The 128,441-nt window shown below is 55.0% G+C and overlaps 5 protein-coding genes and 1 long non-coding RNA gene across 11 annotated transcripts; 3 read left to right on the top strand and 3 right to left on the bottom strand.

Annotated features, from left to right (window-relative positions):
* Positions 1–9,427: 9,427 nt before the first annotated feature.
* Positions 9,428–15,878, bottom strand: HSD17B1 (hydroxysteroid 17-beta dehydrogenase 1). The gene is made up of 6 exons (XM_074979063.1): positions 15,782–15,878; positions 14,991–15,152; positions 13,157–13,336; positions 12,539–12,632; positions 11,309–11,492; positions 9,428–9,662 (listed from the first exon to the last, which is right to left on the bottom strand). The coding sequence occupies exons 1-6, from the start codon at positions 15,876–15,878 to the stop codon at positions 9,492–9,494; spliced, it is 888 nt and encodes a 295-aa protein (XP_074835164.1). The 3' UTR covers positions 9,428–9,491.
* A 2,338-nt stretch (positions 15,879–18,216) lies between these two features.
* NAGLU (N-acetyl-alpha-glucosaminidase) lies at positions 18,217–26,525 on the bottom strand. Its single transcript, XM_074979260.1, has 6 exons — positions 26,099–26,525; positions 23,850–23,997; positions 23,379–23,525; positions 21,894–21,979; positions 21,247–21,503; positions 18,217–20,676 (listed from the first exon to the last, which is right to left on the bottom strand). Exons 1-6 carry the CDS (start codon positions 26,503–26,505, stop codon positions 19,460–19,462), a joined length of 2,262 nt encoding a protein of 753 aa, XP_074835361.1. The 5' UTR covers positions 26,506–26,525; the 3' UTR covers positions 18,217–19,459.
* A 23,493-nt stretch (positions 26,526–50,018) lies between these two features.
* On the top strand, positions 50,019–65,504 carry LOC142002670 (serine/threonine-protein kinase 17A-like). Its single transcript, XM_074978959.1, has 7 exons — positions 50,019–50,280; positions 57,408–57,620; positions 62,344–62,488; positions 62,690–62,816; positions 63,153–63,201; positions 63,749–63,928; positions 64,231–65,504. The coding sequence occupies exons 1-7, from the start codon at positions 50,150–50,152 to the stop codon at positions 64,508–64,510; spliced, it is 1,125 nt and encodes a 374-aa protein (XP_074835060.1). The 5' UTR covers positions 50,019–50,149; the 3' UTR covers positions 64,511–65,504.
* A 2,617-nt stretch (positions 65,505–68,121) lies between these two features.
* LOC142002527 (uncharacterized) lies at positions 68,122–71,827 on the top strand. The gene is made up of 2 exons (XM_074978704.1): positions 68,122–68,584; positions 71,421–71,827. The coding sequence occupies exons 1-2, from the start codon at positions 68,122–68,124 to the stop codon at positions 71,600–71,602; spliced, it is 645 nt and encodes a 214-aa protein (XP_074834805.1). The 3' UTR covers positions 71,603–71,827.
* A 1,260-nt stretch (positions 71,828–73,087) lies between these two features.
* Positions 73,088–126,467, bottom strand: ATP6V0A1 (ATPase H+ transporting V0 subunit a1). Of its 6 annotated transcripts, none has more exons than XM_074978990.1 (21): positions 126,346–126,467; positions 124,570–124,730; positions 124,162–124,240; positions 123,684–123,781; positions 122,566–122,694; positions 115,606–115,709; positions 114,554–114,680; positions 112,974–113,056; positions 112,048–112,141; positions 109,312–109,524; positions 107,430–107,580; positions 105,065–105,204; positions 104,078–104,235; positions 103,035–103,125; positions 101,842–101,960; positions 99,018–99,234; positions 97,934–98,041; positions 94,011–94,118; positions 90,484–90,601; positions 88,229–88,400; positions 73,089–77,331 (listed from the first exon to the last, which is right to left on the bottom strand). In XM_074978990.1, exons 2-21 carry the CDS (start codon positions 124,684–124,686, stop codon positions 77,238–77,240), a joined length of 2,520 nt encoding a protein of 839 aa, XP_074835091.1. In that variant the 5' UTR covers positions 124,687–124,730; positions 126,346–126,467; the 3' UTR covers positions 73,089–77,237. The 6 variants fall into 6 exon arrangements, with proteins under 6 accessions (XP_074835096.1, XP_074835091.1, XP_074835093.1 ...); XM_074978992.1 differs by having other exon boundaries at positions 115,606–115,691; XM_074978993.1 differs by having other exon boundaries at positions 115,606–115,688.
* On the top strand, positions 77,354–101,802 carry LOC142002688 (uncharacterized). The gene is made up of 3 exons (XR_012642698.1): positions 77,354–79,494; positions 100,395–100,661; positions 101,783–101,802. It is a non-coding gene; the product is annotated as an uncharacterized LOC142002688 (long non-coding RNA).
* Positions 126,468–128,441: the final 1,974 nt, after the last annotated feature.

Here is a 128,441-nt window from a genome sequence, read left to right as displayed (position 1 = left end):
GGGAGGGGCTAATGGAGAGGTGGGAGGAGCTCCTGGAGGGAAGGGAGTAAGGGGACAGGTGGGAGGGGCTAATGGAGAGGTGGGAGGGGCTAATGGAGGGAAGGGAGTAAGGGGACAGGTGGGAGGGGCTAATGGAGAGGTGGGAGGGGCTAATGGAGGGAAGGGAGTAAGGAGACAGGTGGGAGGGGCTCCTGGAGTGACCCATCTCCCCACAGTTATTGTAATTTGGGTCGAGGTTTATTAAAACTAATCGCACATGGAGGGTGCTTCACCTGGAGCACATTTCCTCTCCCTCCTTGACCCAGGCCACTCCTGGGTACTTGCCAGCAGCCCCTTCCGCCCTCATTTCTTAATTTCACTGAAGAAACAAAGCCACAATGCACCGATAAATCTCTTCTGCAGCACTTTGTCACACCCTCGCTACGTCAGGCTGCAGGACTGTGCCATGCCCAGGCGCCTGGGCCCTGGGAATTCCCAACTGCAGGCGCCTAGGGCCGGGTGGGGTTTGCTATTTTGATTGCCCGGGAAGTGAGGTCAAGGCACCAAGAGTTGTGGGACTGGTGGGGAGAGGAACTCTGTCCCAGGGCAGGTCTGAGTCCTTTTGTGACAGCAGCAAAGACACTAGAGAAACCTACTTTTAAAAGAACCAGTGAAAATTTCTGAGTTCAAGAGCTGAAGCAGGAGCTCCAGGTGTCACCAGAAAGAGAGTGGAGAAGGACCCTATGGTTGTCCTTTCTTTTCAAAACATAATTCTGAATTCTCCTGTTTGTATGACAGTGTAACTCCTTCTTGCCGAATCGTGGGCTGGTCTCAGGAATGGGGGAAGGAGCAGGTATCAGACATGTGGAGACGTGACCAAAGAGCAGCTCATCCGCCGCTGGTCACCTCAAAGAAGGCGACATGACAAGCGTTAAAGAGTAGAATTTATTGACTCAATCCCTACAGCACACTATTGCAGGCAGAGCCCTGCAAATATAAAAAGATCACATAACACTTTAAAGCCTAACAAAATAATTTATTAGGTGATGAGCTTTTGCAGGACAGACCCACTTCTTCAGATCTGTAGCCTTACCAGAACAGACTCAATAGATAAAGCACAGAGGTCCAAAAATTGTTATCAACGGTGACACATCAGAAAAATTATCGAAGTTGGCAAATCAGAAGAGCAGAGGGACCGTGGGTGGGCAGGGTTGTGGGGAAGGGGAAGTTAAGAGTTAGATAAAACATCAAAGTATGTAAAAAGAGTCCTTATAATGGGTCAGGTGATTGCTGTCCCTGTTCAAACCACGTGTTAATGTGTCAAATTTGAATATGAATGTTAGTTCTGAGCATTCCCTCAATTTGTCAACCTTGATAATTTTTCTGGTTTGTCAACCTTGATTACAATTTTTGGACCTCTGTGCTTTATATATTGAATCTGTTCTGGTAAGGCGACAGATCTGAGGAAGTGGGTCTGTCCCCCGAAAGCTCATCATCTAATACATTATTTTGTTAGTCTTTAAAGTGCTACCTGACTGCTTTTTTGTTTTGCTAGAATACAAACTAACATGGCTACCTCTCTGGCACGCATAAAAAGGTCATGTGTGTGTGTGTTTGCGCACATAGCAGTGAAGTGGCAGGAGAGAATCAGTGTGCTACTGGGAAGTACTCAGTCGCGGAAGAGATCATGTTTCCAAGACTCCACCTACAAGGGAAAGGACAAAGGTAGAATCAGTCAGCACTTGATTCAAAAAGGCAGAGACTTGCCATACAATCTGGAGCAGAGCATTGGCCCACTGAGCCTGGTAACCCACTTCCTGTCACACTGGGTCAGATTCTCAGGCCCATATCAGTTCATGCAGCCATTGACCCATCTTACCCACTCACCAGTGTGGTTCAGAACTCACTGGTGGGACGGCCTGACGGATATTCTACTTCATTCAATGATGATAGCTGTTCAGACGCATGCATGTGCTCCCTCCACCCCCCCGTATGCAGTGCTGGCTCCATGCAGGCAGACAGCCCAGCAGGCTCCAAGCGAGCCCCCAACCACCACAAAATTGGGTAACAATTGAGGGCACCAGGCCAGGTTTATTGCAAATGAAACACAGCCCTAGCTTCCCTGGATCAGATGTCTACCATCAGGCTAGCACATGTGCGCTTGTTTACAATGAGTTCTGCTAAGTCAGGGACATGGGATTTGTCACTGGATTGGAGGCTGGACAAAGACCGCCTCTCCGAGATACATCTTAATACACAGGTACAAACAAGTTACACCTAACTCTTGACGTATCAGTTGCCACACTCAGATGTTACCAAGCTACGACCCATCACCTTGCACCAGATGGTTTGAGCAAAACATCTCTATCCATCATGCTGTCAGTTTACACCTTGCCCTGAAAGTGGGGTGGGGTGTTCTTGTCACCTGTGGGGTGTGCGTGCGTACCCACAGGGTCTCTCAGGAAGTGTTGTTACAGCTCTCTGGAGTGTGCTTTACAGCCTTATACCAGAGGTGGAAGAAGTACCCAAAAGTTCCTTGAGTAAAAGTACAGCTGCTGCAGTGTATGAGGGGGGGCAGGTACTTAAGTACAAGTCACCGATGACCCTCTGGAAAACTACCTGAGTAAAAGTGCATGGATTCACACACTACGCACCCCGATTGTAATCAACTATCCAGAAGCGAAAGCAGCTGCACTTTTACTCAAGTAACTTTTGGGGTACTTTTCCCACCTCTGCTTAGTACCATTGCTGTTCTACACTATCACCCTGTTCGTGCCATGTTCTGTCAGCAGGAGCCTGCATCTCACTCCCAGCTTAATTTGGCTTTATATTAGCAAAGTCTCGATGATTGGCTAGGCCTCAAGCCTCATACCAAGCCTGTGGCTTATGTTTTAGGCCCTCATCTTACTACAGCCAGTACCCTTCCTCCTGTCATGTGGACCAGAACTTAAACATATCTGGTTCAGGCTCTACTTCCAGGAACAGCTTATGGCTGTGAGCTCCTAAAGGCATAAAACCCACATGATGCACCTGGTCTGCCATGAAAATGGTCTGGAATTTTGCACGTTTCGTTTCTCACAGAACAATCGTCAGGACAAGGCTGGGGTGGCGGCTGGGCCTGCCCAACCTTCTTTCCAGGCAATCTAGAGGGTTCACTGGGTAACATTTTGGGGCCAGTTATACCACCTGGGCTTGAAGGCCATGCAAGGTGGGGGTGATGTTCAGTGCAGATCAGAGCTCCAACTGTCATCGCTTGATGGCTGAGAAGCAAAGTGGGACCACAACAGCTAGTCTTTGCTTGGGGTTTTTGTGTCACTCTCCCACGCCTGCAGATGACCGTACTCATCAGAGGCACCAGGCTGCACTGCTGACAATAAACCTGGTGCTCCCTGGGCTCCAGGCCTGTTCCCTTCCCACTAGTCCACACTGCCTCTGCGGATATTCAGGCGACATGGGAAAATGCTCTGAAAAGTCAACAAAACAAATGGCTCATGGAATGCTCGCATGGCCCCCAGCACCACCTGTCATGGGAGCACCATGCCAGCCGGTCCGGAGCAAAGAAAAGGTAAGGGAGCTGTTACCTGCCATGGGCTCTTCCTAGTCATTCACTCCCCTCTCCAGGACCACCAGCTCTTGTTCTTCCCGGTCCGCAGGGTTGCGAGTCCCCAGGGGCAGCACATAGGCTGGCGCAGTCTTCTCTATGTGGATGCCTCTGCTGCTGAAGTAGCTTTGCAGGGCACTGAGGAACTGTGGGGAAAAGCAGGCTGGAGTCAGTTGGTGCCTTAACTGCCTTGGCCCTGCTAAGGGCCAGTACCTGCTCCTCACAGCCTGCTGGGAGCTGCTGTCAGTCCTGGGGCCAGACTCCAAGCCCAGGAGTTGGAGCAGGGACCAGCCCCTGCGAACGTGCTAGGACTGAGCTGCTCGGGCATCATGGGGCAGCCCAGAGAGCTGCTGCCTACCTGGAGAGCAATGCCCCCGGAACAGCCAGCCCCAGGGCCTTGGCACCTCTGCACTGAGGTGCATTTGTGGCTGCGTGGGTGCCCTCGGGCTCAGCTGGCTCCTGTACTCGTGGCTTTCTCCATCCAGCAGGGGTGGTTGGGGTTGGGGGAAAGCCTCAGGGTGTGAGTGGCTCTGGCCTTGCAGTTAAAACCCACATGCCTAGGGGTGTAGGTCACACTTCCATGGAGTGGCACCCACCTAGACCACTTACACAGAGACGGGTCTTCGCTCCAGCCTTAGCTGAGCACCAGCTGGCTGTTTGCTCAAACTGTACAGGCTCCTGCACTGAGGTCCCAGGTTCTAGCCAGCCCGTGGGCAGTTACACCCTGCCACTTATGGCTGTTCTCATTGGGTCTGAAGGGACTTGGCTTGATCCTGGGAGCCCCAGGGAGGCCCCTCACCTTTGTTAGAGTGGGGGGTGCTCTCCCCTGAATCTGGGGGCCCACATCCCCCTCCCAAGGGGACCCTACATTGAGCAGCAGGGGAGAGTTGGGCTATATTCACTGCCAGCATGAGGACGACCGGCCAGGCCGCTGCCTTGCCCTCATGTGGGGTTGTGCAGACACAGGTGGCCCTCCCCTTTAAGGGCCCCACTGAGCCGGGACTCCCCAGGGAGGGGACTTCGCCTGCTCTTCCCCAAACGACGCCTCCTGCAGACTGGGAGCCAGGCAGCCCTGCTGGGCCCATCCTGGTGAGAGCGAATTCATGTGGCACCAGCGCTGTGGCTCATCATCAGCGGGGCCTAATGGGCACTTGAAACGAAGCCTCCAGAGGCAGCCGAGAAAGCCCGCAGGCCCCTCTCAAGGGCTTGGCTAATGTAACCTCCCCGCCAGCGCTACCTCTCCACTTCCTTTGAACCCAGCTGCCCCCTTCCCCAAGCCTGTGACGGGAAAGAAAGAGGCTTTCTCCACCTCCGCCCCCCTCTGCAAGCTCCAAGGGAGACGGGATTGATTGTGCATCAATAGCCTTTCCACGCACCCACCCTGGGGACAGCGGGAGCCGTTTCCAGCCTGGCTTAGCTCCTGCCGTCATAGGCTCTCTGTGTGCAGATCCTCAGCCCCTCCCAGGCTGTGGACGGGGACCAGCCCCCCGGACCCCTCCTCACCAGCTCTCTGTTCTGCGGCAGGTCCAGCATGCGCCACCTCTCGCTCGGCCTGGATCGGTTCTGAACCCAGCCCTGTGCCGGCAGGCACAGGAGGGCAAGGAAGGTGACTTGAAGCATCAGGTGCATCTCTGGAAATTGCGGCTGCTGGCCGGGAGGGAAGAAGGAACCATACCAAGTCATGACCCCCTGGGGCGGGGGGCTCCACCAAAGGCTCCTGCTGCCAGGGAGGGCCACCGTGAGCACGGCCATGCCGAGCTGCAGGGCGAATGGCAGCCCTGTGCCTTGCGCCAGCCCCTCCCCTTCCAGGAGCCCTCCCAGTCCCAGCCTGTGTTCCCTGTAAGCTGGGTGCTTGCGTGTCCACCTGGGAGAGAGAGTCAGGGGCTGCCCACCTGATTATCACGGGTGGTAACAGGCATTCTAGTGGTGCACCTCCATGCCTGCCTGGGCTCAGCAAACAACATTTATTCTGCACATGGGCAGAAAAAATGAGAGGGACCACTACCTCCCAGCCATGCCCGAAGGGTTCCCTGCGGCACTCAGCCGGCTGGTACCATCCTGGCTGCTGTACAGGGAGAAGGGGTTTGCCCATTGTTCCACAGCCCCTTGTTGGCAGCCCTGACTGTAGAACCCAATGCTCTGGCCACTGCTAGGCAGACAGGCCAGAGGGAAGCAAAGCTGGGGAGAAACCTCTCCTGGCCTGTTAGGGGCTTTGGCCAGGCGCCTCACAGCCACGGGCTGCACCTTGCACTCAGCCCTGGCCGGGGGGGGCGGGCGGTGGAGATTCGTCTGTCCCTCAGGCAGTGCGCTGGCTGGACCCAGGGGGCTGGGACCAAAGGACAGCCAGGCCAGGCTCTTCTGGGTGAGCAGGGGCAGCACATATTCCACTTGATGAACTGGGCCGTTACTGGAGCGGCGCCTGAGGTACCCCCCACGCAGCCTCGGTGCACCTGGGGTACCCCCGCACATCCCATGGCAGTGACGTGGCCACAGGGGTTGACAGCTCTGGGCTGCAGGGCTCACACCAGCACTTGAAAAAAATAGCTGTGTGGCTGGACGCTGGCTGAGGCTGCAGCTGGGGCTCTGAAACAGGCAGGAGGAGTGAGGGGAGGTGATGGCAGGTCGTTTTCCACGAGCCTGAACTCCATCCTCTGTGTAGCAGCTGTGCCAAGAGCAGACAGAGCTCTGCACGGGCGGGATGTGGACAGATCCTATATCCCCATGGCCAGTCCCTGCCGGGTAGGGAGATGCCGAACACCCTCAGCACATGCACCCGGCCAGATCCAGTGATTATATAGCAGCCCAAGAATGAAGCCTGACCATAGCGCCCTGCCCAACAGCTCAGCTCCCGGTGCTACCAGCAGGGCGGCTGAGTTCCTTGCTGCAAGCTGTGTGTGCTGGCAGGACCTGCCTGCCTCCGCCTTTCCTGCATGGGGGCGTTGCGGTCCGGGTGGCTGTGGCCTGCCCTAGACCCTGCACTGTCAGCCCAGGAACCCAACCGGAGTCAGGGGCTGCAGAGACTCTAGTCCTGGAGCCTTTTAGTGGAAGAGACCTAAAGCCTTAACAAAAAGCTGTGGCCTGCAGGCAGCTGCACCTGGGGGAGCCCAGGGGGCCTGAAATGTCAAGCCGCTTGCTTTGAGTTAAACAGTGGTAAGAAAACCAGGGTCTGTAAGGCAGCAGGGAGGTAATCCGAGAAGCAGCCAGGCAACCTGGCCCCCTGTAATTTAACCACTGCCTTGGCATTGATCAGGCCAGTCCCAGGAACCATTCCACACGCCTTTCCTAGGGGAGCGCGGAACTCAGGGGCGCTCTGTCCCAGTACGAGGCGGAAGGACAAAGGGGCTCTTACCTCTGCTCTTTCCTGGCTCGCGCCGTCCGGGCAGCTGATTGAAGTGGCAGGCAGGCAGCGCGGCCCCTCCTTATATACAGCCCCTTCTTCCCAGCTGGGTGCGTCAGAAAAGAGGGAGCCGTCACCCTGCCATGCTGCCGCCCCCTGCTCTGGGAGGTGGTGGGTGGACAGGTATTGTTAGCCAAGTTTGTTGTGCTGCCCTTGGGAAGGACAGAGCTGGGGAGGTCTCACACTTCGTCTTCGGTGCTCAGGCTGAAAAGGAGCCGGGCCCAGGCTCTTTCACGGAGCGAGTCAGCCAGTAAATGCACGCACACAGTCCCCTGGCCCGAGGAAATCAGCCTCATGGCCTAGAGCAGGGACAGTGTGTTCGGACAGGGGCTTTGTCAGGTAGGATCAGATAGAGATCACCAGGGTTCCTCTAATTTTTCCATCCTGGGGCAGAATAAATTTTATGTGAACAGAGGCATGTGCGGATGGGCACCACCCATAGAAACACAGGCTGCCAACCGGGGTGGCTGGGAGCCCATGATCGGATTGCGTGTGTGCAGCCCTCCTGGAGGTGATGGTGACGTCTGCCTGCGTCTGCAGAGAGCCTGCAAGGGTAGCTCACGGAGGGGACAGCTCCCGCTTGGCCCTCAGGGCAGGGGTTCTGGCATGACCTGCCAAGGGGAGCGTTCACTCTGGCACTGCTCAACCCAGGGCTAGAGGGGTTGGGGTGGGGGGCGGTCCCCAGGCTCTGCCCCCCACCCACAGGCAGACGCGACTCTCACTCAGCAGGGAGAGCAGGAGGGTGATCAGGCAACGGGGACACAGCAGAGAACAGACTTGTCAGCACAGGAACCAGAAGCCGTCAGCACCATCCATCTTGGGGAGAGGGGCCCCTGAGCCAGACCCTGGCTCCCCTTCCTCCCTCTCCAGCCAGACCAGGCTGCCCCACTCCACAGCCCAGCTCTGATGCCAACCAGCCAGGCCCCTGCTCCTGCCTTTGTCCTCTTTCCCAGGGAAAAAGGGTGTCACCTGGTTGCCTAGGTTACAAAGGCCCTGGAAGCCCATGGCCTCCGTGGGGGAAGTCATCACATGGAAACACCCCTCACCACTAGGCACTGCTGCTGTGCCTAGGGAAACTGAGGCACACCCAGCTGTTACTAGAGGACTGTAGGAAACACATGCAGCCGAACCAGGGGAATAAAATCCTCACACCTCTACTCTGTCATGGGTGGGTGGGGCACTGAAGGCCCTGTGGGGGGCGGGAGGGAGCTGCCGTGGGGAGGGAAGACTAGCGACACGAGAGGATGAGGGAGGGTTCTGGAGGCGGGAAAGGAGCAGCATGAGCTCCCTTATTGGGAGGCTGGGATGCTCGGAGTCTGGGGCATCAGACAGGGCAGTTCTCCCCCGGCAGCTGCCAGCCCTGCTTTCGAGGGGGGGGCAGGAGCCTGCAGTCCCGGCTGTATGGCCCAGCCCTCCGGCCACAAGGAGAACTGAAATACAGCCCCTTGCATCGCCCCATTCTGCTCCTGTGCCCTGCACCATGCTGGGGGGATGTGCCCTGCAGAGACACCAACCGCCTGCAGGACAGTCTCCTGGTGGGAGCACAGAGAGAGCCCGGGAGTCTTGGGGAAACAGTGCCGAGACCTCCCGCCCTGTAGCATGGCACGGGCCGGTGAGCTGCTGCCCCCAGCTGACTGGCACCTGCAGGTGGCTGTGCCCCCAGGGGTTGGTGCCACCCCCCCAGTGGGCAGTACCCAGAGCTGCTGGCACAGGGAGATGGAGCAGTGTTTGTCCATAGAAATGCTCCTGGATTTATGTGCCTGCAGAGGGGCGGCCACGGCTTCAGCTTAAATGCCCTGCCCTGGCCTCCTCGCCACCCCTTGCTGCAGCAGACAAGGGCAGGGGTTGCCCTGGCCTGTCTGTGGGGAACAGGGTGTAGGGCAGAGACCAATAGACTACAGCTCCCCCGCCTCTCTCTTGGGGTGGGGGGGGCACTGAGAAGGCAGCAAGGGCTGGGGGTGCCAGGGGTCCCTCTAATTTCTTCCACTCGTGAGTGGAATAAATTTTGTGTGCACCAGGGCAGGTGCGGATGTGCACCACCCATAGACACTCACACTGCCAGCTGGGGGCGCTCTGCTAATCAGCCAGGCAGCACCTGAATCTCTCCTGGGCAGCCACCCAAGTGCTCAGCTAACTGGGAACCCTGGGGCCAGACCCCACCCCTGGCCAGGCAGGGCCCAGTGCTGCCCCAGTGCAGGTTTTGCCTCCACTGTCATGCTGGGGCGGCACCTGGGAACGCCCAGACGTCCCCTCGCTCTAGGGCAGCAATTGTGGCATGAGCGAGGTGTCCCAAAGTCCCAGCCCCATCCATCCCAGGGCAGCCTGTTGCCCAGCCCCCAGGCCAGGTCACATTGCAGGGCTCAGTGTGGGGCAGAGAGCGCCAGGAGCCCTGCGAGAAACACACAGGTTTATTGGAGCTCGCTGGTGGGGGAGCACAGACCTCCCCCATACAAAGTCAGGGTAACGCAGGGCGGGTGAGGGCTGCCTGCTGCCAGGCCCGCTGCGAGCTCCCCTTCACGCCTGGTCTCCCTGGGCCTCACCCGGCGAGAAGACGAACTTGTGCATGGCACGGAGGTACTCAGAGCCGTCGGGGCTGCTCAGCTTGAGCCGGGCGAGCGGCATGAAGAGCTGGGTGGTGAAACAGCGCAGAGGGGGACGGGGGTTGGCAATGACCTCCAGGAACACCTGGGAGAAGCAGAGAGGGGCGAGTCAAGGACACCTCAAAGCTGGCGTAAGGCAGGGGCCCCCCAAGCTCAGCCAGGGGGAAGGCCCAGAGCCCAGATCTGTGGAGCTGTAGGGCAGGGCAGGGCAGGGCAGGGCGGAGGTTGGAGTGAGAGACAAGGGGAGAAGAGGGCTGGGAACAGAGGGGCCAGGCAGTGAGCAGAAGGGAGGCTGTGAGCGGAGCTGGGGGGCAGGCTAAGAAGAGAAGGAGGAGCTGAGCTGTGGGGCTACAGCTGTAGGCGTGAGGGCTGAGTGGGGCAGAGGACCCCCGCAGGGAAGGGAACTGAGCAGAGGTAGGCAGAACAGCTGAGAGAAAGGCGCCGAGGGGGCCCAGGGGCGCTGGGGGCAGATGGGGAAGGGGCTGAGCTGAGCACAGGAACACAGGGCAGAGAGAGCCGGGCAGTGTTGACGAGGGTGGTGGGGGCAGATGGGGGGGGCTCGCGATCAGCCGGGCTCCTCTGACTGAGGGGTGGCACTCAGGGCTTTCCTGGCTGGTGGTGGGGGCTTGGGGCTCCGGGCTCTGTCCCAGAGAAGGGCACAAGGGACCCATTGACTGGCGCCCTGGGGCTGCCTCAGCCTTTCACGGCCATGCACCTGCCTGGGGCTGTGCAGACTCCTGCCCTGGGCTCCCCACCCTAAGCTCCTGGGAAAGGAGGGCAGGGTGAAGGCCCAGCCAGTCCCCCTGGCCCCAGGCAGCAGAGTGAGGTCGGGGGTGGCTGCACTTACCCCTGCCAGCTGCCTGGCTCTGCTCCCTGCCGGCTCTGCACTTGGGTTCAGGACTGGTCTCAGCCCCTGGCCCTGCCCAGGCAGCATGGGGCCAGGAGTGACATAGGAACATAACGGCCACCGTGGGTCGGAGCAAAGGCCCAGCCCAGTGCCCTGTCCTCTGACAGTGGCCAAAACCAGTGCCCCAGAGGGAGCAAACTGGGAATCATCGAGTGATCCCCCTGCTGTTGCCCATTTCCAGCCTCTGACAAACAGGTGAGGGGCACCGTTCCCGCCCGTCTGGCCCACACCTCAGTGAATTTATTGAGCTCTTTTCTGCACCCCGACAAAGTCCCGGTCCCCACAACATCCTCTGGCCAGGAGTCCCACAGGGCGGCCGTGCGCTGCGTGAAGGAAAACTTCCTTTCGTCCGTTTTAAGCCTGCGACCCATTAGTTTCTTTCTTTTGTTGCGGGGACAAGGAAATCCCTTTTCCTTATTCACTTTCTCCACCCATCAGGATTTTATAGACATCGCTCAGATCCCCCCTTTACTCTAAGCCGAACAGGCCCAGTCTGTTTAATCTCTCGCCGTACGGCTCCCGTTTCAACCCCCTCCTCATTCTTGGTGCCCTTTCCTGAACCTTTTCCAACGCCTACATGTCTTCTCTGAGACGAGGCCACCACGCCTGTACGCAGTATTCAAGAGGTGGGTGTAGCAGGGATTTAAACAGAGGCATTACCTGTCTTAGTCTCTATCCCTTTTTTAAGGACTGTTAGCATCGTCTTTGCTTTTTTGACTGCTGCTACAGTGCACTGAGCGAACGAATGAGGTTCGACCCAGATTTGGACTTGGATCGCTGGGGTCGAGGGCCAGGGTGCCAACCGTCACGCCACAGAACCAGACCTGCAGGACCTCATCCGTGTCCTGGGCCACGTCGCGGAAGAGGCTCTGGCAGTGCTGGAGGTACTGGCTGTACAGGGTGTAGGTCTGGGGGTCCAGGCTTTGCAGCGTGCTGCCCTCAACCTCTGTGCTCTGCAGATTGGCCAGGAAGCTTGTCTGGACTGGGCCACACTCGATCAGTGTGACGCTGCAGGAGAGAGCGGGGGACGGGGTGGCTGTCAGGGGACAGAGGCCTGAGAGATGACCTACAAGCACACACATGGGGGCTTTCACCCCCCACCTGGGCACTGGCATATCGCACCAGTTTTGCATTTCCGAGCCCATGGCCCCCAGGAGCTCTTCGGGTGGTGGGGATCAGCCAGCAGCTGAGAACCGGCAGGGGAATCACAACCAGCCCCACAGGCTGGGGCTGAAAGCAATGGCATGTCAGATATGCTGACGGGCACCACCAACCCCCCCACCCCCACCAAGCTTTCCCCTGGGGAGGGGTGTGGATTTCCCCCATGGCTGGCCAAGGTCTGGGGTGAGCCTCTGATACAAGGTGTGGAGACACTGGGGGAGAGAAAGGCAGAGCCCTAAACTCCATTGCAAGGCTGGAGATGGTGCGCTGCCGGGAGAGGGACAGAGCATGGGGTGGATCAGTGACTGAGCCTGCACAGCATGGCAGGACAGGCCCTTCCAGGATAGAAAACACCCCCCTCCTAACCAGCTCCCTCGGCCGGCTGAGATGGGTAGAGGGGACTCAGTGTCGGAAGCCAAAGTCCGGGTGGAAATAAGGCTGCAGTTGGAACACGGCTGGTGACTGACCACAGGAACAAACTCTGCGGCGTGGCAGTGGGTTTCCCATCTCCTGGGCTCCACAGACCCAGTCTGGTGCCTTTCTGAACGGGTCTTGAGTCGCATCCCACCTACTGGGCTCAGGCAGGCGCCAGGTGGGAGTGTCTGGCCTGTGCCACTCAGGACACCAGACCAGGTGGCCGAACAGCCCCTCTTGGCCATAAGCTCCAGGAATTGATGCACCCCAGTGACCAGGGTGCTTCCACCCTCTTGCCCTGAGCTTCCCCTGCTCGGTCAGTCACCTGCAGGATGATTCCTCCTTTCCCGCCCTAAGCCACCCAGTCATAATGCCAGGCAGCAGTGGCCGCGTTCCACCCCAGAGGTGGCTGCATTGCAGCAAGTGTGATAGGTGTAAAGCTTCAGGTCCCTTGGCTGCAAGCTGCCCGTGGTACTCACTGCACGTTGAACTGCTGCAGGACCACGGCCAGGCTCTCGCACAGACCTTCCACAGCAAACTTGCTGGCGCAGTACACGGCGTTGAAGGGGATTCCTAGGGCACAGGGCAGGTGAGAACCAGGAGGGAAAGCCCAGCTGGCCCTTGGGAGCTCCAGCATTATTCCAGGCCCCACATTTTGCCAGCAGCACAGAACACCACACGTGGCTGGCATGGTGTGCGTGCGTTGCTCCCCAATGACCCACCAACCCCAGCAGCTGCTCATTGCAAGGGACCTGGTCTCCCCAGGGCCCTCGGCAGACAGTAAAGCTGGGCATGGATGGAGTTTCCCCAGGAAGGGCAGTGGCATGACCCCACAACAGGGCTCCTTCTCCTTTTTCCATCCATGAGTGGAATAAATTTTGTTGCCTGCACCCAGGCATGCGCAGATGTGCACCACCCATAGAACCACACATGCTACCGGTGGTGGGCGCTCTGCTAATCAGCGGGGCGGTGCCTGAATCTCTCCTGGTGAGCCGCCCACGCGCTCAGCGTATGGGGAACACTGCCCCACGGGTGACAGCTCTGTGCAGTGGGCAGGTGGCTGGGGAGAGGGCCCCTGGGTGCGGGGGGGCTCATACCTTGCAGCGCCCCCACGCTGCTGGAGATGATGATCTTGCCGGCCTGACGCCGCTTCATGCCTGGAAGGAAGGTCTGGATGGTGCTGATCGTCCCAAACACATTCACGTCGAAGATGGTTTTCATGGCCTGGTAGGAGCAGGTCTCCAGGGGGCCCATCAGCCCCACCCCGGCATTGCACACTGAGGGGAGCATAGCAAAGAGCTGCCCTTAGTCGGGGGGCAGGGAAGGGAGCTCCCTTGGGCCTCTGCCCTCCTGTGCCAGCCCCACACACAATCACAAATCTGGAGTCAGCCCCCACAGCATCATGACATTAGCTTAGAACCCTGAAACGGGAGACTTGGGCCTTAGGGCTCAACCTTTTCCAGCAGCTGCTTCCACAGCAGGGCAGGACACGCCAGGCTCTCTCGCAGCACAAAGAGCAATTCTCAGCCAGTCACGGGGCTCCAGGCGCTGGGGCTTTAAGTTGGCGACCACTGGTCCCCTTTTTAAAGAAACAGCTGCACAGAGGGGCTTCCGTCCCCCGGCCTCAGCACCAACATCTTGCGCCAGGACTGCTTCTCCAAGCCCCCGGTCCCCAGGAGCTGGTGGGGTGGGGCAGGGGGCGACCAGCCCATAGACTGAGAACAGGTGGATCACAGCCCTGGGCTTTGGGGCACAAGGCATCCTTCAGGATTAACCCCTTCCTGCCCACGCTGGAGCCCGGGCAGAGAAGGCAACAAGGTTATGTCGGTGGCCAACGGCAACCCGGAGGTGCCGTTTACGGGCAGGAAGGGACAAGCTGCTTCTAGGTACCAAGGTGGTGGGTTGTGGAGGGGAGGAGGAACGGGATGATCTCTTCACAGACACAGGCTGTATCGTACCGACCCTGCGCCTTGTGGCTGGAAGCAGTTCCCACCCCATCCCCTCCTGCACTGTGCTGAACAGCACCTGCTAGCCACGGTCTGGTGCCAACCCTCCTAGAAACCTGGAGGGCAGGGGCTGGTCAGCCTGCGGGCGCGCCATAGGCCTCCAGAACACACAGTGCCCAGGTAGCAGGAGTGTGGCCGGGGGTGCCCAGCCAGGTGTGGAGGGCACTGAGTCAGGTCAGTCGGCCGCCTCCAAGCGTGTGGGTGCAGGTGCTCCCCAGCCAAAGCCTGGAGCTTAGAAGGCCATGAGAAAACCCCAGCGGCGCAGGAGTCCTCGTTAAAAGGGGCTCAGTCGCCCGGACTGTTGTTTGGACCTTTGCCCTGCCGAGCTCTGACCAACTGCCTCTGAGCTGGCCTGGTTAGCAGCGAGTTTACCAGGCGTGCCGAAAACGGGACACCCCCCATTTCTAACGCAGGCCTGGGACAGCAGGAAGAGCAGGGCTGGAACTTGTGTGGGGAGGGCTGGGGCCACACTGGGCCCTGCCCTTCTGCTCAGGGCCTCTCTTTCCTCCAGAGAGCGCCCCAAGGAGCTGCTAGTGGGCGGGGCGCTGCAGGAGCCCCCAGGACACGTCACACACGGCCGGGCTGGCCACAGCAGAGAACTTGGGGGGGGAGTACCCCCCAAAGTTACTTGAGTAAAAGTAACGCTGCTGGGAGGGTGTACTTAAGTACAGATCACTGATGACCTCCCTCCGGCTGGAAAACTACTTGAGTAACATCACCACATGGCTCTACTCAAGTATCCAGACATGCACTTTTACTCAAGTAACTTTTGGGGTACTTTTTTCTCCTCTGGAGCTTGGCACCTCTCCTGCCAGCATGGAGATGCAAGGGGCTGGCAGGGTGGCCGGCCCCCATTTCCCAGGGCTGGCTCAGGGGGCAGGCAGGCAGGAAGCCGGGGCAGAGACGCCGGGCCTGAGGGGCTCACCCAGCACATCTACACGCTGCTCCTGCACCTGCTGCGCGGCTTTGGCAAGCGACTGCGGGTCGGTGACGTCCAGCTGCAGGATCTCCAGGGTGCTGGCGTGGCAGCCCCGGACGCCCTCCAGCAGCCGCTCCTTCTTGGCCAGGTTGCGCATGGTGGCGTAGACTGGGAGAGAATGAGAACGTGGCTTGAGTGGGGAGTGGGAGGGCTGCCTGCAAACCCCTGGGCAGTCATGGGGGGGTTCTCTGTCTCTGGGGAGCCCCCACTCTGTCCCCCCAGGTGCCCCCCAGGAGACCCCTGGGGTGTACGAGGCTTGGCCCTGGCCAGCTCAGCCCGTTTGCCTGGCACCTAGGGAGCAAAGCAAGTGACTGGGCTCCCCCAGCTGCTGGGTTGCAGGGGAAGGGGGGACCGTGGGAAGCCCCAGCGGCACAGAGAGGGAGCTGCTGCTGCCTAATCGGCATGCAGGGCCCCAGCCGGCATCTCACCCCCAGACCCTCCAGGTCCCACCCGTAGCACAAGGCTCCACCTCCCTTTGTCTCCCCAAGGCTCCATCTTACCCAGGACCATTTGTCCTTCTTCCCACCTCTGCCCCCAGGGAATCCCTTCTGCTGAGACTGCGTGACAGGGTGCAGCCAGGGTGCATCTCCCACCCACACGGCTCTCTCGCTCCCACCCCACAGCAGCCCCATCTCCAACCCACGGCCTCTTCTCCCACCCCTTGGGGCTGCAGAGCCTGGCTCCTTCCCAGCGGATCTGCCAGCCCCAGGTCACCACTGTGCAAGCCCTGGGCCTACCTTTAAACCTGCAGGAGGCGTCGGAGGCCAGGTGCACGGCCAGCCCCAGGCCAATCCCCGAGGAGCAGCCAGTAATGAGCACCACGGTTTTCTCCATCGCTGCTGCGGGCTGGGGCAGACGCAGCATCCAACACAGCTGCTGGTTCCCGCTGGTGGCTGGGAGGCTGTGGGCTCCGTCCCTCCCTGGGGCTGCCTCATGCCATTATTTTGTCTATTTCTTAGCTCAAGGCTGGGCCGCTCCCCATCCCTCCTCCACCTCCAGCTGAGGTGCCCTCCGGCCTTCACTCGCAGGCCTCTGGAGATAAGATTCCAGCAGCCGGGCGTGGGGTTGGGAGGTGCATGGGGCAGCCTGCCTGTGAGAATCAGCCTCAGCTGGGCCTGGGAGTGCCCAGCAGCCATGGTCGGCACAGAGAGGTGGGGGCTAAGGCTGGCAGAGACCCGCTTGGGTGGGATCCCCCACTGATGCCAGCTCCCAGCCAAGGAACTTCCACATCTTCCCCTTCGGCACCAGCAGGCCTGGGCACTAGGGGGAAGCCAAGCCCAGCCCGTGGTGCACAGAGGGACTGGCCGGGGAGAGCCTGGCACAACAGGGAACTGAAGTCCCCACCTGGGGCCCTACCCACTAGGCCAGCCTCCCTCCTCCACGGATGGCTGAGCTGCATGGATGGCCGGGCCTCGAGGCGGGACTGAGGCCCAGTAAATCCAGACCAGTCCTGACCGGCCTCCCTGGGTGGTCTGGCCTGAGAGGTCGCTAGCAAATCTAGCCCCCCTGAAATCTCCCCGCCTGGCACTTCCCAGATTACCTCCAGCAGGCACGGAGAGCCCCACCTGAGCTCTCTAGCACAGCCCAGCACGCTGCTGACTTAGAGTCAATGGGTGCGCTGCTAACCGCCTCTCCCTCCCATGGGGTGGGGAGCTGAGCTGGCCTAGCCCGTCGGGTTGCAGGCCTCCGCTCGGTATTCCCTTCCTACGTGATGATGTTTGCACTCGCCTGTGCTGAATTTCACCTCCCGGGCTTCAGCCATGTCTTCCGTTTGGCCAGGTCCTTTGGAGTCCTCCCCTGGCCCCCGACGTGCTGGCAGCCTCTCCCCAGCTTGTCGTCACCTTCAGATGTTAGTCTGATCTCCCCGAAATCATCCCCGTCACAAAGGGAAATTACCAGCCCTCCCGCCCCCATAGCCACTCTGTCACTTAGCTTTCAACCCTTATAGTATTGTCCTCTGGACCACATCTCTCTGCTTGTGTGTGTGAGACGAAGTGGGGCGAGTGAGGATTGCTCCCCTGGTTAGGTTGCAGGATTTTCCTATTGTCCTGCGATAACAGCCAGGGGGTGCCTCAGTTTCCCTTGGCACAGCATCAGTGCATAATTGGTGATGGGAGTTTCTGCGTGAGGACTTCTCACATGCACGTGATGGGCCTCCAGGGCCTTTGTAACGTAGGCAGCCAGGTAACGTCTTTCTTCTCAGGGCAACAGGACAAAGGAGGGAGGAGGGGCCTGGCTGGTTGGAATTGGAGCTGGGCTGTGGAGTGGGGCCATCTGGTCTGGCTGGAGAGGGAGGAAGGGGGGCCAGGGCCCGGCTCAGGGACCCCCTCTAGGCCCCTCTCCCTGAGATGGACAGTACTGACGGCTTCTGGTTCCTGTGCTGACAAGTCTGTTCTACTGTGTCCCTGTCGCCTGATCACCCTCCTGCTCTCTAGGCTGAGCAAGAGTCACATCTGCCTGCCTGGGGATGGGGGGTAGGGCCTCGTGGCCCCCACAGTGTGGCCTACAGTGTCTGGAGGCCTCGGGGTCCCCATTTTTAAAGATGGCAAATACTGCCCCCTTCTTCAGTGCTCTGGAACCTCAGGGAATAGCAAAAGGTTCGGGGCAGAGGTCCTGCTAATTTTTTCCATCCCTGTAGAGAATACATTTTGTTAGGTGCACTCAGGTACGTGTGCATGTGCACCACCCATAGAAACCCAAGCTGCTGACCATGGGCGCTCTGCTAATCAGCTGGGCAGCACCTGAATCCCACCTGGATGGCCACCCACATACTCCACTTACAGGCAATGCTGGTCCAGGGGCAGCCAAAACCTGGCACTTCTGTTGCTCATTTAACACCCACAAACTGGTACCTTGGCCATGCACCTCCGGCCAAACCCCACCTGCATGGAGCACCCCCGGAGGGCAGAGCTGAACTGCCCAGCACCAGAGGCGGCAGGCCGGCCAGCCAGCCTGTCTGGAATGGAGCCCTGTTGAGACTTCCTGCAGCTGTGACCTCCAGCCTGGCTGTTCTCCGAGGGCTGTTCTGACTCACAGCTGCCTCCCTTCCTCCCCGCCCCGCTCGGGACAGCACCGAGAGCCAGAATGCCCTCAGCCTCTAGCCCTGGAGTTTCTGAAGTGCCTAATAACCCCATGGAGGTGGGGGAAGAGATACTCCCATATGCAGCAGGAAGAGATTCCAGGCCTTTAATTGCTGCGCACAGTACAAAGGTCAGTCTCAGTGTTACCCGTTCAAAGCACATTTACACACCTGTGCAAAAATCATTCCCCTGCAAGAAAGCGAGCCCCACTGCAGCCCAGACCCCCGGCTCCAGCTGCGCCCCCTGCTCCCCAGAGCTGGCGGGACTGCAGCCGTTTGGAGGAAGAATTCAGACATGCGCCAGCCTTGCTTGGCAGCATAGCGGGGTGTGGGGGGAAGGGGACAAGGCCCAGCAGAGAGCTCTGGGTGGAAAGGGACCCAGTGTAAAAATATACGGTCCTTGTAAAAAAATATCCCCGAGTCTGGGTTTGCTTTAGTCCAAAGGCACAGAGGTGGTTCTGAGCGGGAAGCTGGCCCCTGTAGGGACAGCCCCACTGGGGTGAGCTGCTGCCCGGTGTCAGGTCTGCTCCCCTTTGACGCCAACAGAGGGGGCACAGAGGGAAGAGTGGGGAGAGGCCTTAGAACTGCCTGATACCCGGGGGGCTGGGGGTCGAGGCAGCTCCCCGAGCTGAGGATGGCCAGGAGGTGTGGCCTGTGCGGTGCCTCCTCCAGGCCCTTTGCAACAGGCATTAAAGTCGGGCGGGGGAAGGAATTTCCAGCCTTTTGTTCTTTAGCCCCCGAGCAGCTGCGTGTTACGCTCCCACCCTGCACAGAGAGATGCTTCCCCTGGGCTCGGGAGGCGTTTCCCGCCCCTCAGCCTGTTTGGAGCCAATTCCCCCAAGCCCCCAGCAGGGGGGAAACGGTTGGCAACGAGGGCGTCGCCTGCCAAGCGGGCACTGCCCATGTGTGCCCGCTTCCACTGAGAACCCAGCCCCGTCCCCTCCCATGCCCCGAAGGGATCCCTGTGTCCTGCCTGCCCCTACAACAGGCCTGAGTCTCACCGGCTTCCCCTGGATGCTGGGACCAGCCTCCAAGCCATGAGGCTGGGCCGATCGAGACGCTGGTCCAGTCAGAGCACCCCAGCGCCCTAAGAGCCACCGCAGGATTGGTCCCTCCAGCCCTGAGTTAATTCCCTAGCTTGCCACGCTCCTCCAGCAGGAAAGGGCCCATTTCCCGCAGCGGCGAGACCCCCCGCCTTTGGTAGCCAGGTGGGACGCAGGTTTGGTTCAGGCTCCGGCAGGGTCTTGGGGTGGGGTGGGGATGGGGGGCAGGAGCCAGGCGCCCCAGCATCCCCAGCATGGCAGAGCTGCCATCCCCAGCCCCGCAGGAAGGTCCCTCAGGCAGCCTCTGGCCGGCTGCGCCGCACGGCGTGGGGATAGTACTTGAGAAAGATCTTCTTGGCGATCTCCAGCGTGTCGCCGGCCGGCTGGGAGGGGTACCGCTTGCCATTGTAGATGAAGCCCCGCTCCACCTGGAAGACAGCCTGGTTGAACTGCTCCTGGCGGAAAGGGGTGCCGGACAGCAGGCTCTCCACCAAGGCCGAGACAAAGAGGCTCCAGCGCACCCTGTAATAGTCCAGCACCAGCCCCCCCAGCTGCTTGTTGGCGTAGTCCAAGATGTTGCCGTTGGGCCCCCAGAGCGTCAGCTGGTTGCGGGCATTCCAGTCGTACAGCTCCACCTCCTTGTCGCTGGTGGCCACGGCGTGGGCCTGCTCCAGCCAGCGGCCCAGCAGGAAGCCCCGGTGGCTGGCCAGAAGACTGTCCAGCTCTGGGAGCAGGTCGTAGATCAGCACCCCGCCAGCGGTCAGCAGCTGCGGCAGTGTCTGGTTCTGGAAGGACTGCCGGATCTCCAGGTAGTAGTCGGTCACCAGCTGCTGGGCGGCCTGCCGGGTCACGTCCACCAGGTCGTAGAGGAAGGTGGGGCTGGCACCCAGCTCGCCAGCAGCGGCCAGCAGCAAGCGCCAGGCCTCATAGACGTCGCTCTGGTTGTACCAGACCTCCGTGGCGATGCGCAGGGACGGCCGGTGCACTAGAGGGCTGTGGTTGTGGTTGATGCAGAGGCCCGAGCAGTTGTAGACGCTGCGGAGCAGCAGCTGCCAGGCCCCGGCGGCCTTGGCGTTCTTGGCACCGTAGCGCCGCTCGGCGTAGTCGGCCACCCACCGGTGGAGGTCGAGCGGCCCCTGACTCCAACCCAGCTCGTTCATCAGCTCGAAGATCATGTCATTCTGCTCGATGCCCTCTGGCGTCAGGCCGGTGCCCACCAGGGTGGAGTTGGGGAAGCGCCGGGCATCGAAGGGGCCCCGGTTGATGCTCTCCACAGCGCCAAAGAGGCCGTGGTTGCCGCCGAAGTTTTGCAGCATGCACCAGATGAAGGGCTGCCCGTAGAAGGACTCCGTGCGTTGGTATATGGGGTCGGACTCAGCAAAGAGATCAAGCACCACCATCCGGCCCAGGGGCACGCCACCCAGCAGCGCCCGCACCTGAGCCGGCCGCCAGAAGTCAGGCTGGTTCTGGAAGAGCCAGCCCTGCATGAGCCACACCGCGTCGGGGTCGCCTGGGGACAGACGTGCAGCAGCGTGAGGGAAGTCAGCCGCGACAGCTGCCTCACACCCCTCTCTCCCCCCGAGAGTGGGGGCACGTCAGCTGTCATGCAGCTCAGAGCCATGGCAGCCCCTCTCTTGGCACTAGGCATCCGCCCGCCTGCCACCCATCCCCTGCCCTCAAAGAGCCAACTCATCCCAGCTGGGCCCTGAGTGAAGCCTGGGGACTATGAGCTGCAGCGCCAGTGGCAGGAAGCTACCAGCCTGGAACCGTGAAAGACTCTCACTACCCACCCTTGAGCAGGGCTCCCACTAATCTTCTCTATCCATGGGCGGAATAAGTTTTGTTATGTGCGCCAGGGCAGAGACGGATGTGCACCACCCATAGAAGCACACACTGCCAGCTGCAGGTGCTCTGCTGATCAGCTGGGCAGCACCTGAATCTCTCCTGGGCGGACACCTAAGCGCTCCGCTTACAGGAAACACTGCCCATGAGCCGAGCCAGCCCAGTCCAGTTCTGGCCCGAGTGCGCAGCCGAGGATCCCTACGGCAGAACCCTTTAGGAGTTCCTGCTCGGGCCCTACCTCCAGTCATGGATCTGAAGACGGCACCGCTGACGCCCGCGAGGTAGGCAGGGTCAGAGGACCGGGGTCTCATCTCATTGAAGGTGTCAGCGCTGTAGATGTGATCCGTGCCGAACTCTCTGATCAGCTCCTTCAGGAAGAGGGTCCCGATCACCTGGAACATGGGGTCCCCGGGGTCCAGCAGGTAGGTACATGAGTAGGTGCAGTCAAAGCTGCCCCAGCTCCCCAGCTGGGTGACGTTGATTCGGGGGAACACCCTACGGCACAGAGTGGGAGTCAGAAGAGGGGCCAGGGCTCCCCAGCCCGGCCACACGTAATGCTCAGCTCCATCCGCCACCGGGGCCTCTGCTGCTCCCTGCACCTGGGGCTGAGTCCTATTGGGTTTGGAGGCAGTGTGCCCTCTCCATTTTTTTCCACCCACACACAGAATAAATTTTGCTAAGTGCGCCAAGGGCTGTGCACCACCCGTAGCAACACAGGCTGCCGGCTGCGGGCGCTCTGCTAACCAGGGAGGCGGCACTTGAATCTCTCCTGAGTGGCTGCCCACGCCCAGCTTCCAGGCGACACTGGTACAGCGGCAGGGAGATACCCATAGGGGAGAAGCTATCACCAAACCAAGCCCCACCCAGAAGCGTTCGCACATCTACCTCAAGAGGCCCCGGGGGACGTGCCCTGCGAACGCCGGCAGCACGGGGATCATTCCCAGCGACCGCATCCTCTCCAGGATCCTGTACTGGGGGGGAAAGGAGGAAACGCCGGATAAAGGGGAGACAACGGGCCGGGAGCTCTGGAACCCACACGCGGCTGCACCACCCGTCCCAGGGACAGTGACTAGCCAGGGGGCCACATCCGTACTCCGGTCTCCAACCCCTGGTCACAGCCCTGAACAAACCTCTGCTCCCCGGGCACCAGGCAGCACGGAAAAGGCAGGTGCTTGGTTCAGCATCCCACAGCTCTCTGGACTGCAGGGGCTTTGCAAGACCCCCTCACCACCCAGCAAAATCTCTCCACTCCCACTGGTCAGTTTCAGGCCAATAGCGGTGGAGAGATTTTGCTAGGGGTGGTACCGGCAGCACAGAGCCAGATGAAGCCAGCTTGGGCTGCTGGCTGGGAACTGTGTCTATAAGCATCTCCTGGCCAGGGCTCTGCCTGCCCCCCGATTCCCTCCCAGACTCTGGGCATCCTTCGGCAGCCCTCCCACAGGCCAGAGCCTTCTCCTGACACACACCCCCCAACCCCAGTGATGCACCCCGCCCCAGGTCACCGCCCTCCTGGCCTCCGCCACAGCCCAAACCCCTGCACCCCCATTCCCCGCCCCAGGTCACCGCCCTCCTGGCCTCCGCCACAGCCCAAACCCCTGCACCCCCATTCCCTGCCCCAGGTCATCGCCCTCCTGGCCTCCGCCACAGCCCAAACCCCTGCACCCCCATTCCCTGCCCCAGGTCACCGCCCTCCTGGCCTCCGCCACAGCCCAAACCCCTGCACCCCCATTCCCCGCCCCAGGTCACCGCCCTCCTGGCCTCCGCCACAGCCCAAACCCCTGCACCCCCATTCCCTGCCCCAGGTCATCGCCCTCCTGGCCTCCGCCACAGCCCAAACCCCTGCACCCCCATTCCCTGCCCCAGGTCACCGCCCTCCTGGCCTCCGCCACAGCCCAAACCCCTGCACCCCCATTCCCCGCCCCAGGTCACTGCCCTCTGCCACAGCCCAAACCCTGCATCCCCATCCCTCGTCCAGGTCACCGCCCTCCTGGCCTCCACCACAGCCCAAACCCCTGCACCCCCATCCCTCATCCAGGTCACAACCCCTCCTTCACCCAAACTCCCCCTCAGACCCCCCCGCTCGCTCCTGCACCCCAGCTCCCTACCCCAAAGCTTCCTTCTTCTCCCAGCCTCCGGCCCAGACCCACGCCCCCCATCAAATACTACTGCACCCCCCAGTCCTAGATCATGTTACCTAGGCCTTCCCTGGGCGCCCCTGCACATCCCCCCACCCCACCCCTGGGGGGTTCCCATGCAGCAGCGCCCCAGCTGAGGCAGAGGCATTAGGGAGCTCATGTGGAGAGCTGTCCGAGGAGGCACCTCTGGGACTTGCAGGCTGGGTGCGTGCAGCAGAGAGCCAAATGCCAGTACCTGCAAATACAGCTGCTTTAAGTTCCAGGAGAGAGGCAACGGCCCAGCCCAGGTGTGCAGGTTTCCCATGCGGTTCCAGGCCAGGAAAGCAGGCCCAGTGAAGTACTCATCTATTTCGGACTGGTTCAGGCCCAAGGACAGATATACCTGGAGCCAGGAAGGGGAGAACTCAGGGAGCTGCTCAGACCGGACAGAGAGAGGCCGCCCTGCAGAACACAGCACTTGCCCACCCATTCAGATACGCCTCATGCTGGGAACGCTCCCCTGCGGCCAGCCCTAACGTTCCCAGTCGCAGCTCAGCCAACACAGCCGTTCCGCCCGGCCATCCTGCACAGAGACAGCTCGCCGGGCTGTGATACCCCCGGGGCGGCAGCCCCGGCAGAGCGCCTCGCTCTGTGCTGTCTGTCAGACACTGCATCTCCCCGAGCTCCCGAAAAGCCCCAGCAGAGAGAGACAAATCAAACACTCAACCCGTTGCCAAACAGCCTCCTGCCCGGTAAAGGCCAGCGCCAGGTTAATGCCGTTAAGAGCCATCCAGTCGATCTCTCGCTCCCAGCGAGGCCAGTCCCACCACACGTAGGAGTAACTGTGGGTGCAGACGTTCTGGTAGTAGCGGAACCTGGGAGGGAGAGAACAGAGGCTTCGGAGAACACACCTGAGCCCACCCAGGGGAGGCTACAGCCAGGTCATAGTGAAGGAAACCGGAACGCAGGCAGCTCCTTCCAAAAGATCCTTGTCTCTCCCGGCCAACACTGGCCCATAGATGCTGGAGGATTAACTCTGGTGGCCTCCTCCCACTGGGGCAAAAGTTCCCCCCCGAATGCAAAACTCAGGAGTTTAGGGGGGGTTTCTTTCAATTCATAGTTTTTTGGTGGGAATTTCAGCATCTCCCTCTGCGTTTTTCAGCTCAGACACCTGCAGCTCAGGTGAAGCCTAGCAGGGAAACTGACTCACTCCTTCACAACAAACCAGAGGGCCCACCCTCCACGTGACACAGCAAATAAGGGTCATTGTCCAAAACTAATGAAGTGCAGCAGCAAACAGGCCAGTGAGGCTAAGGCGCGGAGACCCCCCTGCAGCACTCTGCGGTGAGGTGGTTTCTTTCCCCATATGCAGACAGTTCCCTTTTATCCTCTCGCTGTGCTCACAGCTTGGAGAAGTTCCCCACTGATCTCAGGGACGAGCTGCAAGCTTTCACGTGTTGCCTGACCGTACGGTCACAAATCACATCAAGGCCCTTCCCAGGAGCAGCTCGCTTGGGTCCGGCATGTGGGAAACGCTGCTGCAGGGCCTGGCTTTCTGGCCCAAGGAGCATGAACCAAACTTCCAGGCAAGCCCCTTGCAAATCGCCCTAGGCAACCCCTCCAGCTCAGATTTTGTCCTTTGCTTTCACGTGACAAATCCAAACAGGTGTCACAGCCCCCCCCGCCCCACATGCTGGCCAGGACCTTTTTCAACTTATGCCCCCCAACAGCTGATTGGGCTGGTTTTTGCTGGCATGACCATGGCACAGCAAGGACCCAGGTGACTCAGGACCAGTGCAGGGGCCACTCCAGGACGGTGGGACACTTCCCCTTGCACGCAAAGGCTGCAGGCAGCTGATTGAGGCTCCTGGCTTAACAGGGAAGTGCTCCTTCTGTGGGAGAGTCCTCTGGTCCTGACCCCGGAGCAGCTGCCCAGTCAGCAGAGCGAACAAGGGAGCCAGACACCACCAATGGTTCAGTGGTGCAGGACCAAGGGCATCCCTGGTGTAAGCGCCATTCCCTTACACCAGACACAAACTTGGCCCATGCACCCAAATTCCAGGTAGGGCCAGCATCCAGGACAGGAGGGCATGGAGCAGCCCTCTCCCCCGGCACACCCCCTCCCTCAGCCGGGTGCTCAGAACCCAGGCTCTGGAGCAGGGTCACAACCAGCCAGCACCCCCTGCTCAGCCCCTCCCTGGCAGTCCTCCCCCCAGAGCATCCCTGGCGTAAGCGCCATCAACTCCACTCCCCGGCTCCCACCCAAAGGCGCCTCGGGGCAGCAGGAGGAGTCTGCCTGAGCCAGCCTAGCCCTGCAGGCTAGAGCCAGGCCTGGGGAGGGGCAGGGCATGCCCTAGGCAGCCTGGCACCGGCTCCGCGTTCGGACCCCTGCCCAGGGCAGGTGGGGCGGGGTCCCAGTGGGGACCGGGGCAGGAGGGGTGTCCTGGAAGGAGGGTCCCAGTGGGGGTAGGGGGGACACCAGAGGTGGAAAGAGGGGGCTCCCACTAGGGGAGTCCCATGCCAAGGCAGGAGGGGGGTCCCGGTGGGGGCATGCCAGTGGGGACCAGGGCAGGAGGGAGGTCCTGGCAGGAAGGAACCAATGGGGACAGACTCCGGGGTCCCAGAGGGGGACAGGAGGTTGATCCAGGTGGGGGGGGGGGTCCGGGGGGAGGAGGGGCCTCCCGGGGGTGGGGGCGGGCCGAGGCAGGAGGGGGGTCCGGCAGGGGGTCCTGGCGGGGGACAGGAGGTGGGTCCCGGCGGAGGGGTCCCAGCGCAGGGCGGGGGGGGTCCCGGTAGAGGGGTCCCAGAGGAGGGGTCCTGGCGGGGTGCAGCAGGGGGGGGGTCCCAGCGGGGGGGTCCCGGCGGGGGGGGTGGTCCCGGCGGGGGACAGCGGGGGGGGTCCCAGCGGGGGGGACCCAGCGGAGGGCGGGGGGGGTGGTCCCGGCGGGGGACAGCGGGGGGGGTCCCAGCGGTTACCTGTTGGGGCTGGTGGCGCTGATGACCCCGGGCACGGCGGGCAGCGGGTCCGGCAGCCGCAGCTGCGCCCCGGACCAGGACACGTGGCAGCCGCACAGCTCCCGCAGGTAGCGGTAGATGCCGGCGGCGGCGGCCACCCCGCTGGAGCCGGACACCCGCACGCGCTCCGCGGCGCCGGGCGGGGAGCTGAGCCGGTAGGTGTCCGGCCCGCCGGCCGCCAGCGAGCGGTTCACCGAGACGCCGAAGGCGGCGGCCGCCCGGGGCCCCAGCAGCCGCCGCAGCAGCTCCCGCACCGCCGCCTCCTGCCGCGCGTCCGCCGCCTGGGGCCACGGCAGCGCCGGCGGGGGCCGGGGCCGGGCCGGGGCGGCCGCCAGCAGCAGCAACAGCAGGAGCGCGGCGAGCGCCATGGCCGCATCCAGGCTCCGGGCCCCGCGGGCGGAGCCCAGCCCCGGCCCCGGCCACGCCCCCGACGCGGCCCAGCGCCAAGGAACCGAGTCGGGGATCCCTCCTAGCGCCCCCCCCTGACCCCTGTGACCCCTCCCAGCTCCCCAGCCGAGCCGGGGATCCCTCCCAGCCCCCCAGCTGAGCCGGGGATCCCTCCCAGCCCCCCACTGACCCCAGTCACCCCTCCCAGCCCCCCCGGCCCCTGTGACCCCCGCAGCCCCCCAGCTGAGCCCGGGGATCCCTCCCAGCCCCCCACTGACCCCTGTCACCCCCCCAGCCCCCCAGCTGAGCCCGGGGATCCCTCCTAGCCCCCCCGACCCCTGTGACCCCTCCCAGCCCCCCGCTGACCCCCTGTCACCCTCCCAGCCCCCCAACCAAGTCTGGGGATTCCTTCCAGCCCCCCACTGACCCCAGTCACCCCTCCCAGCCCCCCAGCCAAGCCAGGGATCCCTCCCAGCCCCCCACTGACCCCGTCACCCGTCCCAGCCCCCCAACTGACCCCGGGGATCCCTCCCAGCCCCCGCAACCCGACCCCTGTGACCCCTCCCAACCCCTCAACCGAGCCAGGGATCCCTCCCAGCCCCCCAACCCCTGTCACCCCTCCCAAGCCCCCAACTGAGCCTGGGGATCCCTCCCAGCCCCCCAACTGAGCCCAGGGATCCCTCCCAGCTCCCCCGACCCCTGTCACCCGTCCCAGCTGGGGATCCCTCCCAGCTCCCCCGACCCCTGTCACCTGTCCCAGCTGGGGATCCCTCCCAGGCCCCCACTGTCCCCTGTGACTCCTGACCGAGCCCGGGGATCCCTCCCACCCCCCACTGACCCCTGTCACCCCTCCCAGCCCCCGCAACCTGACCCCTGTGACGCCTCCCAGCCCCCCCAACCAAGCCTGGGGATCCCTCCCAGCCCCGTACTGACCCCTGTGATGCCTCCCAGCCCCCCCAACCAAGCCTGGGATCTCTCCCTGTCTCCCAACCCAACCACTGTGATCCCTTCCATCCAAGCCCCTCTATCTCTCCCTACCCTGCCCCCCACTGAGCTCAGGGATTGATCCCTCGCTTCTTCCCAGCCCACACAACTGAGTCCTGTGATCTCATCCAGCCCCCACCAAACCCACCCCAGTGATCCCTTCCAGCTCCCTGCCACTGAGCCCAGGGGTCAATCCCTGACTTCCTCCCAGCCTCCCCTGCAGAGCCCAGGGGTCCCATCCAGCCTTCTTCCCCAAACCGAGCCCGGTGATCCCTTCCAGCCCCTCCAGACTGGATCCATCTTAACCCATCTCCAGAATCACTCACCACCCTCAGGCGCTTACATGGGCCTTGCCCAAGTTTGGAGTACTGCAGACAGGGCTCTAGGGGTTACGGGGTCACAAGCTAAATACCAGTCAATTGTGGCGCTGTTGCAAAACAAGTAAATATTCTGGGCTGCATTAACAGGCGTGTTGTGAGCAAGACATGAGGCCTCACTCGGAGTCTGGTATCCAGGTCTGCGCCCCACTTTTCAGAAAAGCTGCGGACAAATCGGACGAGGGCCCGAGAAGAGCAACAAGTGTGACTGGAGGTCTAGAAAACATGACTTAGGAGAGAAGAGGGAAAGAACTGGGTGTGTTTAGTTTGGAAAAGAGAACAGTGAGAGGGGACATAACAGCTTTCAAGTACCTGACAGGTTGTTACAAGGAGTAGGAAGAAAAATGGTTCTCCTTGACCTCTGAGGACAGGACAAGGAGCAATGGGCTTAAACTGCAGCAAGGGAGGTTCAGGTTGGGCATTAGGAAAAACTTCCTAACTGTCAGGGTGGCTAAACACCGGAATAAATTGCCTGGGGAGGTTGTGGAATCTCCATCACTGGAGGGTCTTAAGAGCTGGTTAGGGGATGGTCTAGACGGTGCTTGGTCCTTCCATGAAGGCAGGGGACTGGACTTACTGACCTCTGGAGGTCCCTTCCGTTCTATGATCCTATGACTACCAACCGGATTACTCTGACTGGGTGACGTTGATTCGGGGGAACACCCTATGGCACAGAGAAGTGTAGAAAAATCCTCTTCTGAGGTGATTTATATGTTCCTGTCCATGAGCTGTGGTGTCTGTGTGGTTGCCCTGCATCCTGACCAAACAGCCCTTAAGCTGAGCATTTAAAATCTATAATCTGCTTTACCAGCAGTGGTGACATATTTCCCTCACAAACCACATCAAAATTAGATAAATTGAAAAATATATTTATTGTTAAAATGGTGTTTAGATACACAAAATGGCCGCTGAAAAATGACAGTTAAAGAATGACAGTTGCAATTAATATTCGGCGGGCTATGAATATGTATGAAGTTATGGTTTGAAAGGTTTCAAACTGATTGGTTAATTTAGAATCCTTATCCATATGTAATAGTCAAATGCCCCTTTAATACACTGTGGCACTGAGGAGGACCTAGCAGGCAGAGGTTGTCAAACAGGTCCACCCAGGCAGCATATATTCAGGAGAGCAGCCCTGCTTGGGGCATTTTGGACCAGACCTCGGAGGAGAGCAGAAGAAGAAGAAAGAAGACTACAAAGAAGGACTAAGCTAAGAGCTGGACTAAGCCTGTAGCCGAACATCGCTGGCGAAAGAGCCGAAGCTGACCTGCGTGTCAGTCATTGCTCGCTAGCCGCCATGGGCCAACGAAGAACAAAAGAGTTCCAGCCAAAAGACCAGAAGAGCTCCAGCCTATACAGAGCAAAAAGTCACTAGTAAGGCTCCGGTTTTTTTATCCGGAGGGTTTGCCCGGCAGACCGCACCGCCCAAACAACGGTGCCCTGCACAGGGAAACCGCAGCAGCGACCCTGCCCTTCCAGTCACCGACCTTAGCTCGGGCCAGTGTCTGAAATATCACGGTTGTTCCTAAAAAAACACAGAAGGTTTTGTTAACCAAGCCGGTTTTCCTCCTGGCTCTCTTTTTCTTCCTCCTTTACTATCTGACCTAACGCGGCTGCTGTACAAGCGCGCCGTGAGGATCATAACTTCCTAGCTCAAAGAGAACTACAGGCCCAGCGCCTGAATTACAAAGCAGGAATAAGGAGGTATTTGCGGTCTGGGTTTAAAGTCAATATAAGTAATTTGGTAAGCAGTTAATGTAAAAATAGCTTTATATAGTTTTGTAACAAAGAGTGGATTGGGACTTCCCCAAGTCCATGATCTGCGTCTTATATTTTGTACTCCTTTTCTCTTTGTAAAGGCACAGGAGGCCAATGCTATTGATCTAGCCTAAAACTATCACATGCACACAAAAGGGTAGTTAGGCAAACTGCTTTATAATTATAATCCAAAGCTATAAGCTCCCCCCTATTTAGGAGGGTAAAGCGGTCAAAAATAACCCTATAAAGGGAAAACCCTGGTGTTCTTAGTAACCCTTTAAGGGTAATAAAGGTCTGCAATAAAGGACTACCATAACAAGGCGATCAAAATAGGCAGTACCATTTTTAAGGAAATAACCTTTAACTAGGAAAACCCCACTACTTAACTAGGGATAACCTCTCAAAAGGAAACCCCACATATACTGGGCTCTCCCCTGCTTGGCCAGCAGGGCAACCCACTTAACTAAAAAATTAACCTAGCTTAGCGCAGGCAAATTCTTATCCTAAGTAAGATCTGCTCCCCGCGGTAGTCGGCCAAGGGTTAAGCAACCTGGTAAACCTCAGAAAAATCCAGAAATAAATAAATACAATACAGCTCTAAAGTTAATCTTTCCATTTTACAGCACGCATCAAAGGCTGCACGGCCTGTCCCGAAGGCGCAGTAAGTAGCTAAGGGGTTAAATAGCAGTGCTGTTATAGCAGTTACCTGTTGTTTAAGGCTAAAGCCAATTAGCATTCAAATCCTGTGCTTATTTCAGGAAAAACAAAGGTCCATATATTTTGTGTCACCTAGCTTACCATAATCCACACTTTTACTTTGTTAAATAAACCCTTTCTCCCTGTTTAAACCTAACACCTTGTCCGTATTTCTTCCTTGGGTAAACACACCGCAGCAGCGCAGTTCACACACCCTAAAACCCCGTTGTAACTAGACCCACCGTAAACGGCAAGCAGGGTCGCGGGGTAAAATCCTGGGAGCATTGGAAAGGACTTAGTTTTAGGCCAGTCCATTGCTCTGGTGTAACTAACTTAGCCTAATCAATATTCAAATTTATTCTTACGTCACTCACATCCTCAATAAGAAGGAGTCAGAAGAGGGGCCAGTGCTCCCCAGCCTGGCCACACGTAATGCTCAGCTTCATCCGCCACCGGGGCCTCTGCTGCTCCCTGCACCTGGGGCTGAGTCCTATTGGGTTTGGAGGCAGTGTGCCCTCTCCATTTTTTTCCATCCACACACGGAATAAATTTTGCTAAGTGCGCCAAGGGCTGTGCACCTGTGCACCACCCATTTACTGCTGTTCTTTACTGAGGTGCTCATTTATTATCTGTGCTGGGGTAGGGTCTGGGGGCCTCATCCCAGGTCAGGATCATCTCAGAATTGTGAAAAAAGTCATGCCCTCAGGTCGAGCTCAGAGCTGTCCTTACGCAGTTGGGTAGGACACCCAGAAATCTGGGACATTGCTGGGCCTTCCTGTCCACCTACCTCCCTGCCTTTTCCTATCCCCATTCTGAGGTTCTGTTTCCTCCAGAGAGGAGCTCGTTAATGAAAAAGTCTCCCCGACCGACGAGCAGAACCTGAGAAAGAGCCATTCAAAGGGCAATGAACCCATTTCACAGGCATTTGGCAAACCCCTGTCAGTGTCTGAATTTAAGCTGACAGGATTTGAGTTTAACTTCTGTTTTTAAAACATTGCATTACTGTGTTGCTGAAGATCATAAAATCACATCTCTAAACAAATCACACACACCTCGGCATCAGGGCACAAGTTTAATAAGAGTTTAAAAACCAAGAATGCCGAGTGAGTTAGCTGACGTGATTACAGAGCCATTGGCCATTATCTTTGAAAACTCCTGGCCATCAGAGGAGGTCCCACATAATGGAAAAAAGCAAATGTAGTGCCCATCTTTAGAAAAGGGAAGAAGTAGAGTCCAGGGACCAACAGACCTGTCAGCCTCACCTCAGTCCCCGGAAAAATCATGGAGGGGATCCTCAAGGAATCCATTTTGAAACACTTGGAAGAGAGGAAAATGATCAGGAACGGTCAACATGGATTCACCAACAGCAAGTCATGGCTGACCAACCCGATTGGCTTGTATGATGAACTAACTGGCTTGTGTAATGAAGTAACTGGCTCCGTGCATATGGGGAAGGCAGTGGATGTGGTTTACCTGGGCTTTAGCAAAGCATTTGACATGGTCTCTCACAGTATTCTTGCCAGCAAGCTAATGTATGGAATGGATACATGGACTGTAAGGTGGATAGAAAGCTGGCTAGATCGTTGGGCTCAATGGGTTGTGATCAATGGCTCAATGTCCAGTTGGCCTGAAAGCACTACCCCTAGTTGCAGCGCTCCAGGGAAGTGGGGGGAGGGACTGCCCTGCGCATACCAGAAGCAGTGTGGGGCTTCCTTAGGAAGAGGAGGGCGGAGGCAGGGTGTGGGTGGTGAGCAGGGCATGGGTGGGGCAGGGTGGGGAGGGGAAGGAGTAGAGGGAGGGCAGGGCAGGGGTACATGGTTGACCTAACCCCAGTCTAGATGCATCTAAGGCAACAGAAGGATTCTTGCAGCATCAACCAAGCAAATTGCTAATCAACTAAGCATCACTAAGCAAATTAGTCCAAGACTAAGGTGTCATTGGAGTTGGTTTTAGAACAAATTGATGAACTTCATAGTTACAAGTCACCAGGACCAGATGGCATTCACCCAAGAGTTCTGGAAGAACTCAAATGTGAAATTGTGGAACTGTTAACTGTGGCTTGTAAATTATCCTTTAAACCACTTTCTGTACCTACTGATTGGAAGATAGCTAATGTGACACCAATATTTTAAAAGGGCTCTAGAGGTGATCCTGGCAATTACAGACCATTAAGTCTAACTTCAGTACCAGGCAAATTAATTGAAACTATAGTAAAGAATAAATTGTCAAATTCATAGACAAACATCATTTGTCAGGGAAAAGTCAACATGGTTTCTGTAAAGGGAAATTATGGCTTACTAATCTACTAGAGTTCTTTGAGGCAGTCAATAAGCATGTGGACAAGGAGGACCCAGTAAGTATAATGTACTTAGATTTCCAGAAAGCCTTTGATAAGATCCCTTGCCAAAGGCTCTTAAGTAAAATAAGTTGTCATGGGATAAGAGGGAAGGTCCTCTCCTGGGTTGAAAACTGGTTAAAAAATCAGGAAACAAAGGGTAGGAATAAATGGTAAGGTTTCTAAATTGATAGAGGTAACTAGTTACTAGTGGTGTCCCCCAAGAGTTTGTACTGGGACCAATCCTATTCAATATATTTAGAAAAGATCTGTAAAAAGGTGTAACCAGTGAGGCGGCAAAATTTGCTGATGGTACTAAACTGCTCAAGATAGTTAAGACCAAAGCAGACTGTGAAGAACTTCAAAAAGGTCTCGCAAGACTAAGTGATTGGGCAACAAAATGGCAAATGAATGTTAAATGTTGATAAATGTAAAGTGATGCACATTGGAAGAAATAGTTCCAGCTATACATACCAAATGACGGGGACTAACTTAGCTATATCCACTCAAGAGAGATCTTGGAGTCACTGTGGATAGTTCTTTGCAAACATCCACTCAATCTGCGGCAGTCAGAAAGGCAAAGAGAATGCCAGGAATCATTATAAAGTTCGTTAGTGAGAGCCTGTTATGCCTGCTGGCGTGTAGAGTGGGAACGAAAGCCCTCCACTTCTGTCTTTGGCTATTTTCTCCAGTGTGTCCCAGTTGTAGCTTACATCACATATGCCTCAACAGCACGCCGGTTCCATCATCCTTCAGGCATCCAGCGAAGTGCTATCTTAACGATGGCGTCTCCCCCTCTTCTCATCATGCGCCCTCCCTCTCCAGCGTCTTCTCGTGATGACAGCGGTTATATCCTCCTGGCGGCATTATAAAAGGGGTAGAGAATAAGACAGAGAATATCTTATTGCCTCTATATGGCTACGTCTACACGTGAAGCCAACATCGAAATAGCTTATTTCGATGTAGCAACATCGAAATAGGCTATTTCGATGAATTACGTCTACACGTCCTCCAGGGCTGGCAACGTCGATGTTCAACTTCGACGTTGCGCAGCACCACATCGAAATAGGCGCTGCGAGGGAACATCTACACGCCAAAGTAGCACACATCGAAATAAGGGTGCCAGGCACAGCTGCAGACAGGGTCACAGGGCGGACTCAACAGCAAGCCGCTCCCTTAAAGGGCCCCTCCCAGACACAGTTGCACTATACAACACAAGATACACAGAGCCGACAACTGGTTGCAGACCCTGTGCCTGCAGCATGGATCCCCAGCTGCCGCAGCAGCAGCCAGAAGCCCTGGGCTAAGGGCTGCTGCCCACGGTGACCATAGAGCCCCGCAGGGGCTGGAGAGAGAGCGTCTCTCAACCCCTCAGCTGATGGCCGCCATGGAGGACCCGGCAATTTTGACGTTGCGGGACGCGGATCGTCTACACGGTCCCTACTTCGACGGTGAACGTCGAAGTAGGGCGCTATTCCCATCCCCTCATGAGGTTAGCGACTTCGACGTCTCGCCGCCTAACATCGAAGTTAACTTCGAAATAGCGCCCAACACGTGTAGCCGCGACGGGCGCTATTTCGAAGTCAGTGCCGCTACTTCGAAGTAGCGTGCACGTGTAGACACAGCTTATAAATCCATGGTTCAACCACATCTTGACGACTGCATACAGATGTGGTCGCCTCATCTCAAAAAAGATATCGTGGCCTTGGAAAAGGTTCAAAAAAGGGCAACAAAAACGATTAGGTGTTTGGAGCAGGTGCTGAATGTAGAACGATTGAGAAGACTGGGGACTTTTCAGCTCAGAAAAGAGGAGCTTAAGGGGGCATGTGGTAGAGGTCATGACTGGTGTGGAAAAAGTGGATAAGGAAAAGTAATTTACTTGTTCCCACCAAATGCAATTAATAGGCAGCAGGTTTTAAATGAACAACAGGAAGTTTTTCTTCCCACAGCGCACGGTTGGCCTGTGGCACTCCTGGCCAGGCCAGGACTTTAATATGATTCAGAAAAGAACTGGATAAATTCATGGAGGTTCGGTGCATCGGTGGCTGTTAGCCAGGACGAGTAGGAACCGTGTCCCTGGCCTCTGTGTGTCAGGAGTTGGAAATCGATGACCCAGGAGGGATCGCTTGATGATTCCCTGTTCTGTTCACTCCCTCTGGGGCACCCGGTGTTGGCCACTGTCGGAAGACAGGATACTGAGCTAGGCGGACCTTTGGTCTGACCCCATGTGGCTGTTCTTATGTTCTTAACCCAGACAGTGTCTACACTACAGACCTTAGAGTGGCAAAGTTATATCGTTTTGCTGCTGTAAGGCCGTCTGTGTAGCCGCACTACGCCGGCACAGGGGAGCTCTGTCGCAGGCCTAATTAAACCCCTGCAGTGAGCAGCAGTGGCTTTAGCACTGCCCATGTGGTACTTTTGTTGCTCAGAGCTCTGTCCAGTGGCGGGGGGAAATATTTTTCACACCCTTAACTGCAAGTGCAGACGTACTGCTTCTGGCAGAGGTGGGCTAATGACATAGCTAGGAAAAGCCCTTCCGTCTGCTTAGGAAGTGTCTGTGTTACACCATCGCAGCCCGGCTGTACGTGCAGGGGTGGAGTGTTGTGACAAAGTGAGGTGTGGGAGGATTTTATTCCCCTGTTTAGGTCACGTGTGTTTCCTGGTGCCCTGTGGGAAGACCAGGTGGGGCGCCAGGCTCTTCATAACCTAGGCAGCCAGGTAACGTCTTTCTTCCCAGGGCAACAGGGCAAAGAATGGAGGAGGGGCCTGGCTGGTTGGAATTGGAACTGCACAGTTGGGTGGGGCAGCCTGGTCTGGCTGGAGAGGGAGGAAGGGGGGCCAGGGCCCGGCTCAGGGACCCCCTCTGGGCCCCTCTCCCCAAGCTGGACGGTGCTGACGGCTTCTGGTTCCTGTGCTGACAAGTCAGTTCTCCGCTGTGTCCCTGTCGCCTGATCACCCTCCTGCTCTCCCGTGAGAGTCACGTCTGCCTGCAGGTGGGGGCAGAGCCTGGGGACCCCCCCATGCTCTGTGACAAGTGTCAATGTGCCCTCAATGGGACTGTGCGATTTGAAGGTGCATTGCAATCACATGGAATGAGCGTCCACCAACACGGGGCGCCCTGCTGGCCAGAGAGCAGAGGCGATGGGCAGCGCCTGGCTCACACTTTGGCTTCTCCAGGATTAGCGGCAGTGTATTTCTTCCAGTGCTGGGCCAGATTCTCATCCTCCTGAGATCCTGGGGGCAAGGTGGGGTCTTGACCGGGAGGACAAGGAAGGAGCGGCAGGATAGCACACAGATCCCAATGCAGCAGCAGAATGGAGCCCAGTTTGCATATGGAACTGTGAGCCCCAGAAATCCCAGCGGAGACACCTGTGTGCGTTGGAAACCTCCTCTGCTGGGTGTGGCTGCTGCAAAGGCGGAGCAAAGGGGTATCATTACCCTGAGGGTTAACCCAGAGAATAGCAGCTGGAGCAAAACGCTGGGATGTCTCCTTCCTATTTGTGAATTGTGCACTCAGCTGCTCCCAGGGCCACACTCTCTTCTGGTGACCACCCACACTCCAGTCTATAATTTACCTTTTGTGCAGCAAATATCCAAGGTCTGTTCTTCACGGTTCATTGCCAGCTGGGTGGGCTCCTTCCTGGAATTCCCCAGCAGTGGTGCTGTGGGAGTCCCAGCTCCCCAGCCTCTGGAGATCACATGGTGCTCACTGCGGGACTCAGTCACAGGCAGCTGATGGCACCGACTGCAGAAGTCACAGTTTGTGGTAGATGAGCCACCCTGGCTGCATGGAAGTGACCTCACCCTTCCCTGAGAACAAAGGACAAGTGAACTACAAGCCTGTGGGGTACATCAAACCGGCAGAGGGAGGGGGGCATTGGGTTATCAGCAGGGTGCCCTGTAATTTTTTTCCATCCGTGGGTGGAATAAATTTTGTTACTTGCACCAAGGCGTGTGCAGATGTACACCACCCATAGAAACACAGGCTGCCAGCTGTGGGCACGCTGCTGATCAGCTGGGCAGCACCTGACTCTCTCCTGGGCGGCCGCCCAAGGGCTCGGCTTACAGGGAACTCTGGTTGTTGGAGGGGGAAGGGAAGAGGGCAGGGGTGGAGGTGTATTTGCTTATCCATTGGGTTGTGCAGGTGGGTGTGCGGAAGAACATCTGGCCTGGTCAAAGAGACACCAGGTTGGCCAAACCGCACCACACGGCCCACACTGTTGGTCTGAGTTAGGACAAAGTCCCTGTTCTCCAGACCCTCGGTCTCACTGCTACTGCTGCAGGAGTTCCCTGTGACTGGTCTGCCCGAGCTGGATTCTGCCCTCCAGCCCAGCAGGGAGAATCAGGAAGGAGCAGAATGCGGTTAACGGCATCACTCTGAGTTTACACCATGGGAACCTGGCTGGGACTGTGTCAGAGGGGGAACAACACCCCCCTCAGGCAGCTGGATGCTATTCCAGCCCTTTGAGCATCTCTGGGGCCTGCCCAGGAGAGGGACTGGTGCTGAGCCCTGAAATGGAAACTCCCTGCTGGGACCCAGAGGCAGCGGAGGAGTCATGGGACCAGCAGGCTGTTGTGTCTAGAGCCTCTTGCCAGCACTTTCCCACGGGACTGTTTCTCGGGCCTGCCCCACACACTGCTGCGAGGGCCGGACGGTGCTGCCCCTGGCTGAGATCTAAGCATGGTGTGGTACAGATGGCAGTGGGGAGGGGAGAGTGAAATTCCCCAGCTGATGGGCTGCAGGGCTGGGGGTTCTCTCTGCTACCTGCTGCGTTCAATCTGAAGGGGACCTCCACTGGCCTGCTATGACGAGGAGGCTGAGGAGTACCAGAGCATCTGGACGCTTGGTACGGGCTTCACAGAGGAGAGCTTGGGGATGGGTCATGGGGTGTGGGGTTCCCAAGCATCGTACCCCATCTGTCTGCAGGCAGGAGGGACTCTCGCTGAGCAGGTAGAACAGGAAGTTTATTAGGCGACAGAGGCCCAGCTCAGTGCAGAGGTGTCAGTACAGCCGGCAGAGACAGTCATTCCAACCCATCCCGGGGAGAAGACCCCGAGGGTGCCCCATCTGGGATTCAGCCCCGGGTAGCTGCCTTCCCCTCTCTCCCCCACTTCTAACTGCCGCCTCCCATTCAAACCCCAGCTGGGCTCCTCCCTGCTCTTTGTTCGGCTCAGAGGTGTCACCTGCCAGCTTAGGTTACAGCGGCAGGGGTCATCCTTAGCGGCTGGGAGCTGCTCTGCCTGTCACACACACATCTAGCCTGACTCTCTGTCACACACACACACACTCTCTCTCTCTCCATCACAGGGTGCATGAGAGCTTTCTGAAGAACCATGTGCTGGAGAAACCTGCGTTTCCCATGACTCCTGCGCATCCATGATCACAAGAAGCCCGTGGAAGCCACCGCCGGCACCCAGCTGGCTGAGCCCTGCAAGCTGCAGTGGCAGATTCAGCACCAGCATGGTGGGGAAGGCGGAGGATAGGACTTCTCCTAGTGGAGGTGTGAGTGGCCCAGGAGAGGGTAGCAACCGGGCTGGCTCACGCCCCTGAGATTGCACAGATGAGTTGGTGTGCCAGAGGCTTCCCCCCTCCTTCTCTGTACCTGGGCCAAGAGCCAGAGCTCTGGCCGTCCTGCCCCAGGTGTACCGAGCCCTTTAGAAAGGGAGATACCAGCCTAAGGCAGGGGCATCTGTTCAGCTGCAATGAGCATTGTTGTGTACAATTAAACCTTCATCTCCTTCTCAAAAACCAGAACACCCAGCCCTTCTTTGGCTGTCCCATCATGCTCTAGAGCTCCCAGAATCCTGGAGGCTGTGCCAGTGCAACAGTTAGCAGGAATCCCTGTGACCAGGGCATGGGGTGGGAGTGGAGCAGGTCAGCCCGGCCGTGTCTACATGTGCACGCTACTTTGGAGTAGCGGCGCCAACTTCGAAATAGCGCCCGTCACGGCTACACGTGTCGGGCGCTATTTCGAAGTTGAAATCGACGTTAGGCGGCGAGATGTCGAAGTCGCTAACCCCATGAGGGGATGGGAATAGCGCCCTGCTTCGAAGTTGAACGTCGAAGTAGGTCACGTGTAGACGATCTGCGTCCCGCACCATCGAAATAGCGGGGTCCGCCATGGTGGCCATCAGCTGAGGGGTTGAGAGACGCTCTCTCTCTAGCCCCTGCGGGGCTCTATGGTTATCATGTGCAGCAGCCCTTAGCCCAGGGCTTCTGGCTGCTGCTGCTGCAGCTGGGGATCCATGCTGCATGCACAGGATCTGCAACCAGTTGTCGGCTCTGTGGATCTTGTGCTGTTTAGTGCAACTGTATCTGGGAGGGGCCCTTTAAGGGAGCGGCTTGCTGTTGAGTCCGCCCTGTGACCCTGTCTGCAGCTGTGCCTGGCACCCTTATTTCGATGTGTGCTACTTTGGCGTGTAGACGTTCCCTCGCAGCGCCTATTTCGATGTGGTGCTGCCCAACGTCGAAGTTGAACGTCGACATTGCCAGCCCTGGAGGACGTGTAGACGTTATTCATCGAAATAGCCTATTTCGATGTCGCTACATCGATGTAGCGTGCGCGTGTAGACGTAGCCCCCATGAGCTGGCTGGGTGAGTGTAACCCACATGAAGACCAATTACAGCAAGAAAGACCAAGTATCCTTTCCAGCCTGATGTGAGAGGGACTTGGCTTTTAGCTCAAGCTGGAGAGGCTCACGCATTAAGCTCCAGAGCTCCCAGGTCTGAGGCCTCCTCTGGGCTGAAATGACACCTGTCCAGGTGGCTCAGTTCAGGACAGCTCAGGGGGTGGGATAGCTCAGTCGTTTGAGCACTGGCCTGCTGAACACAGGGTTGTGAGCTCAATCCGGGAGGGGGCCATTTAAGGACCTGGGGCCAATTGCTTTAAAAGCATCCCCGAGACAGGTACCTGCCTCGCTGCTGAGCAGGGAAGGAGCTGGCCACATCGGTGCAATCAGAGAGGAGCAAGCTTTTGCTCTCAGGAACAGCAGGGTGGCCCTTGCTTGGACTGACCTGGGCTCAGAAGTTGGCTGGGCCTTTGCGTGCAGCCCAGATGCCCCCTGGTGGAAGGCTCTAGGGTGGCAGGAAAAGATGCCAGCCTTGGGGACTGGGTCCCTGGTTTTCTGCTCCGGTTTTCCAAAGTGACCTCCAGGTTCTGGACCGGGGGCCTAAGCGGCTGGAGATGCTCTGAGCCCACAGCTGTCAGCAATGCTGCAGGGGGGAGGGCTGCTCCACAGGCAAGGGGGGGTCAGCTGGCTGGAGCCAGGCACCCCTGGCTGGGGTAAGGGGTGTCCCAGGCTGGGAGGGAGGAGGCAGTGCACAGCTACTCCTTGAGCTGTGGTGTGAAGAGGAGCATCGCCCTGCCTGGACAGCAGGCCCCAGCTTCCCTCTCCCCAGAGGCAAGACCTGGGAGCAGCTCTTGGACCCTTCAGCCTTGCGTGGCCAGGCTAGGCCCCCCTCCTCCAGCTTTGCTCAGCCTCAGGATGCAGGAAACACCCGGGGGAAGGCTGTAAATGCCCCCAATGCACAAAGGCCCCCAGTGGCACCACACAGTACCACCTCCTTCCCGTTGTCCAGGCCATTTTCCCTCTTTCCCACAAACAATGGAGGGGAAGGAGAAGTCGGCCTCACCCAGTAGACGCCAGCTGCCCATGTCATGTCTGGTGGGCCTGGAGCAGGGCCGACCAGGAGCCAGGACTCTTGGGTTCTATTCCCATCTAGGCCACTGAGGCTGAGTCCATGCCTTGGTCTATGCCTCAGTTTCCCCCTCGGTGAAGGGGCGCTGCAGGCCCTGCCCATCTCATGGTGGGTGTTGGGTGGGTGAGCACCTGTCGTTAATGTTGGGCTCTTGGAAGAGGCAGAGTTAAGGGCGTTTCGTAACTGTTTCCCACTGGGTTCCCAGGAAACTCAGTACCCCTCAGCGAAAGCGCCCTGGATGGCAGCAGATCAGAGAGTGAGATGTCCAGAGAGGCACCCGGTTGAGTGGAGCCTTGCTGGGCCCAGCCAGGCCAGGCCAAGGATGAATTTGGCCCTGCTCAGCCTGACCCAGGGGAGTTATCCTCCAGGCTCACCTGGCAGAGCTGTTGCGTGGAGCTCTGGGGTCCAGGCCAGACACAGGACTTGTCCCCTTAGGATGTAGTTTGGTGGGTGGGGGGGTGCACAAAGGCCTGGCAGGAATCTCCCCCCCCAGCCGGGGGAGGTAATTCAGCCCCTGTGTAAATCAGGTCTGGAGCCAGTGCCCAGCCAGACACATGGCCACTGCTGGGCTTTGGTGCCATCTGCACCTGGTCTGGTGCCTGGAGCAGAGGGGCACCTCAGCGCCTGCCCCACCCCGTTGTCAGCAGGGTCTGGCTGGGGCCGGTGCGGTAGTACCAGGGAAGCTGTCCCCACTTGAAGAGTCACAGCACCCGTCTGTCTCCAGGTCTGGCAGCCCAGCGCCTGCCCCCATCCCACCGCAGAAATGTCTCAAATCACTCCGGCAAAGGCGAGTCCGGGCAGGCCCCAGCCTGAGGCGAGGCTGTTGAGTAATTAATACCAATTAACACTGTAAAGTGTGGAATCGTCCCATGCAGCAGTTCCCCTGGGCCGGTGCATGCTGCAGGGTGGGGAGCTGGGCACCTGCCTGGGCAGGGCCACTGCGGGGAGGGCTGAGCCAGGCAGCTGTCAGCTGTGGCAGGACTGGCTGGGCTTTGCCTGCGAGCAGCAAAGCTGAAGATCCCAGCCTGGGCTGTGGGGCAGAAAAGGAGGCGCTCCCGGAACACGGCTGTTTGGGGGACGAAGGGGTGAAGTCCTAGATCTGCCTTCAGCCACCAAGCCCCGCCCTAGTCAGCTCCCCACAAACCACTACTTGACATGTGCCCCTAAATCCTCCCCACATCCACCAGTGCCCCTCAATCCTGATCTGCAGCCCCCTGGCTAGCCCAGCCCTGAGCCCTGGGCCCTGGGCCCACACACTCTGCCAGGGACCTTAACAGGGAGCCTGAGCTGATTCTCATTTTCCTCCAGGAGAAAAAGTATTTTCCAGCCTCGTGGGCCCAGGGGATCCGGGGGGGGGGTGTCATTACCCCCCCCCCAGCAAAAGCCCCACTGGTACCTCATGGCCCTTCTCAGCTGCTGGTCGGTGGGGCAGGGTCTCCTCCAGCCCTGAGCCCATGGAAGGGGTTCTGCTGTACACTGCCTCCTGCTGCTCGAACCATAGGGCAGCGCGGCTGCCAGGGCTAAGGGGGCACATTACGGGGGGGGCGGCCTTGCTCCTGTGGCAGGGCGGCAGCTGGGCAGCCTACAGGAAGGCTGGCTCCCGCCCCGGGCAGCCTCATTCCCATGACCCTGCAGCCAGCCGCTCCTGGCAGGACTCTTATCAGCTTGGCCCCTGGCCTGCTGGGAATACAAAGACTGGGGGGGCGATTGGCATCTCAGGGCTGGGCAAGGGGCATTGGCAGCGGCTCAGCCCGCCCCCGCCGGAGACGCCACCAGATGCCCCCTCAGCTCCCTGCACTACAGCAATGGGAAAGGCACACCCCAGAGAGGAATGCTGCCCCCCACCCCAATCCTGTGGCCTTTATTGCCGGGGGTGGGGGGTGCTTCCTCTCCAAGCTGCCTTTCCTTGATGGATTTACCAGCCAGGGCGAGGCCACCTAGTCACTCAGCCAGGTGGGGGGCTGGGAGTCAGGACTCCTGGGTTCTCTCCCTGGCTCTGGGATGGTGGGTGTCTGGTGGTTAGAGGAGTCAGGACTCCTGGGTTCTCTCCTTGGCTCTGAGCTGGGGGGTGTCTAGTGGGTTGGAGGAGCTGGGAGCCAGGACTCCTGGGTTCTCTCCCTGGCTCTGGGATAGGGGACGCCCAATGGGTTGGAGGAGCCAGGACTCCTGGGTTCTGTCCCTGGCTTTGGGATAGGGGTGCCCAGTGGCTTAGAGGAGCTGGGACTCCTGGGTTCTCTCCCTGGCTTGGGACCAGGGCTTTCTAGTGGTTTTGGGGGGCTGGGAGCCAGGATTCCTGGTGCTCGCAGGGCACCAATCCATTGCTTTTCTCCTGCTGGGAATTTTGTGCTGCCTGGGGGCATTGAGGGGAGACCCGGGGTGAGCCGGGCAGTCCTGGCCGCCTCTCCTGGTGCTCCTGGCTGGGTTCCCTCTCCCAGCCCCTCAGCCTGCAGTGATGGCAGCTGCCTTCCCTGCTGCATTTCGGGGCAGCGGAGGGAGGGGCCAGGGAGACAGCACCCCCCTGCGAAGCAGCGCTGCAACCTGGCGAATGGCGTCGCAGTGTCGCTCTGCAGGACAGACGGGCGAGGTGCTGGGCTGCTGTGTGCCAGGTGGCACCGCCCAGAGCTGTGCCCGGGACAGGAGCTGTCACCCAGCTCAGAGAAGCCAGCACCGTACCTAGGCTGGCTCTGCTCTTTCCCTGGTCCCCAGGCAGGCAAAGGCCCAGGGAGGAGCAGGAGCAGGTTCCCCTTCCACCCACTCCCACCAGCCGCAAGGCCAAAGCCACACCCGGCAACAGAAATTAAGGAGGGACTCACCTGAATTTCCTGCCATTGAGATGCAGCTGGGAGAGGGGACCTCGGGCAGGCCCAGGGCTGCACACAGGACCAGGACTGGGTGGGCGAGTCCCTGGGCTCAGCGCCAGGCAGGGAGCTGGCTGGGGCTTGCTCCGTGGAGGAGTCCAGCTCAGGGGGGCAAGCCCCACATGCAGACACCCAGCCCGGGAGGGTCCCCAGGGGAGTTTGTGGTTTCGTTCCAAGTGCAGGGCCCCACATTGCCCAGGACAGACCTGTGCCCCCGCAGCCCAGTGCTGCAGACAGCTGTGCTGGGGTCTCCCACCGTGGGAACATTACAGCACCACCACTCCACCCAGGAGGGGAACCCAAGGCACAGTGCGGGAAGGCCCATCACCCCTGCCTGCCCAGGCTATCAGTGCCCCCTCCTGGCTGGGCTGAGCAGACAGCAGGCTGGGCCAGTCCTGGGGCAGAGCCCCCTGTGCTGCCCCTCTCTGGCTATGGGTCTATTGTCCTCTCCCTGTTGGGGTGAGAACCTCCCTGCCCAGCCAGGGCATTGCTCTGCAAGCAGAGAGGCTGTTTTGCTGTGGTACTGTGGGGCGGGGGCACCGTGGGAGGTCTATAACCCCCCCACCCAAAATAGTCTGATGCCAAAAGCTGGGCAAAGGGAGAGGCGGCAGCTCTGGGCTGTCACCCCATAGTTACCCCTGCAGGGCAGCTGGGCCAAGCAGCCAGGAGCCATGCCAGCTCCCTGGCCCCTCTGCACTGCCCCACAGGCGTTATTAGCAGTGCTGGCTGCAGGCCCAGCTGTGTTGTGGGCACCCAGGTGGGGCTGGCGAATAAACCTGGCACCCAAATGCACACTCTGGGCAGGCCGCCTCCTGCTGGCTGGGGGAACTGTCCTCTGGGACGCTAACTCAGGAGAGAGACCCCAAGCTAGGGCCATCGGTGAGGTGAGTTGGGGGGGTCTCAACCCAGTGCTTCATTGGATGGGGAACACATTCCCTGGGGCACTGCCCAGACTCCCCCCGCCCCGGCCGGGTAGAAGTCACGGAGGGGGAGCAGCGGGCAGGTGGGGGCAGGGGCAGGGGAGGGGCTTGCTTTGCAGTGGCATGGAGGACAGTGGGGGGCTCCTGTTTCTTTGGTCAGCCCAGCCCTGCGTTCGGTTCCCAACAGCCTGTGCTGGAAGCGGGGCTGGAGCACAGGTAAGGGATGTGCTCCCAAACCTGGTTTCCTTGGAAAATTAGATCAATTTAAAAATGCCCCCCCATCCCCGAGCAGGGGTTCGCCATCCTCAGTCCTGGTGTAGACAGAATTCCTCCGTCGACCTGGCCGCAGCCCCTTGGGAGGTGGGTTAGCCACGCCAAGGATCACAGGCCATGGCAGTGAGGTCTAGTCTGTGCTCCAAATATTATCACGTCTTTGGGTTGTAGTGGGGGGTCGACCAGTGTTCCCTGTAAGCTGAGCAGTTGGGCGGCCGCCCAGGAGAGATTTGGGTGCCGCCCAGCTGATTTGCAGAGCGCCCACAGCCGGGAGTGTGTGTGTGTCTATGGGTGGTGCACATCCCACATGCCTGTGTGCATGTAACAAAATTTATTCCACTCACAGATGGAAAAAAATTAGAGTGCACAATGGGTGTGAGTCCAGAGTAACGGGGGGCCAGATTCAGGCCCATTGGCTATTCTGGGCCCTTTTCCACACCCCTCTCTGCATCCCACGTTTGGAGGGCACCGGGGCCCTCAGACAGAGCTCCCGGGGCGATTTGTGGAACAGGTCCCATTTGGGCCAAGGAGGTTTAGGAACAAAGCACCTAGGTCCTGGGGGCGGGGCTCCCCTGGGAGAAGGTGCAGGGGCTGAGCAGTGACCACCAGGTTCAGACTGGCCAGGAGACAGTTACCCCAATAAAGCATGAAAGAATTCAAGTGGAGAGGTTTTAATGTGACTTGGAGCGAGCGTGCCAGGCAGGAAATGCCTCAGCATTGCCAGGGGCGTCTGGGCCAGTGCTAAGCCTGCTGGCTCCTTCCGCATAGGGCTGGGCACAGGCTGGGCTGGGCAGCTCAGGCCCAGTGCGGGGGCCAGGCCAGGGCGGGCCTGGCTCTTGGAGGGTGAGCTGCAGTGGATTGCTGTCCCTGCACCAGCACTGCCTGCTCCCACCCAGACCTGGCAGAGGCCCTGGCTGAGCCACCGTGGTGGGAAGCTTATGCCAACCTAGTCCTGGGCACCCTGGGCCTGGGGCTGCCAGCAAGTCCCTGCTCTCGATCACCCCAAGGCCCAACGGAGCTTCTTGCCCCGAACCAAGCGGAGAGGTCACTGCAGGTCTGTGCTTGTGTCATGGTCTGGGGGGGTCTCAGGCAGACGGGACTCACTCAGCAGGGAGAGCAGGAGGGTGATCAGGTGACAGGGACATAGCGTGGAACAGACTGGTCAGCACAGGAACCAGAAGCCGTCAGCACCGTCCAGCTCGGGGAGCTGAGCCGGACCCTGGCCCCCCTTCCTCCCTCTCCAGCCAGACCAGACTGCCCCACTCCACAGCCCAGCTCCAATTCCAACCAGCCAGGCCCCTGCTCCCGCCTCTGTCCTGTTACCTGGGGAAAAGGTGTCACCTGGTTGCCTAGGTTACAAAGGCCAGGGGAGGGCCATTGTGCATGTGCGAGGAGTCATCCCACAGAAAGCCCCCTCACCACCATGCACTGATGCTGTGCTTGGGAAAACTGAGGCACTTGCCTGCTGTTACGACAGACGGCTTCTGGTTCCTGTGCTGGCAAGTCTGTTCTCTGCTGCGTCCCTGTCGCCTGACAACCCTCCTGAGCGAGAGTCACGTCTGCCTGCGGCTGGGGGGCAGGGCCTGGGGACCCTCCACACTCCATGACACTCCACTGCTGCCAGCTGCAGGGGCCCCCACCATGCACCAGTTGCCCCCAGTTAATGAAGTGGCCAGGAGGTGTGTAATAAAGTCTTTAATGAGGAGATCAGAGCTAAGCTCAGCCCCCACTTAACGGTCATGACACAGTCTGCCTAACCGCCCCTGGTCAGCTACCCACGTGCACGGAGGAGCGTGGTGGGTGCGGAGCCCTGAACACCACATCACCACCCCTCTGGTGATCCAGAGCAGACCCCTGGCCCAGCCATGGGACCCGAGCCCCACAGGTCCTGTTGGCTGGGGCCACCAGCCGCCCGCTGCGATGTTTGCAGGGGATGTGGTCTGCTTTCCTTGTAAGCCCAGGAGGGATTCAGGTGCCAAGCAGCTGATTAGTGGACACATTCCTATGGATGGTGCACATCCACACAGGCCTCCGTGCAGGTCACAAAATTTATCCCGCACGCGGCTGGATAAAAACGAGCGGGAACCCTGGCCATGGCGGCGTTTGCGTCCCCATTGGGCGCTGACCTCGCCGAGCTCGATGAAGACTCGGATTCTTTATGGAGCTGAATCCCCTGGCCAGCCCCACAGTCGCCATACAACTGTGACTGCCCTCAGAAGGGGCAAGCCAGTCCCTTCTCCCTCCCTGCTGCAAAGGGACGCCCCTCATGCAGTGCCGCTCCAAGGCTGCAGTTCCTCTTACCTGGCCCGGGGCATGGTCCCCAGCTGGATGGGCTCAGTGTCTTTTGTCGGGAGCTCGGAACAGCCAGTCCCCTGCATGGCCCGGTAGCCTGGGCTGGAACACTGCGCCGTACACAGAACAGGCCTGTGGGGCTGCCGCGCTCCCTTCCCAAGTCGCAGACAAGTCCAGACAGGCAGCCCCGTCTGCAGCAGCAGCTGCTCACCACAAAACCGCGGGAGATGTGTACTGAGCAGCCCTGCCTTCAAGCGTGTGGGGCACGGTGCCACCGGCCCGGCCGCCCTGCCTACAGCGGGTGGGGGGCACCTGGGGATGCTGAGTCGCGATCCCAGGGCAGCTTCTGCCCATCATGGTGTCCTGACCTCTGCTACCCCAGCCCCACAGCTGTCACCGGCCTTGACTCCTGCATTCTAGAGACAGCTCTGCTGCTGCTCAAGCACCGATAGGGGATCCTGCTCCCCCCGCCCGGCAGGCTGTTCCAAGGATGCAGGGGACAAAGTCCATACGAACCTCTGTGTAAACCTGGTGTGTTCCTAAACTGGATCAATCCAGCACCAGCGGTGCCTGGGGGAGGCCCGGCCACATCACCAAACCAGCCCACAGCTCAGTCGGATGGGGAAGCTGCTTAGGACGGCCCAGGGCTGGGGCTGTAAGGGGCCGTGGGTGGGATACTGAGGGGCACCAGCGAAGCTGGGGGGTGGGTAGCTTGAAGCACCCCAAGCTGCACCCGGCATTATCAGCTATTGGTCCTCTGCATCAGATTTGCTCTTGGAAGCAGGGAGTGGCCAGAGCTGCTCCACGCACTCCACATCCCGCTCCATTGCTCCCCGTTACCCCACAGCTCGCAGGCACCTTCTTCCTCACTCAGCGCTGTGCGGAGCAGTCCCAGGCAGTGACGGAGCTTTACCATTATAATTAGGCTGACATGCCACACGGCCTGTAATTAACCACCATCTCCAGGGGCTCCCAAGTGTGGCGTCAGGTGCTGGCTTCCTTTCAGATTAGTAACCGGGGAGGAATTGCGAGCAGGAACTCACACTGGGCAGAGGGCGGGTGGCCACTGACACGCAGAGGCAGCTGCTCTGGGAGGGCTGCTCAGACTCAGGCAGCCTGTCCCAGGGCTTTGCACGCTCCTTTCACAGGGGTTCTTCACTTCAGCTCATTAAGCACCAGCACCACAGAGCCAGAAACATGTAAGAACATAGAACAGCCAGATGGGCCATCCAGCCCAGTGTCCTGTCTTCCGACAGTGCCCAAGGCCGGATGCGCCAGAGGGGGCGAACAGAACAGGGAATCATTGAGCGATCTTTCTCCTGTCACCCATTTCTAGACTCTGACAGGCGAGGGACCCCGTTCCTACCCACCCTGGCTGGTGGTCATTGAGGGACCGAATGTCCATGAATTTACCTAGCTTTTTTTTTGAACCCTGTTAAGGTCCACAGGCCGACCATGCGCCGAGTGAAGAAATACTTCCTCTTGATTGTTTTAAACCTGCTGCCCGTTACTTTCACATGTGACCCCTAGTTCTCGTGTTCTGGGAACAAGTAAATCTCTTTTCTTTATTCACTTGCCCCACCCCAGCCACGCTCTATCACACCCCACCTCAGCCTCCTCTTTTCTAAGCTGAAGAGTCATACTCTTTCTCACCCCTCCCCACGTGGCAGCCGTTCCAACCCCCTCGTCATGTTTGTTCCCTTCCCTGCACTTTTTCCAATGCCAAAACATGGGCATTGCAGCTGGGGGTGGGGATGGGAGAAAACCTAAAGCAACCCTTGGCCTAAAGCAATCATAGAAGCCTAGAACACAAGAACTGGAAAGGACCTCGACAGGTCACTGAGTCCAGCCCCCATCCTCACCGCAGGGCCAAGCGCCATCGAGACCATCCCCGATAGGTGTCTGTCTAACCCGCTCTTAGATACCTCCAGCGATGGACATTCCACAACCTTCTGACGTAGTTTATTCCAGTGTTTCACTGCCGTGACAGTTAGGAAGTTTTTCCTTCATGTCTAATCTAAACCTCCCTTGCTGAAGCTTAAGTCCGTTGCTCCTCGTCCTGTCCTCCGAGGCCAGAGAACCATTTTTTCTCCCTCCTCCTCGTTACCCTCTTTTAGTTACGTGAAAACCGCTGTCACATCCCCCCTCCGTCGTCTCTTTTCTAAACTAAATTAAGCGTCTGTTCCAGCTACGCACTTGTCGCAGCTGGAAAGGTGCATCTTAAATCGACTTTTCGGCCTAGTGTCAACCTGGCCTGACTCCTTTTGTCAGCGGACGAAGCTTTCTTTTAAAACACGGTTACTTTAGCCACACCTACCAACTCGCTTCCTGTCCCCCAGCTCCACAACCGCCCCTAAGAGAGGGGGTCTATGTAGCTTTTGGTACCTGGGCTCAGCTGAGAAGCCCAAACAGAACGCTTCTGTTGCCCCACTAGTCAACACAAAGTCACACAAGCCAGTCCCTCGCACACTCCAGCTTCCCTGCGGCCACAGCCCGTCCCCTCCTTACACAGGTGAGAAGTTATGAAAACCAATCGCACCGGATCTCAACAGGTTCTTCCAGTCCCAAAGGACCAGTCACATTCCCAGCTCAAGAGATACTGCGGCTCTTACCCCACAGAGCGCTCTGGGCCCATCCTTTCGGAGCTAAAACCTACAGAGAGAAAGGACGGGGTGAAAGGAACGTTGTTAGAGCAACCAGACGCCACACGCCGGTCACCAAGTCCTTGGCGCAGGCTTGCAGCAGGTGGAATAGCTGCAATCTTAAAAGCCTCTGGAGCACTTCCTGTGCCAGGAGGGGTCTGCCATCCTCAGCACTCCTCCCTGGACGCACGGCTGGGAAAACCTCCGGCTTCTGGCTGGCTTCGCCAGGCCTCTAGGATGGCAGCTGGCTGACCCTTGCAGGGGCCTTGGCCTGTTATGGGAGGGTTTGTTATTGTAGGGTCGAGTGGAACACACCCAGCAAACGAGGGCTTGTTCCCCCGCCTGCTTGCTGCCCTGGGGGGCTGTTTCTGTTTCGTTGGGGGGCAGGCGGGGTGCAGGGGTGGGAGTGAGCCGGGCTGGGGGCTGGGGGCCTTTGGCCAGTGCTGAGAAGGGAGAGGTGCCCACGCCGCCCCCCTCCCAGCTCCCGGGGCCGAGGGATCGGGGCTCCCGCCGTGCCGGGGTCCCCACACGTGCTGGGGGGTCTCCTCGGGGCGCTCCCCGTCCCAGGCGCCGGCTGCGGAGGCAGGGGCGGGGCGGGGCCGGGCCGGGAGCCGCCCCTGGGAGGAGACACCGCCCCTGGCTGGGCTCCCCCGCCGGGCCGGGCCGGGCCGAGTCAGACTCGCTGCACACCCCGAGCCACCTCGCCTGGCCCCGGGCCCGCTCCCGCCCCCGCCCCCGCCCCCGCCGCCGGCCCGGTCCCCGCGCCAGGGCGCCCCGTCGGGCTGGGCAGCATGAGCCGCCCGGGGATGGCCGCCCGCCCGCAGGACCAGGACCAGGACCAGGGCCGCATCCGCAGCCGCATCCGCATCCGCACGGAGCGCTTCGCCGACAGCTACGCGCTGCTGGGCAGGGAGCTGGGCAGGTGAGCTGGGGGGGACCGGGGGGCCTGCGCCCCCCCTGCTCCCCGGGTTTCCCCGCGCCCCCCTGTGCTCCCCCGGGGTTCCCAGGCTAGGGACCCCTCCTCAAGGGACCCTCCCCTGGCCGCTCTGCGTGTCCCACTTTGTAGGTGTGTGGGGCCGAGTGGGAATGTGGGTCCGCAGGTTGTGTGAATAAACTGTGTGTGTGTGATTGTGTGTCCGTGGGTCACGCTGTGTGCGTTAGCATGTGTCTGTGGCCCAGGTGTTGCTGTGTTACTGTGTGCCAGTGGCCTGGTTGTCACCGTGTGTGTGTTACTGCATGCCAGCAGCCTGGGTTTTGCTGTGTTGCGTGTGTGCTTTTGTGTTGCCGTGTGTCAGTGGCTCCGGTGTTGCTGTGGGTGTCATCATGGGTGTGTGCGTATGTGTTACTGTGTGCCAATGGCGCTGGTGTTGGTGTGTCACTCAGTGTGTGGGTGGGTGGGCTACTGTAAGCCAATGGCCCGGGTTTTGCTGTGTTGTGTGTGTGTGTGTGTGTGTATTACCATGTGCCAGTGGCTTGTGTGTGTGACCATGAATGTGTATTACTGTGTGCCAGTGGCCCGTATGTCACTCTGTGTGTGTGTGTGTGTTTGTGTATTACCATATAGCAGTGGCTTGGGGTGTCTCTGTGTGTGTTACTGTGCGTGTGTATTACTGTGTGCTAGTGGCCCAGCTGCTGCTGTGTTGTGTGTGTATTTATATTACTGTGTGCTGGTGGCCTAAGTTTCGCTGTGTGTGTTACCATGCGTGCGAATGTTACCATGAGTCAGTGGCCCAGGCGTCGCTGTGTTGTGTGTGTGTGTGTGTGTGTGTTACTGTGTGTCAGTGGCCCAGGCGTCGCTGTGGTGTGTGTGTGTGTGTGTGTGTTACCATGCGTGCGAGTGTTACCGAGCGTCAGTGGCCCAGGCATTGCTGTGTTGTGTGTGTTTGTGTTACCATGCGTCAGTGGCCCAGGCGTTGGGGGTGTGTGTGTGTGTGTTTGTGTTACCATGCATCAGTGGCCCAGGCGCTGGGGGGGTGTGTGTGTGTGTGTGTTACCATGCGTCAGTGGCCCAGGTGTTGGTGTGTGTGTGTGTGCGTGTTACCATGCATCAGTGGCCGAGGCGTTGGGGGTGTGTGTGTGTGTGTGTGTTACTATGCGTCAGTGGCCCAGGTGTTGTGTGTGTGTGTGTGTGTGTGTGTGTGTTACCATGCATCAGGGGCCCAGGTGTTTTGTGTGGGTGTGTGTGTTACCATGCGTCAGTGGCCTAGGCGTTGGGGGGGGATGTGTGCGTGTGTGTTACCATGCGTCAGTGGCCCAGGCGTTTTGTGTGTGTGTGTGTGTGTGTGTGTTACCATGCGTCAGTGGCCCAGGCATTGGGGGGGTGTGTGTGTGTGTGTGTTACCATGCGTCAGTGGCCCAGGCATTGTGTGTGTGTGTCTGTGTGTTACTATGCGTCAGTGGCCCAGGCATCGCTGTGTTGTGTGTGTTCGTGTTGCCACGCGTCAGTGGCCCAGGCGTTGGGGGTGTGTGTGTGTGTGTTACCACGCGTCAGTGGCCCAGGCGTCGCTTTGTGCATCTCCCTCTGGGGAGGAACAGGCCGAGAGCCTCTCCCCCAGCTGTGAGCGGAAGTTGGCAGTGGGCTCCCAGCCTGCGGTGGGTTATGTGTGTCGGCTCCTGCAAGCCCACACCGCTGGTGTCCACGTGCGGTGCCTGGAGAAAGGCCTGAATTAAGCTGCCTCCTTGGGTGACCCACCCCAGCGCCGCTGAGGCAGGAGCTCCGAGCCCTGCAGGCTGTAGTGCCGTGCTTGGCTGAGCACCAGGGATGGGTGGGGGTGGAATCACCAGATGCTGCCAGGCCCTGGGGTTTGTCTCTCGCTGTGCTGCCTGGGGCCGGGGTGGGGAGCCCGCCTTGCTGGCACCTCCTGTCTCCTCAGCCGACCCCACGCCATGCCTGCAGCAGGGAGCCAGCCTAGGGGGTGAGGGGAATGCCCCTCACTGAGACCTCCCGCCCCTCCCAGGCATCAGATCGCCCAGCGGGAGACATGGATAGGGTCTGTCCCCCTGCACTTCCCTTTGCTGGGGTTTCGGGCACTGGCCCAGAGGACCCAGCTCGGGCCGGGGAGGGGATGGAGCAAGGGAGATACAGCAGCTCGTGGGGGACAAAGAATCTCTCTTGTCGCAGGTACGCACAGCCGCACCAGGGCAGAGAGCCCTCGCCCCCAGGCAGAGATCTTTGTACCCCTCTGTGCAACCCCCCCGCTCCAGGCACTGTCCCCCAGAGACCTTCCCCCAGCTTTGCCAAATGCTGCCTGGACCCCAGCCTTGGTGGCTGCTCGGTGTTGGGGGGTGAGGAGGGATCTGGTTGCAGGCCCCCCCCCCCCGCAGCATTTCAGTGCTCTGCAGGCAGCTGGAAGCTGAGCTGCCGTGCGGTTTCTTGCTCAAAACAGGTCGCTTGCTGCTTGCTGATTTCCTGCTTGCAGGCAGGAGGCAAATCTGCGGCCTGGGCTCCGGGCGCGTTGCAATTGCTGCGGGGGGGGCTGAGCGGGCAAGGTGCCCTGTGTGTAGCAGGACCAGCCAGCAGCACAGCATAGCACTCTAATTGGCAGCTGCCCGCACTCTGAGAGCAGCTCTGCGTCCCCAGTGCTGAGGCCGGAGCCGGTACCCACCCCGGCTATCTTTAGCAGCAGTGTGCCTGGAGGAGGCTATTTCAGTGCTGGAGCCTGGACCGAGATGTGTCCTTTCGCCCTGTCTGAGCCAGCGGGCCAGCTGCCGTCTGCGCTCGCCCCCACCTTCCCAGCCGGAGCATGTCACCCTGGGTGCCTGCTCTGCCTGGGCCCGTGGCAAGTGGCTTCCAGCTGGGGGCCAGAGCAGCCCAGATGTAGCCCCTTGTTTCTGGCAGGGCCATTTGATGCTCCTAATCACCGTCCCCCAGTATCTGTATCCCGGCTGCATTGTCTCCTTCCGGCCTCTCAGCAAAGAGAGATTCCTCATGCGACAGCTGGGGACTGAGGCCCAGATACATTAAGGGACTCAGCCAAGGTCAACAGGAAGACGGTGGCAGAGAGGGAACAGGCCCTCCAGTGCCCAGCCCACTGCACAGTCCTTGTACCACCTGGGCAGGCAGAGGGCCACTTCATGGGGGCTGTGCCGTGCCCCTCTACCCCAAGCTGCAGTCCCTGGGGTCTTCCGGTTCCCCAGACATGAGATCTTCTGTGCCTTCCCAGTCTGACCCAGAGCCCCCTCTCCACACCCCCAGGCTCCCTAGACAAGCTCTGCTGGGACCCCTTGGTCCTGATTTAAAGCCTTCCCTTCCCCAGGTCCTGCCTGGCTCTCCAGCAGGGCCGGCTTGTCAGGCTGAGCTGGGCTGAGGTGAACCACACCGGTTCTGATGGGGAAACGCCTGCCCCTGCTCCAGGGCTTGGGCCCAGATACCACCGGGTGGCCCCTGTGAGCCAGTCCTAGGAGCTGGGCCCTCCTGGGCTGTGCCATCTCCATGCCCATCCCCTGGCACTGGCTCGTCTGACCCACTGGGAGCCCAGTTGAACAAGGAGCTGGGAGCGGCCTGGCCTGGGCATGGAGGGAAGCAGAGCCCTGGGGGGGAGGTTGGGGTTGGGCTCCCCCTGGGGTGCTCCCTGCAGCTGCCCCTCTGGCTTTGGGACCCCCCGCCTTGGAGGCAGGCAGCTCATTCCTGCCTGGGCAGAGCCTGTCTCATGCCCAGATGGGCACGGGGCACCCTGAGGGGGAGCCCCACAGCGTGGGAATGCAGTGGGGGGTTGGGCTCTCGGCCCTGGCAGCTGGGGTCCGGTTAGGAGCACCCTGCTCAGCTGGGCCAGCCCTGCCCTGCCCTGCTCTGCTGGGGCCACGAGCTCCCAGCGGACCCCAGGGTCTGGCCCCTGCCCCACAGCTCCCATGGATCTCTGTGCCAGGCTGGTGGGATGCCCTCGTGTGGGGGGCTGGCAGGAGCGGGTCTGGTGTGGGGGGTGAGAAAAGGACACCAGGGGGGAGGGGAGCCCAGCGCTGGGGTGGCTGGGGGCTGTAGGCTGGGATCGAGGGGTGGCAGAGCTGGGGGTGGGGAAGCCCAGAGCTGGGGTGGCAGAGGGCTGCAGGCTGGATGGAGGGGGACTGGCAGAGCTGGGGGTGGGGAAGCCCAGAGCTGGGGTGGCTGGGGGCTGCAGGCTGGGATCGAGGGGTGGCAGAGCTGGGGGTGGGGAAGCCCAGAGCTGGGGTGGCTGGGGGCTGCAGGCTGGGATCGAGGGGTGGCAGAGCTGGGGGTGGGGAAGCCCAGAGCTGGGGTGGCAGGGGGCTACAGGCTGGATGGAGGGGGCTGGCAGAGCTGGGGGTGGGGAAGCCCAGAGCTGGGGTGGCTGGGGGCTGCAGGCTGGGATCGAGGGGTGGCAGAGCTGGGGGTGGGGAAGCCCAGAGCTGGGGTGGCTGGGGGCTGCAGGCTGGGATCGAGGGGTGGCAGAGCTGGGGGTGGGGAAGCCCAGAGCTGGGGTGGAAGGGGGCTGCAGGCTGGATCGAGGGGTGGCAGAGCTGGGGGTGGGGAAGCCCAGAGCTGGGGTGGCAGGGGGCTGCAGGCTGGATGGAGGGGTGGCAGAGCTGGGGGTGGGGAAGCCCAGGGCTGGGGTGGCTGGGGGCTGCAGGCTGGGATCGAGGGGTGGCAGAGCTGGGGGTGGGGAAGCCCAGGGCTGGGGTGGCTGGGGGCTGCAGGCTGGATGGAGGGGTGGCAGAGCTGGGGGTGGGGAACCCCAGGGCTGGGGTGGCTGGGGGCTGCAGGCTGGATGGAGGGGACTGGCAGAGCTGGGTGCAAGAACCTTCCAGCTGGCATCCTCGTCTTTTTACAAGCGTTACCCTCCAGAAGCTGCCAGGGTCTCCGGGTTTGGGGCTCCACGTTCTGATTCGGGGCCATTTCCAGACTTTCTGGGGCCAAGCAGCTGTCGGCCGAGGGGGCCCTGGGAGCAGTCAGGGGGCGCGGGGCTGAGCCGTGTCGGGCTCTGCAGGGAGCCAGCTCTCCAGCTGTGTGCGGTGCTGACAACAACTCCGGGGCAGGGGGGGCGCGGGTCTCATCGGAGCCTGCCCAAGTCTATCACTGTCCTCACGTCACCCAGGCCCTGGTCTCTGCATCCTTTGGCCTGGCGAGGGGCGGCTTGGCAGCTGGGCAGCACCCCCGGACCACAGGCATGGTTAACTCCCACCAAGGGCGTGGCCGGTGGGACCTGGCTGGGTGGCCTGTGACGCGCCAGCTGACCCCTCGGTGGCTGCTGCTCACTGGGAACAATTTGCTCTGGTTTCATTCAGCTTTTCCCTGGAGCCGGCGAGGCGAGGCTGGGCCAGGGCGGGGAAATGGCACTCGGAGCTCAGGTCCTGCTGGGCCTCGGCACTGGCTGGCGCAGGCTGTGCCCAGGGCTGCGCCCAGGCCTGGCACGGTGTGGGGCAGGGCAGTGCTGAGGTCTGTGCCCGGGGCTGCTCAGTGCCAGGAGGGGGTGCTCCGTGCCAGCTGGCACAGCCCCGTCCCTCTCTTGCAGCCACGTGGTGGGCTCGGGAGGGCTGGGCCGGGGCTCTGCTGGAAGCTTTGGCGCCGGAGCAGGGAGGTTGTGGTGAACGTGGGGAGGGCGCTGGGCCCCTGGGAGCTGCTGGGTCAGTCGGGACCCAGGCGCGTGGCACCAGGGAAGTGCCCGTGGATCTCCTGGCTGCTGGAGCAAGGCAGGCACAGCGCTCGGGGAGCTGAGCCCGATGCCCAGGACACGTGGCTCCCATCAGGCAGCTGGGTCATGCTGAGATCCCAGGGACGCTGCTCCCTGCCCAGCAGCCCCTGCCCCTGCTTGGTGGCTACCCTCCTGGGGGGCAGATCTGCGGGGCGCTCCCCCGGCAGGCGGACGGGAGGGGCTGCGTGGTTTGCTCCTACTCCACCCATACTGCTGGTCCCTGGCACCCGCCAGTCCCAGAGCACAGCCACGGAGGGGTGGGTGGCACGGCTGGGCCCCAGCGGCATGGGCTTGGGTGGCATGGCTGCGAAATGCTGGGCACCCTCGTTGGCATCTCTGGGGTCAGGCCGTGGATGTGTCTCTGTGACTGGGAGCGGGAGGCCCTGGCTCTGAATGTGCTGTGGGTACCAGGGGTGCCGGGCCTTACCCCTGCTCGGGCTGGTGGGAAGCACAGGGGTCTCTGCAGTGCTGGGGCTGGGGTGGCAGCCGAGGTGTGTGATGCCTGGAGGGACCACGCGCTGTGTGGGTGCAGGCCCTGGCGGGGGGGTGATCCCATGGGCCTGTCTGGGCCAGCACCCCACCGCCTGGCTGCTCCTTCACCTCGGCCCTGTCACTGGGTGTGGGGGGTCCCCAGGCCCTGCCCCCCAGCCGCAGGCAGACGTGACTCTCGCTCAGCAGGGTGAGCAGGAGGGTGAACAGGCGACAGGGACACGGGGAAGAACAGACTTGTCAGCACAGGAACCAGAAGCCGTCAGCACCGTCCAGCTCGGGGAGAGGGGCCCAGAGGGGGTCCCTGAGCCGGACCCTGGCCCCCCTTCCTCCCTCTCCAGCCAGACCAGACTGCCCCACTCCACAGCCCAGCTCCAATTCCAACCAGCCCGGCGCCTTCTCCCGCCTTTGTCCGGTTTCCTGGGGAAGAAAGGGGTCACCTGGTTGTGTAGGTCACAAAGAGCTTGGCCCTCTGTTGTGTACAAGGGAGACATCATCCCCCCCAAACTCCCCTCACCACTAGGCACTGCTGCTGTGCCTAGGGAAACTGAGGCACCACCTGGTGTTACAACAGCACAGTAGGAAACACCTACAGCCTAACCATGGGAATAAAATCCTCCGCCCCGCCCCCACTCAGACCCCTCCCAGCTTTCTGCAGGCCACCTGGAGCAGCCGCTGGGGCTTTTGCACAAAAGGGGCTGCTCTTTCACCAGCTGCCGTAGACAGGGGGGTGGACCCCGGGCTGCCCCTCTGAGCAGTGGCAGGGCCCAAGGTCGCATCCCTGTTTAGAGGCGGAAGCTGCAACTTGTTCGGGCTCTTGTGGGAGCCGGGCCCTAGCCGGGCAGGGGGCAGAGGGACCTGATGGTGGTGGGGCCCGGGCCAGCCCGTGCTCAGGCCTGGCGGCTGCTCTCCACAGGGGGAAGTTCGCGGTGGTCAAGAAGTGCCGGGAAAGGGCCACGGGCCGGGAATTCGCAGCCAAGTTCCTGCGGAAGCGGCGCAAGGGGGAGGACTGCCGGGCCGACATCGTCAACGAGATCGCCGTGCTGGAGATGGCTTCCTGCTGCCCCCACGTGGTGGGGCTTCATGAGGTCTATGAGACGCCCACCGAGATGGTGCTGGTCCTGGAGTGGTGAGTGCTGGGTGGAGGCGGTAGGGTCCTGAGAGCCTGGGCCCCGACTGGTCTCGCAGCCGCAGTCCTTCCTATGTGCCCCTGCTCTGCAGGCTGGGTCTATGGGGTGGTGGGTCGGCTTGGGCAGGGGCACATCCCCCAGCAGGGGAGCATGGCTGGGATGCGGCTGGGGCTGGGGGGGAGGGTGATCACGGCCCTTCAGCCACGGAATTGCTTCCCCAGGGTGCTAGAGCAGCCTCCTTGCGCAGTGCCAGCAGGACACCCCCCGGCTGTGCCCACGTTGGGGCACTGGCCGCTCCCCGCCCTGCTCAGCACCCCGACACCTGCAGCTGGCTGCCGCCACTGCCCTGGCTGGGGCTGAGCAGGGCAGGAAGTGACTTCAGCAGAGCGTGTCTGAGAAACGGCCTCAGCCCCGTTTCTCAGCTCCCTTTCCGGGCAGCTGTTGTGCTCGGGGCCGCATCCTGCCCACATGGCTCTGCCGCAGGGCTCCGGTTTCCTGTCGGAAGCCTCTCTGCGCCAGTCTGGGCTGGCTTACCAGGAAAGGGCCCCAGTGGTGCTGGGACAGTGACGTGGGGATGGGAGCTGCAGGGCAGAAGGGACTCTGGGCAGGGGACAGAGCAAGGTGGACCCTGCGCTGTCGGGGGCAAGGGCTGGTTCTGGGCTCGGCTGCCGTGCTGCAGTGGGAGAGGAGCCCTTGTGCTGGCAGGGCCTGAGGATGGTCCCCCCATCCCTCCGCAGGCTGGAGGGATCCGCAACCAGGAAGTGCTGGGACCAGCGTTCCCTGTAAGCTAAGCACATGGGCTGGTACCCAGGGGAGATTCAGGTGCCCCCCAGATGATTAGCAGAGCACCCACAGCCGGCAGCTTGTGTTTCTACAGGTGGCGCACATTTGTCCATGCCTTGGTGCACATAACAAAATTTATTCTGCATGTGGATAAAATACATTAGTGGGACCCAGTGCAGCTGCTCCCATCTCGCTCTTCGCTGTCTCAGGGAGACACAGGAGGGGCTGGGCTGGTGCTGGCTGTGGTCAGCATGGGGCCATGGGCATGGCTGAGTATCTGGGTAATGAGAAGGCTGGGCATGGATGCTACCTTGCCATCACCCCCCAGGCCAGTTCATTACACAGCGCTGCCTGGGCAGCTGGGGGCCGCCCTGTGCAGGTGAGCAAGACAGGAGAAGTCATTCTCCTCCACTCTGCGCCGACCCCAGTGGGAGTGTGTGTGTCCAGTTCCAGGCCCCACTTCAAGAGAGATTGGAGAAAGTCGGGAGAAGGGCCACAAGAATGATTAAAGGTCGAGAGAACATGAGCTGGGAGGGAAGACAAAGAACGGGGCTTGTTTAGTTTAGCAAGGAGAAGACGGAGAGGGGACATGACAGCGGTTTTCAAGTAACTAAAAGAGGGTCACGAGGAGGGAGAGATATTGTTCTTCTGGGCCTCAGAGGATAGGACAAGGAGCAACAGGCTTAAACTGCAGCAAGGGAGGTTTAGGTTGGACATTAGGAAAAACTCCCTAACTGTCCGGGTGATCAAACAGTGGAATAAATTGCCTGGGGAGGTTGTGGAATCTCCATCGCTGGAGATATTTAAGAGCAGGTTAGACAGAAACTGATGAGAGCTGGTTTAGATGGTGCCTGGTCCTGCCATGAGGGCAGGGGACTGGACTTCATGACGTCTCGAGGTCTCTTCGGGGTCTAGTGTTCTGTGATTCTATGAGAACCCGTCCCCCGGGCATGCAGGCAGAGAGAGAGGCTCGCAGCCCCACTGGGTTTTTCACACAGGACTTGGGCACCTCGGGCAGGTGGATGGGTTCTGCTCCCCGTTCGATGCATGGCTGCTCTGGGAGGCGCGTGGGCGCTTGTCTCTGACACGCGACGTTCGCTCAGCACCTGGTTCCCAGAAGCAGCCGGTGGTTTTGTGCTTGTGTTTCTGCGCCCGGCTGGGGAGCACAAGCCCGGCTGTGGCTGTGATCTGCTCGCACTACAACCACAGGCTCTATCCGCACGCTCCAGCCTCGCACACACCCCCAGCTCCTGCACTGGGGCAGGGGAGCCCCAGGTGACAGCAGGCCCCACAAAGGACCAGAGACGGGGAGGGACCAGCCCAAGGTCCCCCGGCAAGTCAGGAGTAGACCCAGTCTGCGCCGCTGCCCCCTGCGTCTCCTAGCGCGAGAGCCCCAGATCTGGGGAGCAGTTTTTCCTGGGGCGACTGATCCACAGCTTTGCCCACCCTGGGCTCTGGCCTCAGTTATAGGTGTCTGTACAGCGCCAGCTGCTGCTGCCACGTGGCTGTGCTCAGACACACCACGCCAGGGCACCTGCCCTGCTCTGCTCAGCCTGCCCCCTCCCTCCCCAGCTCCACGTGGGCTGTGGCTGCTCACAAGCCTCCCTCACTGGCTGAGTGGGGCACTACAGGCAGCCCGTGGCTCAGGCTTCCAGCTGCATCTCTTGGCATTCGGTCCCCTTCTGGGGTGAGGAACCTCCAGACAAACCCAGGGTGGGCAAAGCTGCACCTCCTGCCAATCTCCCTGGAGATCCCTTGCAGGCTCTGGGTCCCAAGAACCTCTCTGGAGTCCCCGGACAGCCTGCTGCAGCCCCTCACTCGGGGGGCCTGGCCTGGCCAGCTGAGCCAGCCTTCCTGTGTGGTTCCTCTGCTCACAGAGACATCGCAGCTCCGGCAGGGACACTACCGCTGGGATCCCAGCCAGCTGGTGCTGCCTAGGGGCACCTGAGCCCAGTTCCCTTTGAAGGGCCAGCCAGGCGTGATGGGGTTAGCTCTCGCGCAGATCACGGCCTGCAAAGGGGAAGGCGGAGGAGAGGACCCTGGGGTACCCACCCATCCTGCTGGGGGCTCACTCCAGGGGACCAGGGCTCCGGTCCACTCGGAAGCTGTAGCTGACCCTGGCTGGTCCCATGGGTGCAAGGCCCTGGTTCCTGCAGGCCAGCCCCTGGCTCCCTGCCTGCCTGGCTTCACAGAGCGTGGGGGTCCCCAGGCTCTGCCTCCCCATCCCCAGGCAGACGTGACTCTCGCTCAGCAGGGAGAGCAGGAGGGTGATCAGGCGACAGGGACACAGCGGAGAACAGACTTGTCAGCACAGGAGCCAGAAGCCGTCAGCACCGTCCATCTCGGGGAGAGGAGCTCAGAGGGGGTCCCTGAGCTGGACACTGGCCCCCCTTCCTCCCTCTCCAGCCAGACCGGACTGCCCCACTCCACAGCCCAGCTCCAATTCCAACCAGCCAGGCCCCTGCTCCCGCCTTTGTCCTGTTTCCTGGGAAAAAGGTGTCACCTGGTTGCCTAGGTTACAAAGGCCTGGAGGCCCCTGGCCTCCTTGTGAGAAGTCATCCCATTGAAAGCCCCTCACCACTGTGCCTAGGGAAACTGAGGCACCAGCTGGCATTACTACGGTACAATAGGAAACACCTGCAACCTAACCAGAGGGATAACCCCACCCCACCCCCCTGATTTCATCACACCTGAGCATTTCTGCCACTGCAGCCCCTTCCCGGCTGGCTGGGGAAGAGCCCCCTGGGCTTGTTGGCTGTTTGGTCACTGGCAGAGGCTGGAGGGCGTCCTGTGCTCGCAGCTCCCTGCTGGGCTGCGGAGACGTCCCAGGCACAGAACCAGCCTGGCAGGGCCCAGGGACGTGCAGCAGCCTGCTTGCTGCAAAGGAAGGGCAGTGGGCTGGAGCCTGGGAGGGTACAGCTGTGGTCAGGGAACTGGCGAGTAACTGGCTCTGGGCCGGGAGAGCGAGTTGCCAGGAGGTGGCTCCTGGGGTCTGGTGGTTGCTGGTGCAGAGGGAGGGGTTGGAGCTGCTGGTCGTGTGTGCACTGAGCCCAGGCGGGCGTCTGAAGCTGATTCCCCCGGTGGGTACTTGCCGCAAATGGCCTGTCTGTCCGCGCTCGCAGGCCCTGCCCAGCAGCCTCAGGAACTGCACTCTGGGGCCGTGGCGGTGGGGCAGGGCCCAGCCCTGATGTGCACAGAGAGGAGGCGGGTTGACACCCGGTGCTGGGGGGCAGCAGGGGCTAGTGATTAGCACCAGGCTGCGCGAGGGAGGCTGGGGTTCAGGATGGAGGATCAGGGTGAAGCTGCTGCGGGAAAGGGGTGTTAGCGTGGGCTGGGTGAGGGGCACTGTCCTCTCTAGCCCGGGGTCAGCAACTTTTCCCAGGCCGAGTGCCAAAATTCGACCCTTTGACCTCTGGGTACGGCCTGGTGGGAACAGAGTCACTAATCGTCCTACCGCTGACAGCTTCATAAATGAATGAAGAGGCCGAGCTTTACCGCGGAGGCTGGGGTGGGGAGCATGAGCTGGTCTGTTGTTAATCCACAAGCGGCCTGGCTTTGAGGCAGCTCCCACCTCATGTGCTGACGAAAATCGGCATGGGCGCCGCTCTTGGGGGCTGCTGACACCCCCCGCCCAGCCTTTTCCATCCATGGGCAGAATAAATTTTACGTGCACCTCGCAGGGCGGGCGCGGGTGTCTACCACCGCTAGAAACGCAGGCTGTCGGCTGTGGGCGCTTTGCTGATCAGCTGGGCAGCCCCGAACCTCTCCTGGGCAGCTGCTCACGCGCGCAGCTTCCAGGGACCGCTGCTGGGGGTGGCAGGGGCCAGTGTGTGCTGGGGAGGGCAGGTTAGCATGTGGGGGCACTGGCTGGGCATTTGCCAGCAGGGGTCTGTCTCTCCGCCCGCCCCCCACCACTCACCTGCTGCCCCCATCCCTCAGCGCGGCCGGCGGGGAGATTTTCCAGCAGTGCGTGGCGGAGGAAGACGAGGCCTTCACAGAGCAGGACGTGATCCGGCTGGCGCGGCAGATCCTGCGTGGCGTCGCCTACCTGCACCAGCACAACGTCGTCCACCTGGACCTGAAGGTACTGGCGAGGCCAGGCAGGGGAGGGCGGCTGTTACCCCTCCATGCTGGGGTTGGGGGAGCAGAGTGCCAGTCGGGCCAGATGGCCACAAGTGACTAGTTCCCTAGAGCTCCCGGCAGCCTCCCCAAGCCGGCTGGCGTCGCTGCTGGGGGGAGTGGGGCTCCCTGCCCTCTCGGCTCATGCCTCACTCCCGCCCCATAGCCCCAGAACATCCTCCTGACCAGCAGCAGCCCCCTGGGTGACATCCGCATCGTGGACTTCGGGCTCTCGCGCTGGGTGGACACCGGCGGGGAGGTGCGCGAGATTCTGGGCACGCCGGAGTACGTGGGTAAGTGGCACCGTGGCGGGCGGCAGAGCCCGGGGGCATGGGGGGGGCATGTCGATCCGGTGGGCGCAGGCGTCTGCGGTTGTTGGGCCGTGTGCTCGCCGGGCTGACTCTCCCAAGTGCCTGGGATCCGTCTGTGCCGTGTGCCCCAGGGCCCTGGCACCTTCCAGCAAAGAACAGGGACTGGGCAAGCTCTGCCCACCCGTCCAGAGCCCGCTCAGCTGCTGCCTCCTCCAGCATCTCCCGCTGGCGTGGGCGCCCTCCTTGCCCGGGGGCAGAGGTGCTGGCGGAGCCTGGTGCCAGCAGCCGCATCCGTAACTCCTTTGTTTCCCTTTGCAGCCCCCGAGGTCCTGAGCTACGAGCCCATCAGCACAGCCACCGACATGTGGTAGGTCTCGGTGCCTCCGCTCGCTCCTAGGGCCACATGCCAGCTCCAGGGCCCAGGGAAGGAGCAGGGACACGGCCCATGGGGGGCTGGTGCTTGGAGGTCCTGGTGGTGTCCCCCAGCTGCAGGTCACCGGGGAGCTGCAGCGTTCGCTCACGATGCAGCAGGCGTGCAGCCGAGGTCCTACTGGTCCTGGCAGGGGCCCTCCCCTCCCTGCAGCTGCTCTGCCCCTCAAAACTGCCCTGCTAAGTGGGGACCCAGGGCTGTGGCCCCTCCGTGCCCCCCAGCTGTGGGGCCAAGTCTCAGTGTGTGGGGTGATCCCGGGAGAGGAGCAGGCGGGGGGTGGGGAACCTCCCCATCCAGGGGGGCCAGGCTCAGCCTGGGGAGGGGCCAGGAGGTGAGCGCAGGCAGCTGGTCTCCTGGGTTTGGTGCCTTGGCTGCTGCATCCCCTCCTGTCACCCCAGGCCCGGCAGCTGGTGCCGGCGCCGGCAGGAGCCAGACCCCTGCTCACAGGGCTCCTGCTGGCTCTGACGCGGGGGTCTCTCCCCAGGAGCGTCGGGGTGCTTACCTATGTCATGCTGACAGGCGAGTCGCCCTTCCTGGGCCCCACCAAGCAGGAGACCTTCCTGAACATCTCCCAGGTGAATGTGCAGTTCCCGCCGGACGTCTTCCAGGGCGTCTCGGAGCTCGCCATCCACTTCATCCGCTCCCTGCTCCTCAAGGACCCCAGGTACCCGACGCTGCCCCCGGCTTTGCCCCGCAGGGGTTGGGGTGGAGCCCTGCGAACACGTGCTCATCAAGCCTGGGGCGATCAGCCTTGGAGCTGCATGGGGGGCGGGGGGGACTCATCCCGGTTCTGCTGCCTGCCCGGGTGGCGCCTGGGGGTCCCTCGAAGCTGCCCGGCTGCAGGGGTGCAGGTTGAGAGGCTGGGCCGGAGCCCCAGGGCTGCCCTGCCGGGGGGCGGTGCTCAGGATTCTCTGTGGCAGGGCTCCTGGCTGGGAACTCTAACCTCTCTCTCCCTCCCCACCGCAGAAAGCGGGCCACGGCAGAGCAGTGCTTGCAGCATCCCTGGCTGGCCCCGGCCCCGGCCCCAGAGCCGGCGTCCCCCGTGCAGGCTGAGCCGGGGCAGGCCACAGCTGGCAAGGGCAGCAGCGGCCTGGAAGAGGACGAGGAACTGGTGCTGGTGGCCTCCTACGCAATGCCCTGCCCCTGCTGGCAGCTGCAGGGGCTGGAGGTGCGGGACGCGGAGCTGGCTGGGGGGCGGAAGCCATACCCAGCCTTGCAGGAGATGGCCCAGGAGCTGGTGTGCTGAGTCACCCACCCGCCTGTGTGCCCTCTGTCGGCTGCCTTAGAGAGCAGCCCACTGGACTTGCCCCAGGCCTGTGGGAGCCTGCGCCCGCTGGAGCCGGGGCCCATGGAGGCGAGAGGCCCGGGCACAGCTTGGCCTGGGTCCCTGATGGGCGGCCAGGCTGCTCTGCCCCTACGCTGCTTGTGTACGTCGTGCTGAGGGAAGGGCTGAGCCTGCCGCCGGGGTGGCGTGGGTCCCTGGGGGGAAGGGGAGCCCCACCGGGCCAGTGCGGGGTCGGGGGAGTCTTTGGGGAGCCGCTGCCCTGCACGCCGAGCCCCTGCAGGCTCCAGAGGAGACACACGGCCGCAGCAGAGCCCAGGGGCGACTGCAAAGGGGGGGCCCAGTTCCCAGGGGCTGCGCCGGGAGCCTCCCAGTTCAGCCCAAAAGGTGCAGCAGCTTCTGGAGGTGGGCGCAGGAGGCTCAATAGGGCAAAGGCAACTTCAGCTCTGAACCCAGGGAGCGCCGGGGGGGGGGTGGCCCTGCCAGTGGGTGCCGGGGCACCGGGCGGCCCCCTCAGCCTCTTGTCGGGCAGGGACAGGCCCCGCCCTGCTGGGGCAGCTGACTCAAGCTTTGCAGCTGCTTTCGAACTTAGCAAATCCTTCGCCGCCCCTCTGGGCAGGGAGGCAGCAACTCACTTTTCCGTGCCAGCCTGCTGCACCCGGCTGAGCCCTGGCACCGGCAACGGACAATACCACCAGCTCTCCAGTGACGGGCTGGGGCCCCTGGCAGGGACCCTTCGTGCCGTGGCACCAAACCGCCAGGCAGGCAGCACCGCCGGGACTCTGGAAGAGCTGTGAACAGGGAGCTGCCACCTGCAGCTTCTTGGGCTCCCTCCCCGCTGCAGCCTCGGGGGCAGGGGGAGCTGGCTGTGCCTGGCCCCAGCCAGGAACGTGCACCTGGGGGGAGCTGCTTGGCACCTGGTTGCTTCGTTCTTGTTAAAATAAAGTATTGAAATGTCTATCTAGGAAAGTGTTCGCTCCTCCCCCCAGGGGGGCTAGGGCGGGTTACCCACTTGCTAGGGCCCAGGGGCCCCACAATCTCCCTGGGCACCTTGGGGCCCTCAGCTCCGCCCTGAGATTTAAAAACCCAAGGGCCTGAGCAATCCCTGCTGGGGGCAGCCAGGCCCTGACAGCTCAGGGGTGGTGGAGCTGCCGGCATTGCAGCCTTACCCGCCCCGCAGCCTGGCTTGGCTGTCCCTGGGGCAAACCCCACAGGAGCCTTTTAACCCTGTTCCTGCCCCCATAGCCCTTGGGCCAGGGCCCACTGGGAGCTGCTGCTATACCCAGCCAGCTGGGCTGTGAGCCCCTTGAACTGCCCCCCTCGCCGCTTCTCTGCTCAACGTGGTGCAGCTCTGTGCCCAGGGACCCTGTGCACAGCCGGGGGCAGGATGGCAGGGGGACTAGGCTAGGCCCTGCTGTGGAAGATGCTGCCCCACAGCGTCTCTGCTGCCACCTAGTGAGCGCTTGGCTTGGTGTAGGCCTGATCCCTGGCTGCAGGGCTGCTTGCCCCTCGCTGGGGTGTGCCTCCAGCCCCTCACCCTAGCCTGGTCCAGGGCCTGTGGCAGCAGAGGTGGGACAAGTACTCAGAAAGTTACTTGAGTACAATTGCGAGACGGGCGTATTTTTACTCAAGTAGTTTCCCAGAGGGCTGCCAGTGTACTGAAGTGCGTGCACACCAGCTCTATTTTTTTTACTCAAGTACCCAGCAGCGAAAGCAGGTGCGCTTTTACTCAAGTAACTTTGTGTGGCCTTGCCCGCACCTCGGCCCTGGGCCAGCCGACGGTGAGCAGCTGCAGCCTGGGCCCGGGGAGCCCCCGGCCTTGGCTGATGGCTCAGCCTTGGGCAGGCTATGGGTGTGCAATGCAGGCTGAGCCCAGCAGAGGGCACTGCAGCACCAGCTGGGGGGGCCTGGGCCAGGCTGGGGGTGTGTGTGTGGGGTGGGGGGGGGTGTGCACGCACAAACTCTGCCCTGGGCACTGCCATGGGAAGCTGGGGGGGGTCAGGGTTACCCCAAGGACAGAGCTGGGGTGTAGGGGCCCTGCGGGCCTGGGGCAGGACCTGGCACGGTGCAAGCAGGGTGGCCGACCTTCCGGGGAGGACACCAGGACCAGCCACTGCTTGGCCAGGGTCTGCTGGCTGCTGCACAAGGGCCAGGGCTGCAGCTGCTGCAGGCTGCCCCCCCCCCCCCCACACACACACACTGGGGGCAGAGGTGCATGGGCAGCCATGCGGGGGGGGGGGGGGGGAATGGGGCAGCCAGCTGGAAGGTGAGCAAAGCCCTCCAACTGCCCCTGCGTTTACAGCCTTCTTGGCACTGTGCCGCTCCCCCCGGCCTTAGGCTGTGGTGGGGTCAGTCCTCGGGGGGGGGGGGGGGGGCTGCATGGGTGTAGGGCTGGCCCCAGGTAGCCCCCTAGGCTTGGAGTTGCTGGGCAAGGTTGTCCCAGGTCTTGTGCCTCCCCCACTCCCAGCAGCATGCCACAACCGTGCCTGGCTATGGGTCTGGGAATAGGGGTGGGGGCTGCCCCTCCTCCGGGGTGCAGGGCCCCCCCCCCGCCCTGGTAAGGGCTCCTGTCCCCTTTTAGCAATGGGGGGGGGGCTGGGCACCCTCTGCCCCCAGCACAAGTGCTGCAGTGTGGGCAGAGCAGGGTAAAGACTGGGGCTGCTGCCCCCGTTTGGGGGGGGGCACTGCAACCCCCCCAGGGAAGGGCCCGGGTGTGGGAGTGGTGGATACAGACTGGGCTATTTCCAAAGCCTAGCCAGGGCCGGAGCAGTGGCGGAGGAGGTCCCAGGAAGCAGCTGCTGGGGTTGGGGGCCACAGCCCGGTCCTGGGGAGGGGGGCTGCCGGAGGATAAGGTGCAGTGCAGGGGGTCCCCTGAACCCCATCACACTGGTGTCAGGAGTGGGATGCACGGCCCCCACAGATGAGCTCCCAGCAGTGGCTGACTGAGCACAGAAGGAAGGGGCCTCACAAGAGCCAGAGGTGGAACAGAGCAATTCCTGCAGCTGCTGCTGGTGAATGGATACCCCAGGAGACGGTGGGGAGATGGATTATACCCGACTCCTGAAGGCAGGGCTAGCAGGGCTGTGCAGAGAGAGGGGCCTGACCATGGGGCAGGCAACCAAGGCCCAGCTGGAAGAGAATGACTGATCCAGGGTGCCAGAGCCTGTCCCAGCAGGAAGTGGCCAGTCACCCTCAGGAAGCATTTCAGATTCTCCGACAGGAGCGGGGCTCGATGCTGTCAGACAGACACGGTGCCCACCAGGTCGTGCTCAGCTAGCGGTAGTTCATCGCGGGCAGAGTTCCCTGCCGCAAAGCTGTGACGGCTGGAGCTCGAGGTGAGATTAAAGGAACTGGAAGCCCAGGAACGGCAGAGGGAACACAAGCGCCAGGAACGGGAAAGAGAGCGTGAGCACGAGCGCCAGCTACAAGAGAGACAGCGGGAGCATGAGCAGGCCATGGCGGAGGCGAGAGGCCAAGAGGCCCCAGCTGCGGTAAGCAGGGAGAGGGCCTGGCAGCTCGGGGTGGCCATTCACTTGGAGACGCGCGTGCTGGCCCAGTGTCAGGACCCAGGGGACATGGACGAGTTCCTTACCACCTTTGAGCGAGCCTGTGAGTTGCACGAGGTTCCCCCAGCCAAATGGCTCCAACACCTCACCCCCTTGCTGGGCCAAAAGGCTGCAGCGGTGCTCAGCCAGCTGGAGGGGCTGCAGCCTGGGGACTATGAACGGGTCAAACAGACCCTGCTGCATAAGTTTGGGCTGACTCCAGAGAACAAGAAGAGGTTCCAGGAGGCGCAGAAGAGGCCAGAGGAAACCTATGTAGATGCAGCCTCCCATCTGAGGCACTACCACCAGAAGTGGGTGTTCAGGATGGGAGCCCAGTCTCTAAAGGACCTGGTCGAGCTGGCGGTCCTGGAGCGATTCTACGAGATGTGCTCACCTGACCTGAGGGTGTGGCTCATGGACTGGAGGCCTGGGGATTCACACAATGCAGGGAAACTGGCAGATGACTTCACAAACAGCCAGGCCAAGGTTGAAGGTGAGCCCCACAAAGAGAGGGAGTCCCGGAAAGACCGAGAATCTCAGAGAGACCAGTTCCTGACCGTATGACAGAGGGGACCACCTCTTGGGTGAGCCCAGGAAAGAGGGGCTGGCTACCCACCCCCCAGAGAGCCAAGCAGAGCCTGGACAGAGCAGCCAGCCCGAGGGACACAACAAGACCCGGGCTGTTATCACTGTGGGCGAAAGGGGCATAGATCAGCTCAGTGCCCCAAGCTCCCAGTCAGGTTGAGCAGGCCGGGGGGTCATGGAGTCAACTGGGTGAAGTCCCAGAAGCCAGAGGGGCTGGCGGCCAAGGTGGGTGGTGCTGACAGTGGGTACTTGGATTGGGCCGAGTCCACCCCACAAACCAGCTCCTCAGGGGTACCAAATGCTCAGAGGTCAGTTAACAGAGTGGGGGCGGCGCTGCCTCTGCAGAGCGAGTGTCTCACACCCCTCGAGGCAGACGGGAGAAAGGTCACGGGGTTCTGGGACACAGGCGCTGATGTAACGCTGGCCCAACCCAGGGTGGTGGCACCAGGCTGCATGATACCTGGTTCCCACCTGACTGTAACAAGAATTGACAGGACCCCTTTCAAGGTGCCCATGGCGAGGGTGCACAGCCATTTGCCAGCAGATGTACTGATGGGGGGTGACCTGGAGAACTGGCCAGGTGAACGCCCTCGTGCCCTGGTCTTGACCCGTAGCCAAAGAAAACGAGAGGTGCATTCCCCAAATTTGGGGATTGTGATGGGGTTCAGGGGTCCCCCTGCACTGCACCCTGTCCGCTGGCAGGAGAGACTCTCACTCAGCAGGTACAACAGAAGGTTTATTAGGCAACAGATGCCCAGTTTCTCACAGAAGCAACAGCATAGCAGCCAGAGACAGTCCTTCCAACCTGTCCTGGGGAGAAGACCCCGAGGGGTGCCCCTCTGGGGTGTAGCTTCCCCCTCCTCAGGCTGGCTGCCTTTCAGCTCTCCCTTTTCCTAGCCTCTAACTGCCACCCCCGATTCAAAACCCAGCTCAGCTCCTCCCTGCTCTTTGTTCAGGCAGAGGTGTTACCTGCCAGTTGTAGCCCCAGGGTCATCCTTAGCCACTGGGAGCTGCTGCTTGCCTCAGACATCCAGCCTGACTCACACATGCACTCCCCACACTCCATCACAGGGATACACGCCCAGCCAAAGGTACAGAAGCCACAGGGGCCAGGTTGCTGTACCTAGCCCATGATGTCCCGCTCGCAGGACAGCAGGGGATCCACCGCACCAGGGAAAGGTTGTTAGAAAACTTTTTTTGGCCAGGGATCTTTGCAGCGGTGCGTCGATATTGCCTGTCCTGCGATCCCTGCCAGAGGGTGGGGAAGACCCGGGACAAGGGGAAAGCTGCCCTGAGACCACTGCCCATCATGGGGAGCCTTTCCAGAAAGTGGCTATGGACATAGTGGGACCCTTCAGCAAGGCAACGCGTTCAGGGAAGAAATATATTTTGGTAGTGGTAGATTTTGCCATGCGATACCCAGAAGCAGTGGCCTTGACCTCTATCGACGCTGACACCGTGGCGGATGCACTGCTGTCCATTTTCAGCAGAGGGTGGTTCCCCAAGGAGGTCCTCACAGCTCAGGGGTCCAACTTCATGTCGGCCCTGCTGCAAAGCTTGTGGGACAAGTGTGGGGTCCGGCACACCCGGGCCACAGCCAACCACCCGCAGACCAATGGGCTGGTGGAGAGGTTCAATAGGACTCTAAAGCAGATGCTGAAAACCTTCATAAATCAATACCCCCGTGGCTGGGACAAGTACTTACCCCACCTGCTGTTTGCATGCAGAGACGTGCCCCAGGAATCCACGGGGTTCTCCCCGTTTGAGCTGCTGTACGGAAGGAGGGTACGGGGACCCTTGGACTTGCTCAGAGAAGAGTGGGAGGGGACGGCCTCTCCTGAAGGGGAGTCAGTGGTACAGTATGTACTGACCTGCTGGGAAAAAACTCACCGAGCTCATGGGCTTGGCCAGGGAGAACCTCTCCATGGCCCAAAGGAAGCAAAAGGTCAGGTATGACCATAACGCCAGGGCCCGAGCCTATGCCACCGGGACCAAGTGATGGTCCTTGTACCTGTGCGGCAGAACAAGCTGCAAGCAGCCTGGGATGGGCCCTTCAAGGTCAAACGGCTCAATGACGTGAATTATGTGGTGGAACTGTGGAACCGGGTCCACAGCCACCAGGTCTATCATGTGAACATGATGAAACCTTACTGGGACAGGGAGAACTTGGTGCTGGCTGTGTGCAGACACTGGGAGGGGCAGGGGGGATGATCCCTTGGTGGATTTGCTCACAAGGACTGGGGCCGGCTCCTTGCTGGAGTCTATTCCCCTCTCAGACCAGCTGACCCCTGCCCAACAGACAGAGATCAAGGTGGTGTTGCATTCACACCAACAGCTATTTTCTGACAGACCCGGACGCACTGACCTAGCTGTCCACCGAATAGAGACAGGCACCCATGCCCCTCTCAAGTGTGTGCCATTCAGAGTCACAGGGAAGACGGCTCAGGACAGAGCAGGAGGTTGAAGACATGCTGGCTCTGGGGGTGATTCAACCCTCCTCCAGCTCCTGGGCCTCTCCCGTGGTTAGTCCCTAAAAAAAGATGGGTGTCTTCGGTTTTATGTGGACTATCACAAGTTTAACGCCATCACTGTGTCAGCTGCCTACCCCATGCCCAGGCCTAATGACCTTTTAGACAAGCTGGGGGGAGCCCGTTACCTCACCACCATAGACCTCACCAAGGGGTACTGGCAAGCGCCATTAGACAAAGATGCCTGGCTCACATCAGCTTTCATTACCCCTGTAGGGCTCTACGAGTTCCTGGTCCTGCCCTTTGGCCTCAAGGGGGCACCCGCTACCTTCCAGCATCTGGTGAACCAGCGACTCAAAGGGATGGAGAGCTTTGCCCTGGCTTACATGGACGACATTTGCATCATCAGCCAGACGTGGGAGGACCATGTGTCCCAGGTCAAGCAGGTGCTGGACTGACTCCAGAAGGCTGGGCTAACTATCAAGGCAGGGAAGTGCAAGGTGGGGATAGCTGAGGTGACCTACCTGGGCCACAAGGTGGGCAGCAGCTGCTTAAAGCCAGAGCCAGCTAAAGTGGAGGCTCTCAAAGATTGGCCCACACACCAGATTAAGAAGCAGGTCCAGGCCTTCATTGGGATGGCGGGGTACTACCGGAGGTTTGTGCCCCACTTTAGCTCCATCACAGCCCCCCTCATGGAGCTGTGTAAAAAGGGAAAGCCTGACAAGGTGGTCTGGACCAAGCAGTGCCAAGAGGCCCTCTGTGCGCTGAAGGAGGCTCTGGTCAGGGCCCTAGTGCTGGCAAATCCAGACTTCAACAAACCCTTCCTGGTGTTCACCGATGCCTCAGATGTGGGGCTGGGTGCTGTGCTAATGCAGGTGAACGACAAGGGGGAGAAACACCCCATCGTGTACCTGAGCAAGAAGCTGCTACCCCAGGAGCAGAACTATGCTGCCATAAAGAAGGAATGTCTGGCCATGGTGTGGGCGCTGGGGAAGCTGCAGCTGTACCTGTTTGGATGGTGTTTCACCGTGTACACCGATTACTCACCCCTGACTTGGCTGCATCACATGAAAGGGGCCAAAGCCAAGCTCCTGCGGTGGAGTCTGCTCCTGCAGGACTACGACATGGAGGTGGTCCACGTCAAGGGGAACAACACCACCATAGCCGATGCCCTGTCATGCAGTGAGGGCCCCGAACTTCCCCAGGTCACCGGCTAAGTGACCCCCCTGAGTTCGGTCTGGAAGGGGGGAGAGATGTGATGGAGCGTGGGTGGGGGGGGGATGCATGTGTGAGACTCAGGCTGGATGTGTAAGACAAGCAGAGCAGCTCCCAGGGGCTAAGGATGACCCTGGGGCTATAACCTAGGCTGGCAGGTAACACCTCAGCCCTGAACAAAGAGGGTGGAGCCGAGCTGGTTTTGAATGGGGGGGGGGGTGGGGGAGGTGGCTGCAGTTAGAAGCTGGAGGAGAGAGGGAGCTGGAAGGCAGCCAGCCTGAGGGGAAAAGCTACACCCCAGCAGGGCACCCCTCAGGTTCCTCGCCCCAGGACAGGTGGGAATGACTGTCCCTGGCCGTGTCTACACGAGCCCCAAACTTTGAAATGGCCATGCAAAGGGCCATTTCGAAGTTTACGAATGAAGCGCTGAAATGCATATTCAGTGCATCATTAGCATGCGGGCAGCCGCCGCACTTCAAAATTGATGCGCCTCGCCACCGCACGGCTCGTCCCAAAGGGGCTCCTTTTCGAAAGGACCCCGCCTACTTCGAAGTCCCCTTATTCCCATCAGCTCATGGGAATAAGGGGACTTCGAAGTAGGCGGGGTCCTTTCGAAAAGGAGCCCCGTGGGGACGAGCCGCGTCAATTTCGAAGTGCTGCGGCCGCCCGCATGCTAATGAAGGGCTGAATATGCATTTCAGCGCTTCCTTAGTAAACTCAGAAATGGCCATTTGTGTGGCCATTTGGAAGTTTGGGGCTCGTGTAGACACGGCCCCTGACTGCTGTACTAATGCTTCTGTAAAAAACTGGGCATCTGTTGCCTAATAAGCCTCCTGTTGTACCTGCTAAATTAGAGAGTCACTCCTGCCAGGGGACAGGGTGCAGTGCATGGGGACCCCTAAACCCCATCACACCCTACTCGCCCGTGGTACCCACGGGAGGGCGGCTGGCAGCAGACAGGGGCACTGAACAGGCCAGGCACGGGCCCAACCATTTCTTGGCTCCAAGCAGCGCTCAGCAAGGGCAGCGTAGCACCCCAGGAACAGAGGGGAGGAGGCGGAGGCTGGCTCAGCAAGTGGGGGGTGGCTGCAGGGGAAGGATGTAGCAGCACAGGCCTCAAGGCCTGTTTGCAGGGCCCCGGGCCGGGGGCGGGGACAGAAGAGGCTCAATGGGGCGATTTCCTCCCCCAGCATGGCCTTTCAGGGAGTCACCACCCACAATGGGAAGACATGGTGCAAGGGGCTCCCCTGGCAGGTGTGACAGCCCAGAGCCCAACAGTGGGCAACCGGGCTCCAACTCCCCTCAGGAACCCTGACTGAGCCAGGTCACACCATCACTCCTGTGGGGTGGAGAGAGGGACAGGGCCAGCCAGGGGGCCCAGCGGCTGGAAGAGCAAAGTGCCTGGAGCGGAATGAGCAGGAGCAGAGTTAGTAAGAAGAAAAGGGGGCAAGAAGGGACCTGACTGTGCCTGGGGCACTGAGAAAATCCTCCCAAGTGAGCTCATATCCACAGCTCCAGTCTGCACCTACCCGCACAGCCCCCAGGGCACAGCCAGCCCAGGATGGAGCACATTGCTGGAGAGATCCCGGGGCCACCTGAGCTCTGCTCCCCGTGGAACGAGATGCTTTCCTGTCTCAGGCCTGCAGTGGGGCTCAGGAGAGAGACAGCCCTGGTGAGCTGGGGTCCAGCTCCCTGCAGGGTGGAGGGTGAGGCCCAGAGAAGTCCTCCTCTTTGGAGCTGGGCCCATCTGCCCCGCCAGAGAACAGAGGCAAAGTCAGCCCAGGCCTGCTCAACAGCAACCCCCGCAAGTGTGATCCATGAGAATACCACAGGCAGGAGGGCCAGGGGCCCAGCCCCCCCCCACTGGACGGTGCTGATGGCTTCTGGTTCCTGTGCTGACAAGTCTGTTCTCCGCTGCATCCCTGTTGCCCCATCACCCTCCTGCTCTCCCTGCTGAGTGAGAGTCACGTCTGCCTGGGGACAGGACACAGAGCCTGGGGACCCGCCCCCAGCCCTGCGTGACAGCAGGGTTGGTCCCCAGCTTGACAATGCCCAATAGCCCCCAAACCGCTGCTGGAGTGGGGCAGAGCAGGGCCCCAGCTGGAGAACACAGGGCCCTGTGCCTGAGCAGCGAACCCAGCCAGAGCCCTGGCTCTGAGAAAACTCATGTCCTGGGCTCACAGCAGGACTCATCTGTCATCCCCCCATGGGCTTCCAGCACTACCCTACCTGTGGTCTGAGCCAGTCAGCGCCTCCTGGGCCGCCCCCCGGCCCAGTCCAGAGCAGCACCCAGCTGGGGGTGGGGAGGTGAAGGGCCTGCGGCTGAGGATGCTCCCGGGAAGGAAGGAAGGAAGGAAGGAACGCAGCCAGCTCAGGAGATGCGCAGTTCCAACAATTTAATGTGCGGGGGGTACAGGTGCACACAGGGCCAGCAGGGTAGTGAGGGGCACCTCGTCCTGCACCCCCCCCACCCCCCCCTGTAAACAGCAGCATGTAAACGGACAGGCGCCAGGGCCGCAAACCAGCAGGCGCCTCCCCAGAGCCCCCGCACAACAGCGGCTCCTCCCAGGGAGCCGTGACACAGGACAACTGGTCCCTGGCTGCCCGCGAGCAGCCCAGCGGGGCCAGTGGGCCTGTGCGTATCAGTGCTCTGGCAGCCTGGGAGAAGCCACCTGAGGGCCCATTTAAAACGATTCCAGTCACTGTTGCAATAATATCCATTTATACCCCGCCTCCCCCCAATCCAGTGCATCTACGAGAGCAGCCTGTGCACAACCACAAACGTCACAGCTGCAGAGGCTATTTACAATGGGAAGGGCAAGTGCCTATTCACATCCAGCACGAGGGAAAAGCACCCGCCGCCCTGGGAGTAATCCCACTGAGACCTGGTTCCCACCCAGGCCCTTCGCAGGAGCCTCAGGCTCCCTCCCCACGGGGCTGGCTTAGGCAGGACGAAAGCAGCTGCCAAGCGGTTCAGACCAGCAAGCCAGGGCTCTGCTTTTGAGGCTCTGCGGGGCCACTGTGCCGTCGAATGCCTGATCGGATGCCAGGAGCAGGCCAAACCTCGGAGCCCCTGGCATCAGATTTTAGTAACTTCATTAAGCACTTGTCTAAGGTAGCTGGGCACCAAGAGCCCATCGTTCTGCCACACCTCGAGAGCAGGGAGTGCACTGTCCAGGCCCCTCTGCTCTGTGGGGAGGGGAAGAACACTGTTTCACGTTGTTTTGGAAAAGTCACTGGCTGCCTTTGCGCTTGGCCTCCGCGTCCCAGCGAGACAGCACCATCCAGCCCAGCCCCGCCCCACGAAGGGCGGAATTTTCAGACCACGACGCCCAGAGCTACTGCGAACAGCCACAGCCTTGGCCGAGGGGGGCGGATCGCATAGGAGCTGGGGGCTCTGGGGTCAGAGCAGGTAACCCAGGCTCCCTGCACAGCACATAGGTGACAGAAGGGAGAGAAACACCTTCACGGCTACAGAGTGCAGCTCCAGTAGGAACCAAACCACCACCCAAGCTGCTTTGCTTATACCACTAGGGGCCATTAATTGCCATGTCATCTGGTCTTCCCCCAGCACCTGGCCCCTCATCAGCTCTAAGCAGGACTCTGGTGCTGGCCTAGGCACAAGGTCTCTGAATACAGGGCCTGGCTCTGGAGGTCAGCTGGAGATGGGATGCTGGGGGAGAAGGGTTTGGCCTCCCAGGGAACGGAACATCTCCTAGACCTTCTGGGCTCCCCACTTTGCCAGCAGCACAAACCGGTTCTGAGATAGGGTGCCAACCCCAGGCCCAGGAGAGGAACCAAAACCATGCCCTGGCCCACTGTAACAGGCCAGTCGTAGGGTGACCTGGGCACATGTGGATTTGGGCTTCTGGGGAGCTCAGAAGCAGGTAAGAGCTCTTTGCAGAGAAACTGCAGCCCCCCCAATCTAGCCACGCAGGGTGCTGGGTTGGGCTGAGGCAGAGAAGTGACTTGGCCTTTGGGCAGGAGGGCCTCCTGTCTCTAGCAGAGGAGCGGCTGGGTGCCATTTTAGGTAAGTGAGGAGCGCATAGACCAGGGTGAGCAAGTTCTGGGCACAAGCCTCAAGGGTCTGGTTTGGGAAATGCCAGCACATGGCTGAGGAAACAAGAGACCCAACACCATGGGCTGCGAGCATAGGGCTGGGGGGAGCAGGTCAGACCCCCCTCTGCCCAGCTCCCTGAGCACCAGACAGCTGGCTCAGAAACTGCAACTGCAGCTGGAAGGAGCCAAGGTGAACTGATGAGAGCTGGGGGAGGCAAGCGGGCATCAAACCAGGAAGCAACAGAACAGCTCATGCCTGCGTGGTATGACCACGGCACATGTGCAAGACACAACAACAACTGCTCTAGGTGGGCATATGGCCCCAGCTTCCCCCAAGAGCCCTAGGGGCTCTGAGTTTAGTTAAGCAGAGGCAGCAAAGACACTACACTCTCCCCTCTGTGCTGAGCCAGGCCTGGGCAGGGCGACATTTGCAGGTCGCTCTAACGCAAGAGGTGGCGGTGTTTTCCCCAGACTGGGGGAAGCAGCTCATTAGTGTACAACGGCATAAGCCGAGCCATGATTAAATACACCCCATCCAGACACTTCCTATACACCCCCCTATTGCGAACATGTACTGCACTCGACAAGTGGCTCGCTAAGAAAGCGGTGCTGCCAAAGTGAGCTCGGCTAAGCTCTCTACGGCGTCGGGCACAGCTCTCAGCCGAACCGGGGTCTGCACTATTTCTCAGCGTAAGCATATCACAGCGAGGGAGCTACACACAAACCTTTCACAACACCAAACACACAGGGGACAAGGGTTAACCACCGCACAACACACCACTGTTCGGGTAACACTGCTCAGGCAGGCCGACGAGGTTTCTAATCCTCAAATTTTCCTTCGCGGATGCTGTCAAATGAAAATGGGAGGAACTTGAATCCAGTACCCGTGTAGAACTTATTCTGGAATTCAACCCTGTAAGACAGAGAGAGAAAGAATGATCACTTGTCGAACACCAGCTGCTCTTTGCAGGGACTGCAAAGTACAATCTGTTTTGGGACAGGCAGATGAAATGAAGCTTTCAGCAGGGATCAGCTGAACTACTAGAAGTAAAAAGTGCGCCACTCAGATTTCGCCTCTTCCCCCCACCCTTGGCAGAAGGGAGAAAAAATGGTCAAAACGCCGCTTTCCTTGGAGAAAGGTCAATTCTACATGAGCCAGGGAAAAATGGGATGAAATCCATGAAGCAGGTGCTGATAGCTATGAAAGGACCATGCGTCTCCCACACCACATCCTCTCTGGAAAAATCAGGTTCCCCAGATGGGCTTTCATACAAGGCTCTCCCACCCAAGCCGTTGCATTTTTCCTGGCAGACTATTTGTCCAATCTTTTTCACTCAGGGATAACCTCGAGCACCCCATCTGCCCCAGGCCCTGGGAAGGGCCACCATGGCTCTCTGCAGATGACTGAGGGTTTTGGCCAGTTATGCTTTAAAACACTGCATGGAACTGAGCTTCTGCCCACTTGCCTTGGAAAGCTGACACTGTCAGGGGTGACGTACAGTGTGGAGGATAAAACCTGCCACCTCACACACCTCCCCTGTGTGGGGTGGAGCCCTGCACCAGGATCAGGGCTTTCGAACAAGGATCAGGGCTTTTGGACTGGGACTCTTACTAGGTGGCTGTACAATGCCTGGCACACCAGAGCCATGATCTCAGCCGGGGCCTGCAGCTGTTGCAGTCTGACCTGCATGAATGGTGTTCTCAGGCAGATCTAGCCCTGCCCATTGCTCGGCAAGCTGCAAGCAGGCCCGCCGACGGGGGCTGGGGATGGCGTGAAGGGGACAGTTGCCCTGGGACCTGACATTTCAAAGGAGCCAAAAGTTCAGCTGCTGCCACTGCTGAAAATAGCCAGAGCAGTGAACAGAGCTCCGGGACCCTTTCAAACACCATGGAGTGCTGTGCTGCCAACCCTTCAGCTCTGAGGGAGTGTGGGCAGGACCTGGGGCTGACTGCTCTAAGCCCCACCCCAAACCAGGCACCCCCGGGACCCACAGCCATGCCACTGGATCAGTCACTACATTGGGAGCCCTCCTGCTACCTTCGACGCTGTCCACAACTCATCCTACAACAAAGCCACATGGAGCAAAACGGCCACCCGGGCTCCGACACCTGCCCACAGGAGCATCTGACCTCCTGCAGACTGAGGCCAACACATGGTAATGCCTTAAAGTCCACCTGACCAATGGCTGCTCTTGCTAAAGGCAGGGTCAGCCTTGTTTGAGAATGGCACACACGGAGACAGGACGTATTACAGTCCCCTCTTCCCCCAGGCTACTGAAAAGGCCTGCTACCCCAGGTCAATTTTAAATTTCCTTATGAAATATGTTAGAATTCCCCTCCTCCTGCCCAGGCACGACTGACCGAGGGGACGGGAGGAGGGAAGTTCTAAAGTATTTAATAGAAAATACTTAGCTGTTGAACATCTCCCCTGCCCTCTCAGCCTGGAGAAACACAGATAGGCACGTCACCTCCAAACCCCAGCATTAACTCTGCTTTTTCGTTTATTTTCCCTACTAAACTCCACTGGAAAGGAGCAACCCTGGAGAGCGGCCCCAGGGCCAAAAACACTGCCAAAGAGGGAAAGAAATAACATGATTCATCATCAAAACAACTGCAGTATTTGTGCATGCCCTGTGAGAAACACTTTCCATTCTCCTCTCCACCAGAGCCAGCCGGGCACATTGTGGAATCAGGGAACCGTCTCCCCCAGGAGCTCAAGCAGAGGAATTTTGCAGCATTATTAGGACACATTTGGCACTATGAATTTCTTTAAAAAAATGGTAGAAACTGAAGTGCCACGGGGACACTGGTGATGTTCTTTGGAAAGCAACCAAACTCGAGCAGCATTGAGTACCTACGACAATGCAGCCAAGTCAAACACAGCCCCATCTGCAAACAGGACGCTCTCCTGACACAGCCAACGAGTGAAGCGTTCAAACATTTCATTGACATTCTCCTGCCTGTGCTAACAAGGATGAGTTCCCTGCTGAGGAATCCCTGGGATGAGCAGGATTTTCCACGTGGGAACGAAAGCTTCATTGCCAAGGTCCTCATGTGTTTTTCAGGAACCCTGACAGTAAGTGTCCTGTGACTAATTCCCATTCTGTAAAGCGGGGTGGGGGTGGAAATCAGAGCAGTGAGCAGCTACGTCCCACACGGAATCGGATGAAATTGTAACCATGATTGCTAATCTTTCTGATCCGTCCTGCTCAGGCAGCTAAGTGCTGGACATGCCCAAGGCCCTAGGTGCAACCTGAGATTCGAGTCTAAGACACGCCCTTGGTGCATGGGAATACACAGCAACACCAGGTCACTTTCATTCAACATAACTCTTGACACTCAACCACACGAAGTTTCTGCCAGACTTCTTGGTATTTGCTCCCAGGAAGAGCCAGAGAACTAGGATTCGTCAAATACCTGCTGTTCCCCATAAGCTCCCCGGCTCCCCTGCATGACTTCCTAGCGCGTTTCTTGCTTTGGCTCAAGTGCTGCAGAACAACTCACTCAGCCCTCAGAGCTTCACGTTCGGTAAACAGGGACTTACCGGGGTTTTTGGTTTGTGCTTAGACCCCAGGACCTTCTCTCCTGGGATTTTCATATTAACAGGCCTTTCCAAGCAATCCATGGGGGATTTTCCAGCAAGATTCCCCAGAACGACAGGGTCACGGGTAAAGCACTTTTTCCAACCAACCCGTGAGCAGACTTTTTTTTAAGTCACGCACCAAATTTTCGTGCTGATTTCTAAGCTGCTGTGCACCATCCAGGGGTCTACCGGGTGCTGAAGGATTAATTTGGAAACCTAATTCAGGGCCTGCCTAGTTAGAGGTCCCTCCTTTGCTCTTGAGCCAAGCGGCCCTTGCTTGTGGTTAGATTCATCAGGATCAGTGCTTTCTTTGTGCTGGTACTTGCCAGTACTGAGTACCGGGACCTCAGAGGGGGGCGGAGGTGTGTGCGGAGCCAGCTGAATCCTGGCTCCTCCCCCCAGCCCCTTACCAAAAAAAAAAAAGTACTGCTCAGGATTATTAGTCTTCCCCAAATACCAGGCCAAGCATTATCTCCAGCACGGCAGACTGCCCTTCCTTGTTACATTTGCTACGCACAATTTATGGTCATGAGATTAGCCCAGAGCTCAGGGCCTTTTATGAACTAAAACCCACACACAGTTGCGCAATCACGGGCAGGGATGGGGGCCCCCACTACGCCTACACCTGCCCACGGGATTCCAGGCGGAGCATGTCTACAGCTCACCCACGCCTCCTGGAAATGAATACTCCCTCCCCGCTAAGGAACACCGAGCGCTTCGCTAGGGCAGAGGGCGCGTGCCTGTCTGTCGAGCCCTCAGTTCTCGGTTTACAGCTCACAGCAGCTGAGCACAAAGCAGCCCGTTAGGGTTCCTTTTTGTTGGTTCAACACAGCAGTTTGCGGCTTGCCGCCTCTGTTGTGTTTGAAGTCTATCTTGACATCAACACCCAACACTGCAACCTCCCCCCTCCCCCACTGGCCATTCCCACTCTCTTGGGACCTCAGGGTTGAGAGAGATCTGGACATGGCGTGGCTGGGAAGCAGATGCATGCAGGAAATCAACACTTCATGGCCAAAAGGGATATTTAAGATCCATGTCACGGCCCTCCAAAGGCTGAGCAACAGCGCGTTCCATGCACATCTGTCATTCTGCTCACATGGAGCATGAAAAAATGCCTTCCCCAAGCCTGGAAGAAAAGCCCCCTGAGGTGCAGTATCTGCCACGGGAGCTGTCTCTCACACACACACACACCCACCCACCCCACTTCCCTGACCCAGCATGGTCAGGACCCGACAGGTCCTGAACAAGAGAGACTTCGCTTGACCAGGGCGGTCTAGGGCCTCTGCCCTCAGACAGCCGTGTGTGCCTGGGCTGCTGCAGCCCCTGCATCCCTTCCCTGGGGCTCCAGCCCCTGTCCCCATGCTGCTGTGGGGCAGAGGGGAGGCTCTAGCTCCCAACATCAGCCTGGTGCACTCTCATCCAGGAACATCTGTGGTCCTGCCAACCCATGGATCAGTGCTCAGGAAAAATACAGACCAAAAACCTGCAGCAAAGTTTAGCACAGCTGCCAAAATGATACAACCCACTGCAGACCAGTAGATCCTCCTCACCTCTAGCGTACTGCTGGGGTGATGGAAATAGCTCTGTGACCAGCATGGAAGTGAATTGGCACTAGCAGTTAAGGCAGAGCCAGGGCATTTTACAGAGCTCCTGCAACACCAACCACTCAGAGAAAGCCTGAGCAGCTGAGTCTCCCCACCATAGCTGCAAGGACTTGAACCTCCCTGTTCTTTAACTTTGCACGTTAGACGTTGAAGCAGCAGCCAGGTAACGGAGGTGGATCATCCGCAAGCTGTTGCAAGCGGTTAATTCACTGGAGTTGGGGCAAACTGATGCCTGGGTGCCCCGAGCCCAGTCTGAACTGTACAGCTCCCCCAGAAGAGTAGCAGGTGGGGATCCATTCGTTCGAGGGCTCCTCACACCCTCAGCCTGACGCTGACAACGCGACTGTAGCAATATCCTCTTCCCCGAGACAAATGCAACACCTTCCCTGCCCCAGGAGCTGACCTGACTCTTTCCACTGGAGACAGGCTGCTATACATCTGCTCCACGCAGAACCCGAGGAGCGCTCTGGACTAGCTGCAGGCAGGGTTCCCATTAACTCAAGGGTCAGCAACCCTTCCCAGGCAGAGTGCAGAAATTTGACCTTTCGGATCCCTATGTGCGGCCCACGTGCCGGTGAAACTTTTTAAAGGCGGAGTCCTACTGACAACAGCTTCACTAATAAATAAATGAAGCTGCAGAGCTTTGCCATGGAGGTGGGCACTCTGCTAATCAGCTAGGCAGCACCTGAATCTCTCCTGGGCAGAGCTTACAGGAACAGAGGTCACACACAGTCCTTCCAACTGGAGCACAGTCACTTCCTGGTCAGCTCTGCAGCCATGCCTGCTGTTCTAAGGGTGGGAAGGGGAGGCTCAGTCCCACTCACAGACCTGTCTGCAGAACTGCTTGCCTAAAAAGGGCAGTTCCACAAGCACTCGGGAATGCAGTGCCAAATTGATGAGTGCTGGGCCAGCTGATCGCAGGCCTGTGTCACTAGAGAAGTTCTACTTCTCTACAAGGTCTAGGAATAGGGTTTTCAAGGAAGTGAACGACATGCCCGGCCGTGTTGAATTCAAACAGTGATGCCACAAAAATGTCATTAAGAAAAAGCAAATACAGAAAAAGAGGAGACTGGTTGGTAACTTGACTGTTGGCTCTACAAAACGGAAATCAAGCTCTGCCTGGATTTTCTAGACAGCGGGATCAGCAGCTTTTCACGTTGTAGTGAAGGTTAAAGAGGGCAACTAAAGCTGTGCAAGGAGGAGAGCAAAGTCCGAGTGCCGTGTCTCTAGATTGCTAAATATTAACCACAAAACACAGGCTAGTTTACTGATAGAGGAATTCACTTTCTGACCAAGTACAAAATAAACTGATGGTGTGCTAGGCAGATCTGTTTTCCACCAACACAACATGTTAAAATGACTCCTCTTTTCCATAAAGCCTGAACCACCCACCCGTTTAGAATTCCAGAAAGATGACTCCTCATCCTCAGCTACAAAAGCCAGCTAATCTTACCCAATCTCACAGACTTGCTCTGAGGACAGCTGTACTTGGTGCTATTGTCCCATGCTGGAAAGACTGTATGGGACATGCACAGCTTCCAAGTTCAGACTACAAAGAATGCTAAGAGTGTATTATTTGGAGACAAGATGCTTAGGATTGTTCCACAGCGATGACAACCCACGGACAGGCTGAGCGCAGGACTCAAGGTCGTTTTACCTCACTAAGTTAAATACAGATTCATCTAAGAGCTCTCCAACTGGGCAAGCCAGGCAGATTTATTTTGTACTGTTTCTGAACATCCAGATTCCTCCATCAGTAACCTGGACTATGGGGCTAATGTTTCATGACCCGTTGAAACAAAGTACTCTTCCCATCTCCAGGCGGAGGGGAAGATTTGCTTTCATGGAGTTTGCAGGTTTGAGACACATTTAGGTGAAACGTGACTTCACACCGGAGTTCTGCTTCCGGAGTTCCCCAGGAAGCGCCCTGCAGCTGTTTTACGTGGCAACTTTGCTCCCAGTTGTTAGTCGCTTCTTGGCTCCAGAACTCCCCTGATTTTGCCTACCAACAGGCCACCGTTAAGACTCCCACGTGATTTTTCAATGTTGTGATTAAAAACCAGGCCTGGTGCAACGCTCCTCCTTGTGCTAACTAGGACGTTCATTTTCAGCCACATGTTTGTGCACAACATAAATACCATACAGCCTGACCCACTGACTGAAGGAGGCTATGAAGCAAGCCCTACCTTGGTGCACTCCCAGGCATAGGTATGGGGCTGTGACTGCTTAGCAGAAGAGGCTTATGTTTTAAAAAGCACCTGCTTTATTTACATCAGTCCCTACTTTCAGGATAATTTTCTTGTGGAAGAAAATTCAGAGAGTTGAAAAAAATCTTTACATTTTATTTCCCCCTTCAAAACTGAAAGGTTCTACCACCTCTTTGCAGAGCAAGACTGCAGGCTGCAGCTCCAAGTGGCAAACTCAGAAGGCCGGCTACTAATTCAGCTGCAAGTAAACATCGCAAGAGTTTGAGCATGATGTACAAGCTGATGCACTGCTCACTGTCTGATAACAGCACACCACACTGGAGTGGGCACAAGATCAAAGTGCTTTTCGCTGGATTTTGCTGTTACATACAATCAGACAGTTGTGTGAGGATGAGGAACACCAGCTAGAAACAAACGGGCTCAAACGTAATCCATGTGAATTTTTCTAGGCTGGATGCCGGCAGGGAGGGAGGAGAAATGCTTTCCAGCTGCCATTTTCAATAGTCGCAGAAACTGTAGCAGGGAGCCCCTCCCTACAGAAAATGGCTATATGAATTCCTCTATGAATCACAATTTTGTGGTTTGAATTCTGAAGATCCCTGAACATACCAGGAAGCTTCAATATGCACCTGGAAACAGCCAACAGGGGGTGCAAAAGTACTGTTATCATCCCAAGAAGAAATAATAGTAAGTCCTGCAAGCTGCAGTCAGCACTTCAACACCACAGTTTGTTTCCTACTAAAAAAAGAGACTTGAAACAGTTTTCTTGCTTCTCCCACTCTCAAAGATGTACAGGGTTTGGCATTCCAGCCACAGGACTGCCAAGGCCCCCAGAACAGAAACCGTGGTGCTGTGTTTACTTAGCAAGTGCCTAATACAGCCCCTTGTGCCCATTTTCAGTCTAGAATTGGCACGCATCAGGCAAGAAAACAGAACAAGGAGCTGAGCTCAGAGGCCTCGGAGCACACCCTTCACAAGCTACACCTGTGGCTTCGAGTCATTCTTTTTGCCAGCCATGGAGCACTCAGAACTGACACAATCGATTTCTCAAGGCGATGGGATAGGAGGAGTTACTCCTAGGGTCTCCTGCCTAGTTCTGCGTGTAGCACAAGGGGAACCTAAAAACTATTTGAAGCAGGCCAGAGAGCTAGCCACACTGCAGATGGAATAAGTGCGCCTTAAAAACAAAACGAACAGGGACGAGGAACCTACTCTGGGCGGGGAGGGAGTGATTACGCTTCCCTTAAGTAATTTCACTTCTCTATTTACTGACTCCCTCAACACACACAAAATATGAACTACCCCTCCCGTAGCAGCTAATGGGTTTTCTCTAGCTGCATAGAGAATGGTAAGATTAAGTGTGTTCAGTAGAAGGAAGGGTGTAATGTAAAGAATGATGGACAGAGGAAACACCAAAGAGAATCTGCTATGCTGACTGCATAAAAATCCAGGTGACTGCATTGGACTAAAGGCCTAGAGCCTCTTGAAATAGATGTAAACAACTATGTAACATAAGAATGGCCATGCTGGGTCAGACCAAGGGTCCATCCAGCCTAGTGTCCCGTCTGCTGACAGAGGCCAGTGCCAGGTGCCCCAGAGGGAGTGAGCCGAACAGGTAACAATCAAGAGATCTCTCCCCTCCCATCCATCTCCAGCCTCTGGAAAAAGAGCCTTCACAGCCTCCTCTGGCAGAAGCCCTATGGGTTGACTGTGCACTGGGTGAAGACCTTTTCTTTATTAATTTCATTTGGTGTCCCCTAATTCTTAGGTTCTGGGAACAAGTACCTTTTCCCTTGGTCACTTTCTCCAAACTGCTCATGATTTTACACACACCTCTCATACCCCGCCTTAGTCTCTTTTTCTCTAAAATGAAAAGTCTGCTTTTTTAATCTCTCTGCATACAGCTCCTGTCCCAAACCCCTCATCATTTTAGTTGCCCTTTTCTAAATGTTTTCTCATGCCAATATATCTTTGAGATGAGGCCACACCTGTATGCACTATTCAACATGTGGACATACCATGGTTTTATATAAGGGTAAAAAGATATTCTGTCTTATTTTCTATCCCTTTAATGATTCCTAATGTTGCTTGCTTTGACTGTCACTGAATACTGCATGGATATTATCAGAGAACTATCCACAATGCCTCCAAGATCTTTCCCAATTAGTTGTAGCTATATTAGCCCCCCGTCATATTGTACGTATACTTGGGGTTATTTTTCCCCAATGTATATTAGTTTACATTTATCCACATTAAATTTCACTTGCCATTTTGTTGCTCAGTCACTCAGTTTTGCAAGATCCTTTTCGAGTTCTTCACAGTCTGCTTCGGTCTTAACTATCTTGAGCAGTTAAATATCATCTGCAAACGTTGCCACCTCACAGTTTACCCCTTTCTCTGGATCATTAATAAATAAGTCGAAGAGGATTGGTCCTGGGACTGACCCATGGGGAACGTTGCTAGTTATCCCTCTCCATTCTGAAAAATTTACCATTTATTCCGACCCTTGGTTTCCTGTTTTTTAACCAGTTCTCAACCCATGAAAGGGCCTTCCCTCTTATCCCATGACAAGTTAATTTATATAAGAGCCTTTGATGAGGGACGTGGTCACAGGCTTTCTGGAAATCTAAGTACACTATGTCCACTGGATCCCCCTTGTCCACATTTGTTAACCCCTTCAAAGAACTCTAGTAGCTTAGAAAGACATTATCCCCGTACAGAAATCATGTTGATTTTTGCCCAACAAATTATGTTCTTCTGCATGTCTGAAAATTTTATTCGTTACTCTGTTTTCCACTAATTTGCCCAGCACCAGTGTTGGACTTACTGGCCTGTAACTGCTGGGATCGCCTGTAGGGCTCTTTTTAAAAACATTGGCATTACATCAGCTATCTTCCAGTCACTGGGTACCAAAGCTGATTTAAAGGGACAGGTTACAAATCACAGTTAATAGTTCTGCAGTTCCACATTTGACCTCAGTCTGAGTCCCAGGAAGAAAGTTTCGTCGTTCCAGATGCTGCCTCAAAAGCCATGAGACAGCAAGAGGGGAGTCACCATGCACTGACCAGAAGAATAAGCTTTGACAGCCAGACCCCACTTTACAGAGCTACTTCACTTTCCACTAAAATGGGTTAAGCAGCAAACCTGCAGCTAAGGGTCTCCCAGTCAGCGCTGACTGTGACCAAGATTATGTTTCCCATCACCGTCAATAAGCTACCTAAAAAAAGAGAAACGCCTGCAGTTGTTCACTGAGAAAAAAAGATCAGCAACAGGTTTCTTCCTTTGACCAGCACTCCTTGGCTGCTGGCCAAGCAGGACTTTCTTTAACTTTAGCTGAACTGAGAAGCACACGATGAGCTACTGGAAAAAGGAGTGTTTCAGCTGTGACCTCTGCCCAGACCACTGGTTTAATCTCCCATATCTCACACAACAGTCATCCTTTCTGGAAGCGATTTGACTTCTTGTGCAGGAGAAAGACTGTTCTCCTGACCCCCAGCCTAAGAACTGGATAACCAGATGGACAAAATGATCACCCGCAGCTCAGGGCCCAACGCGTAACTGCTATTGTTCTGTTCCACTGCACCTTCCAGAGAGAGAGAATGGACTAACTATACTGCTGGCTGTGGGTGGAACAGTGGTTACTAATCACTGTTAATACCATTAATGAGACAAGAGAAACAAGTGCGAGCATGAGGCAACACAGCAAATACAAACTGAAGGCCCCAAACCTTCCATATCCCCACACAGGCTGCCTGGAAAGAGTTACCTGGTTTCACAGGGGACTCATTTGTGGCACAGAACAGTTAACCAGTTACTTCAAAGCAAAATCTAGTGACTTAACAGTAGAGGGTGGGAGTAAGGTATGTTACTGGGACAACCAAAGCTGAAGATAAAGGTCCCTAGCCTTTAAAAGATTTAAAAGCCCACTTGCTGCCAGAATCCGCCAGCTGTAGAACAGACTCAGCACATTATCCATGCAACGTCCCAAAAGGCACCAGGCAACATCACATACCAACTCAATTTTATAAGCAAAGCCTAAACACTGCTTGCAGTGGTGGGGGGAGGGAAGTATATACAGCATCAGAGAATGCTAAAACTGGAAGGCACCTTGCCAAGTCATCGAGTGCAGTTTCCTGCGCCCACAGCAGGACCAACCACCATCTAAACCATTCCTGATGGATCTCTAACCTGCTCTCAAAAATCTCCAGTGATGGAGATTCCACAACCTCCTGAGGCAATTTATTTAGTCATCCAGTTAGAAGTTTTTCCTAATGTCCAACCTAAGCCTCCCTTTCTGCAGTTTAAGCGCATTGCTCCTTGTCCTAGTCTAGGACACAGCATTGACAGTGGTGGTGAATTATCAGTAATCATCTTGCTTACAATAGCCTTAAAATTGCTACATTCCCATCAGCTCACCAGTGCAGCCGGAGCGCGTGAAGGAAAGCGGACAGGCCCTCCATGATCAGAAGGATCGCCACCGTCAGGGTAGCGAAAGCAGCAAACACGAAGAACAGGCCAAAACCTCCAGCCAGACTTCTCACACTGAGGCCAATGTGGATCACCATGGTCCAGAGCACCTCGGAAAGCTCTGCAGGGAGAAAGCCAGGAAGAACGTGGCTGACTTTGGCTGGCTGGAAGGGGAAGTTCTCCCTCGCTGAGAGTTGGCTTTACGGTAATGTTTGCAGCTGGCCTGTTCCCACTCTGTTAGGGCTGCTCCCCACACTCGAGGAGCCAGAGGGACGGTTCCCACTAGGGCTGCCTGTGAGGAACAAGACATGCTTGCAGTCATCAGAACCTGAACTTGAGCTTCAATTCTCTGCACAGGTGCGAGGCCAGAGTGGCGACATACCCACTTAAGTTCTACCTACCTTGCCTGAGCATGGGACACTCTAAACACACCCTGCACAAGCAGACCCCAGCACCCACTGCTCCCACATCTCCCTAGTCACCCAACCAAGAACGAAGAACTTGATGCACTTGGCCAAGGATTTTTTTTTTGGCGTGGGGGGGGATATGTGGGGGGGGGGGGGGTGTAAAGTTCCTGTAAACTGAACAATTTTGTTCAAACAAAAACTAATACAGGAAACCAAGCTGGGGCAGACAGCCCGCAATGCAGGGTGGCCAAATCACAGCTGCAAGGAGGTCCGAAATAGATTCCACTCCCCCAGCGCGCAAGTCTTCAACTTGGTCTCTGTAGTGTAAAGGGGACCCAGCTCTGCGTTAGAGGTGAAGGCAACTGCAATATGCTTCATTGTGTGCCGATTGCTCTGGGCTCCTAGCAAGCTGCTGTTGCGCCACTGTCACATTACCATTCTATACTCACTGTTCAAATGACAAGCAAAGGCTAAAATTATGATTGCAAGAGCCAGTGCCCTGAGCCAACCAGGAGCCGAGCCCAGCCCAGCCCGACCCTATTCTACTGGCCAAATGAACTCCTGTAGCCACCCCCTCCACATGAGTGTGCAGAGGTGGAAAAAGTATCTCGGAAGTTACTTGAGTAAAAGTACAGCGACCGGGGCCAGGAGGTTACAAGTCACCGGTGACCCTCTGGAAAATCATTTGAGTACAATCAAGATGTGACACGGGAATAAGTTTACTCAAGTGAAAGGAGCTGCACTTTTACTCCAGTAATTCTGGGGGGTACTTCTTCCACCTCTGCTAGTGTAGTAATCTTTGTACAAAATACACCCTGTGACTGAGGTATCTTTTCAAAAACTAAGACCTTGCTGCTCAATATCAGTGAAATGCACATAGCTAGACAGTGTACAAAGTTCTGAAGTGCATGGGTGTGGGTGTAAAAACTGGTTTCTCAAAGCCAAGCTGGCACCTCATAAGGGGACACGTTCTGGCGGCACAGCAGTGCAGGAACAGATTGATTTTTTTTTTTTGTGTTAACACAGAACAGAAGACTCCACAGCTCCATCCTTGCATCTGAAAGGAATTACAGACTCAAAAGATCTTGACTTGAAAGTTTGCAGGGGATGTGGTAAGGGTTTCACCTTGAACCCAGCCTAGTCAGTCACGTCTTAGCTACTAGATAGTGTTTTCTGTTTCTCTCTCTGTTTCTGACTTTAGCACCTAATACTGCACTCACTTAAAACCTCTCTTGGCTGCTAAAGAAACTTTTGCATTCCTTAAGCAAAGCCAATCCAGTGTTGCGTTGAAGCTGAATTATTTGGTAATCCCAATTAAAATTACCAGACTGTTGTACACTGACCCCTTATGGGGCAACGGAACTCCAATATCCAACCTGTTTAGGAGAAGGCTGGGCAATGCAGAGCACCCTTTTTTGGAGAAAAATGTGGACCTTGGCTTGTGTTACGCTCACCCTGTTGGCAGTAAGCACCGCTGCTGGAAGCCAGCAAGTAGCTGGCATTTGCTGATGGGCAGCTGGAGCCAGAGTGGCTGGAGCAGGACTGCAGCTATACACAAGCACTCAATGCGACTTGTATGCTGTTTGTGATTAGCCCACATTGGAAGCTACGATAGCAAGTCATCATGAAGCCCCCCCGCACCCCCACGGGTGCAGGGCCCCCTCAATGGTCTGCATTACAACCCAGAATATGACACCCCCACCAGGGCAGTTTCTCCCTCTGGCACATACATGCACGCCGAATACCTTTTTGTCCAGGTTGATGGCAAGACACCGCCAGCCTTGGAAAGATACTCACGTGCGTGGGCCAGGCTGAGAGCCCACAGCCGCAGGTAGGAAGCGGTGTTGGAAATGCAGCCCAGGCAATACTCAATTGTGTGGATGGCCTGATGGACCACCGTATCCCCAAAGTCGAACTGCCGAAAGAAGAACAGAGCAAAGAAGTGAGGCCAGATGCAAGGTAGTCGTAATGACCGAGTGTCAGCAGAGTAGGGAAGCATCAAGCTGTTTGGAGCTACGGCGCAGGCACAGTCCAGGCTCTTACTGATCAGTTCTTCTACTGGCCATCCAGGCAGAAATCCTGTAGGAAGAATCTCTCTCAATTCCACGGCTCCAGTGGAAGTTGATGCTTTTTGTTAAGCATGAGACCTGATTTAGAATGGAGCACTCACCCCTGCATGTTGGAGCTTTTCTTTACTCTTCTTTCCCACGACAATGAAAACACACTTATGATCTGGTCCAGGATTTTACCAGGAAAAGACTGTTCAGTAAAAAGTGGCTCCTTAGGAGCACATTGGCAAGGAGTATCTATTTCTACAAAAGAGGAGAGGGATTACAAATGGCCTTCTTTCGCCACAGGCGTGAGACAAAGCCTGAGGCAATACTGCACCTCTAGCACTGCCGTGGGAACAATGGCCACAGTCCGGAAGAGCCGGAATTGACTCTCTGGGAAAGAAGAAAAAACTCACACAACATTATCTTGGGGCAGGACGGGGGAGTCTCTGCATCCCTCACTTTCATCTGCAGCATCTCTATACCTGCCAAGCATTTCGACAACCAATTCAAAATAAACGTAGAATCGTTTGTGACAGTGCAGCTTGGAGAAGAGTCTGGAGTTTCTGCCTCTTGGAGTTAATCCATGTGCCATGAACTTCTTAAAATTATGTGATTTAAGGGGATGTAGCATTTTACAACCCTAAGGCTGCGTCTACACGTGCACGCTACTTCGAAGTAGCGGCAGTAACTTCGAAATAGCGCCCGTCACGTCTACACGTGTTGGGCGCTATTTCGAAGTTGAAATCGACGTTAGGCGGCGAGACGTCGAAGTCGCTAACCCCATGAGCGGATGGGAATAGCGCCCTACTTCGACGTTCAACATCGAAGTAGGGCACGTGTAGACGATCCGCGTCCCGCAACATCGAAATAGCGGGGTCCTCCATGGCGGCCATCAGCTGGGGGGTTGAGAGATACTCTCTCTCCAGCCCTTGCGGGGCTCTGTGGTCACCGTGGGCAGCAGCCCTTAGCCCAGGGCTTCTGGCTGCTGCTGCTGCAGCTGGGGGTCCGTGCTGCATATACAGGGTCTGCAACTAGTTGTTGGCTCTGTGTATCTTGCACTGTTTAATGAAAGTGTGTCTGGGAGGGGCCCTTTAAGGGAGCGACTTGCTGTTGAGTCCGCCCCGTGACCCTGTCTGCAGCTGTGCCTGGCTCCCTTATTTCGATGTGTGCTACTTTGGCGTGTAGACGTTCCCTCGCTGTGCCTATTTCGATGTTGGGCTGAGCAACGTCGAAGTTGAACATCGACGTTGCCAGCCCTGGAGGACGTGTAGACGTTATTCATCGAAATAGCCTATTTCGATCTCGCAACATCGAAATAAGCTATTTCGAAGTTGGGTGCACGTGTAGACGTAGCCTAAGTGATCAGTGTGGGGAAAGGAGCACAGATAGTGCTATTTTTATTCTTGTTCCCCCACTTTAAATAGCCAAAGCAGTAAACATTTCAAACAGCTATGTCAAACTAGCTGTTGAGAGCTCAGATCTCTTTCTTCATAGGAGCATAAACTGCAAGAATTCCTCAGTAAAACCCAGTCTGGTAAACAGAGCCCTCTTCCCAGCATGCACACAGTCAGCATAAAATAAACGGACTCTGATAAATATTTAAACAATAAGTACAGTGCACAGCAGTGTTCGTGAATAACTGTCAGGGTGACTGGCACTCTTGTACTTCAGCCCAAAGATTCAGGCTGGCAAGTCCAGTTTTGTAGGTTCCAAATATTTGGCTGCATTTGTTTAGATCAACATTCAGACAATTGAATACCTAGCTCTGGATGACAGCTGGGAAAAAAAATCTAGAAGCAGTTTGCATAAAATCCAGACATTTCCAGACTGTTTGTTGTATCTGTTTTGTGTAAGTGCTACCAAAGACAGAATCTAACATTTAGAAGACCCCTTTTGTTCAACAGGTGTGCAGGCCAACTGAGAAGGATCTAAAATTTAACAAAAACAAGAGATGCAGTAATTCAGAAAAGGTTGTTTTTAAAATGGAAAGGATATTGTATGGAGTACTGAAAATGGCCCATGACATGTATATAGCTCTGTCTCATGGAAAAACAATTCACGGTATTAAAAGAAAAAAGAAGGAAAAAAAAAAACAAACAAAACCAACTGTGTGTTAATGTAGCAGGTGATTTTACATCAATGCAAGACGGCAGAGATACATAGGAATGCAAAGATGGCTGTCATCTTACCACCTCATCCTCTGCAGGCTGGTAAACATAAATTTATATTTAGTGTGAGGAGGCCCACAATAGTATTGCTCATGAACACAAGTAGACAAAATCCCTTACTGACATGACATCTTTAAACAGCAGCACCTTAGTACATATTGCTTAGGCTGTGTAACATGTGGGAACAAGCTGTCCACTACCCTGCCCAAAGAGGCAGCAGAATGTCCCCATGATGACAAATATCGCTTTCCCCTTTACTCCCTCCACGTGGGTTTGAAAAGGCAAGACAGTCAGGAAAACAGGTTAACCAAAGTGAATTTGAAACAAGAGTTTAGTGGCCAAGAAACAGTTGGATTTAATATCAGCTTATAAATGCCAAAAGATAAACAACACACACACACACACACACACACACACACACAATTATTTTAATTGGAGTGAAAACATGTCTCTACCAACTGCCTAGATTGGGGCATCAACACTTCGGAGGTGGAGCCCTGAAATTTAACCTTTGGACCACTGTGTATGGTCCGAGTGCTGCTTATACCTTCTTAAAAGGTGCTAATAGCCCTACTTACAGCAGCTTCATTAATAAAGAGAAAGAGCTTTACCCTTTCAATAGCAGTTGGTAGCATTAGCTGGTCTTCTGTTAATCCACAGGCAGCGCGACTTGGAGCAAGCGCCTAGCTGCATTTTTTTTTGGGGGGGTGGGTGCTGAGCTCCTGCCTTGCATACCAATAAAAAAGGGGTTTGCATGCCTCTGTTGGCACCTGTGCCGGAGGCGTCTGACTCCTGGCCTAGGTTTTACCATTCAGCCTAAAGGGAAAATAAGCTGGCTTATTTGATGCCCATTCTTTGCACTGAAAAGTTCAGACAGGAGGGGCTATAAAGTCTCTGACCTGCCCAGTGGGCTTTCACTGATGAGGATGAGTGGAAGGTAGTGAGAGGAAGCAGGACATTAGAACAGATCTAAACATTTCCACAGTTTCAGTCCTACCGTCAATACTGGTACCAAAGCGAGGCCCTTAAGAGACTAGTGAATATAATCAAGCAGAAAATAGACCGCTTCATTGCCAGCTTTATAGTAAGATGATCAGTTTACCTCATCCCCATCTTCAGAATGGGTTGAAAGCTGGTCATGCTGAATGATCTCTGCATCCTCCTCGGTCGGTCCATTGCCCACTCGGATCCCACCGAAGTTGTGAGTTCCCTAAAGAGAAAGAGCAGAGCGTTGCTGTGGGTTAGTGGCACACCTGTGGAGGGGATCAGAAATCGCATTTTGTACACCTCCAGAAAGCAGCAGCAGCAGCAGCTCAAAGAAAAGGTTAAGAGTCAAGGTGCACACATTTCACAAACGGCATACGCTTCTCTTCCGGCTGGAGTGGGAAACGCGTGCTTATAATTGCCGGGCCTGAAAAACAATAAAACCCCTTTGAATTAATTTGGGATGTTACAAAGCTTGACACAAAATAATTTTCCCTCTGACTAAGAGCTAGATGCTCTCAAAGGGATACAATGGCTGGAAGTGAGGGGAGCTCATGCAACCCTTTGTTAAGTTACCAATCGCTTTTGGAACTCCTGGAATCTTTGACAGAAAGACAAACGCTGTTGTATGTTAAATCCACTGCTTCCTGGCGAATAGCATGCGGTAAAATGCTGCTTTGCCAACAAATATATACTCTTGCTCCACACCAGTTTGTGACAAGCATGCCTACACCACACATCGGGAGGGATGGTGTTGGGTGGGAATCGGACCTCTTCTTGCATGGTAGTCCTGAATTGTTCAAATGTTTCCTTTTATAGACATTTGTTTAGCATCTTAAGTCCTTAATGTCAGCTGCCCGTTGGCTCCTCCTCAAAACATTTAATACTCTGTTCTGACTTTACTGGGTTTTAACTGATGAAGTTAGGACTGCTTCATTTCGTAAGTTATTGTTCAGTTACATTAAACCAGCTACACAGGCTTCATACGCTAAGTATACAACTAGCCACCAAGGACATGCATAGCACTTTCACCATTCAACAGGTTCTCTTAAAGAAAGCATGGTTAGAAGGAATTTAGAGACAGACAATCTAATTTGCACTCAGAAACTTGTTTTTAGGATTTTAAGTAACCAGCAACCAGCCTTGCACAAAATAGGCAGATTTCCACTATTTTCACTCAAGCACATACAAGAACACAGAGTAAGATACTTCTGGCAACTTGAGACTCTACTTGATTTGTTCGGAGCTTTAAACCTTGACAGATCTAAAGGATGCAATACTATAAATGCAAAGTTAGTGGCGCACCTGGCAGTTATAGGTTTGCAGGTAATAAAGGAGATTTTGGAAAATTCTCAAGAACAGGAAAAGTTAATTGGACATGACTTGTTTAAGTGACTCTCTCTAGCATACCTGGGCGTCAAAGGCATTTCAGTGTGTGCACAAGTACTTTAGAGATATGGGATGTGAAGATGGATTTTAAATTACATTTTAAATTTTTTAATTTAAGGAGGACTACGAAAAACAAAGGAGATCAAATGTAGTGCCCTCCCCCTGCTTGCATAGCTCATTGGGATTCCGATAACAGACCAGCTAACAAGCTTGCTTTTCTCACACTAATGTGTTATTAGCATAAACGCACTTGAACAGGTTGGTTTTCAAAACCTTGTTTTTTGGTCTGGACACAAGTTTGTGAAGCCAGGTGCCTACTCTTGGAATAGATTTATTCAATTCTTGTCAGATTACCTTCAGTTAGGTGCCAGATCGCTTGCTGTAATAAAAACAGAGCCAGTGGCACCAACCACCGCCACAGGCCTTAGGTCAGCCAGCTTTGGCCTCAGAAGGGGCAGAGCCAAAGTCAGTTAGCTCTGCACCACCTGGACTGAGGTACCGCCTGCCCCCCCCCCCCCCCCCCCCCCAAGCTGCACACAGCTAGTGCAGGGCTGCCGCGACACTTCAAAGGGGCCTGTAGCAGCAGCAATGGCTGGAGCTCTGGGGCATCCACCCCTTTGCTCTCCTCTGCCCCCCACAAGCCCCACTGGGAGGCCTGACTAGAACACAAGCGGACGACATGCATGAAGGTAGTAAGTGGGATACTTCTTGGTAAGAATGAAAGCTTGTGTTTGGAGTCCGTTTTGGAAACCCGCAATGAAGGGTTATAACTGCAGTGTTCTGCTAGCCTCACTCCTAGTCATTGGAGACGCTCAGGAGTTAATTCAAAACACACAACCTTCTCTTATGCGTTTGGCTAATGTATATTCTCTTCAGGCTGGCGTCAATCACTTCAGCTCAACTGATATCAAACCTGACATTGTCCAGCACATGGGGATCTGACCCTCTGCTGTGCACTGAATAGGACTGTGTTAGAAGCCTGCAAATACCCTCTTTCACAGCTGACCTCCTTAAGCCCTTAGTATAATAGATCATACACAAGAATGCAGTTTTCCAGATTTTTCTCAACCCTGACAGCTTTTGTAGGGCTATGTAGTGAAGGGATGTTATGAAAATGTTTAACATCTAAGACTAGACCTAATTGTAAGTTGGTCACTTACAATAAAACTGAGTGCAAAATCCAATTCAGATCATGTACTGGCAGGGTTTAGTCTCTGGACAAAAGGCCACATTTCATATGATGGCACAATCTGAAATATGTCCATCTGGTGTGCCAAGACAGAAGGCTGTTTCAGTCACTAGCTGGCAGCAGGCTTTGGCTGTGGATGGTAGTTAAGAGATTTACCCACAGCTCTGTCTAGACACAGTTATTGCATTGGAACAACGAGTTCTGCAAGTCCCCACACAAAGCAGCAGGCGAAACCAAAAAAAAAGCCCATCAATTCTCAATGCCAAGCCACAGGGTTAGTGCTGGTGAGAGGAGCACACATGACTTTTTTGGAATATGGAATGTCAACAGAAAGGTTTCAAACAGAAGAGGTCAAAGCTAGTTTACAGAAAACAAATATACAAGAACGTAAAACCAGGGCACTGCATCTTGGAGGTAGGAAGACAGGGTGAGAATCTCTCCAGCAATTTTCAGAGAAAGGTCTTTGCATTGCAGAGTCAATTATTCTCCTTCATTTGTGCACATGGCTACCGAGGAATGCATCACAATTATATGGAGGATACTGGACTCAGACACAAACTGCTTCACCACCAGGGGAATCTCGTTACCGACTTAGGAAGGGTAGATACTAGTCCAGAGGTTATGGAGTGTAATTTTCCTTTAAACCAACTCCCATCTTTATATCCGTCACATGATTTTAAAGCCACTCACTGTTGCAGCCGCTGCTGCCTCTAGTGTCTGCTCGTTCTGGGCTGTGCTGACTTGGCCCTCCACAGGTTGCCCTTCCTGATAGTGAATGGAAGGAAGAAGGGGGAAGAGGAAGAAAAACAAAAGAGAAAGGGAGACGAATGGAGGGGACATGGGAGGATGGAAGATGGTCAGAGAAGGGAGAGGGAGCGTCTTTAACTGAGCTGCACTTTGACAGGCTGTAACATCCTAACAGTTGTCTGTCACATACACAAGGAGAATTTTCAACTCGCCTCAGAGCATATATGCCAGGTTCCTACATTTTGTATTTATATACAAGGCCAGTTGCATAGCCACAAAAGACAATACCTTCAAGGACAAGCTCGCACATTCACAAGCAAAAACCAGTCTCTTTTTTAAATTGCCAAGTGCCTTGAATCAGATTGATGACATTCCTATCAACCAATCCACTGATTAATCACTCCCCTGCTTCTGCACATTGGACTCATGTCTGCGCCTTAGTTGCGATGAGGCTTCCATGCTCCTCTGTGGGCTGGCAGTACCCAACTGGGAGGTATTTATTTTACCGTGCATGGATAAAAAGGATTTTTTTTTTTTTTTAGATGCAGAAACAGAGGTAGATTCAGCTCTCTCAGGCCACTTGCGTATGTGTGCGCAAAGGGGATTGAAGTTATGCCCCAACATAAACTTATGTATCCAAGACCAAGATGGAGCCTGCAGCTTTTGAACTACTGATGGGTTTAATCAGAAATACCAAACCACAAACATTCACCCACCAAATGCTTTCTCCTTAAATACTGATGGCGAAGGACCAAGGGCTTAACCACCAGCATCCACGGCACACACAGCAGCGCCACAACCACCAGGAAGCACTGGAGCCCTTGCTGTGAATAAAAACAGAGACAAAGTACCAGGTGAGGCAGTGAACACTCCATTCCTCTGAGGGGCTTGAACATACGGGTCTCATGCAACGCTCACCCGTGAATAACTCCCCAGTTCCCTGGTGCACAGATCCTGTTCTAAAGGTCACTTCCCAACCCAGCACACTGAACTGTTCTTACTGTTTGTCTGAAGCTGCATCACCCTCAAGCAATGCTGGCACCAGACTGTACCAAGGGGAGGCATGGGCATCACCTGGGATAGGAGACCTCCAGCGTTCCCTGTAAGCGGAGCACTTGGGCAGCTGTCCAGAAAAGACTGAGGTGCCGGCCAGTTGATTAGCAGAACACCCACAGCTGGCAACATGTGTTTTTACTGATGGAAGGAAATAGTGAGAGGCATCAGACACCAACGGGCACTGAGCCCATGGTTATTGATGCTTATTTTGCACCCAGACAGGTGCGGATGTGCATCATCAATATTTATTCCATCTGTGGATGGAAAAAAAAATTAGAAGGAACATTGGAGACCACCAAGGGAAACGGACGTGGATTTTTATGCAGCGGATCCAACTCTCTCCTGAGTCTGCCTTGGAGAGGCATCTTAGCATCTAGAGTCAGATCGTATTATGCTACTGAAATGGACAAAAACAAGGAGAGTCCTAATCTCTTCTGGTTCCAGAAGAGCCCATGCTACTTCGCCACAAACAGGGAATGGCATTTGCTATTTTGATCATGCACCAGATTTGGGAGTTAGCTTCAGACAAACCTGGACTAGTTCCTCTTTGCTTCCCTTCTTGAGAACGTTGTGTAATGGTTTGGTACAGTCATCATGCAAACAGAGAGTCTAATACCTCAGGGTAAAGCGTGCTACCCTACATCACTAGGTTCTTGTTTCATCTTTTGTTCCCTCTCAGGTATAATGCTCTTTGGAATGAAAAGCTCTACAATTATAAACCGCCATTCTCCCAGTTTCACATACCTGCCCTTTATAAAGCATCTTGTTACTGGGATCGCCATAGGAGAAGAGAAACATATTGATAAAATGGATGAGAAGGCTCGGTGCGTCCTTTGAAGTGTGAGCATCATAGGCCGACCACTTGTAGAAAATGAGGATAACAAGATAGCCGAACAACGATGACATGAAAATCATTTCAGGAATAAACCCGAGGTAGATGTTCAGTGGTTTCTTGAAATAGCTAAGAAAAAAGAATTAGAGATTTTCATGTATGTTAGAGCATTGACCAAAGTTAGATAAACTTAATACAGATGCTAACTTTTAATGGTTCATATATAAAAAAAAACAAAAGAAAAACAAGCAAGCAAACCATAGGATTTCTGCACTTCTAACCATCTTTAAAAGTTATTGAATAGCAATACTGGACATGAAATATAGCCTCATGGGATGAGAAACAACAAAATGTTGGCTAATGAAATAATTTGTTGAATTCTCTCCACCCTTTTAAACTACTGCAAACCCCCCAGTCTTAGTGGCCCAAGGAGCAGAGTGGACTTTTTTTAAAAAAACAAAACAAAAAAAAACAAAAAAAAACAAAAAAAAAACAAACCTCTCTCAAGTTAAACAAAATTGGAACTAACCATCTAAGTGGATGCACCCTAACCCCAAGCTTTTGCTTTTTAAGTTCTGGGCTTTTCATTTGTTTCTCTCAGCAGACTAAAAAAAAGTAACATGTCCAAAAAAAAAAACAAAAAACCAACAACCCCCAAGCTGGATAGGAGTGTTTTAGTTCTGGGCTTATGTGGTGGTGGACCTTGGCCGAGCACAGCAGAGGAGTTAGTTAAGACGCTCTCAGGCTACGTCTACACTAGCCCCAAACTTCGAAACGGCCATGCAAATGGCCATTTCGAAGTTTACTAATGAAGCGCTGAAATGCATATTCAGCGCTTCATTAGCATGCGGGTGGCCGCGGCACTTCGAAATTGACGTGCCTCGCCGCCGTGCGGCTCAGCCCGACAGGGCTCCTTTTTGAAAGGATCCCACCGACTTCAAAGTCCCCTTATTCCCATCTGCTCATGGGAATAAGAGGACTTTGAAGTCGGCGGGGTCCTTTCAAAAAGGAGCCCCGTCGGAACGAGCCGCACAGTGGCAAGGCACGTCAATTTCGAAGTGCCACAGTCGCCCCCATGCTAATGAAGCGCTGAATATGCATTTAAGCACTTCATTAGTCAACTTCGAAATGGCCATTTGCGTGGCCATTTCGAAGTTTGAGGCTAGTGTAGACACTGCCTCAGAGAGAAAAGGATGGAGGCCACACAGAGAAGAACAGTGGAGTGAACTGGAAAGAAAAAGGGGAAGACATTATCCAGCTTCATATATTCCCCTCCACTTTCGTTACAGAAAAACCGACTCTGGCTTTGGACGTAATACAGACACTAAGAATATTTTGAGGACATTCATTCCCTGAGTAAAGAAAGAAAATGTGTCAAGCATAAGCAACACAAGGAGATGCATGGCCCAGCTGCAAGAATGAAACGTTGTAAGGAAAACTTCTGAGAGAAAATTGTGAGGATGAAGATGCGGATATGACCAATTGGATCAGATTGTTACAAACTTAAATGCAATTCACTTTGTAATGCATTATCTTTCAAGACTCTCCCTACGGTTGTTAGTATGGTAAACTCTTTTATCCGGTATTCGTTGGGCTGGAACACTCTCAAAACTGGCACAAACATGCCACTTTCCCCCACCCTGGTCACTGCCTGTGTTTCCCCAGTTCCGGAAGGCTTCCTGGAGCTGCCAGCACTCGCCCCGCACCCCAGCTCTTTCCCAGCACTACCCTGGCAGCTTACCTGCCCTAGCCTGGCCCCAGCTGGCTCCCCAAGCCTGCCGCTGCTGGCATTCCCCCACCCCAGTTAGCTTGCCAGAGCTCCCCCAGCCCCAGCAGCTTGCTGGGTTCCCAAACCCAGCTGGTGTTCCCCTAGCCTCAGCTATAGCAGCTTGCCAGCTTCCTGGCCCAGATGACATTACGTCAGCTTTCTGGCCCTGGCTTTCTTGCCCCGGCACTGCCAGCATTCCCCTGGCCTCATGTGGGGATCCCATGGCTTTGCCTCCCTGAGCCCTGCCTGCGCCTCCCCAGCTGCTCTCCCTTAACCAGCATATTTGCTTATCTGGCAACCTCCTGATCCCGGGTTGCCAGATATGGAAGAGTTTATTGTATAAGTGTGATTGACAAGTAAATTCCCAGGCTGTTGGCTGTGTTGGGTGTTTCCAGGGACAAAATTTAGCTTAACAAATCCTAACGGGTTATTTAATTCGTTAAATAGGTTTTCAATCTCTCACCCAAGTATACAACACGGAAAGTTGCTGTAAGTGAAATCTAGAGAGTTGCCAGTGTCATTTTCTTATATTACATAATACAGGCACCTTATTTTATGGTCTGTGGCCATCACATTCCAAAGCGATGCCACAAGTCTGTTCCCTATTTCACTTCAGCATAACTCAGCTTTTCCAAGGGTCCCCCATTCAATCCTTGTTTTCTCAAGGGGTGGAGAGGGGAAACCACAGACATGCCAGGGAGTTAAATGGGGCTTATTCCAAAATTAAGCGCACTCCAAACAGTCTCAGCTTGTTTGGTCACTTGATTTAGATCAATGATTTTTTTTTTGGTGGTTTAAATCAATTGCCTTGATTTAAATCAATTCACCCTGCCAAGGAGTCAGATGCGAAAACCAAAGAACCTAATCTCATTCCAGTAAATCTAATGTTGACATTCTGCACTTGTCCAGGAGAAAGCTGCCACTTCTGCCACGTACGTCCTGGAGAAAACAGAACAAAGGGCACTCACATGTGGTTGAGAAGGCTCAGTGTGACACCAAAGAGCATGTGGATGATGCCAAGAATCACAGACATCTTCATCTTAAAGGAGTTGAGGAAAGTCAGCTTGTTGCTGGCGATATTCCAAATCTGTCACAAACAACATAGATTCCACTGGAATTAACAAGCATCCGGAAGACAGATGAACCAAAGCAGTGTTTACTTACGTTCAACTGCACTGCGCAAGATAGCTAACCAGGAACCGACACTATACACAGACATTTTTTAAATAAAACATTTGCTCATCAGTTGTTATTTCATTTACGAGCCAAATGTAAATTCAGGGATTGTGGTTTCCCTGGTCACAGCTGATCTTATCAGAGCAAGGCCTGAGCCTTCCTGACTTTCCAGGTGTCCAGCTGCGGCAGGAGGAAACTGGAGAATTCAGATTTGTGATGTTGCCCGAGAAAGAATTTTGCAGTTCCCTTTTTGAATAAGCAGTCCTCTGGCCCCTACCAGCAGCACGCTCCTATAACACCAGACACAGGATCTGTTCAAATCCAACCAGTTCTTAGGGGCAGTTTTCTGAATCCAGGCAGCTTATGAAGAGACGTCAGAACTGAACACTTCTAAGGCACCTGGGTGGCTTTTACCAGGAAATGCATGACAGAGGCTCAACCCTAAGGCCAAACCTAACTCCCCTGTTGGGGGAAGCCCTGGCCCAGCAACATCAATGGGGGCAAAGGGGGCAGTTGCCCCAGGCCCAGAGCTCCAACCGCTGCTGCTGCTGCTCTGCATGGCTGCAAAGGGTAGTTCGGGCCTCCTCCACTCCCATCTGAGCAGTGTTAGAGCTAAATTGCATTAGGCTCTGCCCCTTCTCGGGCCCCGAGTTGCCAAACCCCTTGCCTGGGGCCTTCGGTGGTTATCTGCCCTGCTGGGGATCCTGCAGCCCTGACCACCTACGGAGAAGGGGGTCAACAAAAAGATCTTCACAACTCCTGATGGTCGCCAATTCAACACCCAGAAGTCATAGTACTCATAGGTGACCCCTCAGATCTCACTAAGAGAACTCACTTTGCTACCCACCTCAGTGTTTTCCTCAACAGTTCCTGCACCAAGTTTGCTAAGAGAACACGTGCACCTTTAGCAGAGTGCCAGAAAGTTACAGCTATGTAAGCCGGAAAGGCACCTAAGGCTACACGGATGGGAAAGAAGAGCTCTTACTGGGTCGATGCCAAATGGATATGGGCCGCCAAAGACCCCGGCCACAGCAGGATCCAGCTGCAGGACAGGGGTGTTCCGAAGCAGCTCCTCTCTGTCAGGGTACAAAGGAGGTATCAAGCTTCAGGAAATCTAAAAGCCGCCCTCAAAAAATGTAAGAGAACACAGACCCTCAGCTTCTTTTGATCTGCAAAGGGGAAGCACATCTCAGGTACAGCTACACTACTCAGGAGATCGTCCCAGCCAGGGCTGATCTTCCAAGGTTTGATTTTGCATGCGTAGGGGGGACGTGAGAAATAGAACTATCGACAGTTGACCCCACACTCCTCGTTCTGACGAGGAGGATGGGAGGTTGACAGGACAGTGTCTCCCATCTACCTGCCTTATTGAGGATGGCCAGATAAGTCAATCGTAGATACTTAGATTCCAGCTACACAATTGCCACAGCTGCAATTGCATCTGTACGATTGACTTTTAAGGTCTAGTGTAGACCTGGCCTGAGTTCGAGGGACTTGGGCAGAACCTGACTGCCCAGTTTCTTTCGCAAGCTATGGCTAAACAGACAATTGCAGGGTAAGGGGATCACCAGAAAAATTCACACATGGGAGGGAGGGTGGAAAACTACAGCCAATTCACCTATTTCCGTGCATTTTAATAGCGCCTCTAAGGACAGCAACTGGGGCACTCCTGGAGTCAGCTAGACCTTTTGTCTGGAGACAAAGCGTAGTGGAGGAGACTTGTACACAACCTATGTGCCACGAAGAGTGCAAGGGTTGAAGTCAAGTCCAAGTCTCTGGTGGGGCAGTTAGACCAAGAACCACCAACTGACACCCAGTTTTATCTGGGGGGCCATTTTCACTTCAATATCTTTATATTTCTTTACATTACATGTGGTTTAATCCCCAGGACACATTTCCTGAAGAAGCGAGTGCGCTGCGGGGCCTGCCACGCACACGTTCCTATGCAAGTACGAACGGTGGAAAAAAAAAAAAAAATGGACTCGCCCTCCACCTCAAGTTTGGCTTTTCAAACACCAAACAACTTACGTCCAGTTGGCTTTTAAGAACATGGGCCGGACGCTCCACGATGAGCCAAACATATTCAGTGCTTTGGAGAAGCAGTCATTGTAGATAAGGCCGGTGTAAATGGAGAACACTCCCATCAGCAGAATGATGTACCGACCGCTAAAAATGGTACTGAACATCTGTTTAAAATAAATAAATAAATAAATAAATAAATGAAGTCAGTGAGAACTTACATTCACAGAGGATGAAGTCACCCAATTCCAGGGCAACGGCTGCCAGTCCTGGGTTAAAGCCACTGAGCTTTTGGTGCTCCATGGCATGAATGATGGATGCAGGGGTTACAGCTGCAAGGAGCAGCACAGAGGTCAGCTGGCGAGCCTAAGTCAAGTCTGACAGCTCTGCGCCCCCGCCCAGGGATGTACGGCACACGACACCTGATGAAATTTCAGCATGACTAGGTATTCAGGAGTAATATTCCAGAGACACTTAAGAGCATGTGCAGGTGCTGGGCAAGCTTTCTTCATGCTCTGCTAACATGTTTCAGTCCTGACCTCACTCTGTTCATCAATCCAAGCCCTAAGCAAGCACGACCCATGTAATCACTTTGGGGGAAGGGTGAGGAAGGTGGGCCAACAGCCCAATGTAGCTCAGTTTCTGGTTTAACCACTTATCACCTGGAAGCAGCACCCCCCTGGTGATGAAAACCACACCCAGTAACCATCAAACCACATGCTGTCTGAATCATTGTTACAGATAGTTCAAGTCAAACCAAAAGGAGTCCCCATCATTCTGAGAAAGGGCATTACTCATCTTGTGGTCTATGGACTTTCGTTTGCTGTTTGTTTGTGTTCTCGACAAACCTTACATGAAAAGAAATACTTGCACTGTTGGCAGTTTATGGTGGGGGGGGAGGGGAAAAAAATCAAATTTAAGTCTATTTGCTTTAATATAAAAAAAAAAAACAAACAAACAAAAAAAAAAAACACTCAGCTTGGCCTAGCTCTTTACCTCATTGTCATTCTTCTGAGACAGAATACGACTTTCCCTAACCACCATCCACACAGCAATTAACGTCATCAGGATTCCATGGCCTAAGTCGCCAAACATCACCGCAAACAGGAATGGGAATGTGATAATTGTGTATGGAGCTGGAAAAGAGGAGAAAAACAGACCAGACATTTCTGTTCAGCTATTTCCATTTAGACTATTAGCACAATTCAGACATCCATTCCCATCAACCTGGAGATCCTGGAAGAAGCTACATCACCATCATGGGACTTATCAAAGCAGCTCTGTTCACGCATGGAAATAAGCTTCTGACAAGGTTAAATTGAAAAGATATTTATATCCTCTCTGATGCTGGCAATTGCCGTTTCATCTCCCATCCTCCTGAAGCCTCAGATCCGTGTCCTTGCTGATTTCTTCCTCTCTTCCAACGCAGCCATTATTTTGCACCTCAAGTTCGTGGATAAGCCATAGTCAAGACACTGAGAAATAAGACTAAAGGCAGGCACTGGAAAACCAATCTGGAACAGCCTGGGCTGTGCAAGAGAGAGATGACTCTGTAGGACCTCAAATCGCTTCCTCCATCTCTGCCTCTCTCTCAATGGTAAGAAACTTTTCTACTGTCAATGTCATTTGGCAGCCTTTTGATTCTTTAAGCCTGGCACATTAATAGCTAGAAAAAGCCCAAACAAACCCTTACCTGTGCTACTTCTAGGAGACTATGGAAACAGATCAAAATTGCCACCTTCATACAAACCTGCAGCAGCAGTTGCTCCAGGACACAGAAGCTATAGGGTACTAAACTTTCTACTGCGTGTGCACACATACACCTCTACATTCCTACTTACAGGGGGACAGGAGGAATTCATTCACAACTTGAAGTTCATGATGACAAAACTGCTTTTTTTGGGGAGTACCTCTAACTATCAAGAAGGCAAATTTAAAACGATTAAAATCTGATAATTTTTAAATGCTCCCACTAGCACCAGCCACCAGTCCAAAAGCCCAAGAGCCTGCTAATACTCCACCATGTCTCTGGTGGTCAGATGCAAGTGTCATGGTAACAGCAGGCTAGACAGACACTGGTGGCTGCCCCACTAGAGACTTGGACTTGACTTAAACCCTTGCGCTCTGCATGGCACATAGGTTGTGCCATATTCCCACCAATTTTTTCCAACTGTGTGCAGAATAAATTGTGTGCCTTGAGGAATGTGTGAATGTGCACCCCCAGTAGAAACAAAAATCTATCTGCGGACGCTCTGCTAATCAGCTGGGCAACGGCTGAATCTCTCCTGAGTAGCCACACAAACGCACAGCTTATAGGGAACACTGGTGTCAGAGAAGGCCTAGAGAAAGCGTAGCTCTGCTTGGAGAGCAGGATACTAGACTAGACAATCTTGAGGTCCCTTCCAGTCCTATTTCCACCTGCTGTTGTACTCTGATCCACTAAATCCACACCTGCCTTGGTTTAGCATTGTACGGCCCAGTAGTACTCTTGTAGAATGGGCTGCTTCTATGAAGTTGACTATCAAGACAACGTAGCTTGAAATCACAGCTCAAAAGAGAGCAGTGAAACCCACAGCATACAAAAGTTTTCTGATAAGACCAATCTCTCAGCGCGCTCCTGTGTTTGCTGCGCCACAAAATACATTGTACAGCTGAAAGGAAGCCCTGCTTGTTTTGAAACCAACTTCCTTTGGTTGAATGCCAGAGAAACAGCACTCTGCTGGCAAGAGGTTATCATTAACAGAACTTTAAGCATAATGGGGTATTTTTGGAACACTGTCACCTCAGTCAGACAAGGCTGGCTGTGCTGGCTCCCTCCTCCGCACGAGGTGGGGGCCACCCCTCCTGGATAGGATCAGCTGCTGCATGGGTGCAGCCCCTGGGAGTGGGGCCAGGCCCCTGCCAGGGTGTCCCCGCTTGGCTAACTGGAAAATTTGATTACCCAACAACCTGTTTCCCCAGGGATGCCAGACAGTCAAGCTTCTTCTGTAAATTCAAACTAGTGATTGGGTGTAACATTCTTGGTCAACCAAGCTCTCCCACTCTATAGTAAAACATGAACAAAATGTAATGCAGGACTTATGCTAATAAATCAAAAGGTCAGACAATTTCTTGAGCAATGAAATGCTGGTCCTGCTTTCCTCTTCAGCCTTTTGCAAGCCACAGGCCATGGAATTAACCTACAGAATGGCTTATACAGCCTCAAAAAACAGCCAGCAAGGACGCTAGTTTTACAATTCATGGGAAGAGCAAGGAATTCTTGCTCAGACTGCTGGGTCAGTGCTGCGTAAATCTCTGTCAGGAGAGAGCAGGCCACCCAGCCTCCAGATCAGAGGGACAAAGAGGCAGGTTGTGTAGTTACCTGGGTTTATCTCCCGGTAAGTTCCAATACCATAAGCATCTACTATATTCTGAAAGCCGGAGGTGAACTTGTTGGTTTTGTTGTAGGTTGGCGGGGTCTGATTGGTTTGCATCCTGTTCAGAATGGATGGGACGGTGGATCCGCTATGCTCCTGTTTTAGGACAAACAGACCAGCTGGAGTTAGAGACTCTTCATTGCCTAGATGAGCAAAGTACAGAAGGGCAGGTTTGCTTCTCACTGGCATCAGGAAAGCTGCAGGAAACTGGCACGTTCAAGGGCCACTTACACAAGGCAGGAACACACTGCAGCCCTAAAAAGAAGTTCTCCCTCACTGTGTGTGTGTGACCCTCTTCTAAAAAATTCTCCCTCCTTCCAATGTCCTCTGTCTGGGACAAAAGTCATGGGTGTTAACATTTGAGAACCACATTGGGACGAATGCTGAGATGGGGACATACGCAAGACCCTACCGACTCCCAGCAACTTGTTCATGACAGAGGCGTCTGCAGCTGCTGCCTCTGCAAGCCAAATGCCAGGGGCTCTGCACACACCCCCTGGAAAACCAGAAGGGTGCAACCTTCCCCAGAACCAATGAAGTTCTAGGCATCAGCAGACAGAACGTTCCCTGTGATTTTGGAATTGACTGGTTGGACAGTCAAAAGTTACTGAACTGCAGAGACACAAATGCGATAAGAATGGAGCACCCCCAGAGAGGTCTGTAGGAGGGTGAGTGTGTTACCATGCCTGAAATGCACTAGTTACATCTCATCAGCTGGGAGTGCAGCACACTCATCCCAGTTTTCACCACTCAGACACTGCACCTGTAGATGGAGGCCTGCACAGATACAAAATTGGTATCTGCAGGTGGCTGCATCCACAAAAGTGATCCGGATAGCCGCATCTGCAGATATAAAATGGATATCCACAAATCTGCAAGGCTCTACTTACACCTATGGAGCAGATCAGACGGACATGCCATTATTAAGGCCCCCACCTAGAGCTCTGCAAGTTGGCAAGCCCAGCTACTAAGAATCACAAACGCTTCATTTCAGAACTGCATCTGGCTAGGGAACCATGGAAAAAGCACATGTCTTTCCTGGAAAGTGGTTTTGCACATAGGGCGTTTTCCAGTTTATCATTAATCAGGGCAAGTACACTAGTCTCATCAAGTGAGACAATCCAGGAACGTAAAGCTCTTGTTTGCTTGTATGGTTGAAGGATTTCAGATCAAATGCAACTTTTCTTGCAAAGAAAAAAAGTGTGAATAGAGAGAAAGGATTCAGAACGAGGGCCTGATCCTCAAGGCACTCAGAGCCCAAAAGCAGAAGACGCCTGCAGATCAACAACTGATGGGGACGTTGGGGTTCATAAAAATGCTGATCAGAGAAACTGTGTTTCACTGGTGGACTGTGCACATCTGAGGAGTGAGGTGTCTGTTGTGCCCAGCTCCTAGCTGCCATGATCCCTCCAAGCATTTCTGGAGGGCAGCTGCTCACCAGCTGGGCTTGCCAGCTTGCAGAACACCTCAGTCAAATGAGTGGAGGCACCCCAAGCTACATGCAGATCAGCAGACATGTAAAATTAAAAGACACATGAAGCATGTGCCTGTGCCCAGCCAAGCAACCATGTCTGTTCAGTCCAGGTCTCCAACAGCCAGTTATTTCTGACAACCACAGCTGTCACAGGTTAAATAAAAGTACCCGCTACGAAAACCACCATATTTGAAAGGCATCTCTTTCGGCTGTGTATAAACAGCCAATCTGGCTCCTCGGGTGCAGCGATTAGTTAGGGACCACCTGGCTGAAGGAGGCTGGCCCACTGAGACTTGCACACGGGGCAAAGGTTATCGGCAACTGCTGAAGTCCCACGGCGAGGAGATACTCACGGTGCCCCTCCGGAGAGCAAACTGGATGGAATCGAGATCAGCCACAGGGCACCAGACTTCAGCAATCAAGCACTTCTGGGTCACGTCGATGTTGCACAGGTTCAGGGTGTGGTAGATTGCCTTCATCTTCCGCACTTTGATGAACCAGACACGGATGTTTTTAGCAGCTGCCTGCAGGACCCGCTGGCGATGATCCTCCGTTTGGTTCAGCACCTTGCGTGGGAAAGTGGGACAAAGACAGCAGTGAGGTGTTGGGCTGCAATCGGTAGTACAAGGGAGGGCTCAGCAGAGAAGCAGCCACTACCAGGGGCACGTGGACAGGTCTGGTTTAGAGGAGGGCAAAGAGGCCAACATTCCCCCATTGCTGCATGGGTGGAACTTACCCTTTAGTTTCCTCACTCTGCATCAGGGTGGGGAACCCATTTTTCTATCAGGGCCACCAATCCACAGAAAAATGGCAGTCCTGCAGCAGAGGACAGGGGACTTGGAGATTTGAGGATTCCCCTAGGCTTCAGGGTGGGGGCCCATGTAAAGTGTTTGGGCATGGGAGGGCCTCCAGGGTGGGGAGGTGGGAATGAGGTACGTGCTCTGACGGGGGGTGGAGCCTGATGACAGGCTCTAGCTAGGGTGCTTGGGTAGAGGGTATGGACTCCACAGCAGAAAGGAGGTTTGGGATGCAGGCTCTGGGAAGGAGTTAGGGTGCCGAAGAGGGTCCCCACACAGGCAGCAGGAAGTTCTGCCAGATGGGCCTTCCCTCAGGCAGTTGCCAGCCAGTGACACAGTGGCAAAGGCTGGCTTTTCGCCTGCCCATCAGGTTTCCCTCTAGTTTTTTTTCTACCCATGATGGAATACATTTTGTTATGTGACCAAGGCACATGAGGCTGCACAGAAACACAGGCTGGCGGCTGGGGGCACTCTGCTAATCAGCTGAGCAGCACCTGCATCTCTCCTGGGTTGCCCCCAAAGCACTTCAGCTTACAGGGAACACACTGTCTGCCCTGACTCTGTGCTGCTTCCAAAAGTAACTGGGATTCTGGCCCCTGGGGCGGGGGAGGGGTCAGGCAGCAATGTGCAGTGCTCATGGCCGTAGGCACCACCCACACAAATCCCACTGATGCGCTTCCCGGGCAATGGGAGCTGCAGAGGTGGTCCTGGGGGCAGCACATGGCCCTTCTCGGACTGCCCCTCCGCCAAGGGGGTGCAGAGACATGCCAGCATTTGTGGGTGCAGCTCCATGTGTGGGAGGGAGGGGGTGCCGGAGCTCACGGTTCCAGCCTGCAGCATGGAGACTTGCCACAGGCTAAATGAAATGAAGCAGCTGAGCGGATCTGGCTCACGGGCCACAGGTTACTCACCCCTGCTCTATACTCTAGCCAAAAGCTGTTCTTGGAAAGTAACACACGAACCAGCTCTGGGAGACTTTCCTCCCCGCTGCACCTCAACCCCAGCAGATAAGTCAAAGAGAAAAAGGGAATTGTTCAGATTCCCACGTGAGGCTTTTCTTCTCCACCCAGTTTTAAGTGGCATTTGCTTTGGAAGCTGCAGAGAAGTGACTGCATGCTGCAGACTGCAAAAGCCCCACCTTGGCTGACAGAGGACATGGGGAGCCTAGGATTAAAAGGGACAGAGTTCCTTCACATTTGGTTCTCAAAACTGGCCAAGGAGAGGCAAAAAAAAGGAGTCTCCCCAGGTGGCGTTTGACTGCAACGTGCTGCCAGACCCAGCCAAGGCACCTTCCAAGACAGAAGCCTCTCAAGTCCCAGTGGAAATGGCCGTATGAGACAAAGCTCTGCCTTGCCCACTGGCAATTTTATGATTGCTAAGCAACTGCTCTCAGCAGCTTTATGCTGGAGCGTTGGGATGGATATTAAACCAGCAGCACCCAGCATTCAGAGCCCTTCATTGCAGCATTTGCCTCCGATTCCTCACCCAACATTTAATTTCCATAAATCTCTCAGTCCAATCTGAGAGTCTTCCTGCAACGCATCTTGCTTCCCTTCCTCGGGATTTAGCTGTGACAGAGCTGGCAACAGTTTATTGCTTTCACCCAGAGCTGTGGCACAACAGATCAGGTTTTAATACAGCTGACCAGCAGGGCCCCACAGTGTGAAAGCACAGAGACCAGCAAAAAGCCTCTAGCAGCATGAGCTAACGCAGGCATTTTAATCAGTGAGCACAGATTTGATCATTTTCCCCTTCATGCTATCATGCTTCCAACTTTGAAGACACTCTTCTCTTAACACAGGTCCAGATTAACTCCTCGCTTGCTAGTATGAACTGCAATATGGAGGGCAGTATCTACAGATTTACAAACAGCCTCCTGGAAAAATTAAGCCTCCCTAAACTATCCAGGTGAATGGAATGGACTTGAGAAAATTATTCTCTGACCTTGCAATGCCAAAATTGTTCAGTCTCACAGCAGATTGTCTACCTCGTTTAGCTGGAAATCGTTAGCACAAGCAATAGCTATATCTAGCTTGGCCGATCAGTCTCAGCCAAATGGGGTCCACCCTTAAGTTCATGTCAACCGCTCAGCTTCCCACCAGGATGGCATCACTAGCCTCTGTTTGCTAGAAGCGAGGAATGGGTGACATGTGATGATCACTTGTCCCGCTGTTCATTTCCTCGGGACACCTGACATTGGCTACTGGGCTAGATGGACCTTTGGTCTGACCCAGTAGGGCCATTCTTATGTAGGCAAAAGCAGCTTTGACCCTGTATGTTCTGTGTTATTACCATCTGAAGATCATCTATCCTGGTATTGACTCCAGAAGCCATTTCCTTCCTCTCCTGAGGTGTCTCTGGGCAGGGGTAAAGGGAGGCACGGAACCTAAAAGACATGCAAAGATTCTCAGTGGAAACCACCACAAGAAACTAGTTCACCTGAACGGTTTAAGAGGAAAAGCCAAATCGATGCTCAGTAAAGTAGCGTTTGAAGATTACAGGCTTTGCTGGCGGAAACAGCAAGCTGTCCTTCACCAAGTTGGATGGCCACAAACACGCTTGCTCAAAGCCAGACCATTATCTGACCACACTGGCTACTTTACCCAAGGCCAGCCTGTGACATTAACATATTTCATTTGCAGATGTAAAATGAATTCTGAGCAAGAGGAAAAAAACATGCTGAGAACTTCGGCAACAAATCTAAGTCACAACAGCCACTTTAACTATTAACCAAGAGTGCGTTAAACAGCCGTTACACCAACACAGCTGCCATTCAGAAGCCTGGGTCACCCCAAGCAGAAAATTTGCTGTTTCTGATGAGAAGCACATGTGGGAGTTAATTGCAGTATGCAATAACTTGATCACGCTTAGATTTTTTTCTGTAACAGCAAAAGCAATTCACCCACTGTAAGGATTAGAAACTGGAGGGTAGCTAATTTGGTTGTCCAACAAACATCAGGAACACGAACCATGTGACATTTATTAGGCTTACTATGTCAAGGTCAATTAAGGATTTCTATTACGCTATCCTTTGCAGCAGGGCATGGATTTTTCCGATTAATACAGACTTAGGGATCCATTCAAGTACGTATTGGGACACAACTTGTATTTTGAGATGCATTACAAATATATGCATGACCCGATTGTCAGAAGAGCTGAGCACAGCTTAAAAAAAAAAAAAAATCAAGCCACCAGTGATTCGAAGTTGGACTTCTCACCCTTCGCAGATTTTCTTGACTCTGTTTTTTAGCTGATCACCCTGGAAAAAAATAATGAACACGGACTTGTGCACGTAGTCTCCCTAGGACCAAGAAAAACAGATGCAATGTAAAGCCACTTACTATACAGGAACTAGCTATCCTAGCACATTAGAACACACCCTCTTTTTAATTCGTGCATGTACAGGAAGTTATAGCTGCACATCAAGTCAAGAATATACACTAACGTTGTCACAGAAAATGAGGTGAAAGGAACTTTTTCACTGCCTTGTCTTAGCCTAGTCGGCTCTGTGTACCTGAGCTAAGTGCTCTAAAAGCTGCTTGCTTAGCAGGTTTATAAAGCCTATGCACGAATAGCCTGAAAAAATCATAGGGAAATCAAACTGTTATTGCTTAACATTTAGCTGCAGTTAGAAGTGTATCACTCTCTCTTCCAGCCAGCCCCTCTCTGGCACAAATCAGCAAGTGAAAGAATGAATGGAAATAAGGATGATGTATGTGGTATATTTAATCAAAGGAATGCCCAGAGCCTGAAAACCTGGAATTCCCCAGGGAACTCAAGAGCACATTCTTTGTGCAGCTGTTTGGATTTAGATATCTCCCTCCCCTTTCCTGCATTTGTTAATAAGATGTTGTTCTACCTTACATAGGAAATTTAGCTTAACATTTCTGAGAATAATTACACTAGGTGTAACTTCATTGTCCAACACTTCCTTAAATGAAGAATATAGTCTCTCTGGCAGGCAGCTGGTATTCAGTTCAGTTACCAGCAATCAGAGCAACACAGCAACCAAGTTCATGGGGAAGAGAGGAAGTAAGAACCAAATGACAATTCAAGTCTGTTTCACTGCAGCCCTCTTGCTAGTTCTTAACTGAAGCACCTCTGAAGTTGCAGTTTCTAATGTTTGAATACTACAAGCAAAATGAGTATCCCTCCTACTCAAAGTTAATCATTTACACTGTAAGGAAGCCCAAACAGGATTAAGACCCTGAAGCGCACATTGTGTGACCATCTTTAAAAGAGGACAAGCAATTTACAAAATAATGCAGAAGAGTAAAAGATTCCATATAGAGACTTGCCGTGTTTGAGTGGTAGTGGTGATCAGTTTGCAAGAGATGCTTAGCCTCCACTTCAGATGGGAATACTACTTACCCCGTACAGTAGATAGCACGAGGCTTTACAAAAGGATGCCCTACCTCTAAGAGGTTAGAAGTGAAGAGCGCGATACTGTCACTCTAGCCCTGAGACAGGAGTGGATGATGAACCTGGGAGCGGGGAGGGAGGACCACAGTACAAACATGCATGCCTCAAGAACATGCAATGACAACTGTAAATATTAATGCAGCTAAAAAGGAAAACCCCTCTAAGCTCAGACTATCAGCAAGTAATCACATCTCAAGTCCAAATGCCTGTGTCACTTTAGGGCCTGATACCATAATGAACACATGCAGGCTGATGGGATAAACAGGGCCACCTCCACTGAGCTCCATGCAGGACCAGGACCCAAGACTGCATGCATGTGTATTACTCATTTGGGCTCTTGTAATATTTCGCCTCCACGAGAAGCGATTCATTTTACCGTCACAGGATCCTCCAGGGGGTTTTCGATTTCAGCCTGACGCAGGAAGACGTTCCCTCGACACACTCGCCACAGCATGCGCTCAAAGGTAGGGATTCGCTCACGGTTGATCACGCCGGCCACAAAGCTACAAGAGGCAGAAAAACCCTGTAGACTAAAAAGCTGCCCCAGCGGTATCTGTAGGGCACGGGCACAGACGGAACCTAGCACTGCAAGAGAGCACCTGGAGGTTAGCTCATAAATCCAGGCGTGAAGCTACAGAATCCAGCTGCCTTGATTTTGGTTGTATCTTTAAACAAAGTGGGTCAGACAGACACACAGAGAAAAGCTAGAACATGTCAGAGGCTCTGCCTCCGTCCCCTTTGAGAGAGAGCCTGACCACCTGCAAATTAAGTACTTAAATACAAAGCACTTTACAGTCTGAATGTATTTGTTTCCCCTTCAGTCACTACTTCCATGCCTGTTGCTGTCAGTTGAGTGCCGCTTCTGTGACATCCATGCCAAAGACCATACACAGCATGAAGGGTAGCAGCAGCGTATGCAGCTTTCGAAGACTATAGGCTCTTGTGTAAAAGACGACCAATGGTGCAAACTCCTAGGGCCAGGTTAAGTGATAGGACAAAAGTGCCTGTGATTTCTACATGTGTCCCCCAAAGCCAACCTGGAATAAGCTAATGAAAAGGGGTATCAAAATAAGTGGCCTTATTTTCAGAGATGCTACACACCTATCGGCTAACAGAACTATGAATTTTCTGTGTACTTGCAAATCAGGCCTCAAATCCTTAAGGAACAGATCAGCTCTAGCTCTCTGTGCCTGTGTGCAGGACATCAGAGATTAACTCCCTCCTTCAGCTACATTTGCTTTGGGCTAGCAGAGACTGCAAAGTTAGCGGATGCAGGACAGAGAAGGATGGAGAGCCCTATGAGCCAGTTGTGTATTGACATGGATCAACTCATGGGCCCAGTAAGCAGTCAGAGCGGTGTTTGAAGCCTTCTTAGTTCTGCACAGGAAAGAAAGAACACAAAACAGAAGGTATAAAAGTTGCAGTTACCCAAGTCGCAGAGGGGCGCCTCTTCCCAGCTCACTCGGTTCCAGAAGGGAAGAGGATTCCTCCAGCAGGTCTGGATCCGCCATCTGCTGATGATGCAATTCAGCCTGAATTCACAAATCAATTAGTATCTAATGAAACCAGTTAGTGGCATGCAGGGAACGAGGAACCAGGAGACAGTCTGAAAAGGGGGGTGAGGAGGTGGGAAACAAAAAACAAAAGAAAAGGCCCACAGGAACACACTTATGCACAAAAGAGAAGATGAAACAAAGACCAAGGCTCACACAAGGAGGAGAAAAACAAGAGGTTAGCAGAACGGCTGAGCAAAGCTTCTGGAGATTGCAAAAGAAAACCAAGAAGCCGGTGCAATAAAGAATGCTGAAGATGGGTGGAAGTTAGATTGTACCCAAAGTTTTGTTCCCAAGGAATGTTCTTAACTTTTTGATCATGGTGTAACATGACCCCTCAAGCTACCTTCAGTACTTTCTGAACTTAGGGAAAATGGATGAAGACACGAGTAGATTAAATATTTATGTACTGTACAACTGCTGCATTTCTGTGCGTTGTCCATGTATTTACCAATGGCCATGAGCATTTCAAACCTTTGTAAGCGGAACAGTGGAAAGGATTTTTTCCACTCTCACATTCAGTCCACTTTGGCCAGGTTGAGAAGAATGCTGCTTGGGCAAGATTTCTGTAGTAGACCCAGCTGACTAAAACATGTCTGCTGCTGCTCCCGAGAACTGCATGCTTTGCTGATCTTTACATCTCACACTGTCCCACTGATCCATCGAAAACTCATTCTACAGAGGGGTGACTTTAGCCTAGTCCCCTTACCTTTCACTGTTGCTAAGTTCATACATTAAAGCTGGAGCAAAGCCATTACACTAGAACATGTGGTCCTGGCTGCTAGATGCACTTCCTCGCCATGAAGCTGGCTCTCCTGGCTGTAACTTGACCGTGCATTTGAGATAGAATTCCCCCCACAATCCATATGATATTCAACAACTACATAAAACTTCTATGGCAGTGATGTACACTGATCTAACGTGACCAACTCTGTCACTCCTCTCAATTCAAAGTAAACCCTGACTTGCTGGCTATCAAGGAAAGGTGGCCCCCTGAATACAGGAGAACCCACTTCAAACCTAGGACACACCCTGAGTCGCCTTCCATAATGGAACCCAGGCAGGGTATCAACCAACTATAGCCCACACTAGGGGAAGGGCACATCTGAAAAGGCAGCATGGTCTACACTACGAAGTTAAGTTGATTACAGATATGCAATTATAGCTACAGTAACTGTATAGCTAGAATCAACTTGTCAGCAATTGACACACCTGGCCCTCCTCACTAAGGAAGGCTGACAGGAGAAACTCTCCTGTCAACCTTCCATTACTCCTTGCAGTAGTGAGGAGTACAGGGGTCGACTGCTGACCCCCAATGGGTCGATTTCACACGTCTCCATCAGGCACATGAAATCAAACCCTGAAGGGGCTCATCTGCTGGGTAAACGTGGCCAAAACGTTTCCTGAACTCCCTCTTGTGGCCTTCAAATAACCCCTCAGCTTCACCATGGGCATCAGAAGCAAGCAACCCAGAAACAAAGGCACACCGGCCTGAAGAGGCACCAGAGTTAACAGCTACAAAACTCACAAATGTATCTGTGCTGCTACAGCGATCAATACCCCAAGAACGCGCCTTTCAAGATTCATGGGTCCTAGACATGCCTGTCACATCATGCAGCGAACCTCATCTAGTGCCCAAAAAAACAACTACATGGGTGAACCCACACAACTGCTATGGTCTCAAATGCACTCAGACAGAACAGTGATAAGAGACAAAACCTCCACATCAGGCCTAAATGAACACTCAAAGCGATCACTTCGCACCAAATACAGGACATGGAGATATGGGTCCTCCCAGCTCCACCAAGCCCCAGGGACCCGGAAAGGTGGCAGCCGCTGGCCCTCCCTAGGAGCCCCAGGAAAGCGGCAGGGACATTGCAGCCACCCCCACCCCCACCACATCCCTGAGGCCTGAAGAAATGAGCTGTGTACTCTCCGGCTGGCTGGGGTAGGACCCTAATACGGGAAAATTTGTCCCCTTTAAAAAAAAAAAAATAAGTTGGGACGCCAGATACTGGACAGAAAGTGACCCTACACGTGATCTTGTCAGCCTTGCCCGCCAGGGAAACCTGCACATCTCCAGAAGGTAAGCCTGGGAACTACAGTCCGTGGGTTTTCAGTGTGTAGCAGAGTTATGAATGTAACAGGGACAAGTTACATGGCTCATTACAACAACTACACACAACACAGTGCACTGCCCTTAACAGTCCCCTTCATTTCAAATGACCGTCTTCAACGTTCATGACCACTCTGCTTGTCCCCACTTTCTACCTAGCTCAGACATTTTGTTTCCCCCCTCCCCCCAGAGACCTGCAGTGCTTGGAGCAGCTTGAAAACTTGCAGCCAGCAGCACCAGAATAAAATATGGTCCGGCACAAAAATAGTCACCTTCTCTCTCAAATTGAAATGAGAAACTTGAAAATTCCCTTTTTTGTTGTGACTAATTTACAGGCAGAAATTCCTGGGAACATAACTTGTGAACATTTACGATTCAAGTTAGCCAGGATGTTCCTACTACATCCTCTCACAGAGCGTCAACATAATGCATCATTAGGAACTGTCCCAAAATTTCCATCCCTGTAGTTTATAAAACAAAATGGAGAAATTAAGGAACTCCTCTGTGCCAAAAAGGACAAAATGCAACCCTGAGATATGCACAGGGTTCCCCACTGATTACAATGCGTGTTCCCTGCACGCATATGAATGCAGAATTTGGAAGCTAAAGATGCAAATTGTGTGTACACGACAGCCTTGTAAAAAATGTAATGCAAGGTCACCCCAGGCACAAATCCACCTGCCCACATATTTTCAAAATGAAAAACCCCAGAAAAATATTTTACTTGCCAATCAAAAAAGGCCACTTGTTCTGAGAAAGGAGAAGTTTGCCAGGCCCATGTACCACACAAACACTACAGGTCAACTACCTGCTTGGGAGCACGTAGCCACAGTTTACAAGAAGTAAAACTAAATGACGAAATTAAGGTAACCACAACAGCACTTTCCAAAAAGGGATAAATATTTCTTGTTGTAAGTCAATCAATTCACCAGCTTAGGCTCTCAATCCAAATAAGAGTAAGCTGCATGGGAACCTTAATGTTTCAGAAAGGAACATAACCAAAACAGACAAGTGCCCCAAACCAACACACAGACACCCACCAAACTGAAGAACTTTGACTTTTTAAAACTAAAGAGTCAGAATTCCCAGATCTAATAAAATAAGATCGGGTCTACCAAAGGGGCTTGTATTGCATTTGTTGGCAAGATATTTTATTCTTGGTGGGATTTTTACATGGTATGCGTTAGACTAGAGGCGACACCTCATTTCTGCAGCATATTTCATGCTTCAGAACACTTGTCAAGGCAGAAGGATAGTTTCTTGCTTAAACGCATCTGTGGAAGCAGCTGTAGTACTTGGTTATTAGCAAGGGCTAATCAGGGACGAAACCCCTTTTTCTGACGTCTGAGTCTCTCACTCCAGATGCCCGATCGCTCAACAAATGCCCTGCTGTTAATCTTGGTAACAAATCCATCTTCTGGCAAGGTCAGTTAGTACAACAATGTTACTATGACGCACAGCTGTTGCGGGACTCTTTAGACCACCGGGAGTCTGTTAGGAAAAGTGAGGATCTTGGACACAACTTAGGAAGATGGAGGACTGGCCAGGCCATAGAGACCCTTTGTGATCATTTTCACCAGCTTGCAGTGGAGCGACACAGAGCATCAGAATTGTAAAGGAGGATTTTATATTATGAACTAGCATATTTACCCCACATGGGTTGGGTCCTTAACTCAAGTAAGGGTTTGTTTGTTTTTTGTTGGGAGGAAGGGCGGGGTGGGGGGGGAAGAAAGTGTACATGCTTTGTGTAAATTATGGTATTTTTGAAAATTAGCATTATAGTTTTCAAAAGTTACAATTTAATCTCTTTTTAAAGAATCTGAAATAAAAATTGTTTAATTTTTGTAGTACATTTTAAAAGGGGAATTTCATCAAGTGTATTTTTTTCCTGCATCTTATGTTTTAACAAAAAAGGGCTTTAGTCAGTTTGCTTCTCATTAAACTTTACAGAAAAGAGATAAAAGGGAGAAATTTGGAGTAGTGCTCTCTTTTGGCACAGCTTAAAGATAACCCCAATGATTACGGGTTGAAAGCAGAAAGAAAATGATGTTGTGAACCAATCTTAATCCAGGTTCATCCTATTTTTCTGGCTCATCTTGGCTCAGTCTCTTTCAACATTTGCTCAGTATTGTCATTTGAGGACTGTACTTGCTTCTGTTTGCTTTTATGAGGAAAAAATCCCAATCCAGCCACATCCCATTTTCCTGACAAAACCAAATACTTATATTGCTTCAAGTTCTGATGAGGAAGTTGTATACCAAATCTGGTGGTCCTAGCTCTTATCATTTAGGAGGAGTTCTCGATCAAACAGATACTCTCTAAAGTATAGAGTAGCTAACAAACACCCAAGCCTACAAGCTCTTATGTATACAACTCTATAAATTAGAAAGAGGAAGGGAAGGACATCAAATAATCATTCAAAGCAACTTTTAAGTATCAGTGTCAGTCTCTCTCTTGAATTCAAGGCCCAAAATTTGAAATTTAACCCTCTTCCTTCCCTTGATTAGAGAGAAAAACCAAATCTTGAATAGGAAATAGCAAGAAATCCAGCTCTCCAAATGCTGTCAACAGGCGTAAGAAGCACATACAATTCAAGCCCCTTCACCTTCATAACAACCAAAAGGATTCAATTCACCATCTAGTTTATTAATCCAGAGGAGGGGGAGAAAGGAATGACATATGCAAAAATAAACTAAAGAAAGCAGATGGTGAGAGGAGACAGAGGAAAGGGAGACAGGGGACTGCATGCCATTAACCATTACTTTTCCAGTCTTCTTAGGCTCTCCTACTCTAGGATGCTTATGGTAAGATTCAGAGAAATCTCTTCAGCTCATACTGCTCTTCATAAGCAAAGACAAGAAGACTGAGAAAAGGATCATCGACATCATCATCAAATATATATATATATTACGTGGTATGTAATGGACAAGAAATGGCTACATTGCAGATGTGTCATTTAGTTCTTTCATGACTAATGCTCTATTTGTTTTCCTTCTCCCACTGCACATTCTACAGAAACAAAGATTGAACGCAAAGTAACTTCAGTTGTAAGCCATTTCTTGTGTAACTAATTATAACCAGTAACACACAGACCTTCAGTTACAGATGAAAAACGTCTTCAAGTGTTGAAGGCCCTGTCTAAACATGGCCTCATCAGTGAGGGAAAAGAGAAGTCATCGGTGAGAACAACTGGACTGCACAATCTTAAGAGTCAGGAAGTATCCACAAAGGCAAGATGTCAATCAGCGGACTTGATTCACCGGGGGTAGGGGGCATAAAGTTACATATACGGTAAACTGAAGTAGTTAGCCCTAAACATACCCCTCACTGAATGCATTAAACACAATGTTTATTCTGAGAGAGTGTCTTACAAATGTCAGTGTTATTGCTTTGCTATAATCTATATGCTGCTGTGCGACAGCTGCTAAAGGAAAGAAATATTAATTTTGACTAGTTGAGGAAACGTGTCTCATGGGAATACTTGTTACAAATGCCTTGTGGCTTTTGTTTCAACATTACAAGGATTTTGATTTGATCAAACTGAAAGCTATTAATACACTAAAGAAAGCACTTGCTGGGTGCCATAAAAGCTACATGCTAATGATGTATAAAAAAAAAAAAAAAGAGGTGCACTAGTAATGACTGTATACAACACTAAGTGAACTTGGTCTATTTTTCTTTATGTTCACTTTGAACGGGCAGTCAGTAACACTTGTTATTTATTGCAGTCAAGCAAAACATTATCATGTTGTCACCGTTTGTCTCAACTCAGACAACAGAATCAACAACTTGAAAATGACATTCGACACTTGAAGACAAAATAATCATATAGTACCCAGCCCCTCAGCTGATCATAGCTAGGAGCACCCACATTATCAGCCAAAATGCACATGTGAATTTGGTCAGGATGACCTTAACGGTAACTCTTTTGGTCATAAGAAAACCCCATGCAAGCACCAGAGGAGAACAGTTAGATAAAGTTTTCAGGAGACCAACTCTGTAAGATTATGCTCTTCATCCCTTACGATCAGCAGGGAACAAAGCTCTTCCATATTCCATAGCCAGCTCTCTGGGCTGACACAAAACGCGGCATGTATCATGCAAAATATTTTCCTCCCTCTCCAAGAAGGTACACAGCCAGCTTCCTCTTCTGAGAAAGCACTAGACTGTAAGGTTGTAGAGCTTGACAAAGATGTCACTAAAATTGATGGGAGTCTATCAGCCACAAAGGATTTTGAATCAGGACCATAATGACAAATCTACTGAACCCAAGTTTTATATTCTCCTTTCGAGAGAGAAGATTTCTGGGGTTTATTTGCATACTTGCACCAAGCAGAAAAAGGCATACTGGCAGGAAAATGGCCTCACACTTGCAATGCTGCTGTCATCAACTGACCTGCCTAGATTTTTCAGAAGCCAGAAAATAAATGATGATTTATTCAGAATTTATCTCCACACAATGAATTGTGTGTTTTTATTTATTATTACTGTGCATGTTCCCAGTAATCAAAAATGCAAAACTATGATTGGCTGTGTGCGCATTGCATGAAAAATGGAAAATAATGATTTGAGAAAGTTTCCTGAACCGAAAAAAAAAAAAAAAAAGTAGAGAAATGAGTCATCCAAAACAGCAACTGAAAACAACACTCTTGGGACTAAAAATGGCAATTTGTGAATATAAACCAGTCGTTTCTATGCTAAGCCCCCCGGTATTCTGACCTCATCAAAAAACTGCTGAGTTTTGCGCAGTATAAATTTTAGTTCTGTCAGCTCTAGGAAGTTTCTCTTCAGTGCTTCCTGGTTTGTGTTGATCTCTTTAAGCTCATTTTCAATTTTCTCAAAGTTTGCCTAAGGAGGGGGTAAAAAAAGAGAGGTAAAGTGAAGCAAAATATAAATGCTAATTAAACATGTAATTCAAAGTGCACTGCACAGCATTTTTTCCTAACTGCATTCAGGTTACCCATAATTACCAGATGCTGCCTGCATCCTGTTCTCTTCACAATGCATCTAAAACGTTATAAAAATCTTAAGCATCTGATTATTATCTAGGGGTTGTTTTTTTTTTTGTTTACTTCTTTAAAAAAAACAGATTGAGGAAGCCTTCCAATGCAGCACAAACCAGTGCAACCTCAGCCATTTAGAGCGGTACTAACTGACATGAGTGCTACATGAGCTATGAGAGAAGATTAAAAGAACTGGACTCATTTAGTTTAGAAAAGAGAAGACTCAGAAGACAGGATAGTGGTTTTCAAGTATCTAAAAGCATGTCACAAGGAGGAGGCAGAAAAGTAGTCCTCTTTGGCCTCTGAGGATAGAGCAAGAAGCAATAGGCTTAAACTGCAGTGCTGGAGGGTTAGGTTGGACATTAGGAAAAACTTCGTAACTGTCAAGCTGGTTAAACACTGGAATAAGTTGCCTGGGGCGGGGGGCTGTGGAGTATCTGTCACTGGAGATACTAAGGGCAGGTTAGACAGACATCTAGTGGGGATGGTCTAGACAGCACTTAGTCCTGCTGTGAGGGCAGGGGACTCAACTCAATGACCTCTTGAAATCCCTTCCAGTTCTAGTGTCCTGTGATTTGGTTCATTTTTAAAAGTGATTATTAATTTGTAAGTTATTCATATATTGAAGTTACAGCAAATTATGCCAACACCATGTTGTTTATGGGTCAGATACCTAGCTACACTGCAGACAAAATTTCATTGACAAACCAGCTGGAGATCTGATCCTGCATATTCTTATTACTGAAGTCCAAAGAACTGAGTGACTGAGACCGATTAGCACAAGCTGTACTCTCCAGACTCGAGATACTAGTTTAGCTTTAATGATACACTTACCTCTAAATCAATCATGTCACGGGGGAAAGGCACCTCTGGATTCTCACCGGTGTCCAGGATCGGGATGTTCGCTTTTTTAATTTCCTTCTCAACAAACCCTAAAGACAGAAAATATTTCGTGGTAAGAATCACTATGAGAAACAAAAGAAAAATGCAGCATCAGTCACTCTCCACCTTCACAATTCCCATTACCTCACCCGACCAGAAGGCGTCTATCTGTAGCACAATGCCATCAGAATACAGGGCATGCAGCCACTTGGGGGGCGGGGGGAGAAGAGAGAGACAATCCCCAACTTCTTTGCTGCATCTGCCACAAATCCTTCCCACAGCCACTGAGCCTCCTGGGAAATGAATGTTACCTTACCACATTTCGCTCTCATACATCTTTGAGGAAGTTGAGTCTGCTTCTTTTCCCCTCTAAAGCTACAGGAGCTAATAAAGAATTAGAGGCATACATCAAAGTAAAGCAAGGACATACTGAGTTTCCGGTCCATTTCTTCACATCTCCTGACTTCGTTAACAAATTTACGTTGGAACACATTCACATCAGGGTTCAACTGCAAACAAACACACATTTTCTTCAGAATGTGTAAGTAAGAAGGCTCAAGATTGTTTAGCAAGGTGGTGTGTGGAGTTTTTCGGGGCGGGGGGAAGGGAGGTAAGAGGGCTGTTTTTAAAAGAATCATGCAAGGAAAGTGTACAGCGGACATGATCACTGTGCAGTGTGACCTGTTTTACTGATACGTAACTATCTGGAATATATGCACCTGCGGCACAAGTGGACACTGAGATAGCAAAGATTAATTATGACACTTGAGCATAAAAATAGCAGCCAAGATCATAATGATTCGATGAGTTTTACTGACACAGGAAAACAGCCACTTACATCACGGAACTGAACCATGCCAAGCTCGCCTAACTCGCTGACACAACAGTATGCAGCTTCCGACTGGAGGAAAAGCTGAGCCAAGGTCATCTCCTCACTTCGGAAAAGCTCTCCCATGATGAAAGGAAAGTGTCAGTCAAGCCAGGAGTGGAATTCTGACCCTAAAATAAAGAGGTTGGCAAACGTATAGCAGTCTGAACCCCAGAGTCTCCTCTGTACAGGTTCACCCTGAAAGGACAGCACACCTCCTACAATCAGAGGAGGAATACAAAACATGAGTGGCAAAATCTAGTTCTATGGAATAGTTCTACAGGCTGCACACAAATATTTTGTTTTAAAGATACAAGAGGAAGTGATGATTCTTGCATAAGAGGTGTGAAAGGTCAGCTAAATTCTTCAGCACCTTCTGTTGAATGGTGATTTCATAACTTTCTAGAGAAACATGCCTGGATGAATCATGATAGATCTGACTTGATGACCCATGGTACAAGGGAGGGGAAACCTGCCATATCACATGGTCTGTGGAGCACCACAGACAGGACTCTTTGTCATGTTATCTTTCCTCACCAGCAGTGCAAGAATCCACCTCTTTCAGGGCTGACTCTTTCTGCTCTAGGCCTTGTACTTGAGTGCAGTCCCCCAAGGCAAGCCAACTCATGTGATACCAGAAGGCTGCCTACTGAAGACTTTCAGCTGATAGTATCCTTAACTGGCAGGGAAAGCTCTCCTATGAGCAGAGGAGCCTTACCATCACACATTAGTGCCATTCAGAAAATACAGCACTCTCCATTTTAAGTGACAATGCAGCACAGTTGGGGCAGGGAACACAGTCTCTTGCTCTTCATTCAGCCTGCTCCATTTTATAGTGGTTTCCACCCTGCTCCGCCTTAAAACTACAGCCTATGTGGAGGGCTGTCAACTTACCTAAAAAGCAGGGGGGGGGGGGTGTTTCATCCATCACAGGCTTTAACCCAGACGAAATGCAACACAACAGCAGCTGGCGCTATCAGTGGTCCTGAATTTTTACTGGCTCAAACCAGCTGGGCCTATCAGGCCAAAATTGAAACCAACCCCCCTCATTTCAGTTTTAGCCACACCACTACCTGCTCTCACATTGCTGGGTGTAATTAACCACTAGCCCCCCCCCAAGTCTCTCTGCATGGCCATAGGTCGCGTTCGTAACCATTATCTGGGCCCAGGTGCTGCCTGAACATTTCCATTGCGAAGTGGACAGCCCCAGCCGCCGAGGAACCGAGAGGCGGGCGGGTTTGCTTCTGGGCGTACCCAAGGCACGTCCCCTGCACGCCAGAACACCCCTCACAGCACGGGCCCGCGAGCCATCATATCCACCCTCCTGGCGGATCGAAGCCCGGGGGGAGAAGAGGCCCCAAGCCAGACACTTACTGAGCCAGGCACACGCCCCGTTCCGGACCCGCTTCTTGCACACGCACACGCGCCGCCCGTGCCCGCGGGTGCAGGGACCCGGCCCGAGATCATCCGGAGCGGAGCCGGATTATGCACCGAGCCGGCACCCGGACCCGCACCCGGACCCGCACCCGCTGGGCACGGAGCAATAAGGCGATCCCCGCCCCTCCCCCAGAGCAGCGCAGGCTGGAAATCCCGGGACCGGGGGGGCGGCTCGAGCTCCGCCTCATCGCCCCACCCCACAACCGGGGCCCCCGGCGCCCTATATAGCTGGTGACCCCAGCCCCGCCCCGTCGCGAGGGATCCGCCGGAGGTAACAGCCCCCTCTCCCAGCCACCGGCCGCCCCTTACCGGAAGCCCTCGCCAGCCCCTACGGCGACCGCCGCAGCATTAGCTGCCCACCCACTGACGTCACCGCGCCGGATCACGCGAGGGCGTCTCTTAGCGACGGCCCGGCGGCCATCTTATTTCCCCCCCGCCGACCGGAAGTGGGAGGAATGGGGGCGGGGCTGTGGCGGGGTGACCCGCCGCCGTGACCAGACCACCTGACGTCACCGCCTGAGCCGATGACGGCTGGGAACGCCTGGATGTTTGCTGCCGGGCGATGACGTCATGACAGATCACGCTTCAGCCCATTGGCCGCAAATGTCATTGTGCCACCGCCATCATCGTGGGGCGCCACTGCACAAGGTCGCAGCAATCACCGTGTCGCCTCACCATGATGTCGCACCACTGTGTGATGGTGCACCAATCACTGTGTCACACCGACACATGATGTCGCACAATCACTGCGGTGCACCACCATATGATGTCACACCAATCACCGTGTCTCACCAATCACCACGTCGCACCGCCATATGATGTCGCGCCACTGGCCATGTCTCACCAGTCACTGGCGCACCGCTGTAGACTGTCATGCCAGTCACCATGTGGCACCGTCATACGATACCACATCAGTCACCGTGTGGCACCAATCACCATGTTGCAGCTTCATACAACATCACATAAATCACCATTTTGCACCATCTTGTGATGTCACACCAATCACCATGTCTCACTAATCACCTTGTCACACCAACACAGGATGCCACACCAATCACCATGTCATGTCACTTCACCATACAATGTCCCACCAACGTATAACCATGTTAACCATGACAGGACTTCACACCAAAATATGGCATTGCACCAAAACAGACTGTCATACCAGCCTACCATGTTACACCGACATATCATCACAATACCCGACACCAACTTATTACCACATTGCAACAACATGTCTTCACAGCGCTGCAGCATCATGCCAAAAGTCAGTGTGTTAAGTTAGAAATGCTGTAGTACTTTGTCATCATATGTTGAGTCCAGACATGTCCTCTGAATGCCATTATGTCTTGTTATGTTGTCATCACGTGTCAAAACATCAGTTTGGTGTATCAAAAGTTCACAAGGAGCTAAAACACTCTGCAGTCCTGCAGAGAAATGGAACAAAGCATACATGGGGGAACAGGAGGCAGCCTGGTGGAATCATGTGTTAATGGTGGAGCAATATGTAGTGGAAAAAAAACCAAACAAATGAAAAACATGTACCTACTCATATGCTGTAGATAGACCTTTTCACAAAGAAAGTATAAGTGACATATAAAAAAGGAACTTTAACAAATGGCCTAACCTTTCTGAAAAATGAGTTTCGCTCGTAAAGTTTCTGTATGTGAGGGTGCCAGAAGTACTTGCAGAGTGGCAGAATAACGGAAGAAATAAGACCACAAATAAGGCTGCCATCCCTAGAAACCTTTGAGAAAGGACTGCCAAGCTCCTCCAGGGAGGTTTCACTGAGATCTCTCAAGCGAATGCAAAGGACATCCCTATATACATAAACAAATCATTCCCCTTTCCTGCCTAACCCAACACGGGAATGGAAAACAGATACAACTGTGCCTGTTTGCTATATCACTACTGCTTCTCATAGGAATAAAAGAGTGAAAAATCAATGCCTGTGTCCTTCTAACACGGGCTTGTACTCGTGTCATATTTATATTTAAGCAATATAAAGAAAAATGCGTGCACGCACTTTCCTGAAATTATTTTCTCCTTCATTGGAATGGTTCTTGCTTGGCTAGTGGAACTGTCTGGATTTCAGTGCAGTCTGGCAAAGGTCATGTGTGATGACAGAGCTGCATCCTCCCCTGCCACCTCTCTCGCCTCCTCCTCTTATACCTTCTCTAAGCTGTTTGTGACAGGATTCTCTGTCTCAGACTCAGCAGAGGCATCCATAGTGGTCTCCCGGGAGTCTCTGCCAGGAGCAGCAAGTTTGCTGAAATTTTGGTGGTGCCCAGAAAACCCAGAGCCCACACCCTGCCTCCACCCAAACTCCCTTCTCACTCAGCTGCCTAAGGCTCTGGGGAGGGAAGAAGGGTGGAGCAGGGAACTGGGGTGCAGAAGTGGGTGCA

Source organism: Carettochelys insculpta, chromosome 28, assembly GCF_033958435.1.
Source record: "Carettochelys insculpta isolate YL-2023 chromosome 28, ASM3395843v1, whole genome shotgun sequence".
Lineage (NCBI taxonomy): Eukaryota > Metazoa > Chordata > Testudines > Carettochelyidae > Carettochelys > Carettochelys insculpta.
Note: the sequence above shows the minus strand (reverse complement) of the source record. Positions and strands in the feature narration are given on the sequence as shown.

Excerpts from the sequence above, each read along its gene's own strand:
- LOC142002670 (XM_074978959.1), top strand. The coding sequence starts at position 50,150 with ATGAGCCGCCCGGGGATGGCCGCCCGCCCGCAGGACCAGGACCAGGAC. Across the intron at positions 50,281-57,407 it reads CTGGGCAGGGAGCTGGGCAG|GGGGAAGTTCGCGGTGGTCA; the intron begins GTGAGCTGGGGG and ends TGCTCTCCACAG. Across the intron at positions 62,489-62,689 it reads TCGTCCACCTGGACCTGAAG|CCCCAGAACATCCTCCTGAC; the intron begins GTACTGGCGAGG and ends CCCGCCCCATAG.
- ATP6V0A1 (XM_074978990.1), bottom strand. The coding sequence starts at position 124,686 with ATGGGAGAGCTTTTCCGAAGTGAGGAGATGACCTTGGCTCAGCTTTTC. Across the intron at positions 114,681-115,605 it reads GGCGCCCCTCTGCGACTTGG|CTTTGTGGCCGGCGTGATCA; the intron begins GTAACTGCAACT and ends TGCCTCTTGTAG. Across the intron at positions 101,961-103,034 it reads ATCCATTTGGCATCGACCCA|ATTTGGAATATCGCCAGCAA; the intron begins GTAAGAGCTCTT and ends TGTTTGTGACAG.
- HSD17B1 (XM_074979063.1), bottom strand. The coding sequence starts at position 15,878 with ATGGAGAAAACCGTGGTGCTCATTACTGGCTGCTCCTCGGGGATTGGC. Across the intron at positions 15,153-15,781 it reads CGCCTCCTGCAGGTTTAAAG|TCTACGCCACCATGCGCAAC; the intron begins GTAGGCCCAGGG and ends ATTCTCTCCCAG. Across the intron at positions 9,663-11,308 it reads ACACGGATGAGGTCCTGCAG|GTGTTCCTGGAGGTCATTGC; the intron begins GTCTGGTTCTGT and ends TGCTTCTCCCAG.
- NAGLU (XM_074979260.1), bottom strand. The coding sequence starts at position 26,505 with ATGGCGCTCGCCGCGCTCCTGCTGTTGCTGCTGCTGGCGGCCGCCCCG. Across the intron at positions 23,526-23,849 it reads AGGAGGCTGTTTGGCAACGG|GTATATCTGTCCTTGGGCCT; the intron begins GTTGAGTGTTTG and ends TCCTGGCTCCAG. Across the intron at positions 20,677-21,246 it reads CTTCAGATCCATGACTGGAG|GCGACCCCGACGCGGTGTGG; the intron begins GTAGGGCCCGAG and ends GTCTGTCCCCAG.
- LOC142002527 (XM_074978704.1), top strand. The coding sequence starts at position 68,122 with ATGGACGAGTTCCTTACCACCTTTGAGCGAGCCTGTGAGTTGCACGAG. Across the intron at positions 68,585-71,420 it reads CAGCCAGGCCAAGGTTGAAG|GGCTCTACGAGTTCCTGGTC; the intron begins GTGAGCCCCACA and ends TTACCCCTGTAG.